Source organism: Haemorhous mexicanus, chromosome 2, assembly GCF_027477595.1.
Source record: "Haemorhous mexicanus isolate bHaeMex1 chromosome 2, bHaeMex1.pri, whole genome shotgun sequence".
Taxonomy (NCBI): Eukaryota; Metazoa; Chordata; class Aves; order Passeriformes; family Fringillidae; genus Haemorhous; species Haemorhous mexicanus.
Genome location: NC_082342.1, coordinates 113,784,730 through 113,899,716, shown reverse-complemented (window position 1 = coordinate 113,899,716; position 114,987 = coordinate 113,784,730). Strand labels below are relative to the sequence as shown.

Sequence of the window (114,987 nt, the reverse complement as noted above, 5' to 3'; positions counted from 1 at the left end):
TGATCCCTCATCATCACAAAATAGATTTTACTGGCTTAGAACATAGATTTTACTGCAGTTATTTACTGGCACGAAATATGCACAGCTCAGTGAAGAATCACACTTGCAGTCTGAGTGCCTGCTTTTTCTGTCATTAAAGGACACAAAGACCTGCTCTAGCAAGGGCTGGGTTCAGCTCTCAGGGCACTGAGGAGCACAAGGACTCCAGCCAGCCTGGCTGAAAGAGCAAAGCTGTGGGCTGCAGCCAGGGAGGCTGACTCCTACTTGCTGGGCTGGGATAGCACCTAAGGTGGCAGAGGGCATGCATAACACTGCCAAAATCAAGCTGATGGATGGCTGTATCACTGAATTTGGATTCAGAATGAGGGTCAAGTTGGGAACAGTCTAGCAATAGGTCATTCATGCAATCTAAGCAGGATGGGATCAGGACATTTTGTAATCAACATTTATTAAAGCCCTGTTTTATTCCAAAACTACAGCCATGGAGGCTGACTCCTACTTGCTAGGTTGGGACATCACCTAAGGTGGCTTCATGTTTAGTATCTGCCTTCTGTGGGAGGCAAAGGTTTTGGTTTTACTCATTTCCAGTGAAAGAGGTGCTATGGAGCAGCAGCTTTAGACCTGCAGTGGGGTCTCTGCCAAGCAAATCACTCCTGCACTGCATCATCTTCTGCTGAATCACTTCTTGTCCTGAGGTTTCCCTCTGAGGGAGTAAAGGACTGTGCCAGTGTGCAGGCAGCTCCTCCAGCTTTTCCCTGCAGGAGGGTCTGAAAAGGGTGTTTGGGGTGCAGTGGTGTCTCTTGTGCCTAGGTGGGCTTGAGCAGAGCCCCACAACATTTCTGCAGTTTCAGGGGGATCAGGGGTGTGGGTATTGCTGGGTTATATGAGGCACTGCAGCAATCCAATACTTCCTGGTGCTTTCCCAAAGAGCTGCTGCAGGGACACTCACACCTTGCACACAGGGATCTCAGGGCACCTTGTGCTTTCTGCTGGAGCCTTTGAGAACTCAAAGAGGTGAGATCCAGCAATCTTAGAAAAAGCCTGAGAACTGGTCCTCCAAGAAGAAAATCTGAGTGGCAGGGAGAGCCCCAGACTTGTTCTGTGCTGCCATTTCCCCACTGGCAGCACAGGGGTAGCTAATGTTGAACTCCAGGCCATCAAAAACAATAGAAGTGCTTCTAAAAATGTTCCAAAGCTTAAAAACTACACACAGTCATTACTACTGCTTTTCTAACCACAAATAAGGCCCTGATTTAGGGGCCTGCTCTTTGTAGTTACCATCTCCAGACAGGCCTTGGTGGGACAAAGCAACTTACTGCAACATTTGCTTAATTTAGGGACCAGATGCAAGTGCTTTTAGGGCACCTTCCTCCTGCTGACCAGCTCACATGAGCACAGGTGGAGAAAAGCAGTCCCAGAGCACACACCAACAACCAGCAGCACAGATGCACACACCAACTGCTGTCACTGAGGTTACATATTCATGGTTGTTCAGACTTGCACTGACAACCACACTATTTTTGGCTCTGTGCTAGTCAGCCGAGGTGCTGAGCTCCTGCTGATCAAGGATCACGAAGGAGATGATGCAGCAAATGAGATTTGTATGCTGGAAGTCACTCGTGCTTTGAGAGCCTGCCAAAAATAATGTTTCAGAGGGCATGTATAACACTGCCAAAATCAAGCTGATGAATGGCTGTATCATTGAATTTGGATGCAGAACGAGGGTCAAGTTGGGAACAGTCTAGCAATAGGCCATTCATGCAATCTAAGCAGAATGGGATCAGGGCATTCTGTAATCAACACTTATTAAAGCTCTGTTTTTTTCCAAAGTGCAGAAGAGAGAGGGCAGAGAGAAATTAAGTCTGGAAGGTAGATTACAAGGGAATTTTAAGGCTTTATGCTTCCAGGCTTACCCGATTTTTTGGGAGTTTCCTCTAGTTAGGCACAATAAAACAAGAACAGGAAATGCTGATTGTCTCTTCAGAAACCTGTACACATCCAGGAGTGTATTCTGCAACACTGTAGAATTGTTCATGGTTAATATTAATTCAAAACACGGGAATTAGAAGTCTGTAGATTAAATGCTGCATACTATTTTGCCTGAAGATGTGAGGAGTTTGAATTTAAAAAATGAGGCTTGGCTCTGAAAGCGTACAGCCTTGCTTTTCATTTTTATTGAGGAATTTTATCTCCCTGGGTAACAAGCAGGTGCAGCAAGAAGTGCATCACTTTTTCCTATCCAGAGAAAGGTGGTGAAGAAAAGCACAGATCAGGCACAGAGAATGTCAGGTCTTGACTGAGTACCCTCCCCTTTAAGCTTTTGCTTTTCAATTCTGTTTACATTTTTCTCTTTAACCAATAGGTGCTTTCCCACTGATTTTGCTTGAAAGAGCTTTTTTTATGACACATCACTTTGGACTGAAGCCAGTTTTAACCACTTTTATAGTCAAGGACCTTGTGACCAAGAAGAATATCATGTTCAGGTCCACCATGACAACTGCTGAGAAGAAAACTGAGGCATAACATCAGAGACAATGCTGCCTAAAATAACCACCAACCACAGTTCTGCTAATTGTCATTATCTTAAGAAAAGTGCAATATCATTTCTAGCACACTCAAACAGCAGGACATGGAGGTGTGTTGGGAATGTCAAAGACAATCCAATTAAAATAACTGGAGGTGTGGTAATTGTTGCTATAACCTTCTGTGGTTTTTGTGACCTCACTGGTATCTTACACCTCAGTCATGAGCTCCCAGGGTGACAACAAGCCACTTCCAATCCACAGGAAAAGGCTCAGTCCATGGTGTGGAATTATGTCCAGATGGGAACATAACAGGGAGATGACTAAGAAAACCACTTAATGTAAATTAGTTGTTTGTGCCCAGAAATCTCATGTGAGAGAGCTCTTGATGCACTTGGCTCAATGGAAGACAGATAACAAGAAGAGAATAACAAACCTGTAATTAAATAGAGTTTACAGCTGAGGCTATCTATCCAAAATCATCTGCTTAGTGTTGCCATAATACCTAGTGATGGACAAATCCACCTCATTGTACCTGGACATACTGATTTAATAGATATTTTTCAGTTCTACATCTATGCTTAGGTTACTAAATGACTCATATGAGGCAAATTAAATCTCGTGGCAGAATATTACATTAGAAACATTAGCTAAGCCTTATAGACCCGAATAATTGCAGAGCCATTCAAAGTCACAAGTGATGATTTATATCTATCTTTTCATTAATTTATTACCTGCCCCTAAATTGGAGAGTTGCTCTTCAGGAAAAACATCTCAGTTAAAATAAGAACTGAACTCCAGAAGACAGAGAACTTTGATTCAAGATAGCAAAGAGGGTAATAAGGATTGAAGAGTTGCAAGTGATGAATTACTTTGCAGTTGGAATTCAGCTCCAGCAGAAATCTTGCCAAGATACCCAATTCTCTTTCCACACTTATCTCTGGACAGCAGGGCTGGTAGCTGTCCATTTCATCCAGACAGGAGTCAGGCTTTGAACCATGTACTAAATACTTATCAGTGTCTCTCTCTCCCAACCAAACAACTCTATCTCAGTGATCTTTAAGGTCAAAACTAGAGTGGGGCAGTGCACATAAGGAATTTTGCTCAGCTGCACCCTCCCAGCTCCTGCTCAGGCATCTCATCCTGTGCTCCTGCTCAGGACCACAAGAACCTTGATCTGGTCAAGGACTTCACCACTTGTCAAGGATTCCTCCTCTTCCTCACCACTGCCAGGCATCCATCATGTGGGTCTGGTCTGAAAGTGTTTCCTGCTTTGTTCCCTGCTCTCTCTGTGCTTCCTCACACTTTCCCAAACACCTCCTGCCCACTCAGTGAGGGTTAAACCACGCTGGTACCAATTCCTGCACTGTGGATTTGTGCATGTACAAGCACTGATGAACAGCCCCTCTCCATTTTCCTGTGAACAAACAGTGGCCACTCAAAGTTTGCTCAAACACAAATGGATTTAAGCCTGGCTGAGCAGGATCTCTGTCTGCTTAGGCACAAATATTTGAGGGGATCTTTCTCCATCATTTTCCCAGCTAATTTCCAGCCTTATACTTAACTGATTGATGACTCACTGTCAGTGTCCATGATCAAGAAGCACTGATAGTCTCTAGAGGGAAGTTTATTTCATTCTCCCAGGCCACACTGAGGGTGATGATGTTGCAAAGCCCAGAGGGTGAAGGTTGGCCTTCACAGAAGGCAGGAAGCATAGCTGGCTATCTTTCATTAGACAAAGAAGACACATTTTTAAAGGTCAGATCTCTCATCAATTTCCTAGCTACAATCCAACCAGTGCTTTGAAATGGATTGCTTCTCTAGCTGTAAATAACAAAATCTAAATTTAGGCCAGTTTGTGGAGCAGCACTCAACGCTATAGCTTTCATGGCATCTCCTCTTTTGAGACCTGCAAAAAGCAAATTAATTCCATGAGGTGTTACCTTACAACAGGTGTCAGATTCTCTTAGAATCTGAGATTGGAAGTGAACACCTTGGCAGTGGTGAAAAGTGCTTTGTGTTTGGAGAGCAGCAAGTTAAATGCTTAGCCTGCATCCATTTTTCCTGCTTCAGCTGAGCAGCAGTACTAAAAACAGCCCAAAACACCAAGAGCTTGCCTGCTTTTCTGAATTCAGTTTGCCCTGATTTATAAGGCTGTATGTGCATACACATGAGGAGCTACTGTGGGTGACTGGGGAGAAGAACTCCACCCAGAAAAACTGGAGTGTGTTTGTGGGCTGGTACTGGCTTAGAGGGACATTGGCAAAGGTTGGTTAATGCAGCTGCAAAAAATGTGGCTCACACATCAGAAAATAGAACTGTGATGCATTTGGAGGAGCCAGCTGTGCTTTATGAATAGGGGAGTGGGTCGTGCTGCTGGACAGGGTAAAGCTGTAAATGTTGTGTATGGATAATGTGGAAGAAGAGCTACATGGATAGACTTGCCTTTGCCATGTTAGGCAGGCTTGTCTTTGGAATGGTCTAACCTAACCAGCTCAGTGGCCTTTTTTGTATAATTGATCAAACTGAATAATAGAGCAAACATAAAATGAAAGCAAGCATGCTACTTGGTTTATTTACAAAGCTAATAGAAATGCAAAAAATAAAGTAATCAAATTATGTTCTCAAGTAAAAATGAATCAATAGATTAATAGCTTCAAAGTGCTTCCATACCAAATTAACACAATAAGCAATCAAATCAAATGATGAGGCTGTCACTTTCACTCTCAGTCCTTGTCACTAATGAAGTTATGATAAGAGAATCAGAAGAAGAGTGGTTTTCAGACCCCAAGTGTCTGGCATCCAACCCAAAACACTCCTTTCACTTGTCTGGGGAGCAGCCCAGGTCACACCACCTGTTTGGTCTGGACTTTGACCCTTACCAAGCAATAATGAGAGAGGTGAGCACTACTCCTCTTTCAACACAAGAAGTGCTCAGCTATCCAGGAGTAAACAGTGATTCTTGCCATAACATTTTTTTAAAGCCCTGTGGCTGTTTCAGGGAGATGGGTGTCATTACCAGTCCCCCTGTCCTTGCAGACAGTTTGTGGGATAGTAGGTCCACCCTCTAGCACAGGTGGGATTGCTAAATACTGCATGGTGCAGCTTTAGAGCAGCTTTTGTCCTCAGCAGAACTTCTGACTAACTCAGTGTCAGGCTGACATCATTTATTTTTATGAAGCTGTGAAAGGTGTTTCTCCTGGAGCTGTACACAAACATTCATTTGTAACTGGGGGAGGAGGGTGGAAGGTGGAAGAGAGAAAATACATGGACTAAAGTCAACCTGGAAGTGGAGCAATTCAGTGAGGAACCTGCAGCTGTGTCTAGGAGCTGAGCAAGGGCACTCTGGCCTGTGCTGGACCATCCCCAGGAGCCAGGAAAGTGCCCACTGGCCCAGGCTGGATCGTGCTGAATCCCTGGGGTAGAACTGCTCAGATGCCACTTGATTCCCTGCTGCTGCCACACAAATTAACAGGAGGCAATACGGAAAAACAGAGAGAACTGGAGAGCATATTGCTCAACAATCCCCAGGTAAATGTGCACTAGGAGAGGCTGTGTTTTTTGATGACCACAGTATTCCCTTCCTGAAACAAAACTGAACCCCAGTGAGTGCTGGGGACAAGGGCTGGACTTATCCTCCATAGGGCAATGCTGAGAAAATGTTTCTGGATGTTTCTGTCACTAAAATATCTCACTAGGAGAGTACAAAGGCAGATACTAGTGAGTTTATCAAAAGAAAGAGCTTTCAACCCATCAGGGAACAACAATGTGCTGTCCAAGGAATATGAAGATAAGCTACTCTAATTTCATGCTGTGTTATTTTATTCCATAAGACAAACTATTACTTGCTTTCATAAATTTATAACGATGACCATACAAATTATGGTTTGATGTCACAGTCAGTCTCTTGGCTTAGCTAGCAGGGGAGAAGAAAAGGTAATTGCAAAATGTACAATGACAATAAAGCAGTAAAGCTAGGTGGTTATGTTAGCCATTATTTCTGATGTGTGAATGTTTCCACTACAGCTAATTTTCGAGAGGAAATTGGAAATTTCTTTTAAAGAAAAATCCTTCCTGGAATCCTAATAAGGGCCAGAGGAAATGGATGGTAAAACCTCTCATGGCAAGCTGGGTGAGCAGCATGAAGGAGCAGTAGCAGGGGAGTTTGCTGGGATGTCACTTGTTGCTTCCTGACAGCTTCAAGGAGAGGATGTGAGCCAAGGATCGACTGTGACCAGAGCAGGGATCAGCCTGGTGGTCCTGGCTGGGGGAGCAGCTGGAGTGCTGCAGTTCAGATATGCAGTAAATAAACAATGCAAGAAATCAGTTCAACAACTCCTCTGAGCAGATCAACACCAGCAACAAGAAGAAATTTCCAGCAGACAGTGAGAGGAAAGCCCCCACATCAAATGTGAGTGGGGGGTTAGCAGGAGTGCAGTGGCCTGATCTTTTGGGTACTGCTCTAGAATGTTGGGAAGTCACTGAGGACAACCTCTCTGGGACAATGGCATTGCCTTTAGTAACTCTTTAAAGGGAAGATGAGCCAACAGAAGGTGGATTGTGATACAAAATAAAATGTTCTAGGGTGTTCTGACTATTGAAGTAGGTGCTTGTTTAACATGGCTGGGAATACTGTTATTAAAATAAATATTTGTTGCTAAGATACCCTGTTAGTTCAATAGCCTTGAAATCTAGTTTGTGTCATTAGACTGGAGGTGCAGATATTTTATAAATATGTCATTGCAGGGATTGCAGGCAGACCTGGGAGGCAAGGAGGGAACTCCTCAAACACTAATAAGAAATAAAACAGCTGCTAGCACCAGCTCTGACCTTCAGGGCAAAGCTATCCTTGGAAAGCAAGTAGCTTGCTGAGTGGGAGGAAGAGCAAGAAGGAAAGCAGTGGTAAGAGAGAAGGAGAAAAGGAGGAGGATGAGCCATAAGGGAAGGCAGCAAACTGCCTGATAAATGCCACCTCATCTGGGCTTTGTTCACATCAGCCTGTGAGGAGGAGAAGCAGAGGTAGAGCCTGGAAACAGAGGGGTGGTCTTCTGGCAGCCAGAATTCCTCACCCTCACTACAGGACATTGAGCCTGCCCTGGGCTGGTCCCATGGGCTGGGCTCCAGTCAGTGGCTGGAGCACCACAGATGTGCTCCTACCCTGGGACTTCCAGAGTGGGCATTGTCCAAGCATAAACAAGCACCCAGATAGCAGCACCCAAACATCAGGTTCTTCATCCAGAGCATGGCTGGGCACTGGCACAGGCTCCCAAGGGTAGTGGTCAAAGCTCCAAGCCTGACAGAGCTCAGGAAGTGTTTGGACAGCACTGTCAGGCTCATGGTGGGATTCTGGGAGCTGTCCTGTGGGGGGCCAGGAGCTGGATTCTGATGGTCCTTGTGGGTCTCTTCCAACTCAGAATATTCTATGACTCTGTGATCAAATTTAGGTCAGCACCAGCTTGCTTCTTGGGCCTCTAACCCATGGTATAGAAACATTTATTCCAGCCTTCCTAAAGAAAATTCTCTCTGCCTTTTAGAGAGGGCAGAAGGCATCCCTAGAAGCTTCTAGATATTAATTCAGTGTCTTTGATTGAGCATCTCTCTTTCTCTCCATTGAAAATTTAAGAAATGAGTAGGAAATGCTGGATGACTCATTCCACCAGAGGTACTGCTTTTCTGAGGAGAATCAGCAGCTTTTTAAAGAAAAGGCAGTGGCATTAACTCATCTTTTTCTTCATCTTCCATCTCACCATATAATAAGACTAGGAGGTGGAAAATGTGCCTTGAATGAAAACAGCTTTGGCTCTGTGCTTTCCAGAGCCCAAGAAGATCTGGTTTTGTCTGATATGAGAGCATGCCAACCTCTGCACGGAGGGGAGCCAGGGAAGGAGAGAGAGGAATCCTCTGTCCCTCCTGTTGGCAGGGGATCCCTGCAATCCCTAAAGGGGTCTTGCTCCCAAAGCTCACAGGGCTCAGCAGGAAAGCTTGCAAGAGGGAGTCTGAGTCTCATCTGGGAAGCAGCAGGAGGCTCTGTTCCCTGCAATATGTCAGTAATAGCAAAAGAAGTCACAGAGCTCAGGGTGTTTTGGGACAAGGCACTGACTGCCCTTAGTGGGAATAATTTTGCTCTTGCCCCTTCTGCTTCTGGCTCCATCACTCTCACCTTCCAACCAGAGACTGGTCAGGGTAATCAGAGACATTCTTTTCCTGTTCAGGTGTCTATCAGAACAGGTCCCAGGGTTGCATTGCTCCTGCTCACACAGGTGAGTACCAGAAAAGCCCCAGGTCTGCAGATGTCCTTAACAGCAAGCACAGGAAATCTTGAAAATAAATCACCCCTCCCTTGCTAGAGACTGACTGAAAAGGGAAAGCACAAAAGAGAAAGCACCAGGGCTGAGTCTTGGTTTCAGCCACAGAAGTCCTGGGGCAATGCTGGCCCACAGAGGAAATTTACCACATATTCTCCCTGTTTTTTTTGTGCTTTAGCAGATGTTGTTAACATCTGTATTTCTCAAGTCAATGTATCCAATTTCATTACAAAGGGGTTTGTCAGATGGTAACCCTTGCTGTAGCAGTTTAAGATGTTATTGCCTCCAGCTATGTGCTCTGTCCCTCTGTTCAAAGTCACAACCTTTTAAGAGCCAGCAGAAGGAGATGTGCACCCACCTACGCCTGCTCCCATTCTCAATCCTCACATTAAAGGTTCAACTAAGGTTGAGGATCAAAATTTGGAGCCACCAAAGAAGAGGTGACATTTCCTTCACCTCACATTGCTGAGGGGGCAATAACCTCACTGTGAATGAATGACAGCTGGACCTGGTCACACATTAAAGCAGTTGCTCAAGTTTATCAAAGCTGATGTGTGGCAGTCAGAAGCTGTGCTGGCCCTGGAAGGACTTTCCTTGTACAGTAGTGCAGGTACAGTGATTTGAGCAACAGTTTGTTATTGGGTCTGTAGCTGTATCACCATTTCTGCTCTTTGTGCTCCTAAAGAAAGCAAAGCTGTATTTTATGAGCAAGCCAAACTATCCCAGAAAACATGAACCCTCACCAGTGCAGCTGGATCTGCACCAGAGGCTTCTGCTGACATAGTTAAGACAGTCAAGGATTATTCTGCTTTTCTCTCCTATCAACCCACCAGGCTGGAAATATTTGTTGTAGAGAGCAGAAAAAAGAGATCACAATAGTTTGTCTTTTCTGTGGTGCTCCAATTTAAACAGGATCACATGGGCAGCATCCGTGGGTGCAGCTTTACTGCAGAGATCGATTTCAGCGCCCTGAGGAATTTGACCAGTGGTAATGTAGCGTGGCTTTAAAATTAGAAAACCCAATTACAGCCAGGCTCTGTCTGCACAGCTTCTGCTTTGGTGGCTGGGGCCACCAGCCTGTTCATGTGAGGGCAGGAACCTGCCAGAGATGCCCCATGGCCAGTCCTTGAAAACGAAATATTGGGAGTGCACGTGAAGAGGAGCACAGAGTTACATGTAGCTGCTGTCTGCTTGTATAACCATTTTTTACTCACAGAGAAGCAATTCTGGCAGAGTATAAATACTGCCATAACAGTTCTGAGAGCACTGCTGAAGGAGAAATATGTGGTTTAGCAGGGATGGCTAGTGAAGCACTTATGTCACCTCCTTGCAGGGTGATGGAAGTGTTGCATTATTACTAACCTACCCTAGGAAATGGGAACCCTCCATCATTCCCCTTGTCCCTGTGTTTTAATAACAAGAGTGGTGAACCATATGGGTTCCTCTACAGGCTAAGAATCTGTGGACAAATCACTGAATTCATTAAAGCCAAGCTGATAAAATCTTGATCCTACTGACTTCAGTGGGACCTAGATTTTGCATTATGTTCACAAACTTGCCTGTGTGTATAAAGTCTTTTAGTACTATGTTCTGATCGTGTGTAATAGTTAACTTACTTCCCAGTATTAATGTTTAACGTAGATTTTTTTTTCTAAAAAAGTAGTTTTTAATCTAGAGGTAATTCATTCTGTCTCTGCCCTGAGTTGCTGGTAACTGAACCATACTTCCTTTGCAGAGGGGTGAAGCATGGGAATGTTATTAACTGACCCTGGCACTGGGGGGCAAAAAATCCACTGTGCCATTGCCCATCGTTCCTGCAGCTGTTTAAAGCAGCCAGCAGTAGTGGAATGTTCCCCCATTTCCCACTGTGCTCATCTTCCAGTGGAAGGAAGAACTGCCCATTTTGCTCACCAGTGGAGATGATGTTCAAAGATAGCCACTTTCTCATCTTGCTTCTCCTATAAATCCTCAGTAGCCTTGGGCATTTCACTTCTTGTCCCTCCCCTTTTTCTCAACTTTATAAACAAAGGATAATATTTATACAGTTTTTCAGCTGTTGTGATGGCTATTAATTACTGTTCAGGCTCTGAAATTAATGTATGGTGGAAGTACTGTCATTTAATTATTGAATTTCAGAATTATTTGACTCTATGGGTTATTTTTAAGTCTTGCTTCTTAGTCTATATAGAAAACATCTATTTCTTTCAGTCTGCAAAAGTCTGTGTTAATGGCAAAAGGTGTCTATTACTTGAATCTGGAGATTACAGAAATATGAGACTTTCTGGATGCCTAGAAAACAGGGTAAGGTTTGCATCATCTTCTATACCCACTACTGCACCTTCTTTTTTTCCTGTCTCCTCCCTCCCTTTCTTTGCACTGAATGGTGTGGTTTTCTCACACTAAACCTACATTAAACCTACCTGGAAGTTCTGCCTATCTGCAAACAGTCTTAAGATTAACCTGACCCCAATCTTACCTTCAAAACTCATTCAATTCCTGTCTTCTAAACTCTCAACAATTTCTTAATTTCTCTTCAAGCTAAGAAAATCAAACTCTGCTTTTTTAATGATTTATGACTGGACATCTTTGGGGATTTGGCTGAACCCTATATGGAGGGCTCAAATAGAGGGTTTGGGTATTGTCAGATATGTCAGTCACAGTTGCACTGAATGGGTGTGGCTTGGTCTGTGTCTGTCTTCACCAACCCACAAGAGGGATTTTGTGGGTCTGTGCTCATGGAAAGAGGCAGAGAGCTGCACTTCTCCCAGTTTTGTCCTGCTCCCTCAGGAACATGGAGAAAAAGCAGTGCTTGTGCTGCAGGGACCATGGGGACCTGTATTTGCTGGGCTCCCCATGCATCTGCTGTATTCCCCATTGTCATTCTCTACATCCTCTGCCTCATGTGTGCTGGTTGTTTCCATGGTCTAGAGAAGAGCAGAATTTTATCTGTGAAGAATTCAGAAGGACCTCATTCCCCATGTCTCCTGCAGACAGGAACAACAGGGTCCTAATATTTGTAGCTAGTTAAAATAAAATAAAAAAACCTCATCCTCCAAAAGTCATAGGGAGGATTTAGGGGAATGGATGAGAGTTGCATGCTCAGCTGCTCATCTTTAAAACCTGATAGGATCAATGTTCAGTCAGCAAAAGGTTGTAATAAATTTCTCTACAGGATATTTCTCTTCTACAGACAGTTTTGGTGAGTCTACAGAGGCTAACTCAAGAAATGCCCATAATTTCTCAAATTCTCAAATCTGTGCACTGCCATTAACTCTATTCAGGGAGCACTGGGTAATACCTGAAAGGCTCAGTGACCTCCCTCTGCCAGACAAATAGCACAGCTGCTGCAAATGAGTCTGAGGAAAAGGAGGCCAGTGTGTTTATACCAGAGTGCAGGGAGGACCAGGAGTCTCCTCAGATTCTTTCCTAACACAGCTGTTGCCCCTCTCCTAACCCCCTCCCTTGCCCCAGGGAGGCACGATTCAGGATGCTAAAAAGCCATGGCCTCAGGCAAAATCTTTTTCCAGAGTATCTGTGGGAAGAAAATATAAATGTAGAAAGTTAGGGAGCAACACAGAGCCTTTAACCAGTTCCTCTGGCCTAGTCCCTAAGGAAGAGACCAGAGAGGCAGATCCAAACAAATGACCATTGCTCCACCCTTGTCTTGGCTTTATGCACAGAGCCAAAAGTCAGTTATTTTTCTGTGGGGAAAAAAAAATAAATTTGGACAATATTTTTTGTTCTAGAAAAGCCAAAATACCTGGACAGGGCTTTCTTCTCTCCACTAGAGGGGTGGTTCTGAGCAGGCTGAGAATGGTAAGACTGGGGAGAGGAAAAGCCTTCAACGATATAGGAGCAAAAATGAAGAGAACTGATGGCAGCCTGTATGGCTCCAAGCTTGTTAGGAGAAATGCATGGAAAAGACAAGAATAAAATAGGAGACAGAAATAGCTGTATACTGTACCCAGTAGCTACAGAAAAAAACCCCAATATTTTGAAACAGAAGTAAAGATTCTGTCTTGCTGGTAAGATAAAAGCAAGCAGAAGGGTTTTCCACTAGAAAATGAAGGGATGACCAGTTGACAAGAGGGTGTCTTGGATGGCATGGTATTTTTTTCTTGGTATGACAGTTACTGTGTTGAGTCTTGAGGCATGAATCACACTGCAGTAGGACAAATAGTTAAATGGGTCTGAATAATTCAGCACATCTGAACAGAAAGGAAGGAGTGCTGGAGATTGAAAAATGGGAAATTGTCATTCCACAGAGAAAAAGGTTTGAGTAACAGTGAGAGTGACTCTTTATACATTCCCAGCATGTCCATGCAGCAGCCACAGCAGTAATGTAGTAATCAGTTAGAGTCAGGGTGCATTTGAGCTGTTACAAAATACATGGTTTGATTTGGTTCCATACCACAGCTCTTCTTCTATTGCTGTTATGGTTTTCCATCAGTATATAATATTCTGCCTAACTGTATTTTAATAGCACACTATGGGCAGCTCTGTGCTCTGCTGAAAACAAAATATTTAAACAAAGAACTGTGAATTTTTAACCCATTCATATTTTATGGCTAATAGTTTTCTGCAGAGGTCACAGTGGCCTTTTGCTAATAGGCAGTATAACAAGCTGGTCCATTATAATATGCCTCCAAAGTCTGAAATATGGCAGCTGAGAAATAGAAAGGTAGACAACAGCAGAGACTTTTTGAGGGGTCAGACATGAATTATTTGTAGCACAGGCAGAAATGTGCAGTGGTTATTGCTTCAGCTTCATACTGGTGCCTGAGTGGACTCAGTCACTGCTTGGCCTCAGGTCCAGCTGAGCTCAGCACCACACAGAGATGGATTCATGGTCACTCCAGCTGGAGCACACTCCAGCCCAATTCCCAGACACCTCTGAACTGCCTTCTAGCCCTGAGCATGCCAAGGCTGCACATGAAGAAAAAGGAAGCCATTCATAGCTGGCATGCTGAGGAAGCTTGGAAGACAAGCCCTGTGACTGTGGCTGCTCTGCCACTGCCATGGAAAAGCCACGAGCCTGCTGCAGCCCCTGCACAGCTGCTGATGCAAATGCCCAGCAACAAGGGTACCAAAAGCTATCATTAGCAGCACTTAAACACAGCAGTTGGGAAGCAGCATAGGGAAACACAAAACCTCTGATTGCAGGAAGCTGGGATAAAGTCCTAGCACCCTGGGAGAAAGCAAAGCCTGTGTTCTAATATCCCCTTTCAGAACAAGTCAGGCTTTCAGCTGCTGGGGTGGCATGTGGCTGAGGATGCCATTACTACAGAGGGTGTGACACCTCACTGAAGTCTCATCTCCAGGCTGAACATAACTAGGTGAGCATGTCAGACAGGACTCTGTGTCAGAATGTGCTCCTGGATGGCACAGTCATGGAACTGACCACCTGTCAGCTGTGCACATTTGGGAATGTGGCAGCAGGTCTTCGTCAGCCGAGAGGACACGTGACAGAACATCAGCTGGGGTGCTGTAGACATGCCTGGAGCATGACTAAGAAGGGATGTCCCTGGACAAACTTGGCACATTCTAATTCAGGACAGGGCCAGACTTGTATCAAATCATGTGATGCCCCATTTAAAATAATTTTTAACCAATTTTTTAGTGGATAGTAAACCCGAACTTCTGGTTTCTGTGGATGTAGCTATATTTTTGCAAGACAGCAATTGTGCCTTCTCTCTTCTTTGGGCTTTCCATTTTGTACTGATAAACACAAAGCAAAATCTTGTTAGTGTCTTCTGGAAATAGTTCACAGAGTTGTGGTTTCCATCAGAGCAGCTGATTTTGCATTCCAGGCTCAGGGAGCATCACACAAGCCAGCACAGGGGCTTGGCACAGCAACACTCACCACTTCCAAGATGATTTGCCTGTCAGGCACCCATGCAAATGGCATTGTGTTAGTGATAAGCAACTCTCTCCTTATTATCCTCTCTTAAAAGCTTCAACCACTTTCTGATTAATTCAGGAGGAGTGGATAAGGGCCCTGTCATTTTACATTGCTTAATGCTTTCCATTACAAGAGACCATCATGACGTTTCACCAGAAAGTTTCATATATTCAGTGTTTTGCTGTGGGGTGAGGGGAGCTGGATTTCAGCAGCAAAGCCTTTTGGCTGAAAGAGTGAAATTCTTGCTAGATTTTTGTGTAAAGAGTATATTGTCCACAGAATATCACCCTTAATTTTAGTCTTTGGGAAAGACTTGCTTCCTTGCCAGCCATCAGCTTTCTGAGGATAAGCTGTGGCTACAGCAAAACCACTGATCTTACTCCTCTTGGGAGGCCTCAGTATCTCTGCTGAAGCAATCAGTGAGGAGAAAAGAGACAGGCTAGGGGCCTTCCCTCTCCCTGTACAACACAGATACAACCAACAACCCCTCAATCAGTCCAAGCTTCAGGATAAGGATCCGCTGCCAACAACACCAAATAAATAAACACCACCAACATTCCCCCTGAATAAACCATAACCAGCACCAAAGACACAAAAGAAACCCCTAAACTCACCAATCAGCCACACCCTGCAACAGCTGCTACAGCTAATCCCACCACTCCATAACAGGGAGACTGATTAGATGCAACTGCCAACCCCTGTACACAGCAGCAGAATGCCTGAATGCCTTCTTTTCTGGGGCACCATGTCAAACAGCAGAATTCCCCCTCCAGCTCCTGCCTCCCCACACTGCAGGGCCCTCCTGTCTCCAGAAGGTGACCAAGGAGTCCTGGGTGTATCCATTCCCCGGCCTGGAGGGGACACTCTGGGCTCAGTTCTGTTGTCCCAAGACACCCTGTGCTATTTCACCCTTTTCTCTCCTGCAGGTCTCTCTCTGGGGCTGAAGGAAAAGGAGGCTCACAATCTCCTGGAGAGGTGGCTGGAGAGTAAATAGGGTTCCCTAGAGTGTGTAACTCAGCAGCAGAAGTCCATGATTAGGGAACAGATTCAGAAGCTCCTCTTTATCTCCACTTTCAGACACTAAAACACACCTATCCCCACCACAGGTACCTGCAGGTGGAGTGAATATCCCAGCTCCTGTTGCTGTCACTGGAGAGCCATTTAGTAGGACCTGGAGAGCTGTGAATTCACCAGACATCCCATTTTAGGGAAGTCCTGTAGACCCCAATGACTACAGTGGGAGGACAGGTGAGAGTTTCACATATGTATAGGCAGCTTTTCCAGCAACACCCATATTTTGGGGTCAGGGTCTGGAAGCAAGTCCCATCCTCTGTGTCTGTATCTGGAGTTCAGGTCCTTCTCACGACAGCAGGTTGCTACAGTTACATATCATTTGCTCTTCATCATTTTCCACACCAGGGGAAAAAATGGAGAATTACAATTAAAAACAGAAGTATGCAAAAAATTTATGTTAAGAAGCAAGTTGCAAAGTCAGATACTTGAAAATTAAAAGTTCTGTATGCAGAAGCCATTCTGCAAAACCTAATTCAGTTACCTGGAGAATATATTGCTATTTTCCACATTTTACAGCAGTATAATTTTTTCATATCCACCTCTCTCTTCATTTCGCATTTCAAATTACTTTCCTCCTATGTTTAACAATACATTATTAATATAAATATAAATATAGCCATTCAAATGTATTACAAATATCTCTGTACAAACATTGTATTTATTTAGGCTGCATAGTCAAGCACTTGAAAGCCAGGAAATGCCAGATGTACACACTGCAAGCACAGCGAGATACATTCTCTATCCCAGAAATCTTATGAATCAAATTAACACAAGGTGAACCATCTGCCATGGGGATAGGAAGGGAAGACAAAAATAATAGTGACCAGGACATGTTATATAACCTAGGTATGAGCACTGAGAGGAAATTAGTGATTGCCTTTGTTATCTTCTAAGAGGTTTCAAGAGACCTTGTGGCCCTGATGCTGTTGACATTCCTGGAATAAAGCTCTGCATATTCCACATACTCCTGGATCTTCTGAAATGGCATCATCAGATGCCATTGGGGCATCTGATGCCTGTGGGGGCTCAGAGATGCCTTTCTCCAATACTTGTTAAGAGACAAATTCCTGGTGTTAGGACTTTGCAGTACTAAGTGGGAGTTCATCTAGCAAAAGTGCTGCAAGTTTAAAAGAGAAGGATATTTCATGTTACAGAACATGACTCTGGGCTCCAGGATAAGGGTAGCCTTCCCTGAGCCCACTGTGCTGAAAAGCCAGGGCCTTGCAGTGCAGATCCTGCCCTGAGTGGCCTCACATCACTGGGAGCTGGCACATGCTTGGATTACCCTTCTTCTTCACGTTCAGTGTTATTTTCAGGGGTGGATATCTGAGCATGGGTGTGTGTAACAACACTGAACCTTGTGTGCAAAGCTGTGATCCCATTCTTTGGGTCTTTGTCTCTGAGTACCTCCTGCTGGCTCTAGTGACAGAGAATGGCACTCACACTGGCTGCTGTCCCCATATGGGATTCTTTAGACATCCAGGGCAGAATAAAGAGGAGATAAAATGGAATTAGGTTCTCAACTTCATCTCCTTGCCAGTTGTTCCACCAGATCATTACCTCTGCTACAACTCCTGCTGTGTGATGCCTCTGTTTTTATGCTCATGCTCAAATATCTCAACAATGTGAATGTAGGAGGAGACAGTAGTGTGATTCCATGCTCCTTTTGCTACACTGGCTGCAGGCCACTCTTGTGCCCCAAATGCATCTTTCTCCAGCAGGCTCTGAAGAGCATCCCAAGCTGCTCTGTGCTACAGGTTTCTGATGCAGGTACTGGTGGAAAAGGCTCTTGAAGAACACTGGCTTTTCAAAAACTGTCTGGACTACGGGTTCACCAATCTGTCTGCTAATTTCAGATTCAGATTCATGCCTCTTCTGTGGGATCCAGGGGTATTTCCCAGCTTCTAGATCTGTGTCTGTGCCTTCTTCCCACTTCCATTCCTGAGGCTGAATCACAGCTTGGATATTTGTCAGCCCCCTGTCTCCACATTCCAAAAGCCTGCATGATCTGTCCAGAGAAGGAGCAGTGACACACTTTCCCTGTCCTTCTTTTTGAAAGAAGAGGAAAGAGAGCAGGCCTGCAGGGCTCACCACAGGGCCAGCATGGCCTGTGCTACCTGAGTAGCACCCTGGCATGAGCACTTCCAACTCTGCACAATCTGTTCCCAATTTCTGGTGTGTCAGATGATTCATGACACGGAGGAGAAGAATAAATATAAATGGCAACTCTCACCATGCTGCTATTAATCATCTCAGAGTATTGTCCCACCACACTCCTCCCCCTGGCTGACACCCCTCCAGAGTGTTTGTGTCTCATAGGCTTGGGCAGCAAAGGGGGCTAAACACCAGAGAAGCCACATCCCTGCACATTTGAGGTTCTAATAACCAATGTTCTCCCTTATTACTCCTGGAAACTCTGCAATCCACTCCCCACCCACATGCCTGCCATCTGCTTCAGCTTTTTGGCTTGTTGCTGTACCCATGTGAGAACTGCACACAGCTCATCCTCAGAGTTGTGTCAAATGTTGCTTTCTTTCCAGTCTAGAAGGAGGAACTGTGGGAAGGGTGTGGAGATCTTCCCTTTCCTGGTTTCTGAGACTTTTGAAAAAATATCTTTTCTGTTATGACCACAACAAAATGCTCTTTTTCTTCTCTTTATACACATTTCAAAGCACACCCCTTGCCCTGATCTTTCTTTGGAGCATGTGCTTTGTTCCTATTACTCTTTGCTGTTGTTAGTATTGATCACTGTAGTGTTTTTTAACTTTCCTTTCTCCAGTAGGTGGAAAAAACCCACCACTTCTTTGACCTTTAGAAATGCTTTTCTTAAGCATAACTCCATGTGCAAGATGTAAAAAGGGGTGGAAGAAGATACATCTCTGCTGGTTTGTAAAAGTGAGGTCAAGTGGGTGGAGGAAAGAAATTATATGAATAGAAAGGAGTGAATTTATCTTCTTTATGCTGTTTGTTGTATGCATTCCACCCTGTCTCTTGGCCTGCACAGGAACAGGCAGGTCCACACTTACCCTACATGGTGCCATTAGCATTAGAATATTCTCTGAAAACTTTAATTACCCTAATGACTTCAACACAAGCTGCCAAACAGAGAGTTCTATAACTGCAGGATTTTTGTCTAACTTAATTGGCACTACTTTTAAAAGCACCCTTAAGCCACCCCAAAATGTCATTAGTTAAAAATGTGATGTTTCTGTGTTTGGCACAAAAATGGAGGAAGGCATTTTCTCACTGCAGGTGCATTGGAGCTTCCCTGTGGTACCTTCCATTACATCACTCCCCAGGAAACTGCACATTTCCACAGCAAAAGGCTACAGCAGTGTCAGTGCTGAAGCAGAATGGGAGGGGAAAGAAGAAACAGCTTTCTTTTTAAACCTGTAGAGTTCAACTGGCTAAAATGGCTTTAGAAAAAAATGCAGATAAATTTCCTTCCTTATCCTCATAAGTCAGAGGAATTGCTGAGTCAGAGGAATTGCTAAGAGAATTAGTCTGAAAATTCAGAAGAGAAATTACAAATTAAATAGAATATGTCCTGGAGACTTCACAATGGAAATATTGTCCTATAAGTGCCAATACATATTTACCATTGCTTTCTATCCAAGAAGAAAAATGAAGGGCAAAAAAAAGAGTGGGAATAGAAGGCTAAACACTTCAGTGTGATGCAATATTGTGATGTCTCTCTTAACTGCCAACAAAAGCAACACTTTGAGTTTTGGCTGATAATTCAGCTGGGAGATTTTCAAAGCCATTTACTGATTAGCAGAAGAACAACTGTAACATAAATAGAGCGCAGACTAAGCAGAACAATAGAAGGAGCAAACACAACATCTCCAGAAGAAAACTCTGTGCATCTCTCTGGCAGCCAGTTAAGTGTCTGGAGCACAGCAGTCTGTCCCTTACTTTTGCAGCCACCTCAGCCAAGAAACAAACACAATCTTCAGGAAAAGGAGAGAAGATGTGAACTGGGCAGATCATTCACATTCCATCTTTTCTGGGATTGCTTGGAAGTGGATCTTTCTCTGCCTCCTGAACTGAGGTTGCAAAGCAGCAAAAGCTGATGTTATTGTGTTGTTGCTGCCCTTTTGTGATGCCTCTTCATTACAGACTTGCAATGCCTCACATGTATTTTGAGATCTGCTTTCTGTATTTGTTAATTTATACCTGTGGCTCACAAATCATCTTCATGCTTGATCATTTCTACCTACAATCAGGTTGTGCCCCCATGGCTCCCTGGCTTGGCTGGCTCAAAGTCTTCAGGTGGAATTGTCTGTGAGAAATGCTTTTGTGGAGAAAACCCATCCTGCATGGGAGGGGAGGAGGGAAGAAAAGCAATATTATATATTTTTTCTATTCTTGCTTTTTCAACCCATTGATCATTGTTAATATAAGTAATTTCGTTTCCCTTTAATAAGTTGGCATTGTCCAGAATAGAAGGTGTGTTTATCATAAACTTGGAGATGCTGGAGACATGAGGGACTTAGTGGTCTCTAAGACTGTCTCTTGAGACAGCATTCCTAACAATCCATTATTCTTTCCAGGTATTTGTAACAGCTAGTGAGCCTTGAAAATGCTCTACCTTAAAAAAAAGGTCTGTGATATTTTCTTTACTTCCCTTCCTAGAGGTAAAAGTGGCAATAGGAGACCCAGGCTGCTTTCAGCTCATGTCTAATATAGGAAAAAATCAGACATCTCCAGAGGTTTCACCAGAGCAGTCTTCTCTCAGCTCTAATCAGTAAGAATGAGAAAAGAAGATATTTGCAGTTGCCTGCTGGGTCCATCATTTTTCTTTGTTAGTGGACTACAATATCTGTGTTCATAGCACAAGAATGCAGCCAACAGATCCTAGACATACCATATATTTCTGGGGTTTAGCAACCCATAAAAGTGGAGTGTAGCATCTGATTTATCTCAGCAAATGGCTCCAACTGTTCTCAGGAACATATTTTTTTCATCAAAGGAGGTGTTCCCTAGTTTAAGTCTTGATTTGAATCTCCTTGCCCAGGGATATCTTTACAGAACTACTTATAAAATATTATCCACTTCATAAATGCATTTTGAAAGCTTTGTTCATGCAGTGACTTTCCAGAAATCATTGTTTCTTCCCAAAGGAAACTAGCAGGACCTTTAGTAATTGCTGGATTATCAAGCAATGCACAACCTCATTTTCTGGCCTTGGCAAGTTATTGGAGTTTCATAAATGCTCAGTCACGTGCATTATTCTACTCTACTGACCTGAAGAGACCACCAAGGAGAAGGTAAATGACCCACAGAGGGGCAGAAATATATTTACATTCCTGAATGATCTGGTACTTCACTTCCTTACTGCCTGTGGTGCTGCTTCTCTCATGTGTGAATGCAAGGGATGCCTGGGCCCTACGTCCCAGAACATATTGATAAGAGAATGATGACAAGCAATGATGTTATAAATACCTGACATTTATCTTGGCCTGGCTTTAAATAGTGGAGTCAACCTTTACTCATCTGCAGCCCTCCAGCACAGCTGTTTTATGGTCCCTTCCTTCTTTCTCTCCCACCAACTTTCTGGTTTTGCCTCTGAAGCCTAAATCCTGGTATGATACAGAGATGAAAAACCTTCAGGCTGGTCTCCATCAGAGAAAAATTCTCCTGGTGTTCATAGGCCTCCATAAATCACTGGACAACCTTCTTCCTTCCAGAAAGGAAATCGAAAGAGGAGTGTGACAGATACATATTTTTAATTGTTTAACACTTAGTTTTAACCAATAGGTGAATGCACTGGAAAGACAAGGCAGAGATATTTTAGAGGGATTATTTTTCTTCAGGTGGGAAATGCTGGTTTGACAAAACTGAATTTTTTTACTGGTACGTATGGCTTTCATTAAAATATTTGCAAAATATGTTGAAATATTCCATTCTTACATTTTTGCTACAGCTTTTATATTACACTGTTTATTTACATAAATGCAAACTGAAATCTAATTTAATGAGCCCAAAGGAAGCAATTTGACTTTAGTGTTTGAATATTTGCCCCCATGGAAAAAAATGAAACCAGTGCAAGTCACTTCAATTTATGATTCAGAATGAAACCAAATTTTGAAATCCTGCAGCTCTCCTGAGGATGGGATTTCTGGTACCTGACTGCCCCTAGTTCTGGGCTGATCATGGCACAGAAATGGGACTGAAGGGGTGCAGCACACAACACTGCCTGAGCTCTCTGCTCTGTACCACAGCTCTCTGCTCTGTGCCACAAAAGCTTCATTAAGCAGCATCCTTGGAAAACTTCTTTTTAACTCATTTTAATTGTTTTTTTTCTTTTCTTATTTACTGTTGGTGGGGCTTTTTTCCTTTTATTTTTCCCTCTTTTTCTCTTCCAGGGACTTTTTTCATAGTCTTGTTTTGCTTTTTCTTTTTTCTCTCTTAAATGGATTGGTGAGTGTGATGCTCTCTGTTGGCAGTCCATATGTGGGTTAAAGAATGAGGAGAGATGCTTTGCCCTTGCCTAGGGGTGGCTGAACTGCCTAAAATTTCTCCCTGGGAGACTTCATTGAATCCCTGCAGGAAGGTGGAAACGTGGATGATATATGACTAAGCCATTTCATGGCTTATGACTTTTATCAGCATGTAAATGAAAGACAGTGAGTGTCTCTTTCAAACATTCACAGTGAAAGAGTTCATTTGGACACATTATCAAAGAATAAGCACTGAGAAAGAGATGGAACACGGCAGAGACAGGCAGAGACTGGGATGTGACCAGTGTAGGAATGAGTCACCTGAAGCCTCACCTAGGGATGTGGTGCAGGCTTTACTTTGTGACCCAAGGAAAGGAATTTACACCTTTTCAAAGCAGCCATTAACTTCAGGAGACCAAACTGAAACAGTGTGAGAGGAATTTCTCTCGCTGGAGATGTCCGTATGTGAGCTGGTCACAAACCCCCTACTTACAGCCAGGAGAAAGCAGTAGCTGGGCCCAAGAGATTTTCCTCTTGGGCTGCTTTGGCTGCTCACATCAGGACAAAATGCAGCTCTCAGAATTGCCTGTATCTACCCCCAGCCTACATGGGGAGCCAACAGGGCTCACCCATGCCCAGCTGTCAGCAGTGCAGGGTCTGGAGTTGGGTGAGAAGCTGCAGCACCTGCCCTGCAGCATCTTGTTTGATCCAGCTGCTGAGTGGTTGCAAACCCCCTAACCTCAGGTGACACCTGTGCAACACCTGTTTTGGAAGCAAAACCATTTTCTTGTGCTCTTATACATGGATCTTGTAAAAAAAAAAAAAAAATCTAACAGCCTGAATTTTTTTTTTCTAAGGGAAAATGTCCCCTCAGGATTGTGCTATTGCATTTGCTTGGAAATGTCCTGACAAAGGCAGGAATGATGAAGCTGACTTCATGTTCTCAGAAGGCTAATTTATTACTTTATTATACTATATTATATTAAAGAATACTGTACTATATGCTACTAAAGAATACAGACAGGATACTTACTGAATGCTAAAAAGATAATAATGAAAACTCGTGACTCTTTCCAGAGTCCCGACACAGCTTGGCCCCAGCTGGCCAATGAGTCAAAACAACTCATACCAGAATGCAATGAAACAATCACCTGTGGGTAAACAATCTCCAAACACATTCCACATGAACACAACACAGGAGAAGTCAATGAGATAAGAATTGTTTTTCCTTTTCTCTGAGGCTTCTCAGCTTCCCAGGAGAAAAATCCTGGGCAAAGGGATTTTCCCAGAGGATGTGAGTGCCACTTTGTTCTGCTTCAAGATTCTTGAATGTCAGAGCCAAATTAAAAAAAAAAAAGTAAGTGAGAAATGTGCTATTAGGAAATCGCAGGTACTTTTAAGGGCCTCAACCATTGGGCTGTTCCTTTCAAAACACAATTCCTTAATCAAAAATTGCCTTGTTTTTAGAATTACAGCAAGCGACAGGTAAGATCAGCATCTAATGGAGGTGCTCAGTCTGGCAGTTTCTGTGTCTTCCAAGTTATTGTTTCTTGTATTCATGCATAGACATAAAACTGTTACAGGTCTTAAATAAGAATCTGTAAAACATTATAAGGTGTCAGAACAGAGAAATAGAGGGTAGAGAAAATTCAGACAACACTCCCTACCCATTCTACCTATCTTTCATGGAATATAAGAATCATGAAAAGATTAAAGAGAAACTTAAGTTTCCAGATAGCAATCCAGTGTCCTAATGTGCATCCCAGGCCAAATTCAGCCCTCATTTAAGTGATTGGAGCACTCATGAAGTCAGGAAATTCATGGAGTTAGGCTTTTGCCTGAATTTGGCTTCCTTTTAAATGGGGGAGCTCCTTCGGTTTTCTTTTTCCCTAGGAGTGAAAATACAGTTTACAACCAGGATGTGATACATCCCTTCACAAATAATAAACAAATTCCCTGTGACAGAAGCTCAGCCTCACCAAACCGAGCTCTGTGCAGCACTCAAAAGGAAAAGAATAAAAAGCTGCTGCAGCTCTAACACAAGCTGGGATGAACACGATGTGTACCTGACTTCTGGTTTGAATTCAGCAGGCTCCTCTCCTAACAGAACAAACAGATCTTGCTTCCCCAGGCATATGGTAGCAAAACATGCAATTTACATCCCAGATGGGATCTTTGTCAGGCAATGTCCAACTATAAAATGCCACAAGAAGTCACTTCAGATCCCCGTTATTGAGTGCAGACACTTAGCATTCCCTTTTGTAGCACTGCCCACAGCTCCAGGAGAGGTGCTTTTATTATAATTTTTATTTGTGCTGCATTAGTACCTGCAAGTTAGAGAGCACTGCAACGCCTCTGCCATCATGCTGTGAAAAATGAAAAATGTAGGGTTCCTTCAGATGCCCACAGACTAATTTAGCCACAGATGAAACCAGTTGGAGTGACACATAATGAGGAGGAATGGGACAGGAAAAACAACAGTGCATGGTTACTGCAGAGCATATTTTATCATTTGGTCTCAAAGCCCTTGGAAAACAGGGTAAGCAAAATTATCCCTGTTTCAAAGGTGGGGAAACAGAGGCATGAGCAGGTGACTTGTCAGAGCATGCCAAAGCAGTGACAGAGCTGGCATCTAAACCCCAGTCACAGGCCAGCCCTTCCCTTTCACACTGCCTCCTCCTCACATACTCGGGTCCCATTTAGAGAGATCACGTAATGCCTATGAATAGCTCAGCCACACACATGTAAATGTGGGGGCAAAACACCACACAGAATAGGCTTTTCATCTCCTTGGTGCTGTACCATCATGCTTAATTGGCACTGCTGTGTAGGCAGCACAATGAAAATGCCTGCAAAATGCAGATTTTAAAGACCTGTATGTGAAGGGCCCCCCCTTCCAGGAGGAGGAAAGCATGTGTGCACTCAGTGGGAAACTGGATATCCAGGCAAATGGGGCTGGGATTTCTGGCATTGCAGAGGATGGAAATCAACAGGGCATCAAAGTAAATAAATGGACAGAAGTCTGGAATGGGAAAAGAGAATGTTTGTGCTTGATATATTTATAAGGAAGACAGAAGCAGAAAGGGATAGAGCAGAGAAGGAAATTGCTTTATCAATGCACATGCATTAGATTTAATGGGTTTCATACTAGGAAAGCCAAGAGTGGAAGGATTCATGTATTCTCCTCACAATAGACTATTACAAATACCATGTGGGGCACAGCAAGTGACTCAGGCTGTGGAAATTCATCTTACAGTGGACTTGAAAGACAGGGAGAATGGTCAATGAGAGGCCTCTGAGGTCAAGAAGAATGGTGATGACGAAGGGAAGGGAAGGAAGATGCAAAGGATGTTGATGTTTTAGCCCAGAAAGATTACTTCCACGTTAATGAATGGCTCTTATAAGCTCATCAGAGTATGTGGCTGGAATGCAGAGAGGACGAGCAATGTACTGTGAGGTTCTTGTTTCAAAGGAAACAAGGAGAAGAACAGAGGAAGCCATTGATGAGAAGCAATAAAGGAATAAACAGAGAAGTAAAAGGAGGTCTTAGGAGGCACAGGACTGCCAAAGCCACAGAAAGAAAAGGTTTCAGCAAGGGGATAAAACTGATGTCACCAAAGCCAGTAAGGAAGCTTATGACCTAAAGATATGGACTAGCTGGGAAAGAAGAGATCAACAATGGTGTATGTGCCTCCCACCAACAACTACACAAGCAGTGGACCACTGTTCATCCCATTTCACTCACCCTTGCCCAATAGCATGAGAGAGCTTTAGTTGTGGGGCAAGAACGTTGTCTTGAAGGATCTTACCTCTTTTCACTGACCAACCTTGCATCATGTCCTTCATCCATCCTGACAGTGACACCGGTGTTAATACCACTGGCTTGACATGGCAGTGCCATGAAACCCAGATAATTGTACCATGGAAACCCAAGTGTTTCACAGCACATCACATAGCCAGTCTCTAGCCAGTAATTTGCCTGCAATACTGTCCCCTTAACAAGAATTTGCAAAATTCTGAAAACTTGGTCTGGATGAGAAAATGTTCAGTGCAACCCTTGAATTTCCTGCAGTCATCAATCTGATGTTTTTCTTTTACCTCTTTTAGTTATCCTGGTCCTTTTTAATGAGACTGTATATTCAGTCATTCTAGGCTTTACCTGTAAATTTGCATGCAGCAAGATTTTGATGAATGTTTTTAATAAAATTTCTTTGGTTTAGTCAGGCAGCAACTTCCCCACTGCCAAACACCTACGCCCAACCTGCTGTCTTTCCATTTCATCCAGTGAGCCAGGTCAAGCCCCAGTCAAAGCCTCATTCCTGGGAGGCTCCCACTGGGCTATAAAACTGATAATGACATGAGGACAGTGAGCCCAGTGCTCAGACACTGTAATTGCTCAGCAGTCCATAAGAGAAATAATCACAGTATATAGATAGCAGCCAGCACAGGGAGACCACAGGGTCCAGAAAAACAAACATATTGTTCTCCAAAGAAGACCTCTAGTTAACTTCTCTCTGCCTTCGTCTAGACTGGAATTAACCTTATGAATTCAGGCAATTATTCTCTGCCCTGACTCTTGTGTGAGTGGCTTCAGAGCCACCTCCCTGCTGTCTCCAGAAGCAGCAGTCCACAAGGACATTTCAGATATTAATTGGAAGGGAAATGTTTGCCAAAGGTCAGTTCAAGTGGAAGAAAAGCCCCTTTCATTGTGGCTGGGGAAAGAGCAGAAAAAATAAGAATCTCAAGGGAGGCACAGCCATCCTTTGTGATTTATTTGGTAAAAGGCAGGTGAGAATCAGTGAATCATCCCCCTCCTATATATTTTTGCCCAGCCTTTACCACCTTAACACATTTCTAGCCAGGACATAGATCACTTCAGCACAGTTTTCAAGACTGTCCTTTTTTTCCCCTACACTTATGCACACACATGATAAATCACTCTGGTGCTGACTTTGTGTGGATTAGTGCACAGGAATGTTTAAATCAATGTTTGGAGTGGCTCATCTCACTTGCTGATGGCCAGCACCCAGTTTAATGTAAAATGGCATTCAGAGCCCAGAAGGGTACTACCCTTGTATTTCACATGAGATCACAATGCCAATTGGGATGCAGAGGCTGAGGTTTAAGAAGAAAAAGGATGGGAAATTATGAAGGACACATTGAAGGCCTCCTGGCAGTTCAAGGCAGATGCAGGAAATACATCATAAATTATTTCAGCAAGGTCTTCTGCCACACTGGACATCTACCCCTTTGCTGTGCATGCATTTCTCTACAGATCCAGACATCTCTGGCAGCTCTCACCCTGTTCCAGAATTTTTCCTCTCAGACAAATGTAGGATTGCTTTACTTTTATTTTTTGTGGTTACAGACAATATATGACATAAATGGAGCATCACATTGCATTCATTATTTAAGAGTGGAGGTGGATTTTTGTAAAAAATTTCTCATTTCAGGCCTTTGTTCCTCACTGTCTTACATTCCTGGGTCCTGGTAAGCTGGGAGATGCATTGGGGATTCTAGGACTGACAGAAGAGAATGGGCAGATGAATTGGATCATTCTGACTGCCATGAAAGTCTCTGAAAAACAATGAAGATCCTGGCTAGAGGACAGTCACCTGCCAGGCACCTCAGTAGCAAACACCGGAGGTGGCTCCAGGGCGTTCAGACCACGAGCCCAGGTTTTCAGGCTGCCATGGACTCAGGGGTTTGGGATAGGAGGGTCCCCAAAGCTGGTAGGCACTTGAGTCTCCATCCCCTCACCAGGTAAACACCTGGGTTAAAGGACACATATTCTCTTCAGCAGCCTGCTGAAAAAACTCAAAGACAAGACAAATTTCCTGAAAAAAACTGAGCTCTACTGTGAAAAACTGGCCTGGCAAAGTGTTTTGATATCGTCACAACTGCAGCTGGAAAAACTGCCCCCAGTTTTTGCAGAAGTTTTGCTGCAAGGAGTGTTCTCCTGCTTAAGCATTTGCTTAAACGTGTCCTGTGTTTGCTTCTGCAAGCAGCCCCTGTAATGCAAGCTCTCCATCTTCATCCTGCTATCAGACAACCAGGCAATCTGTGAGCAATGGCTCTCCAAAGAGTAGTTGAAAAAGAGGACTGCTGCAAGGAAAGGCACTGGCTACCTCTTTTGGAGACAGTCCAGACATTCAGTGTGTAGAGGCTAATCCAGTTAAGCCATGTAAGGCAAATACTCTGCAGATTACCTTTTTAGCTGCCCAGCTAACAACCTACAAGGACCTCCTTTATTTTTTTGTGTAATAGCCTTTGGCACCTGTTTCTCACAGGCAGCAGTAATCTTGAGACAGGCAGTATGAGCTTGCTTTCAGAGTTACTGAGTGCTTAAGGTACATGCAATTTCTGTGAATTTATTTCTCCCAAAGGTTAGGTCCCATGTCTATAAATTAACCTTGCAAGTCAGCAGGACTCTGATTATTGTTACTTGCAATATGCAGTGTTCAGAATAAACATGTTTGTGATCCTTCTTCTGTCAACCTCAGCACTGGGGAAGAATGGGAAAATGCACTGTGGCTCTGAACATCAGCTGTGAGCCCTGGGAAACAGCTTTGTCCCTTGGCAGAATGGGGCAAGTCCTAAAAGTTACAGGTGAAAAAACTGCCCTGTCTAATTATGATGATCTCAGAGGGAGGGATGATCCTGCTGTGGGAGGGATGCTCCCATAGCCATCCACAGTGCAACAGTGGAGTTCTGTCAAGCTGCAGGGACAGGAACAAGGAACTGGTGACTTTTTCCTAAAGTCAGAGCTGAGCCCCTCAAAGTGGCAATAATTGACTGTCCCCACAATTCAGGATCCATCCTGCCTTTAGAAACCTCTAATACAGGTTGGACATACTGCCCTCTCAGAGCATCAGAAGAGCTTTTCCTTGGCAGACCCAGTTATTCCTGCTATATGGACACCTAGAAGCAATTTGTGCTTAGTCACTACCATGGTCTTTCAGAGGAATTTATTTAACATGCTTTCCTGAGTCCTTAATTGCAGTCTTGTGAATTCTAGTTACTACCCTGAGCAAATCAACAGTATTGCTGGGAGAATAACTATAATCCCCTGGTTTCCTTTTCCCAGGAAGACAACTAGTAAAATAGATAGTTCTCCTGTACTGGAACTTCCTATAGCTGTTTTTGATTGCACTTTCTTCCCTAGTGTTACAATAGGAATTAAACTTCTCTCTCTGGTGCAGTTTTTGGATTCTCTCCTGCTGGGAAGATGCTCTGTAATGCCCAGTGATTCACAGCTCTGATATTTCATGTCTAATGGAATTATTTCTGCATGTAATTGTTACCTTTCCTGAGAGAGAGACATTCATAAAGCTGGTAGGAGACAAATTATATACATCTTCCCCTATCTCCTCCACAGTGCTTCTCAAAATCAAGTTATTTGGCTACACTTTTAAAAGTTCCTCCCATTGCAAGAATGTGTGAGAAATTTAAAGAAAAACATGGGCCATTGAAATTACACAAAGCACAGGAAATTCAGGGTTACAAATGGACTTAAGAAAGACCCAGCTGTGTCACAGCACAGAGGATTAAGACAGGGGGATCTGAAAGCTCTCTCTTCTTTCTCTGTAGACCATATTATCAATAGATCTCCATTATAGGATTATATGCCTATAAGGCATATGCATAGATCACCACCTGAGGTGTGTTCTGTAATTGTTAGATTTGGATTAAGACATTTTATTGCTTGAAGTCAGTGTGAGTTTGAAGTGTTTTAGATATCCTGCCTCTGCTCCCTTCAGAGGTGGCTGTGTCCTGTCACAGTGGCAGTGCCCCAGAGGAGCCCACAGGGCTGCTCTGCCACAAGGGAAATTCCTGGAGAGGTGCTTGTGCCATTTCCCCTCTACACCCTGTCCTCAGGAATCCCCCAAAACTGCTCTGGGACTGAAGTCAGAAATCTGAGCTGTACAGTGGGTCTCATAGGCCTGCTGGTGAATCATGCAGGGATCCTGTGCTGCTGGCAGACATTTCTTTTCAATTAGTTCAATTCCCAAAGTAAGCAGATATATTCCAAGTGATATCAATTGCAAACATTTCAGTCTGCCTCAGGACAGGAGCAGTGCACCATCTGTGGGGCTCCATTCTTGGGGTTTGCAGGGACCAACCTGCCCCACTGAGGCTGCCCTGGGGGGGCAGTTCAGCCCCATGGCACAGGGCAGGGGCTCCTGGGGCAGCCCAGCAGGGCTGGAGGTCTCAGGATGTGATCACCCATGGGTGGGACAGTGCCTTGCAGGAAACCCAAGGGCTCTGCCGTGGCTGAAGCCCACCCATGGGGAGAGCACACCCCAGACAGGCAGGAGAGCCTCCAGGCAACCAGAGCAGTGCAGATCCCATCCTTACACCACCAGAGAGCACAGCAGGCTGCCCTGCCAGCAGGGACATCTCAGGAGGGCACTCTGATACCCTCCTTTCTGTCCTAAGCCAAGGATTCCGTGCAGCTGCTTGTTCTGGGACTCAGCAGGGCACTTTTTCTGTGTGTGCACTACAGTGTTTCTTATTTCAGGTGCTCAAGGTTTTCTTTCTTTGTTACTCAAACAAGAACAACCAGCCACGAGCGCTGTGTGTGGCACAGAACCCGGGCAGCAGTGGCTGCAGTGTGTCTAACACAGGCCTTTGGCACAGCAACACCCAGGCCAAGTTCACCTGGGCCCAGAACTGGCAACAGGATGGGAAAATTTCCCTCCATTTTGGGCCACAGACAGAGTTTGGTTTGTTTACTCCCAAAAGAGATGTTTTAACACCAGAGTTGGCATTACTGTGCTGAGTCTTGTCTTTACCTGCTGAAACAGGTGTCCTGCACTGGGGCTGCAGAGGGGCTGTGGATCCCATGGGCCAAAGCTGGGGGCATGGTGGGGTTCCCACCTCTCAGGGCTGGGACACAGCCACCCCACACACCCCGAGCAGCAAGGGAGCCGTGGAGTGCTCCTCCTCCAGGAGTCCAAACTGGCCAGGAGTGGGAGCAGGGAGAACATTCACCTCACCTACAGATAGTGGGTGGGCATATCAGGTGAGGCTGCTGGACAGACAGAAGTCAGTCAGGTGCACTGAACTTGCTGACTGTGAGATGGAGAGGGACCTGTGAAGTCTCACAACTTCAGGGGTGGTGGGGCACTGGAAAAAGTTGTGCAGGGAACTTGTGGGTGCCCCATCCCTGGGAGAGTTCAAGGCCAGGTTGATCAGGCCGTGAACAGCCTGGCCTAGTGGAAGGTGTCCCTGCCTGAGGCAGGATGGCTGGAACAAGACGATCTTTAAGGTCCGTTCCAACCCAAACCCTTCTGTGACTCCATGATTCTATAACCTGTGTGGGTAGTTTATCTTTCTCCCTTCAATTAATATCATTTTGCACTTAAATCACTAAGCATGACCTGCATTTGCCCTGCCAATCCTTCAGTACATTTCTCCAGCTATCATTGCTGTTCCTTGCAGTTGGAATTGAGTTTTGGCTCAACTAAGTAAACCTTGATCAGCAAAGATTGAGGATCTTGGTGCTCGTCCCTCTTTCTAGATATATTATGCTTGTGTTGGAGCCCACTTTGCTTGAGTGCCAATCCCCTGAAAATAGGCCCATTAAAGAGCAACAGCATTCATTAATCCTCTAGCCTACAATGCAGACCACTAGGAACTTTCCAAGGGATTTGGCAAGGGCAGGCAATGCTTTGACTGTGGTTGTGAAGGATCTGTTGTCTGAATGGAGGCGCCTCAGATTTCCTGCCCCTAGAGAAAAATCCTCTACACACATACACATGGAAGAGATCATCAGCCTTTACAGAGGCCACAAAGGTTTGGGATTTCTTCAAAAAGCTGGTAACAAGATTGTGTAAGAATCAAATAATCTTGCAAATAGCTGTATCCCGTTAGTCATGAGAACAAATGCTGGGCTGAATTAAATGTTGATTGTGGCTTATGAAGTGTCTCTGTACACATAACCTTGGGCAAGACCCAAAAATTCTGGGCTCTGCATTTGAAAGGCAGCTGGCTAAATAGCCATGGCAAAATAATCAAAAAAGCACTGTTTATTTTCTCAATTAACCAAGTGATTGACCAAGAAATGGGAGACACAGAAGAAAGAAGAAACCTTTGCTTTTTTGTAAATCTGTTTTTCAGACTTTCCACCAGTATTACACATTCCTGGAAAACAAAACTAAGCTCAATATATCTCAGCTCAGCCATGAAATCTTTCCCCAGACTGAATGGTCAGTTCAGTGCATTGCTCAGACCTTTGTGCCGCTCTTGTTCCTTCTCTCACAAAATTTGAAAGAGAGCAAGATAATTATGGATTACTTACAGCCCTGTCTTATGAGAGGCAAACATTAATTCAGGAGTTCTAGAGGACTTCAGGCAACCAAGCCTTGGTGCTTCTTTGCTCTTTAGTTATTCCTGTATTTCCCTCTTAGCAGCTCAGGCTTTCACAGGCGACTGCTTCCGCTACCAGACAATGAGTAAATCTGCTGTGCATGGTGTCATTCCTGATGTAAGCTGGCTCAAATAAAATATTTCATTATGTTTGAGAATTTTTACTTTGTTCTCTCCTGGTTGTCCAGGCTCCCCACTCAGTCCTCCCTTAGTTACACTAATCACTTGTGAATTCCTTCTGCCGGCCTCCTACCTGCTGTGGTTACTGTGCTCTCTCCCTTGCACTACACAGGAAAAAGTGCTGTTCATCCTCCTTGAGAAAATGATAAAGAAGATTTCTGCCCCTCTTTGTCTACTAAATCTCTAGTTAATGTTAGCTCACTTTTGGAAGATCACACACAGAAAATCAATGAGTCCCCCCACTGCTGTTAATGTGCTGCAGAACAAGTATTTACAGGGTCTGGGAACTGCTAAAAAGCAATCCTGTACTTTTCTTTCTAGGCAGAGAGCAGGAGTAATCCTCTACAGGCCATGAATATAGTGAGGGAGTGGCTGCCAAAGCACTGGATTTGGGACCATCTGAGGCGCTGTAGGATGACTTTGCTGGCCACCAGTTTCTGCCCTCAGTGTCCCATTGGTCCTGTGTCCCATCTGCTGGATCTGTGCAGATGTCTCCAAGACTCCCAGCTGTCTAAAATGACATTAAAGTGCCTCTGGGCCCCTGTGGTCCCCCATGGCCTCAGCTGGGATCAGAGCCAGATTTAGTACTAACTTTGGATCTACACCTGGACTTTGAGCATCAAATTTAGCATGAACATTCCCTCTTGGGACACAGCACAAGCTCAGTGCCTGCCTGTGTGTGAGGTCTGGATGAGCCTGCACAAGCAGGAGCACACAACCAGCCCTGCAGGGAAGAGGAACAGGACGGGGGTAGGTCAATCCACACCTTGTGCCTCTGAGCAGGAGCTGGATTAGGCTGGCTGCTGCCCCCACCAGTGCAGGGTTCTGGAGAGGGGCCAGAGCACAACCATGCAGATGTGTGGGGTGAGATACTGGACCAGGGGATTATTGAATGAGTCAGATGTGGGTAAGACTTGATAGACCTGAACTGACCCAGGGCTGTTCTCTGGGTCAAACAGAAGAGCAGGACTTTTGTGGAAGGTCTGGGCTATCAGGAGCCAGGCAGGAGCATCTCTGTAAAAACACAGAGAAAAAAACAACCTATCCTTCAAGTACACTCAGCAATGAAAACAGCACTCCTACTGATTAAAGCATAATAAATGTAATGAAAAATGAAAAACACTGTAAGCTATTAGTTATGCTACCTGTTATGCATTTGGTTTAAGCCCTTCGAATGCTGGTAAACTGATTTCCCCTGTAGAAAATCTCCCTACATTATTGCTGTTTTCCTTATTCACCACATTTGCAGTCATCACTAGTAAATTCAAGTAATGAATTAATGAGGAGTCTGGGTGGCATCATAATGCTGTCTTGCACACTACCACAGCTACCACACAGCTATCCCAGGATGCTTAACCTACCCAAGTGGATTAATCTTTGCAGTGCTTTTCTGCTGTATGTCAAGGCAGTGAAAGTCCCTACAGGCATAACAGAAACCCTTCAGGGCACCACATTTTAGGGTCTGTGGGGCAGAAAGTCTATTTGGTACCAATCCAATGCCTCCAGGAAGTGTCAGATCTGCTCTGTGAGCACTGTGCAGGCAGTCTACACATGTTCCATAAATCTGCCTGCTGGGATGTTTTTGGCTCCCAGCACACAGGCTGGGTATTGCACATGCAGGAGGGTGTAGGAGGGTTAGCCATTCCACACAGTGTAATCCAGTACTCAGGATATGTGAAGTCCACCCAGTATTTCTATGAAGCACCAGAACAGCTCAAGGTGTGAGCAGTTTGTGCAAGACAGAGCAGGGACTGTCATCCTTCGCTGTATGTGTTCACAGAGGAATAAAATGAAGTGAAATCACCCTCCTGGAAATGTTGGACCCTCTTACTCACACACTATGCCAGCAGCTCTGTGCATGTGTTATAAAATGTCAAGGGGATTCAGCTGCCTGGCATCCTGCTCAGATTCCTGAGTACAAAAAGAGTCAGCAATAATCAAGATGCACATTGGCTCTAATCAGAGCACTGAGAATCAAAAGAGGAGCAGGATTGTTAAACTGTTCACCCTGAAACATTTAGCTGTGCAGCTTTGGTATTACAAATGTGTGTGACTTCACTGACAGTACATTGAGCAACACCATAAAACTGATATTAATGAGGCTTTTATGAAAGGACTAGCAAAGTGAGCTGTCTTACTCTCAGACAGCACTAAAATCAGGTCAATAAGGACATCTTCAAATTTGAGCACATGAACAGCTCACCAGGTCCAAGAGGACCAATCTTATTTCCACATATCTTGCTGAACTGGAACCTAATTCAAAAAACAGGACTTACTGCAACCATATACAGAAATATACTGTATTCCATGCATTTTCCTCCACATGCTGAACTGGGAAGTAAAACATTGATTTCTAGCACATACCCTATTCCTACATCATTGATGCAGCTATATCTCCGCTGAAGTGTAAATGTTCATTGAATTATTGAAACCCCTGTAATGTTGTAAAGGAAAATGTTAATCTTAACAAGACACACAAATGCCTGCAAAACCAAAAAATCAATTGTAAATAGATAGGGAAAAAACTATCTTTATTTTCATTTCAGTGATGTGTGGCCCTGCAGTGAACTCCAGTTTAGAAAGGAACTGAATAATGTTTTGCAGCTGGTCAGAAAATGCAAACCCATTTGCAGAATTTTTTTAAATATCACAGACATTGTCCCAGTATTACAGTGGGGAAAAAAAAAAAAAGATAAGAGACTATTTAGAAACAACAAAGAAGATGTTTGTTAATAGTTAACTCAAAGCTTTGCCTGAAATATTACATGCACATACCCAATATCACAAAAACTACAAATGTCATGGATTTGTTTACTACTGAGAAGGAGTAGCTGAAATGTATGCTGTGTTACAGTGCAAGGCAAAATGCAGCAATTTCTGCAAAGAAGTTGTATAAATTTCATCACGTGGTGCCCCTTGTGCTTGCTTAAGGAAAAAAAAAAATAAAAAGAATATTCACTTTAGCCAAAATTCTGTTTGGGGAATGAAGGTCTAGGGGAGATAGGCACAGAATGAACCAGTTCCTTCTGGCTGTCTCTCTTTCTGCATCCTGCTCCGTGGAAACAGCTCTACTCCAATTCCACAGCAATATCCCCCTGCACCAGCCCACAGGAAAGTCATGGAGGAGGATAGTGCTCACAAGTTCTCCATATTTTTGGTGTCACACAGGAGTGGGATTTGGAGGTTGGCTGGAGAACAGAAATAGGAGACAGGGTGCTCAGGAAATTCAGACAGCTAAGGCAAACTGCAGCACTGCTGCTCCACACACACTTCCCGAGATCAGCAATTTGATTTTATGTCTGTCATATTGCTGCCTAGAATCAAAAGACAGAACTTTCCAAACAACATTAAGATAAAGTGAGATAAAAAACAATTCTTTAATGAAAGCTGTCAGGTGCACAAAAATGGCTCTGTGCATGTGTGATACAGGATTTCTACAATTTTTATAAAGGTAATTTATTAGTACATCTAGCAGATACATCCAGTCAGAGATCAGTTGCCCCAGTAACCCACCCTTGTGTCTGCACCTCTGGAGCTGGTCCAGGGGTTTTTTTGTCCTATATGTTGTAATGTCTCTCAAATACTGGTGAAAAACAAAATGTCCTTGTTAGAAATTACCTTCTTGAGAATAAGACTAAACAGAATTTCAAGAATGTGTTAGAAAGGGTTACCTTATTGTTCTAAAATGTGAGAGAGGGCAGGAAAAGCACTAGAAACTATACAACTATATATTAAAAATCTACAAAGCTAAAAATATATAAAAAAGCTAAAAATCTTTAGGCATCAGTATCACATAGTGCAAGCCCACCACACCTACACTTAGACTGTACCATGCCTGTGCTGCTGGCAGACCCAACCATTAAGGTACAACCTTAGAATGTTTTCCATGATGCTGATCTCCAAAAAGAAGGACCAGCTCGGAGCATCCAGATGAAAAGCAGCTTCTGCAATGGTGTTTATTGTCTTGAACATTTTCAGAACTGTAATGTAATATTATACAGCTAACTATATGGCTTTATTAAAAAAATCACTCATTGCCTTGGTCCTTTCTGAAGAAGATCGATGTGTTTGCAGACCAGAATATTCTGCTGATGAGGAATATTTTTCTCCTGGCAGGAATCCAAGCATCAAAATGTGGGTTTTTGTAGCTGTGGTGAGTAATCTGTCAGCAGGGAAACCATGACAGCCTAGAGGAGGAAGAGAGGAAAAAATCCAATCACATTGGAAACAGATACTCCATAAAAATAAATAAGGGGGAAATATTTTCCAGCTCTGAAGCCTTGTGTTGAAAGTTATTATCCTGACAAAAACGGTACACTTAGATTTATTTGCTAGAATTTCTTATGATGAATCAGGCAAGAACTGAAAATCAGTTAGGATATTCTGTATTGTAGCTGATAGATTTTCTCAGTGTGGACAAAATATATTAATGGACAGCTTAGGAGCAATTCACACAAGCATTTAGATCAAATGTTGAGGCCTTTTTGGCATGTTGTGATGTATTCTCTGCTACTTCTAGGAGATTCTGTAGGTACCCAGACATCGCATGGGGTGGTTTGTGGATTCCAGCACTTTCCATTAACATCAGTGAGAGCCACGCTAGAACATGGACTCTGAAATTTATCCCAGTTTAGCTATACTTTCTGTAGTGAAACGTGGAAAATCCTCACTGAGGTTAAGAGTGTGCCATCCACCCCTGCTGCCCTGCCTGCCCAGCCTTAGGCACAGCTGTGAAATGGCAGTGATTTAGTCAGCTAAATGAAATGTGGTGTGGCAGCAGCTCTGCTGTCCCTCCCACGCCTGTGCTCACAACAAACCCCACACTTTCCTGGCCTTGGCAAGCCTTTACCTGGTTCTTTACCTGGTGCTGTGATTTCACAGCAAGATTTGACTGCACACTGTTATTCTGGCCCAGCACTGGATTTGTGAGGGTTCTCTGGGGGCTGTGGTCTTGCTGCCTGTCCTTCCTTTCCCCTCATCACTGCCAAGTGTGGAAACCCAGGGCACTGGGAATATTTCTCTGTCTGCTCTGGGGTGCCCTGACCCCCAGGGGAGCACTGACTTTGACCCTCAGTCATGGAGAAAGTTTCCTGGACTTCTAGATAGACTGGAATCCACAAAAGTGTGAAATAGATTCTAGAGAGCAGTGTAGGTGTGTCACTTGGTGAGAAATTGAGGTTTTGGGACTTTTAGTATGTTGTGGATGGAAGCAAGATGGAGAGTACAGGGTGTTGTCCTGGGTTTCTTCTTCATGCTTCTTCTTCCTCCTTCTCCATGGGTTTGGGTGGCATTTTGTAATTGGGCAGAAAAGTCCCCATTGCAGCTCTTTGGGATCAGTTACTGGGTTAAAAGGGAAAATAATCTAGGTGTCAGCTCTTCATTGAATAGTTTAGTCTTAAAAGACCTTGGAACAAGAGATTGTTGGCCATTTTGTGCCTTCTAATGAAAAGCTGCCAAACTCATGGTTGTGAGACTGTTTTACTGATAAGAAATAATAAACACCTGAGTCCAAACATGAACTACTGTCCCAAGTGCCTTCAATGCAAACCCAGAGAAACTGATAGCCAGGGCTAGCCAGGCACACAGAGGTGCCTGAATTACAGCTGTGCAGCCCCTCAGTGCTGCCCATTTGTGGCTGCACTCAGCCCTGCTTGCATCTCCAGCTGAGCAAATAATCTATTCTTCTGTTTGCTCTCTGTGCTACAAGTGGTAGAAAATACTATATAAACAAGACCTATACATTCATTATTTTTATAGGTTGATAAAATACAAAGATGATATTTTCCTTTCTCCCACCCCCCCCCAGCCCCTCCAAAAATGTGCATCTGGAACCCAAAGTAAAGGGCTTATTTTCTATTTTTTAAAAATAATAATTAGGACAATTAGAAACGCTGCAAAATTAAAACAAAAAATCCAAGCATTTTGTTGAATATTAAGGACAAAACTATTAATTTAACACAAATTTGTTAGTAATTTTGACTGTGTCCAATATATGAGGTTTTAGCAAACACAACACTAAACCCCTTATTTATTCATTTGGAACACATCCAGACTTCATCTCAGAACTATGACAATGCCATCTCTGATTTTCTTTTCACCTCTGAAAGTTTTCACTAGCTTTTGTCAGCTTGGTGGATCTAAAGCCAAAAATAAATAATAGGCTACTGAGATCTGGCAGTAATTTTCTGAAATTCTAGGAATGCTGAGAGGGGAGTGATGGTTTATATTAAATGCCCAGTGTCCCCTCATGGTTCCCATGATCACACAGTGTCACCCACACCATAACTTTCTAGGATCTTTCAAATCTTTGCTCTTCCAGCATTTTCTCAGGGCAAGTTCCCATTGGTGTCAGCAGCAGCTTTTCCTGAGAGAAAATAACTGGCTTTAAGTGTTTGGGAAACTGCAGTTTCTAAAATCAGACCCTGGGACCTCAGCATTTAACATGTTTTAATTGAGAAGTTGAGTTAATCATTAGAGTAAATCCAGTGATATAATTACCAAAAAAAGTGACAGTTTATATTGTAGATTTCATTTAGTGATAAAACCTGGGTCAAGCAACAGCAGAATATCACCAAAATAGATCACATTTATGTCCAGAAGTATTTGTGCTACTAATGTTGTCTATAGTCAGAATTGTGATGTGGCCTGGGGTAAATTTGAAACATATGTTTTAACATTCACTATTTATTGTGAAACCAGGTTGAATTCAAACCTGTTATGTAAGGCAGAACAGAATTGACCCTAACCTTCAAATAATGTTATCTTCTTTTCTTTTTTTTTCTTACCATAATTGTCCATTTTCTGTTTTCAGCCTCCTGGAAAACCAGTGACTGTGGAGAATAAAATACTTCATCATCAACTTCTTCAGGTTTTCTGGGTAGACAGTGTAAAAAAGTCCAGTTGGAAGCAGCAGATTTTGCAGTCTGTAGATTAAAAAGCATATGAAACACAGACATATGTGAGGAAATTAGTAAAATCCTTAACTAGTAAAAAGGTTAACAAATTTTATATTAACTCCCACTTTGGTTACTTGGATGATGAACTCAGAAGAATCCCACAGACTTCAAAAGAATTCCTCATCTGTGAATGAGATGGGAATATCTCCATGCAAGTCTGTAAGAGTTCAATGCTGACTTCACAAAAGTCAACAAGTCATTCCAATTTCCCTGAGTTTAGAAGTGGAGTGAAAACCCCTCTGCTGCACATGTTCTGGGGCTGGATCTCATTGGGAAGCTCTGAAAGAGGCCAAGCCATGTGGAGTGTATGACATAACTCAAATTTTGTTATCAGGGAGTTTTTTAAGCTGGAGGGAGGTTTGCATGTGGCTTTCGATGCCTCCACTCAAAATCCCCCAAAATCATGCTTGGTTGATGTTGATTCTTATAAATGCAAAGTGTAAAAATGTAAATAAAACACAAAATCTCAGTTTTTACCTGCATTGTAATCTGATAACCTTGAAAGGCCTTTAGTCTTTCTTTCTTCTCCTCCTCTTGTCCCATGCTTATCCATGTGTCTGTGACTAAGACATTGGCACTGTCTGCAGCTTCCAAAGGGTCTGTGGTGAGAAGTAACTTGGTACCATACTGAAGGGAATAAAGTAAGGAAGATCTCTAAGACAAGGAACTTCATTTATAATGAAAATAAACTCTATTCAAACTATTCTACTAGGCTGTTTCTTAGGCTCCTACCTCTTTGGAGTTCTGTTCAGTTATTTTAGTTATCCTGGGGTCTGGTTCAAAACCCTGACAAAAGAGATGATGGGTAAGACATCATGGAACATATGTAAGATCTTCACTAATTAATAAGAATGGTTAGAAAAATACTTATTGAACCATTGGCCATGGAAGAAGAATACCTTTCAGAACTGTAAAACTTGAGGAAACTATGATGATTTTGTTGAAAGTTTATTTTGGAGATAAAGTATTGAAAAGTGTTCTAAAAATATAAGAAAAATGTATTTTGACAATTACAGAATTAAATGCATATACAACATGTAATTTTTTTGTTCTTAACTGATTTTTAAAATATTTTATATTGTATTACAATGCAACATTCTAAAATGCTGCACCACCAATTTACATTAAATGAGATGCAACACTTCCACCTATCTGAAACAGGTATTTTTGTTTTGTTTTGTTTTGTTTTGTTTGTTTTTCTTTTTCTTTTTATGGCGAGAGTACATTGGATGGCTTTAAAAGGCTTTATCAGATGGAACTGTGATCCTCCATGATTTATACTCCTGTCATGTATCCCCATTTCTGATGTTGGACTCAGTAGAATCAATCCTGCTTTGCATCCCAACAACTAGATTTTGTACCTTGGTTCTGAAAACAGGCACCCAAGATAGATGCAGGCACCTCCAGCTGGGCTTTTGAGCAATGCCTGAGTGTTTGAGACAAGCCTGGGTGCAGTTTGCCTTCCTTCCTCCACGGGTTTGCTTTTTCTTACCCTGGGAGTGGCAATCCTCAGGTGCATTCCCAGCTTTGCTGCGCTCGTCATGAAGGAGTGCAGGATGTTGTTGCCATCCCCGATCCAGGCCATGGTGAGCCCCTTCAGCCCTCCATAGTGCTCCTGCCAAAGCAATCACAAGCCCTGGGGTTACATTCCAGAGGAGCTGGGCAGGCTGATGGACAAGAGGGAATGATCAGAAGGGTCTGTGTAAAGGCAGCTGGCTGCCTTCAAGTGCTGCCTGCATGGACCACACCTGGAATTGCTGCTCCTACAGGATGGTCACAGAAGGAAAGCCCCCCTGTCATACAAGAAGGGCCAAGTGCTGCTGCTTCCCCTGGAGAAGGACACATTGGCACATGTGAGAAGGACACATGTGCCACGTGGTGAGGCTCAGGCTGCAGCAGATACAAAGTGATTTTAGCATCACTGATGTACAGCTGTTCTTTGGGCCTCATAAACATCACTGAATGTTAGAAGTTATTGATTTAGAGACAGTCCTAATGCCTGGAATTGAGCTCCTTCCAGCTTTTCCCCAGATTGTGAAAATAACCCTATTGAGGTTTGCTCTGGCTTGGTTGCCTCTGCATGCTGTTCCCTGTGGCCATGGCAGTGGCCAGGTCCTGGGAGTGCATTTTCACCCCCAGCTGCACAGGACAGCAAGGAGCAGTACTCTGAAAGCAGCTGTGCCACTCATGGCCTGCAGCATTTGTTCTCCATTGTTCAACCAAAGAGTGCAGGGATATTTTTTATAATGTGGATTACCCAAACTTGAAACAGCATTACAGAGTTAACTGTGGCGTTGCCTGATGGCACTTACAGCCTGGCCATGTGCAGTTACTCTGTCCCTCCACCCCAAGGAGACAAGGCCTAAGGAGGAACAAGAGTAACAGGGGTTACATACTTCCAGAGCAGGACAATTTGAGGCTCCTTAATGAGCCATGTTTTAAATATGCATGTTTATAGGCACTTAAGCTGATACCAAAATTTTTACAAAGATGCAACCAAATTGTCCTATAAGCCTGCTCTGTAAAACTCTATCTCATGACTTGAAACAATTTCTGGAGAGCCTTTTATTCTTAGTTCAAATCTGGGCCACGCTACAATTGCATTGTAGTAGCTGGAAGCCAGACAGTGTTTCAACACTTTGTGTGATATGATTCAATGCTTGTCAGAGAGGATAAGCATCCACATTGTACTAAGTGGCAACCTTGCAGGCAGTTGCAGAAAATATGCCAAAAGACTGAACAGGAAAAGGGCTGGGACCACCCCCTCCTCTCCTGGCAGCAGCTTGTCCTAAACAAATAGTTTGTGAAGTTGTTCTGCAACAAAGTTATTAGCATTTCTTTCAGTGACCACAATTTTGAGTCAGAAATAGCAGTACTCGAAAATTGAATGACATTAAAGTGCTGTAAATATCTAAACTGGATAGAGTCCTAGACTGTTCAGGTTTAAGGGCTAAAACTATGATATTGCAAAAATATCAGGTTTTCAGTCAAAGACTGTTAACAGCAGGCTCATTGGCAGAGGTTGGATTCAAGGGCATTTACAGGAGAACAAATCAGGACTGTGTGGACATGGAAGTTATTTCAGTATAACCATTCTGCAGGTCTCCAAGGATCTTTCAATGTCCTTCCACATCTCCTAGCAATGGTGCTCCTAGGAGAAGGCCAAACTAAAGCATTTATTTAAGTTGTTGTTTCCATTTAGAGCTTAGTGATAGCTGAGACCAGAACCCACAGCCAGAAGCAAGTGAGACAGTACTGAGTTCTTTTCATCTCACTGTTTAAAAATAGACATCTCAGCCTTAATACTCAAAGCATTGACTAGAGTCACAAATACATTGCTATGTTAAACAACTTCACCTTACTGCCAGCTGCTACTCTGCATTAAAAGAAGCACAGTGCATACTAAGTGCTTTCCTCTGTTTTCCCAAGCTACTGGCTGTTACAGATAAAATATGGAGTATTGGACGTGTCTGTATAATGATCCCTGATATGCAGTGAAAATTGCAAACCAAATCTGCAGTGACTACTGTGTAGAGTGGATATAGCTGAACTGATTTTAATGAAGATGTTTTGCTAATGGAAAGAGTCATAGCAAGGCAGAATCAAGCTGTGTGTATGCCAGTGAAGCCTGTTTTGTATCCTGTGCTAGGCTTTATGCTGCCACTGGTGCACTGCTGCTGTAATTCAAACCTCTTCATCTAAAGCCAGATCACTGTGACTGTGACTGTACTGCTTATAAGCAAACACACCCCCTCAGCTTCCAGCAAAGATGAGGTGACTCTGTTGGTCAGAATCAGAAAGCTTGGAGGTAATACAAAAGCTACAGTAAATGAGACACAGTTCCTCTCCTGCTCACTCCCTATTTTATAGTATGTGCTTACACAATCATACAGGTGAAATCCTGCTAAAAGTGTTTGCCATGATAGTAACACTAAATTAAATGAGAGCCTTTACAATACCTGTTGATCACCAGAACCTCTGAAGAAATTTCGCCTTTGCATCCCTCCCCAGTTTTTACAAATTATGTCATATTGATGTAGGATTTACTCCTGCATGGGTGTTCTGGAGTTTCACTCTACATTTGGAATATGATTCCTAGTAAAGCCACACAAAAAAATAACACATTTAGAAAGTCTAGAGCCCTTCTCCCTTATGAAGCCTCTTCAGCAAACTAGTAATAGCTGCTGTAGTGCCATAAAACTTGCCTGTGTCATTTTCATGGAAAATCCCAGCGAAATAAGTAATACCAATTTTACATTCAATTTTCTCACCCTCATGTTGCTTTTAAAATGTTTCATTCTGTTCTTATCCATGGCTGCAGTGTATCAGTGTAGGAAACTCTGGGTAGAAATAAGTCTGCTCAGTGATTTGACCCTGCTGTATGTGTGGAGAAGGCTGGGTTAACTAATTAGGGACATTTGTGTCTGCCTCTGCCTGGACTTGCTTCCAGCGAGACTGAAACTCTGACACCATTATAGATTAATTCTGAAATGTTTGACCACAACTGTCATAACAGCCCTCAATTAAAACAAGCTTTTGAATAATGAATCAATAATCTGTCAAATTTTAAAATGGAATGCCAGGGACTAATCAAAGCTTTAGCCCTTCGGGAGACAGTGCAATCCAGTAAATGAGAAACTGGGCAAACTTGGATCTTCTGGTTCTCAAACTGGGCTTAAGGCAGATGCTGGGCCAGTTCTCTTTCTTATTCCCACACTAGTTTTTGTCATGGTTATTGATGTAGTATATTTTAGAGGTAATGGACAGGTCTTAGTTGGGATTTCTAATTGTTATAATAAGGATGATGATGGTGATGAATTTGAAAATTGTAATAATTTGAGGTCTTGGGATCACACAGCAAGGAGAATTTAAGAATATATTGCAGCCCTTTTCTAGCTGGCCAGCATTATTTGTTACTCTTTAAAAAGAAATCACCAATGTATTTCTTATGCCAACCGTTGCTTTCTGAAAAAGAAAATTCCCCCCAGACCAGTGACATAAAAAGCTAGTGGCATATGGATCCACTCTAATTACCAGTCTGGCCATCCTGCAGCCAGCTACAAGTGAGCTGATTTGGCCAGTGACATTAATATCAATTGAATCAATGTCAATACCCGGGCTGTCTCTGGAATACAGATTGTGTGATGCTGCCCCCCAGCCCCCATGAGCAGAGCAGAAGCTGAGCCAAGCTCCTGCCCAGGACACTGAGAGGCACTGGGTGGATTCAGCTCATGGCTGCTAAAGAACAAGCAGGGGAGTTAAGGGGCTCAGTGTGTGCTCACAAACTCACAGTCTTTAAAGGCCAAATCCCCAAATCCTCAAAAATGGGTTCTTTACGTGCTTGTAACCATTTTGAGTGGGTTTTAACTCAAGCACACTCAATTCAACACAAACTTTAAGAAGGAAGATAGTGTATATATAGGTTAAGGAAAACATTTTTCTTGGCTTAATGGAGGGCATTAACCCTGAGTGCAATATTTAGGGAAAGGGCCAGCTTAGGCTTCAAACACATGAGAGGATCCAGGCTGCTCAAGAAGAAGGCACTGGGCAGGAGGATGCTGAACCTGAGGAATCTCACCCCAGTATCCATAACAGGAGCACACTGCATGATCTGAAAAGAGCATTTCCAGGATGAGAATTTGCCCTGAATGCAGAATGAGAATTGACAGCCCTGAAATAAACCAGCTGCATTGTTTGGGGGATGCAATGGACTATACTAAAATAACAGTACTAAAATGAACCTGTGAAAAGGGAATAGAAGCTATAAGCAAGAAAATATTTTTTCAAAACAAATCATGCAATTATATAGTTTCAGACCAAAGAGAAAGTTTTTGAGGAGGGTTCAAGAAGGCACACAACAAAATTAATAGGATATAGAAAATGGAAGGAGAAAAATGTGCTAAGCATGAAGAGGGCCAGAGTGCATATAGAACTGCACTGGAAAACAAAAAAGAAAAATATAAAAGAAAATAAAAACCCTACATTTTGGATATGTACTGACAGCAGGGAGGAACAGATCCAGGCAGGAAAATATTTATAGGGATAGAGAAGAGACATTTTTTAAGGAGAAAGAAGCTGCACAAAATCTGTAGCTACATTTAAATATTAGGCTAGCAGTCTGTGCCACTACTGTAGTTTGCATATATGTATAAATCAAATAAATTGCCTTTGCATTACACAGAAACAGTCTAAATGTTATGTATAGTCTTTCAACTCATTTAAAGAATCAGTGGTACCATTCCACATCCCCGTATTAATCTTCTTCCAGACAGTACTTGGATGACATCTTGCTGAAAATCCCATATGAAACTTGATTGGGGTAAGTAGCAACCAGACCCTGTGGCTCACACCTCTTCAAGAGTTAATCTCACTTCTGTGGCCTGGTAAGGTTCATTATATGATTAAAACAGTGTTTCATTACATGCCACTCCAGTCTTCTCCAACTCTCTGTACAGTGCAAAGAGGAAAAAAAGGGAGCAGAAGAACAGAAAGGGAGAGTTCAGGCAGTGCCATCACCAACAGGGAGCTGCTGAGAGCTCTCCCCTGCTTGCCCCTCTCTCCTGGATAAAAAAGCAGGAATGGAAAGTGAGTCAGCCACCAGCAGTGCAACATGCCCTTGCACAGCAGGGTGGCCACCCAGCTGCCCTATAAAGATCTGACAGATTTTGGGCTAAGGAACATGCTGGAAAGAATTGAGAGAGATGGGCAAATGGAGGAAATGGTGCTCTGCTTATTGAGCTGAGTGTGAAAGTGCTGCAAATTTTAAAAAGTCTTCCATGTCTGTATAAAAGCTGTATAAAAGCTGAGCCATTCCTTGTGATCTCTGTAAGTGCTCACTTTGTCATGACACTTCTCCATGTCAAATATGTCTTTTGTTTGAGCACCAACTGCTATGGACCTGTTTCTTCACCACCAAAGACAGCCTCCCTGGTGTCTGGTGCAGCAAGAACACCCACAGCTGTTGGTGCTGCCCTTGGAATTCAAGCCAGGGAAGAGTGCAGCCAGGGCTCATGTTCACCAGGAGCTTCTACCATGGCTGTCCTGTAAGAGGATGCAATGGAGGAGCAGAGGGTGATCAACAGGGCATGTTCTCATTCTGCTGCTTTCCACAGGCTTCCCCCTAAGATCAGTGCAGAAAGAGATGCATCTCCAGAAGGTGACTGGGATGCTCATTGGACTCTCTTCATTAGCTGGAGGTGGAGTAGAAGGCAACAACACTGTGAGCCTGGGAGCTGGAGTTGGTGGCCGAGATAAAACCACATTTAGGGGCAAAAGTACCCATGGCTGTGTGGGCTGTGAGTCACAGATTGTTCTGAAGAATGTTACTCACAAGTGATAAAATGCTAATTAATAAGGTGTTTCCAAAACAGAACACCCCACAAAACACAACCAGAAAATTCTCCTGACTTATGTTTGAACACAGTGTTAACAACAAAATGATGACATTCTCATTACAGCCTACTGTCTCTTGTGCAATTTGAACATTGAAGCTGGCTCAATGTGATCTCACAAATCTCCTTTATCCTGAGGTCTGTAAGCATTTTAGTCTCAAGTTCACCAATTTTTGCTGGTCTCTTCACCATGAATATAAAAAATTTACCAAAAAATACTTTAAATAAAGGAGTGATGTTCAGCAAACACATGAGTCTTCCACTATTTAAGCTCTAAAGCATGAGTAATGTAATATTACTCCCACTAGATCTTTTCCACACACTGAATGTCCCATAGCAAAGTCCACAACAACTGAGAAACTTAGCTGAATAATTCAGAAAATTATTCTGCCCTACCATCTTCAAGCAGTGTGGTTTTTATTCATTCAGAAAGTAAACAAGGTCAGAGGAGTTCATCATAGCTGTCAACCAGCCCTGCAGTATAATAATCTTTTTTATAAGCCAGATCCTCAACTGATTGTAAAACCACATAGTCCTTCTGTTTACAGATAAACATCAGGTAGTCTGTGTGTAAAATATTATCCTGTTGTCAGATCCACTGTTACATTAGTTAAAAAATAAAAAATACAATCTTTTATAACTGTTCTTTGATGTGAGAAAAGTTTAAACTGGTTTAAGTGGCTGAACACTAAGCATTTGTACTGGTAACATTAACTGGCTTTTCAAAACAAATTTGTTCAACCAATTTCCTAATACATAAATAGTGATTCCTTTTAAGATGTCCACAGATTAGGGAGGAATCAAGAGGAAACTACTGAGTGTTTTTAAGCCAATGGAAAAACTTCTGCTGGCTTTGCCTGAGCCAGGTTCTCATCTTTGTCTTAATATGTACAGCCCTCTGTACATTCTTTGAATTGCAGACTAATTCCAATAAAATATTTAATTTTATGCTTAACTTCAGTCCCACTACAGCTGATAGGACTATGTAATTGTTTTAAATTAAACAGGTCCTTAATTATATTGCTGGATGAAGATCTCTTTAAACAACAAGTGCCATATAATTGCTTCTTTGAAAAACCTAGGGATAAATGGATTTGAAGCTGACTTCCCCAAATACTTACAAAGAATTAGCAAAAAAAAAAAAAAAGTTTATATTTTTACCTGAAGAGTTAGGTAATCAGCTAAAATCTGAAGAGGATGGTATAAATCAGACAATCCATTGATTATTGGGATAGTGGCTTCTTTTGCCATTAGGTCCAGATCATTATGGTTATAAACTCGAGCCAAGATTGCATTTGTCATGCTGGACAGCACCCTAGAGATGGCAGAAAATACTTAAGTCAAACATAATAAATATACCCCTCTTGCACTCTTCACCATGTAACACATAAATATTAATGAGAAATGGTAATGAATCAATATTTTTCAGCTATCTGAATAATTTATCATGCCTGCAGAACAGACTCAAATGTAGTCATTTAACAAGCTGCTAATATGTAAGAAGTTTCACTTCCTAACACTTCTATAGTAAGTAAATGAAAAATGCTGCTCTATTTTATATTCTTTTCTCTTTAGCATTTCATTGTTGATGGAACATTGATACATGTTAAGCTCTCTGAACTAAGATAAGAGATTGTGTGATACTGCAAAAGTTGAAGAATTTGATAACCACAAAAGAGATAGGGTATATTATTTTTTCAGTCTTTTAGCAAAGAACCAATGTAGCATTGACTGAATATTACAGACTCTGTATGGTAGCCTGACTTTGTGAAGGTCAGCATTATAGATCTGTCTTAGATTACCACAATTGTTTACTGATCTTAATAAATACAGAAACAGAACAGGCTGGGATTGTTGGTCTGCTTTCTCCTACCTACACACCTGTGTATTGACTCACAGGGTATCAGCATTCAAGTAATACTCAAATTTCAAACTCAGAACAAGGGAAGGGGTTGCAGAAGCCCCTGTACCACTCTGGCATTAACTTCATTTGCTGAAGTGTGAAAGACACAGGGATTAGCATAGTATACTCTGAATTTTTTAGATAAATTAAATATGGATTGGAGCTCTTAATTTTTCTGCATTTCTCTGTTTTAATCAGGCCCTGAAGCCTGACTTTGAAGTAGCATTTTGTGTGTTTTCATGTTATCGGAAATAGGACCTTAAAACAAAACAAGGGAAGACTGAATTAGAAATATGTGAAAAAAATCCTGGCAGCATCTGCCTTCCTGATAAGCCATGGCAATTTCTTGTATCTCCTCTTGTGGAAATAAGGCTGTTAGTACCATCATCAGCAAGGTCTCCTGATGAAGTCAGTTATAAGAATTTTCTACTGACACCAGACATTCCTCACACAAGCAAAGCTCTTATAGAATGTTGCAAGATTGCCTGTAGAGATCTCTCTGAAGAAAAGACTGTCAATAAAATGTACAAATGAAAAGGAGGAACTGAACAAGGTATTTACTGATTACAAAGTACTGGAACAGTTACTATTGGTGCCATTATTTCTTCTTAGCTCACCAGTTCCTTTCTCAAGGGGAAAACTGTTTTGTTCTAAACTGGTCAGCAGGGATGTGATGCATGGTTCCTTTTGTTAGCCATCTCACTGGTGGGCACCCTAAACAAGGCACAGCCAGTCCTCACCAGTCAAGGGAAGGGGGCAATCACATTGGGAAATTGCTCATTTTCCTTATAGCTTTTTTTTTCTTTTAGGATGTCAGCTCAGCTGATTTCTGTCTGACACAGCTGATCAAGAAATTAAAGAACATGGTTCCTTCTTAGGGTATGCCATTAGGGAAAATTCAGTCACAATCACCAACTAGTGAAAACTGCTGGATTTTCATCTTTAGTCTGTTGGAAGTAGATATCAGATTTATTAGACACCTACCAGCAGGACATCAGACAGTCCTTCTGCCAGCATTTCTAGGTATCATGTTTTACAGTAGGAAAATCAGCTGTAAACTGGCTTTATTCTTTGTGAAACCAAAATGAAACTAAACTTGGGGGGTAAAAACAGAAATAACCCTTGCCTGGAGATCTGTGATAATGAGGGAATGATTAAGTCTCCAGTAATTTAATCAATTAAAAGGAAACTGTGTAAGGCTGGAATTGCATAGGAAAAAAAAAAGTCTTGAATATTTAAGAGTCTTATCAAAGGTGAAGTTTTGGAAGCTGAGGACTGTAAGCACAAGTTCACCAGGTGACTACATTTAATGTTCTTATTTTATCAACTACTAGGTCTTTCTCTCTTTTCATTCCTTTTCAAAACCATGAGACTATCAACTTCAAAATCCCAGTGCCTGGAAATATGTTATATTGGAACATTGAAATGCTGCATATCTCTATTTTCAAAGTAATTTTTATTTCTACAGAGAAAACCTGAATTTTTTTTCCTCAACTGTATCCTCTGAGGAATGCAAAATGAAACACAGAGTATGCCTTTTTGGTATGGCAGACTTTTGAATTTGAAAATGGGGCATTTGCATATGTTTTGTATAGAATACTGCTATGCAAGGTAGTTTTGCTTTTGTTTTGACAGTTTATATCCATTCAAAAGCTTTAAACTTCTCACAAAACTACTTCACTTTCACTCATAGTCTCACAGGGACAGACAATGGATGTGTTCTCAGCAAAATAAACCTGCTGCCCATAAATGCAGAGATTAATGCCCTAATAATGCCAGTGGACTGGTTAAATCATCCTATGAGCTCTTCAGGGCTGCCACTGAACCTGATGGCCACTGAGCTTTAGTGATGCCCAGTGGAACTGCTCTGCAGTGGGAAATACAGACACAGTACTTATATTTCATTTCAGGTGATAGATCAGACATGTTAAACAGCACTGAAAGGCTCAGAGCTCCTTAATGGGCGGTAACTTTTTGCCACAGTGTCAGCATAAATGTAAATGTCTTGTGAAGCATGGAGGAACTGATTTATGAGCAGGCAATAAGTCACTAAAAATATGTTCACAGCAGCAATGCTTTCAACCCTTACCTGCAGCAGTTCTAATAAAACCTGTGACTTTTATGGATCTGTGCCCCTTTTGCTTTAAGTCTCAATCTCAAATACTTCAAAGGCCTTCAGAGCCCCAGACACATGCCTGTAAATATTTGAAATACCCTCTGGGTCTACTACAGGCATTCTTTTTCTATTCTTACATTATCTGAATGAGGTTGGGATGTCATCTTTCATTCAAAAGAAACACCAAGGAATTAACACTCCAGTTGTTCTTTTGGGTAAACTACTCAGCCTTGATTATGCAGTCAGTAGTATCTCTGCTAATGACAGCAGGAGTGGAGCAGAGCCCTGGGACTGTAAGGATTTGGAAAAGCCCCCTGTCCACTGTAGCAGGTGAGAGCTGTGACTGAGCAGAGGAGCAAAATCTCCTGGTAAGAGTCATAAATAGGGGCTTGTCCTGGAAGAGCAAGCAGTGACAGAGAAAAGGGGGCTGAAGGTTTGCTTGGAAGTGGCTATTGTAGGAAATTTATTGACAGAATAGGGGTGCCTTCAGAATGGCTGGAAGGTTTACTTGCTTCTATTTATTGCCTTGTTTCTTGTAGTTTTTGGTCTGCTTTTTTTCCTTTTTTGCTTATGCAAACAAAGGCTGTTCAGGACACTGTAAACAAAAGATTTAATGTCCCTTTACTGCACATTCAGGAAGAAGGAGAAATGAAAGCTAGCCTATATTAAGCATATTTGTAGGGTTGGCATCTGACTGGCAGAGAGGCTCGAGGTGACAGTCCTGCATGGCTGGTGGGGCAATGCTTGAGAGATTATTACAGGGAAGTGCTTTGGAAGGGCCCTGACTTCATCCTTGCCCTTCCTGAAGGTTTGGCTGCTGGGGTTTACAGCCAGCTTTGCAGTAGAGCAGATGAGGACTGCAAGGTGATCAGAGGGAGGGAGCACCTTGCCTACAAGGAAAGGCTGAGAGAACTGGCATTACTCAGCCTGGAAAAAGAGAAGGCTCCAGACTGAGCTAATTGCAGCCCTCCAGTACCTGAACAGAGCCCACAAAAAAGATGGAGAGGGACTATTTAGGGACTTCAAAGGGACAGAGAGTAGGTTTAGATGATATTAGGAAAAAATTCCTGACTGTGAGGATGGTGAGGGCCTGGTACAGGCTGCCCAGAGAAGCTGTGGATGCCCCGTCCCTGGCAGTGTTCAAGGCCAGGCTGGATGGGACTCTGAACAACCTGGGCTAGTGAAAAGTGTCCTTGTCCATGACAGGGGGGTTGGAACAAGATGATATTTAAAGCCTCTTCCAACCCAAAGTATTCTATGATTCTGTTGTTGCAGCTCACTTTGATTCTGGCAGATTAATGTATCTAGCAGAGAGTGAGAGTAAAGTACTTCCAGGCCTCAAGGGACTGAGATTTTTACTTTCTACTATCAACACCATACGTCTTCCATTTCAGTAGTAAAAAAACAAGGAAGGAAAATTTTAAATGTTCAAATGTTTGATCTCTTTTCATTAGTTTTTGTTGGATTTCATCACAGAGAACAGCAACACAGTTCTCAAACAGTGGTATTCAGCAAGAGGACTGTGGTATTCAGCAAGGGCAATGGAACTCATCTGCCTGATTTGCACATTTTGAATTGAGCCCGGTGACCTTGACACCGGGTATCTTTTACCAGAACAAAAAGGACCACTCAGACACTGCTAACCCTCCAACAGCTGGGCCTGACTGAATCGACCTCAGGCTGCAAAAGGGCTGCCTAGAAAGCAGGGTAATGCTAAGGCTGGATGAAGTTTTAATAGCTGGAGTGCTATGGGAAACAGCAAGAGCACCTGCAACACATGGCCTCATGTCCTGCCAGCTTTCTGCAACATCAGAGGCAGTCCACTGTAGAAAACCTCTGAGCTCAGGTCCTCCCTGCCACAGCAATGGAGACAGGCTGCTCCCCACCCTGCATGTGGGACTGGGCATGACTGACATCTTCCAGGGATGCCAGTGAGGGAAGGGAGCCACAGCCCAGCCTCCCCAGCAGTGCAGGCAGTGGGTACAGCTGGGAAGGAGGGTGCAGGAAATCTGAAACTGGCTACAAAGTGTTGGTCCAGCTTCATGCTGCTGAAATGAGGGGATCAGTAAGGCCACAGTGCCTCAGTGCCACCCTGTCATGCAGGATAAGGTCCACCAGCAGCTGGCCTAACAAACATAAATTGTATCTTTGCTTTTTGATTTTGCTCCAAGGGCAGCAGAACCAGAAGGTTTGAGTCTTGTTGGAATATATGTGCTGTCATCAGTGGAATTACATGACTACTGAGGTTCATAAAATTGTTCCATTTGTAAATGTAGCTCTAATTAACACTCTATATGCCAAAATAATTCTGTGTGGGAAGTGTAGGATAGCTTGAGAGGACAGAATAAAGGTTTACTGAGCTACAGATTCTCTGAGCTGACCAGTAAATATTTAAGAAATTTGGACCAGCTTCTGACATTTTCCAGAAAGAAAATATCAGCTTCCAAAATTCTGTAAGAAAGGTGTCAGCCCAATCAACAACCAAATGCAGTGATCAATCATTTAACCAACCTTGCTGTATCTGTGAGACTCTCATTAGTGCCCAGATGTATATCTTGTGTTGTAAGGAAGGAAGCATGTCCTCCAAGGAGAGCAAATCCTACAGTGAGGAAAAATTAAAAAAAAAAAAAAAAAAAAAAAAAAAGAGAAATTAAACTCCAGCACTTCATGTTTACAGCCAAGATTCAAAATCTTCTTGATATAAAATGCATTTACAAAAATAAAAGTAGAACTCATCAGGATAGTAAAAGGTTAAAATTATTAGCATTTGACACACAAAATTTCAAATAAATGTGCTTTGGAATAAACCCACTCAAATGTATTTGTTACTGAAATCCTTAGCCATGAGTTCCTATCTGTGATCACAGGAGCAGTGATTCAAGCTCCAGGGCTACACATTGCCACAAGCATCACTGTAGCTCCCTGTTAAGAGCCAGGTAATCCATTCATCATGCTGCATTTCTGCTTCATGGGCCTTTGCATCCTAGAAGGACCATCCAAGTCATGTGGTGCACTTCCACGTCCTTCCAAGGATCAACATTGTCTTTCATGTAAAGTCACTCAGACAGAAAAACCTTCCTCACACACTGTAGCAAACTTGAATTTGTTCTCAAATGACCAAGTGCCTTAAAAATGATAATGTGAGAGAGAGAAGAGGAAAGGTCTCAGGCCCTGCCAGCATCCCTCTACCTTGCAATAATTATGAATTTGCACGTAGGTCCAAAGAACTGGATGGATTAGGTATGAAGAGTAAAATCCTCTCCTGAGCAGGAAACCATGGAAAGATTTCAGCATCATTTAAGAGTAGAAAACACTTTGGGGAACTTCAAAGGTGTCTGAACAGTGTTTTGGATGAAGACAAATTACATGTTAAAGGCAACTCTCATGTTCTCTGCTGCTTTATTTTAATGGCACCACCAGTAAAAAGTTATCACAAGCAACGATCCGACACAGACAGGGAAGAAAATATTGTCTTTTCACCAACATCTGAGTCTCTTTGTCTTTGCCTAGTTTAAGTCTGAGGCCTCTTTCACCTGAATCTGAGTGTAAAGTCCTTCATGGGATAATTTACATCCATCCTTCCCGCACATTGGGAGGATGGATGGGGCCTGATGGGGCTGTTTTATGAACTGTCACAGATGGTTTAGCATAATCCTAGCATGGGACACAAGGTCCCACAGCTGGGGATGTGCAAAGTGTAGGATTTGAACTGGGCTGTATGTAGCCCTGTAAGGCATTTTCTGTGTGACAAGAACAGCTCCCTTCCAGTACCGAGATTTTCTGCAGGCAGATCCTGCCCTGTTGCTAGCATTTCTGTTGGAGGAAATTTCCAGAGAATGTTAGTATGGACAAACCAGACTTGTTGAGAGAAGACTGTGGGGGCATAGGTCTTTTATTGTGACAAAAATCTAGAAAGAAACACATCTTTATATTTATATTTCCAGGAAGAGAAAGGCTGCACACAGCACAGAAAAGTAGAGACCCCCACTTTGTTTACCAAACTGTGATGTCGTGGAGATGCCGATGAATTTTGATCTGTTAGAAAAGAACAATTTAAAAAGAGAGAAAAAAGAGTGGAAAAGGAAGAAAAAAACTAGAAGAAAAGGTCAAAAGCTGCTCAAGCTGACTGTATCCATTAGATGGCACTGCTGACAGATCCAGCACTGCGGCTTTAGCGCGGTGGTTGTACAGGTCTGCCATGGATTAAAAATTTCATCCCACAGCTACTCTTTAAAAGAGGATTAATCCAGCACTGACCACTGAAAACTTTCACCGGTATAGGCAACAGGTCTGGGCCCCACATCTGGGCTACTTACACAGAGCAAACCTTATTAACTTCCATCTCCTGCCAGCAGCAGGGTTGAGGGGAGGTCTTTTGCTTTGCATCGGCTCAGCCAGCCTCTGGATTTTGAAATACAATAGATAAAACAATACTGGCAAATCATTGTCTTTGGACTGCCTCAATTTCCTTAAATTTCAGAATAAAAGTAATGATGCTCCAGGTCCCATCTCAAGGGCAAACTTCTGCTCCCCTAACCAGTGTACACTCATTTTATTGAATGGGCCCTTTTAAATTGCTTGTTGTTTTCATTAAGCATTGCTCCAAACCTCAACAATATTTCACATCACACAGAGTTAACTTTTAAGAATGAAGCACCATTTATTCTACTGTTACTTTTTTCACCTCCCCTCTGCAGCTCAGACACAAACACTGTATTTAAAGGACAGTGTATACAAACTACACATTACAGCCTGTTTATTCAGTGCAAAGTCTTAAGTCAAGACCTCGAGGATGAACCGTCATTGGTAGTGACTTTTCCCTCCCAAATTCTTGTGGATTTTTTTGGAGTCATTTACAATTCTGTCAGTTATTTATTCCTGCAAGTTCCACACAGTACAGCAGCTCTGCATTTTAGGATTCTAAATGCATACTTAGGTAAATGATTTACAGTCCAGGCATGCTCCAATGGACATGTTCTGTTTTCTGGAAATTATGCCCAGGTAAAAAACTGGAATCTGAACATTCATTTAGAATTGCCAGACGTCAGGCAGCCCAGTCAGAGCTGCCACCTGGAGTCTGTGTACATAGCAGAGCCCTGATGTGTTGGGCTTTCTGCTCATGAACTGGCCATCTGTGCAGGGCCTGGGAACATATTTCCATACAAAACTTTCCATCTGGAAATACAGGAGCTCTGTGCTCCAGCTTTGTATATAGTTGCAGAGACAGAATCTTTTTCAGATTCTTTCATCCAGACTACCAGTAGAAAATGAAAAAAAAAGATGACATTTGAAGGTATGCAGGCACCAATTCAGCAAATAAACATTGGAGTGCTGTTATAGCATTGGAGAGCAAATAAGCATTGGAGTGTTAAACTGGGAGATCTAATCCTTTGTTGTCACAACCTGGTCATATCCAAGGCCACATGCTAAATTTTTACATGAATTGTGATATCTTCAATAAACTACTACATGTTCATACTGCAAATCCAGAATAGATTATTACCTCATGTCCACACTTCTCACTGCTGTTAGTTTTCAAAATACACAGTTTCATGCCTCAGGCTGTGGCACATTATTGACCCCTCTTATGCAGACTCTTTCAGACAGGACATGAGTGAAATCTTCATCCCAGGCTGTCCCTGCTGCATGGGGCAAGGGGGCCAAAATGAATCCTGTAGTTCACAGATTGGCTACACAGTTCTGGGGCTGTCACCAGGAGACACACACGTCTTCTCAGACTCAAAGGAAGGATCTTTTTCAGAATTTCAAGACATATGGATTTGCATTTATTAATTTCCTCATTGCCTGCCGGGACTTACAAAGTAGAAAGTATTTTTCCATTTAGACTGATAACAAAGAACTCTCCTAGGCAGCAATTGCAGAACATTCTTAAAGCAGAAGCTAAAAACTGATAAGCAGTTTTTAAAAGTTATTTTGAAGCTACCCTTTAAAGTGAAGAGCAAATTAAGAGTGCATTTGGGCCCTCTGTAATGATGCCAAGCTAAATAACACTTAGCACTTCAACAGAAAACAGACCCTGTACCATGTAATACCATCCCCACTACTTTAGTTCATATGCTACAATGCTACAATGCAATTATTTCTGTGACTCTGTGTAGCAGTCTTCAGGCATGGCCACCATGTTCCTCTGACCCCACTGTGTAGGAGGAGCAAGTTGGGAGTAGTTCCACTAAAGCCAGTGGCACTGAACCTCTGTAAGGCTGTTAAGATCTTGTATATTCCAGTGCACAACAAGAGAAGGTAGGCTGAGCTTTCCTACCTGCCCTGCTTCCTCTCAATTTCTGCCCTGTGAAATATTGTCTGCATTTAGTGTCTGTGAAATGGTTGGATTTATTTATGACTTATTCACTGAAACATAACTGCAGCTGTATATTTTAAGAGCAACAGTGACAATCAGATTATTTTACATCAAAGCTATAACAAAAACAGGGCATTCAACTTGTGCCATGCCTGAGGATGTTTATTTTACAAGTAATATATGACCATGTGAATAGTTCTGTTTTCAAAAGGTACACAAAATTTTATGCAGAATGGGTATGAGATTCTGACTGTGAAGAGTTGACATTTTCTAGTGTAATAGCAGATATGTCACATTTTCCAATAAAATAGCCAATGATAGAAATAAATCTCCTCGGCTTACAGAACTGGATTTACTTTGCCACTACTCTATGGAAGTTACTTCTAGTTCTGCATTAAACTTACAATATCACTACTTATCTTAGAAATAGTATATTTATATGGGTTTCAGAAATACACATTAGGACAAGATTAAAGAGTCAATTAATTATACCCCAAGGAGAAGTATATTATTCAGTACAGTTACAATGTCATTAGAATAAAACAGTTCAGAGAAACAGGATGTTGGAAAACCTTAAATATCAACTGATCTATTACAATGCATCATAAATTAATGTTTTGATAATCTTCAATTGATCTGGACAGCTGGGAGAAATGCAAAAAAGTCACCCCTAAGTTAAAGGGCAAGGAGAAGCCAGAGAATACAGGCTAAGCTGCCTCACCTCAATCCATGGGAAAGTCATGAAGCAGCTAAGCCTGGAAACCATTTCTATGTAGATTAAGGACAAGAAAATTGTCAGGAATAGTCAGCATGGCTTCACCAAGAGGAAGTCATGCTTGAGCAGCTTGATCAACCTCTGTGATTCTATGACTGGCCTGGTAAATGAGGGGAGGGCAGTGGGTTTTGTCTGCCTGGACTTCATTGTGTCCATTGACAGTGTCTCCCATGAGATCCTCTAGCCAAGCTGAGGATGCCTGGCTGGATGAGCAGAGCATGGGATGGGTTCAGAACTGTCCAAATGGCCAGGCCTGAGAGTGGTGGCCACCAGCAAAAAGTCCAGTTGGGGGGCAGTGACCAGCAGTACCCTCAGGATCCATTTGTGTCCAGTCCTGTTTAACACCTGTGTTAAGGGTCTCGATGACTGAGTGTGGTTTCAGCAATTCTGCTGTTGACACAAAATTGGGAGGAGTGGCAGGTACATCATAGGGTCATGCTGCTGTCCAGAGAGATCTTGACAGGCTGGACAAATGGTCTGACAGGAGCCCCATGAAGCTCAGCAAGGAGACATGCAAAGTCCTGCACCTGAGGAAGAACCTTCTGCACCAGGATGTGATGGGGGCCTCCTATCTGGGGAGCAGCTTGGCAGAAAAAGACTTGGGGGTCCTGGTGGACAGCAAATTGAACATGATCCAGCAGGGTGTGTACCTTTCCAGCAAGGCTGGTGAATGGTGTCCTGGACTGCACCAGAAAAATACTGCCAGGAGGTGGAGGGAGGTGATCTTTCTTCTTTATACAGCACCAGTGACCTCGAGAGCCTGAATTTGGGGTCCTCAGTATGAGAAACATGGACATATGGGATACAGTTGGGATGTCCATGCTAACAAAGGGCCACAGAGATGGCTGAGGGACTGAAGCATATTTCATATGAGAAGAAAAGCTGAGAGAGCTGGGATAGCACAGCCTAGAGAACAGAAGGTTCAGGGGGAATTTTGCTAATGTATATAAACGCCTGAAGGGAGGAGACAAAGAAGACAGAGCCAGGTGTTTATCAATAGTGCAATGGGCACAAACTGGGAAGGTCCCTCTGAACAGTCAATTCTATTTACTGAAAAGCTGACTAAGCAATGGCGTAGGTTGCCACAGAAGACTGTGGAATCTTCGTCCTTGGAGATATTCAAAGGCTTCTGGACATGGTCCTGGATAACTGGCTCTAGAAGACCCTGCTTGAGCAGGGTATTGGGCCATATAACCTTCAGAGATTGCTTCCAACTTCAACCATTCTGTTTATTTATTTTTCAATAATGTCATTCTTTATAGGCATAGGGACAGTAGGAATTCTGAAAAGACTTCCATGATGTTATTATGTCCCAAGAAACTCCTAGACACTGCACAAAGATTTTGTAATCAGAGGTTTCCAAGTCTCTGCTCTGTAATGAAATGCACTGATTTAGCTGTTCCTGAGGGTTTCTAAGTTTGTTTAGATTAATCTCATCCCCAGGACCTTGCCCTACAAGTGACTTCTCTCAAGTTATTGAAGGGGCAGCTCTTGAGAAGAGCTATTGGAGATTACTCAGGAACTTAATAAATAAACACTTCAATCCGCCACAATTGTCCACTTTCATTAGACGTTAGAAGATTGGTATTAAATTATCTTGTTTAGCTAAAAGGAACACATGTGGCTCCACATTTGTTTTGAGTTAGAAATTCCAAGGAGGAAATCAATTATGTTAAAAAAGCAGCTGAAATGTATAGAGTTTTTGTGGACAGAAAAAACTTGAGTCTGCTTTTGAAGCAAAGTCTTAGGCTTAACAGACTTAAGACCAATTAACTGAAGGTGTGAAGTTAATGCACAGAAGCTAAACTGCATTAAACTCTCTTGTGGAAGCTCTCACTCAGAAATAAATTTCACTGGAGCTTAATTCTCCCTTGGATGAATTTATGTGCATTAACTCCCATCCTTAAGTTAATTCATTTGAACTTTCCTGAGCTTCCCCCTTTCATAAGCCTTGAAAAGCCAAGGACTAAGCAGTGTTTCCCTCAGAATACAGAAGCATGAAGGATAAACAGATCCAGAGAATTCATTACCTGGCCATACACCAGGATGGCAGGAAACAAGAAACTGGACTAAAAACTCAGGAATTAAAAGGTGAGTGGTCTTCAAAGAGAGGGAATGCACATTAGTAAGTCCTCATTATCAGGAGAAAACAGAAAGCAACAACATGTTTGCTTAAAAAGCAGGAACAGCAGGCAAATGGCTGTGCCAGACAATACAAAGGCAAATTCAGAAATGCTTGGAGTTAATGTATCTGCTTCTTCCTTCCATTATTTTTACTTTCTCTCTCACAACTTGTAAAGACATGTGACTACTCAACAGGTTTCCTGATCCTTCACTAGGGAGAAGTGAGGGATGCTGGGTCAACTTAAATGAGTGAAGAGCAAGTTCTTCCTTCATGCATCATCAGTTCAGAGTTATTTCTTGCTATGAATGATTGATTGATGAGTGATTTATTTCAGCAGTGCCATTGAATTCAGAACAACTGCCATGTAAATAAAGATACCATAGGTACATGTTTCAGTGTTTGCAGGTCTGCAACCTAAAAGAAAAATGTTCCAGTGCCTGGTATGATTAGGCTAATATCCTTGAGTCTCCATTAAGTTATCTTCCCCTGTAGGTAATCATGTTAATTTTTCCCCTGAATTTATATCAAGGCATTACTGTGATTCCCAGCCTAAGCACATATTTTGAAATGTAACAATGGTAATGCATATTACATTAGAAAAATATTTATTAGAGCTTGCAAAAAATTAAATTTGTGATGCTTACTGAAGTAGATGCTAGGAAATGTACATCTTGCCAAAACAGCTGGAAGCTTACACTAGAAATGCTTGTTTCTGCCTGTTACTTTATTACTGATCTACCATGTTTTGGAAGATTTTGACAAAATTTCAGTGACCAAAGCCATGTGCTTGTGAAATTAATATGCAAGGTGAAACACAAACAGCCACCATTCTTTTCTTATTTTTGCTTTCAAAGTTTAGGTTTCTTTTGAGTAGAAATTTCTAAATGCAAAATTATGCAGTGTTTTTCAGTACATACTCAAGGTATACAGTTTCATATAAAGTCTCACTGTGCCATTGCTCAGACCTACCTGTTTCTGCAGATAATCTTGTTCTTGTGCTTCTCTTCTCAAAAATCATGGCCAAAGACTTGCCTTGCATCAAAGGCAAATACTGAAACAGGAAAAATGAAGTTATTTCAATTTTAGAATTGTTACAGCCTTTAAAGTATGCAATACTTCTTGCAAAATTTAATTCACCATTAGAAAAGTTGCAAAAGTGGGGTTTTTTACCTGTGGTTTTGTTCTCCTGCTCTTCAATAAATTTACTAGCAGTGGAAAGGTTAAAGGCAAAGAAGTAATTCTAGGCCCAAAAGCAACTGCATTTTGGCACTCAATTTGAGCCAGCATTAAGGAGAACTCAGATACTAATTTAATCCCATGTAGGGAAGTGTCTTCTGCTTCCTACATTTAGTGCTGCATGTACACTGTGTGCGGATGGATGGGGTTAGCTGACAACAGGGAGCTAGCTGCACAAACCTGTTTAACGTTTCCACTCACAAAGTCCTCTGAAGTGTTTAAAGAATATCTCTGGATACTTTGCAGGAAGGTTCTTTGATTTGCAGCACATCATTTACAGTATTTAAGAGCTCAGGAGATTTTGTTTAGGACAAGAAAGCTGAAAGGTTTTTTCAAAATACCCTTCAGAACAGTATTTATTTCAACATCTGAGGGACCTAAATGACAGTTAAATCATTTTACCTCTCCTTCATGCTTTATCCTTTGTTTCAAATCTGATGCCATCCACAGCAAGTACTTCAGTTCATCAGCTGTGTAGTTCTGTAGAGTAAGGAGGTCCCGACCTTTCAGATCAACATTCATTTGAGCTGACGTCCCATACCTGTGTCAAAAGAGCAGAAAATGTGCATTTTTTTGCCATTCAATGCTAAATTATACATGTGCTAAAGCCAGTGGTCAAGCACCTGAAATCTCTCCCACTCCCCTCACATGACCCAGCTGGATCATCCTGATAGACTGTGTGAATTAGATAAAATAACTCCCGTCAGACAGGCACCACATGCCACTATGCACTATATCGATGGCCACTGCAACAATGTTTCAAATTGTGTTATAAAATATACTTTAGATGTAATTTCTTCTGTCTTCTGAGATGTATATAGCAACTGCATGCTTCATGTCAAATAAAGCCATTCAGAACCTGGAAAAATGACTTATGTGCAGACCCCAAAGGTGCCCTTTCTGGGAACAGAACAACAGAAGTGGATCTTGGTGCTGTTTCCACCTCCTTTTTGTTGTGTGCATGAGTAGACACTTGCCACATTCCAATCCCACTCTCACAAAAGGTGGCATTTCTATAAATGGGTATGAAATCTCTTCATTACACTGGGGAAAAGGGTAGAAAAGCCCAACAAACCAGCCTTACTGTACCACACAAGAGAGAGACATTCTGGACATGTGGTGTTTATTTAGAGTATTCTGGCCTCCATCCAGATTTAGGACTTCAGAATCACATGAAATTGGATGTTGATAATCACCCACAGAAGTTACATGATCAAATTTCCTCTGGATTAATTGAGGCATCTCATGAAAGTCTTGTCCAAGCCCAAGTTTCACAGGCTAAAGGTTAACAGGGAGGTGTTGCACTTCAGTCCTTTTTCTGGCTCTGTACTTACAGCCCTCAGCACTACGCAGTCCACACTGTACTCTTGCTAAGGTTTTGAAGGGTATGAGCTAAACATGTATTTTATTTAAAGTCAACATTTTTAGACTGATCCAATGAAATGGAGACCAAAGCAGTGCAAAGAAGCGCACTGTGTGCAGCTAATACTTTTCTATTTCCAATTGTATTTGTGTTTTATATTTCCCTCACCATTGAGACTAGGCTCAGATGCAGTGCCTGCTAATTGCCAAGCCCTGAAGTCCACAACTAGGAAAATATGCCCAGATATGCCCCCATGAGGCTTTGGACCCCATCCCACATGACAGCCTGAGCCCTTCACTGCAGAGCCGTGGCTTTGGAGGGTGGGCTAAACAGGGCACAAAGCATTGGCCAGATGGACACAGCCAGGGACTTGTGGGCAGGGGTTCCACGTGCAGCTGCTGGCCAGGGAAGAGGGCTGTCCCTCAGGGCTCTTGTTCCACTTGGGTTTAAGCCACTTCACAGCTTTCCAAATTCTTTATTTCTGCCCCATTCCTTTTCAGGAAAGGAATGGGGCAGAAAAAAAGAATTTTTTTTCCACTTTGGTTTTCTGAGTGCTACCTTCCCAGCTTAGTGCTCTTTGTGTCCTCCTTTCTCTTCTGCCTTCCTTTGCCTGCTGTTTCTCTCCTAGTGTCTGTCTTTACCCATGGCAGCCCAGCCAAAGAGCTTAACCACATCATTTTTCCCAGTCCATGTGCTAAAACAGCCCTGGGTTAAGTTATGAAGTCTGGCAGTGAGATGTCTTTGTAAGATCTTGCTCCACTTGGGTTTTGGCCCTTTCAGAGCTTTGCCTTAGAGGGCAGGAACATCTTTTCCTTGCTGGAAACTGGAATTCCAGACCATTGCAGTGTGTGCCACGGATCACTGAGGGGAATTACTGAGGTTCCTGGGGTGCTGTTTCTGCCTTGCTTCCCAAGGCAACTGTGCAGGTGCAGGTGACAAGGTCCCAAAGCCATGTAGGCTCCCAGAACAGACAGCAAATGTTGGTCTGCTGGACATTTTCAATCACACTCACAGCTCGAAGAAGGAGGAAGAAAATGGAAGCAAGTGTAGGGGCATTCATGGGTCAGGTAGTTTTTACCACACCAGGAAAAACAGCCCACCAAGATAAGCTATTGAAATCCACTCTTAAATACCAAGAGTTTAAATACCATCAGTTTATAGTCATGGGATTTGCTTTCATTTTCATGGTGCTTATTCTAAAGGAAAATAGTTTTATAACTGGGACTTCTTTAATTACTTTACATTTTCAGAACATGGATTTGCTTTTTTAACTTGTTTGTGGGGAAAAAACCAACTTGTTCTGCTTTAAAATCTATGCAATTTCTTGCTGCTCCCCACTCTCCTTTGCCTCCTTGTTTCCAGAACAGCTTTAGGGCTGCTCCTTGTTTTTCTCATTTCAGCCTGCAATTCCTTCCAGAGACTTAGAGATTATCTAATCTCAACTTGCCAAACAACAACTTCTGTTCATTGCTCTTGTTTCACCATCTGGCATGATTGAAAAGTGGACTGAGAAATATTCATCACTATTTTCTCCACTGGCAGATAGTGAAGCACTTAAATTGGTTACTGGAGAGGATTTGGAATTACCATCCTTAAGTATTTTCAAGAGGTGCCTAAGCAAAGGCATAGCTGCTCTCATATGGTGTTTGACAGGCTGCAAGCAGAAAGTTGGACTACAGATCTGCTCCTGACCTCTTGAAGATTCTGTTTTATTGCTATGACCTCCAAGAAATTTGCTCCCTTCCCTGTTATCCATATGTGAAAGAGGGGCAGAAATGGAAAAATTAATTCCAGAGAAGGAGCATGAGACAACATACCAAAGTTAAAATGTAACAGGCAAAATTGCAAGGTCAAGCAGTTTTGGCTTCTTCCTTTCTGAGCAGGGACAGCATAACTTTGGACTCAGCACAAACTCACAGACATTAGGTTATCCTGCAGTATCAAACACAGTGTGCTTAGCTGGGAATACCCACAGACAGTGGTATCTTATGCCAATGTTATGCTATAATGCTAGAAAGACTCACCAAAAATAACAATGCTGTGTGTGGAACTTAACAAATCAGATTACTTCCTTGGAAAACCAGCTTTACTACAGTTGTTTTCCAAACTTGCTTTTCCATCACCTCTGTTAATTGTAGAAATTTCCCAACTGGCTGCAGTAAAAATCCAAAATTTATAAGAAAATTAACACCCAGCTTTAGGACCACTCTAAATCTGTAGCAAATAAATCATAGAATTTGGAAAACATTTGGTTTTCATATGATGTAATGTAGAAATTTTAAACAAAAGTTACTTACTGCATATTAGGATTCCTGTGAATGTGAAATTTTGGCATAATGTTTTCTAGAACTAATCACTTGTTACGTAACAAGTGTTAATTCTATTCTTATTGAAGCTGAACTAAAACCATGAAAAAACATGGAACTAACTTTCAGCTCTAAAATTTTAACCTGATTTTGGAGATGTGACAAACCTGAGAAGCAGCTTAGTGAAACTCTGTCATACAGGAACTTTCCTGAAATTGGGAGGGGACAAACACAGTTATTTGGGTGCAGAAAGAAGCCAAAGCCAGGTCACAGAGGCAGGTCTGCCTGCTTGACTTTGAATCCCCCATCACATCATGCTTTTGCTGCATGCCTCCAGGGTGTATAGAGACACAAAATAATGAGGCAGAGATTCACCTTGAAGCTTCAAGAAGAGAATTCCCCACCCACCCTGGCCATGATAGATGTCTAAATGCAGATAGATTGCCTTTATTCACATAGTTATTTACTAGTTACAGTACCTACAGCACACACTGACCTCAAGAATAAACATTCCTTCCTGACTTTGCAGCTAAATCCCACAGAACAAATTAATGGTACTTCACAAACACTAAAACCAGATGATACTCCAGTCTTCTGAAGTCACAGAGCTTGCTGCCTGGTGAGGTAAAAGGACACTAAAATTGCAGGGAAAAGCCCCCCAGAGCCTTTCTCTAAAACACTCACTTCTTCACAGGATTCTGCTGCTTTTGACTCCAGGATTCTGACCAAACACCACACACCAGGTAAAATTAAAGGATAAGCTCACCAAAACTGTCGCAGCAGCTGCTTGCTGGGCCCTGCTAGTTTTGCAATACTGACGAAATTCCTCCTGTTAAACAGCATCTTCTGTTTGCATTAAGACTTCTCTTAACCCACAAATAAAGTTATGAGAAAGGAAGGTGTAGGAAACAGAGAGTGAGCTGTGCTGCTGTGCAAATGAGGGAAAACCAAGAACCAAGGTCCTTGTTTTGGCTGTTCCAGCCAGGGCTGGGCCAGGCTGGGGCTGACCCTGAACTTTTTCTGTGGTCAAACTCTACAGATACAGAGATTTCTCCCAGGGCCCATTGCACCACTTGCAGTTTGAGTTCTTCTGTGTGGGCTCATCATGTCATATCACAGCAGTGTCACTACTACTTCATAGCTATTTTGTGTTAAATATTTGAACAGGAGCATGTGCTGATGAAGAAAAAGGCAAAAGAAGACTTGCAGGGTAAGCATGAGCAGGGTGCCCCCCTAGGGATGGGACTGTGGCTAGGGGGGCTTTAGCACAGCCTGGGCAAGGACTGTTGGCCCTGAGCTGAACCTAAATGAGGGTTCTGGGTCCTTGGCTAAGGAACTGGGCAGGGCATAAAGACTATTCATGCTTTTGGGGCCCTGACAATAATGAAGTAGTCTGCATTATTTAAGAAATCTACATTTCCTGGAGGATTTTTTGTTGTTTTTTTCTTTTTTTTTTTTTTTTTCTGCTTGGCTTTTTTTTCTGTTTTTTTTTTTTCCTTTGGGGTTTCTTTTTGCTTGTTTGTTTGTTTTCTGTTGTTGTATTTTATTTGTTTTTTGTTTTGTTTTGGACCAAGTTTTCAATTATGCTGTGGTAGTGTTAAACAGTGTGGGGCCCAGAAAGTGAAATATTGCAGCCTGCCTACCTCCTTAGGTTAAACTGCCTGCTGTATAATCTGAAGTAGGTCAATTTCTAAATACTAAAGTGATTTAATTTAAGTTTCTACCTTCAAATATAATTGTCAGATAAGATTTTATCTGCACTGTAGGTGGTTTTGAAATATGACCATTACTTTCTCATTTCCTCCTCCCTGTAAGGAGAGACGTGCTAGGGTAAATCAAGGTGATGGCACATCTGTCAGAGAGGGTGATACCTTGAAATTACAATGCAAGTAACTTATAATTAAAACATACAGAGGAAAAGTTTGACTCCTGAGAAAGACAGACAGCTGTGAAAACATCACACAGGGTGATAGGTCCTGGTGGGATTTGCTTATGCTGAACCAACCCTGAGATGCTTGGGAAACGCAGCAGTTGCCAGGGGAAATGTCAAACAGAAGTAAAATCCTAAAGAAATGAGTAGTGAGGGAATGGAAGAGAAGAAAGAGAAGAAAAGGAAGAAAGGGAAGAAAGGGAAGAAAGGGAAGAATGTCAGGCCACGGTTTCCCTCTTGGTTGTTATCTGGCAAAAACTCCCATGACCTTCAAGCCCAGCCCTGGGGACTGAGCTTGTGTCATTAGTGATGCCCAGGAGAAAAGACAGCAGACAAAGCAAATGTGGTTGAGGTGCTAAGGCCCCCAGTCCCATCCTGCAGCCCTCCAGGGCAGGGAGGGGACAGTGCCAGTGCCTCTTTGTCAGGTCAAACCTTGTACCAGGTCTGGCTGAGCTGGACTCATTTTCCCATGGCAGCCCTCCCTCCCAGTGCTGGGCTCTGCACTGGTAGCTAGAAAGGTGCTGATGCCACACCAAGAGTTTTGGGTACTGCAGAGCAGCACTGCCACAGCACCAACACTCTCTCTCCAACTTCTCATCCCCCATCTGTAGGCTGGTGGTGGACAAGATCTTGGGAGGAAACACAGGACAGCTGACCCAAATTAACCAAAGGGATATTTTATATCACGTAATGCCAGCTCAGATATAAAAGCAAAGGAAGGGAGGCAGAAGGGGGAACATTCATTATTTTACAATATGTGCCTTCTGGAGCAAAGATGAGGTGAAGTCCTGCTTCCTGGTAATTGGCTGGACATCACTTGCTGATGGGAGGAAGAGAAAAAGTCTTTTTTTTTAGCTTTGCTTTTGCGCATTTCATTTTGCTTTAGGAAACTGCCTTCTCTCAACCTATGCTTCCTGTCTTCTCCCCTCTGTCCAGCTGAGAAGGGGTAGAGATGAAGTGTCTTGGTGGGGACCTGGTGTCCAGTGAAGGCCAATCCACCACACTCCTGTACAGAGGCTGCCTGATCCCAATTCCCACATGGACCAATTTCATAGGAAGCTCCTGTGAATGAGTGTCACCTATGAGGAAGGCAACAGCCAAGATTTACAGATGCCTGTGTTTGAAAATAAACAGCAAATGCCAGAGGATCCAAAAAAACTTACAGTTTTATTAGTAAATTATACACATGGCATGTTAATTGGTATAAGATAGCTCATCATCTCCTAGCAGCAAGAGAAATAAAAGAATAATTTTAAAAAAAAGTGGGAAGAGAGAGAAAAGGAGATCATCGGTCCTGGGTCCAGTATCCATCTAGCCAACAAGAGGTCTCGGGTCCTCAGGGGCACTGCCTGGGCACTGTGGGGGTCAATTTCATAGAGAAGCTTTCCCCAGGAGCTCAGGGCCCTGTGCTGGGCCCAGTGCTGTCCCACTGCTGGCTGCCCAGAGAGGTGCTGGAGCCACCGTCCCTGGAGGTGCTTAAGGAAAGACTGGACGTGGCACTGGGTGCCAAGGTGCCATGGGCTGTAGGTTGTACCCACTGATCCCAGAGGTCGTTTCCAGCACAGCCCATCCTGTGGCAATGCCGTGCCCACAGCCCTGTGCCAGGCCCAGCACAGCCCATCCTGTGGTGATGCCGTGCCCACAGCCCTGTGCCAACCCCAGCACAGCCCATCCTGTGGTGATGCCATGCCCACAGCCCTGTGCCAGGCCCAGCATAGCCTATCCTGTGGCGATGCCGTGCCCACAGCCCTGTGCCAACCCCAGCACAGCCCATCCTGTGGTGATGCCGTGCCCACAGCCCTGTGCCAGGCCCAGCATAGCCTATCCTGTGGCGATGCCGTGCCCACAGCCCTGTGCCAACCCCAGCACAGCCCATCCTGTGGCGATGCCGTGCCCACAGCCCTGTGCCAGGCCCAGCACAGCCCATCCTGTGGCGATGCCGTGCCCACAGCCCTGTACCAACCCCAGCACAGCCCATCCTGTGGCGATGCCGTGCCCAAGGCCCTGTGCCAACCCCAGCACAGCCCATCCTGTGGCGATGCCGTGCCCACAGCCCTGTACCAACCCCAGCACAGCCCATCCTGTGGCGATGCCGTGCCCAAGGCCCTGTGCCAACCCCAGCACAGCCCATCCTGTGGCGATGCCGTGCCCACAGCCCTGGGCCACGTCTTTCCCCCCGCCCGCCCTCAGGGCCCGGCCGGGCCCGGTGCCGCCCCCGCCGGCCGCCAGGCGGCGCTGCCCGCGGCCCGGCGCCCCCGGCCCGGCGGGGTTTCCTCCCGGCCGCCATGGCCGCACCCGCCGCGGGAACCGAGCTGCCCGTGCCCGGTGAGTGCGGCCGCTCCTCGAGGCACCCGGGGTGAAAGTGCGTCTGCCTGTGCCGGCCCCTGCCCGCCTGCCTCGCAGGGCTCCCCTGGCTCCAGGCCCCGTGCCGGGCCGGCGCCTCACGGCGTCTGGAGAGAAACGCGTCCGCTGTCGCCAGAGCTCGGACGGGGCATCCCCGTCAGCGGCGGGGGCGGCGGGCCGCTCCGGGCACTCGAGGGGGCGCGGTTAATTCGGAACATTAATGGTTAGTTTGTGTCGCGGTTTGGCCCAGGGTAATGTTCAAACGTTGGCTCGTTGCTGGGATAACAAGCGCCTCGTGTATGTCCTGTGGGATTTAATTTACCGAGTTGGTGGAGTTCCGTTTCCAAACTGGTCCATCGCCGAAGCACAGAATGGACCAGGCTGCAAGGCACCGCCGCGGGTTGTCTGGTCCCACCTCCCTGCTCAAGCAGGGTCATCCCACAGCACATGGCACAGGATTGTGTCCAGACCGTTCTGGGTTTGTCCGGTCAGGGAGGCTCCACACCACGCGCGGTCACTGCACAGGAAAAAATTTCTTCCTCTTGTTCAGGTGGAACTTCCCGAGCATCAGTTTCTGCCCATTGCCTCTTGCCCTATTGCTCAGCACCACCGAGCGGAGCCTGACTGCATCTTCGTGGCACCCCTTGGGTTCAGATGTTTATAAACATTCGTAAGGTTCCCCGTAACCCGTCGCTTCTTGAGGCTGAACAGGCCCAAACCCCTCAGCCTTTCCTCATAAGAGAGATGCTCCAGTTCCCCAAACATCCTTGTTGCCCCTCCCGGACCCACTTTGTGAACTCCATGTCTCACTTGTACTGAGGAGCCCAGAACAGGGTACAGTAATTGTGTTCAGTTGTGAAATGTTGTGGCTTAGTAAAATGAATGAGATACAAAAGGCGTTGGAAAATGTATCAGCTTTTTGTATACATTGAATAAAGAACATAAAATGTTTTCATGTTAACCGTTCTGAAGGGAAAATAAACAAACCAGAGAGCTCTCTCTGTGCTGAAGAGATTGCTAAGAAAGTTCAGAAGTGCATGGCTGTCTGGCTGGAGATGAAAACTTCAAATAGAGTTTTCAGATGCTGCTTAGCTTGTCTGTAGTTGTAGGTGCCTAGGTAAAATAAGGAAAAAACTCAACTCTTCCTTTAAGAAGGCTTGAGTTTGTCTGCACAAAGCTTTTTGAGCAAGTGAAAGTGAAAACCACCAGGTAATAAGTGCAATTTATACACGTCTGCTCCATCTGATATATAACATCTTTGGAAATAGGGGAAGCTTTTGCATTAAATAATTGTTTTAAATGTAAATCAAATATACACTTTAAGAAAGAACTTTTAGTTTTTGGAGCTGGAGTGCATCTTGTTCATGAGATTGTTTTCATTGAAAGTTAATGCACTAAGTTGTCTCAATGTAATTTTCAGAAACGGTCTACTGTTATTGTGTGTATTTCCTAACTTGTGTTACATGCTGACAAAATTTACAAGGAAAAGATTTGGTCTATTCTTGGTTTTGTTTTTAAAAACATCTAAGTTTTATAGCTCAGGCTTTGACATTTTAAAATAGGAAGTCTAATTGAGCTTTTATATCTGAGCTGACATTGTCTGCAAGAATTTTGACAAATTATTTAACTTGTAAGTTCATTTATTTTTCTGTAGAATTTTTTGTCACACCACACACCTAACCAAAAGCTGAACAAATAGTTAATGTTCTGTGTTTTAGCAGCTAACACATTTGAAAGTGTGAAGAATTGAGAAACCAGGCAGACTACAAAGCCTGAAGAGCTGTTTGGACTTCATTTTGGGATGGTTTTGTTTGGATTTTTTAGATCATGGTCTTATCACTGAATCACAGAATGGTTGGGCTTGGAAGAAATCTCTGTAGACCATCTGGTCCAACCCCCTTGCTAAAGCAGGTTCACCCAGGTTAGGTTGCACTGGATTGTGTCAGGCAGGTTTTGAATATCTTCAGAAATGGAGACTCCACAGCTTCTCTGGGCAGCCTGTTCCACTGCTCTGCCACTCACACAGGAAAGTTCTTCCTCCTGTTTGGGTGAAATGAGAGTTTTGCCAACCCATGTTTTGAAGGCTGAGAGAAGGAAGAAGAGAAAGATAAGAAAATAAAATGTGCCACTGAATTGATGGAGCATATCTACTTCAAAGTATGTGAGGCAAAATTTGCTTTCACTAAAATTGACATCTTTTTGTGTTTCAGAGTCAGGTGCTGTTTTCACATTCGGGAAAAGCAAATTTGCAGAAGATATCCCTAGCAAGTTCTGGTTCAAAAATGACAAGCCTGTACTTATATCATGTGGAGATGAACATACAGCTGTTATTACAGGTCAGTATTGGAAATGGAGGATATAGAATCAGAATTGTTTAGGTTGGAAGAGACCTTTAAGATTATCAAGACCAACTATTAACCCAGCACTGCCAAGTTCACCACCAAACCATGTCCCCATGTGCCACATCTTTTAAACACCTCCAGGGATGGTGACTCAGCCACTTCCCTGGGCATCCTGTTCCATGAAGAAATTTTTCCCAGTCTTTGGTCTAAACCTTCCCTGGCACAGCTTGATGCCATTTCCTCTCATCCTCTTGCTTGTTACCTGGGAGAAGAGGCCGAACTACACCTGGCTACAATGTCCTTTCAGGAAGTTGTAGGGTGATAAGTTCTTCTCTGAGCCTCCTTTTCTCCCACAGCTTCCCTGACAGGACTTGTGCTCCAGCCCCTTCTGTGGACGCCTTCAAGCCCCTCAATGTCTTTCTTGCAGTGAAGCTGATATGATAAAGTGTTATATTTGGACACCTTTGAAAGTTAGGAATCTTACTTGCATCCTGTGGTAATTAATTGTGGTTGGGGAGAGGAGAGAGGACTGCTTTGTGGGAACTGTTGGATGCCTTTGAAGTTAGTGTGAGGTCACTCAGGGTTTTCACAGGACATGGCCAAGAACTGTTTGGAGGAAGTTTGTAACAACTGAGTGTATGACAGGATTTAAACTAACCATAATTTAGTTCAGGCTGAATGTTTCTTCTGAATCTGACAATGTTTAGTATGTTACATGTGTTGTATCACGGAAATAACAGTAACTGCTGACCACCACACGTTCACTAGAAATCTCCTGGAAACAATAAATGTAATTGTGCCTCTCAAATTAAGCTTGGAATTACTGTCAACTGTCAGATGAAGATAGCCCTTGAAAGAGCAACTCAATAAAGGATTTCAGAAAATCCTACAAAAATCAGAAATAAATGGAAAAAGCATTCAAAGAAACTGGTGTAATAGAGGGAGCACCATTAATGGCTTTTTCTTTTCTTTGAAATGATGGAAACAATACTCATTTAAGAATTTGTTCATTTTATTTTACATGGAAGGGACTACTCTTCTATTGATTAGCATGTGTGATGGTTGTATTGACAATCAACTGCTGACAGATAATAAGACTCTGCTGTTGAAAAAACCATATGTGTATTTTCAGGACTTTTAAAATTGAAATGTAGTTATTGTTCATCAATATCCAATTGGTCATTGCTTATTAAATAATTTCCTGAGGGTTCCTTGCAATGTTCACAAGCAACAAGCAACATGAAGGTGCTGAATTTTTAGGAAGAACTATTCCAGGCAAGATAAAAAGACTATAGATTTCATGGGCTGCAGAACACCCTGAGGTGAAATTACATGATGAATTTTTCAAGCCTAACTTCATGGCAGATGAATTATACATTAATAGTTTATTTTGAACAAAGCTTGGCACTTTTTCTTGGATTGAACCAATAATATTAAATTACCTGTTGCATTAAATTAATCTGGATGTAACCTGGGGCACTGTGGCATTTTCCTTTTGCATTTCCTTTTTGCATATACTTTTATATGCCCACACCCAGTTTGAAATAACACAGGTATAATTCTATGTTTAAACCAGTAAATTTAAATTTAAACCAGTAAATTTAAATGCCTGGGCCAGCACTGTTAACCCCAGTTAGCAACAATCCCCTAATTCCCACATCACTATAATAGTGACCACTTAGATAAAGCTTTTGAAAAAGTCATCTTGCAGAGATTTTTATGCAGCACCATTTCTGTATAATTTTCCCTTCTCTCTGTTATTTTAGTATATGCAGCTTGTTTCAAAAGTGTCTCTGTAGCTTGCCCTAGCTGTTGTAGTGGGCAGGTACATCACCAGGGAGGCTTCTAGATGATTAGATCTTTTATTTTCTCAAAGCTTTTGCTCTCAAGGAACTGTAGAAGCATGAGAAGAAGACTTTTGGTAGCAAAAGGTTTTCTGGGTCATTGTAAAGTAAAGGCAAAAGTGAGAGTAAATTGTGGATCAACAACCAGCAAAGGTAGAGAAACTGCAAGAGTCATACAAAAAAAGTGAAGAAGAGGAGGAAAAAGCTCTTCTCCCTCATTTGTTCTTCACACCAGTGCATGGCCTTGTGCACCTCACATTTCTGCAGTTAGATGGAATTGGATGATACAGCCCTTGGGAATGACCCTGAGCTGCAGTAACACATGGAATAAATGGTTCAGAAGCTCATGCTGATCATGAGTTTACTGAGAAGGGTGCAGACCTTGAGGGAAACCAGGATCTTCTTCAGCTTAACCTGACCTGGAGGAGATAAAAGGCAAACATCACCAAGGAAGGAAAAGTATCTCAAGCAGGTGTGTGTTAGTGCATGCTTCATTTTACTTTCAGTCTTTAGTTACAAGTCATGAAATTTCCCTCCTCCTTTTTTTTCTCACACCTTGAAAGAGGGAGTGTAGGGGACAGTAAGAATATGAGGTAGATGAAAATTTAGAAATATACCAATTTTACAGTTAACATGGCTCAACAATCGTAAATAAAACAATCACCTAGACTGATACAAATTATTCCTTAATGTTGGATTTGGGCAGGAGAGATGGCTACAACTAGCACCAAATCTTGACTGAATACAAATGAAGAAAATGTACAAGAACTGATATTTAGCATTCAAACAAATATTCAGAACCTTTCCAATACTTTCATCTATTCCAGCATCAATATTCCCATATAGCTTTTATAAAGACAAGTGTAAAATAAATATAAAACACTCTATCCTTTGCCTTTCTAGGTCAGGAGTTAAGAGTCCAAAATTTTATTTACATGCTGTAGCTACATGTTGGAATTGAAGGGACCAGTGATAGTTACTTGCTGACTTTGAGCTGGCTTGCTGAGCTAGTTGAAGAAATGTTTTCTTCTCCAGGAAGGAAGTTTAGGATTGAAATTTGTGTTTCTTTATTCTTTTGCATATCATTGGCATAAGCTTGATTAAAATGTTCAAGCAGGATTTTTTTTTTAAGCAGTGGTCTTCTTTAGGTCTTTAATGCAGATGTTAGCAATATGTATTCCAGCATCACTTGTAACATGTTTCATAATGGTTCTTGCCTCGTTTCTGTATTTTTTGGCCCAAGCATACTGATAGTCCCCTGCATCTTCTATAACTGCAGGCTTTGGAAAGCAATTAATTAATCCTCATGAGAGCTGGTGTGAAGAAGTATGAATATGCATACTTTTAAGAATCTTCTTCCAATGCCTGTGTATTAAATTTTGTTTCCTTCAAAACTCTTAAACTTAACAGCTGTCTTATCATTTATTTGCCTTGATTAGAGTGTCCTAGGCAGCTTAATCACATTTAATCAAAGAGACTGATCCCGTTCACAAGGGGGAAAGTGCTGATGAATGAAGACACTTTTTCTGAACTCAGAGCCTTGGAGAGAATTGAAGGCCCCAACACAAGAAGGCAGAAGGAAAGAAAGAAGTATCAGTTGTGAAAGGTGCATATGGAACCACAAGAAGATAGTATACTCATAATTTCAGGTTTTGTAAGGCATTAGGCATTTAACAGAGATCTTGGAATCCCTCCAGATGTTTTCTCACCAGTTTTCCTCTATTCTTTCTGCTTACCAGTAGGTCATCAGAACATGGCACAATATCTTTTTCATCAACTGCAAGGGAAGGATGAGAAAGATTAGTACACATTTGTGTTGATGTATATGAGCGAGCAATGTTCTGTGCTGGTTTTGCTTGTGTGATGCCAAATGTCCTAAGCTGACTGTGCTTGTTGTTTAATAAAGTGTCTGAAAATATCGTGACTTGTTTAACAAAACTGATGCCACTCTTATTTTCCTGGAATTTATTTGACTTCTATATGAGTTTTAAATCATCTGTTAACATAATTTATTCACTAAATAGCTCAAATAAAAATTATTTTAAAATAATCATGGTTCCTTGGCATTTGCTACTTTGTACAAAATACTACCTTTTATGTTTTATTCAGATACAGTTTCTCAGAAGGATCTTGTAGTAAACATTCAAGGCCTATACATTGCCTCCCCATCTTATTTCTCCCCACACTCATATAATTTAAAAAGAAACGGGAGGAACATGTAAAACATACCTTTAAACATAGGTGAATAAAGCACTCAGCTGCCTGCTATGACAAAGCATAGGGGATTTCAGCTGATATTTCCCAGCTGCCCAATGATTGCCTTTAAAAGCACTTCATGAACCAGAAGTGCACATGACTGATGGGGTTGCCAGGAATCACAGTTGTGATAGCAACTGTTCATGAGAAATGAGGGGGGAGACAATCTCTTACTGAATTGTACCTCAAAACCTCTGTTGCATGGAAGTGTCTTGTGGCTTCCCTGGTAGCCCTGAATTGCTGTTGGTGAAACATCTGCTGGTGTGCCTGCCAGGGAACACATGCTTGGGAGAAATACTTCAGTTTTGCGTTAGGATAAAGGTGGAGACTGCTGTTGGAAGTGTGTTTTCATCACCAAAACAGTCTGAGTAGGCCTTTTCATTGCATCCTCTTGTTTCCCTCCTGCCCAGAGTCACAGTCTTACTGTCTTGTGCCAGCCATTCCACCTGGCAGGTGGCCACAGCCTGGATGATGGCACCAAAGTGGAAGCAAAAAAACCAAAAGCAATCTGAGTTCACAAAATTTTGAAATTTGATCCTTGCCTGTTTGTCTGCTGCTGGATTCAGTGCATCTCTGTGATGGCTGGGATATCTCAGTATGCAGTTATGAAAATTGTGCCTTTTGCATGCAAAATTATATTGGATTTCTTGCCCTGCTTAGATTGAATCATGTCTCTTCCAAAACTTGATTTGCTGTACAGACTGAGAAACGTTGCTTCATTACAGGCATTTGTTTAGGTTCCTCTGTAGTGCCTATTAATTCTCATTCTCTTTCTAAATTAACTGCTTCCCAGATTTCTTCTTTTCTGTTATACTCCTAGGAAACCTGACATTACAAAAGGCTGTCACTCAGTTGTAAAAGAATGTGGAAAAATTTCTCTCATCTATTAAGCTCCGTGACTTACAAAGCAATGCCTGAGAATTTAAAAGACTGATATAAAACCCAACAGATTATAGGATGAAAAGCATGACCTTGTTTGAATTTTGCATGGATAAAAGAGAATGTGCTTAAATTGAATTAGGGCAGCTTGGCATCATACTCCCACAAAAGTACTGCTGTCTTAGGAAAGCAGTTGGAACGTGTAAAGCAAGAATACAAGGAAGCCATACCAATATAGGATAGATGTCATTTGCTGATAAAAATCCTTTCTCTTTAAGGTGTGTTTGCTGTCAGGGACAGCTCTGCATGTGTTTGACATGATTGCATTATCAAAATTAGGATGGAGATATAAATGCTGTTAGTAGAACACTGTGAGCATGAATTTGACCTCTGTCTTTCTTCCCCTCCAGCTTTCTTGGAAAGACATAATATTGACACATAGTCCCACGTGCCAAGAATTGTAAAACCTAACAATCAGGATTTTAGATACTAGTTATAATTAAGCATTGGTGTGATTTTTTTCTTTTTAACTATGTGGTTATATTTAAGAAAATGAATGGATATTTTTATTATAATATGATTTTTTGGTAGTATTTAAAAGATTGCAATATCATATTTCAAAGTTGCTGTAAATCACAATCAGAACCTTCACTGGGAACAGCCATATTATTTTGGCATTATTATATGGAATTAAAATTATGGATTGTGGTTGTGGTAATTTTAGATGATAAGGGTGACAAGCTCTATGACCAAATTTCTCTCTAGGGTGACAACATTATGATGGAGTCTAATGCGCAAAGCTCTGCAGACCTTCAGAAGTAAACAAAGTCCTTTTAATTGTTGTGAAAGGGTGGGAGTTTGAGGAGAGGGTGTTGTTTTTTGTGGGTTTTTTTTGCTAAATCAGTTTATTGTTTTGCAAAGATTTCTCTTGGAACAAGGGTTTTATTTTCCAGTGGGAACTTTACAGCTTTACAAGTTGTGATAGTTTAAAAAAAATGAAATTAAATTAGTCCATTTTAAGGTATTGTCAGTAGTCAGTTTTGGCTAATTTTCATGCCACATGACAAAATTCTCATCTGTTCATATACCGTCCTTAGAAAAAGCACTGGTTTTTCAGAATTATAACAGTTCATTTTTTGCAATGGTCAAACATGCAAGTCCAATGACACATCATAGGAATTTCTGAAAGGTTATTCTAGCATTGTCCCTGTTGAACATTTGTAACGTAATGTCTGTATATAGGTTTACAAAACTCTCTGACAGCATGGTGTCTTTATATATTCTGACTTTATATGAAAAATAACAAATTAATACAGTTTATGAAAATTTATCAGAAACTACATTTGATAGAAATGCATATTTGTAAAAAATTTTAAGGCATTTAGAAGTAAAAGAAATATCCCACCCTAAACAATCAAAGAAGTCAAGTATTACAAATCTGTACTTGTGTTTATCAAATCGCTGCATTATTCATGAATGAGTCTTTGGAGTAAAAGATGTGGGTGCTCAGTTAGTTGTGCTGTTATTTTATACAGGGGCTTATAGATACTGGGGTTTCTGTACTGCAGGGTCTGCCCAAAAGTATGTCTTGTTTTCTGAAGAGCACTTAATCTGTGCTGTAATTAAAGATGAGGCTGTTTCTTCTTCTGGCTGGGGATTTCTTACTTAAACAATGCAATTACTGTTTTTGAACTGTAAAATCACAAGGATATTAATTATTGTTTACACTTATGTACTGAATTGCCTAAACTTAAACCTTACATTAGAAAGGGAGTAATAAGTTCATTGTGAGTGAATGACCATCTTGGCTGGAATGAGGTATTCAAACCCTTGTATGGATTCTGTCTGTGATTTTTTTCAGGGAAAGGTAAGCTGTACATGTTCGGCAGTAACGACTGGGGCCAGTTAGGACTAGGATCAAAGAACACTGTCAGCAAACCAACCTGTGTTAAAGGTTTGTGGGATTTTTCTTTTTTTCTATTTTTGTCTTTTTGAAAAGAGACCCTTGTGAAAAGGTACTTCATAGGATGCAATTCCAAAACTGATTCTTTATTATTTTTCATCCCATGTGCACATTATTGCACATGATCATGAAGGTAGCTCTAAAGGATCCCTTATTGATTTTCTATTACTTCAGATTCTGAGTCCTTTTGCATCTGAGGATTACTTCAGATGCATAGAATCCTGTCATTTTTGAGGGCTCTGACTTTATATAGTACTTCCCTATTCTCTCAAACCACATCTTCATTTTTTACTGCAGACAATAATCAGATGCTTGTTGTCTGCATGGTCTTTGTGTTAGAAGCCATAGTTCCAATAGCATTGTGTAACCTTTGTGTCACTATTTTCTTAGCAACTTTGTAAATGAAAAAATCTATCAGAAACTTTTCACAAGTACTGCTACATTTTTAACAAGTGTAAGAAATGCCCCAGGGGACATATATGTTAATACATTTTTGTGAGGCAGTAAAATAAATTCCTGTATCCTTTCACGTGTTGGAAAATATGTTTTCATTGCACTGTGATCTTTTTGATCTTTCCTAGCTGTTTTTATCTTGTCAAACAAAGCTGAGTCTGTACTTTTCCTTATCGCTTTACTTATGTCAATTCCATTAACACATTTCTTTTCACTATTAAATGTTTATCTTCACTCTTTCTGCCAGCGGATCGATCTGTTAGCTTATTGTTAAAAACAAATTATCCTGCTTGTTCAAACTCTGTTCTTCCTGATTTAGTTTATTCTACTGTCCTTTATTTGCTCCTGCCTCCTCTCTTCAGATTGAGAATGCAGCTACTCCCAGGTACACGTCTTCTGTCAGCCATGTGAGAGATAGATTCCTACCTTGGCTTATTCAAGTTTTGGGTTTGCTGTTGAATTGCAATGGAGAATAAAAGATGAAGAGAAGATGACAGCAATTCAAACCAGACCTGGCATCCATTGAAAAAAGTCACAAGGGGGGTGTCTTTTTTCTCTTCGCAGTAGACAGCAGGAGGAATTCCTGGAGCTTTTCTCACTAGCCTTTGGTCATCACTTGGCTTTGGGAATGGGGTTGCAAGGCCATTTTTAATTTTCTTGTTGGAGCCATTGCTTACGTCTGCATGTTTCTGAAAAAACATATTTTCTGGGACTTGGTTAGAGAGTAATGACATTGGCTAAGAAAAATCACCAGTAACATTGTAAATATAGCATGTCTCATAACATACAATTAGCTAGCCTAAGTGGGAGGAAGTTTAGGGAGCACAGGCTTCTGAAGAGCTGATTAAGACCGTCTCTGAGGTTGAAGAGTGCTGGGACATAAAGACTGTAGGAAGAAACCACCACTGGAAATTTTATGATTCCACCCTGATGGTAGTGGTAGGTGTTGGATAGAAGAGGCAGGAACCTGAATTTGGACAGATTAAGTTTGTGTCTGTGTTACAGACCAGGAGCAGTTCATGCTTAAGTTGATAGATTTGTTTGGTGACTTGGTAGGAGGCACCTTAATCTGAGTGTTAAAGAGCTGATGAAAGCTGATCTGAAGGGCTGAAAAAGGGGTTTGTGAAAGGGATGATTGTTGTTGGCTTTGTTATGGACTAGTGCAGTGGAAAAGCAATTAAAGATTTATTATGTAAAAATAATCCTGGTTTAGAGCATTGTATAGGGTACATGGACATGACTGAGAGAAGATAATTTGTTGACAATGAACAGTAACAGGACCAAGGATGGAAAAGTCAGGGAGACATTTTTCCTCTCTATTTCTGAAATGGAGGACACTTTTCATAGGAGAAAAGGAAACTCTGTATTCTCTCTTTCCCACCAAAATAACTCCTGACTCCCCTCACATACATTTTCAGTCTTTCAAAGTGACCAGACTGCAGAGAAGTGCATGCCATGGCACTCTCATTGGTGCTAACTCAGCTGAAATTGGGACAGGATGACACATGCAAAAAATGTAGGCACTAGTCCAGGTAGGGCTGCCCTTGGCAATTGAGATCAGTGATCAGGAAGTGATCAGAGCACATCAGAAAAGGGATGTGAGCACAACAAAGGGAGGTAGGGATGGTAAGACAAAGGAACAGGATGGTTTGAAAGATTTACAATAGATTTACAAAATTTAAAATAGATTTACAAAAAGTCTAAGAGGGAAGTAACAATAGCCCTGTTAATGAAAACTGAAGACAGCTTAAATCATTAATTTTATCCTGCAACTTAATATATTCTTTGAGGCATATCCCATAAATGGCAAATTCCAGGGACTATGGCGCTGGGGTGAAGTAACCACCCTCTAGTTAACTTGAGTGTTTTAAGTTTTTAAGGTCTGACTTATTTTCTTATCTTGGGAGAATACTGATTTGATGTCATGTGCTAGATTCAAATGGGCAAGGAGTTTTGTAATAATTGTGTTTGTAAAAATGTGAAAAGAAGAAATCAGAGCTCCCTCTAGAGCACAGAACATTTTGTTGTTGAACCAGCTATCAGTCTGTTTTTAACATCCCTTCCTCTTTGGTTTTAATTCTTAGCTTTGAAACCAGAAAAACCAAAACTTGCTGTTTGTGGAAGAAACCACACTTTAGTTTACACAGGTATGTAACCTCTATTTCATACATATTCAAGATGCATTTCTTCCTTTGCTTTCATGCAAAATTACATTAGGAACCCCAGAAGTGTTGAAGAAGGAAAAAAGAAATGAAAATGGGCTTCTAAAACTCAGGGGTTTGACATCCAGTTCTTAGAATTCAGAATTTTTTAGAATTTTTAAATTTATTCTGAGCAAATGCATTTATAAACTAATGTTAGATAGTAGTTTACTAGTAATAGAAATAGGGAAAAATTTCTTGCTGGCATTTGAGGTGTGGTTAACAATTATGAATATTTCCTTTAAGCCCTGTAAAGATATATTGTTAATTTTATATACATCTGTACTCAAATTTACCTTTGATTAATAATCTTTATTAGTGTGAAGTTATATATTTGAATAAATATAATAGAACTGAATGTTTTCAAGTCTTGAAATTTTCCTGCATTTTTGGTTACACAACATAGTCTGCTATTTCAATGACAAGTTGTTTTATTAAGCTATAAATAAATAAACTGTAAATTTAAACTTAAAAATAAATTTGTAGAGACACAGCATACAGAGAATTTATGAAGGTTCTTGTCATGTTTCTATAATTTATGTAATGGAATAGCCATCTCTGTAGTTGCAATCCTTTAGCTTTCAGTAATGTTGTAAAGGGGATTGTTTGCTTATTTGGAGGTTTATATACGTGGAGACCCTGAACACTGTGCGTAAGATTGTTAAAATAAAATAGAACATATTAATAACAATCGAGTATGCAAGTCTGCACAGGGTAAATATTAGTCACCTTGGGTGTACACACTGGCTAGATAATTTGTGGCCATTATGTGTCGGTTTATTTGTTACATTTCTGTCTGGGTTTCTGTTAATAATAGGATGTATCTGTTTCTTCATTGATGAGCACTTTAGAATTAAAAGTATAAATCTTAAAGTTCTCTAAAGTTGAAGATATCTGTCATCAGTGTTAAATTCAAGATTCTAAAACAGAAGTACCTGGTTAATTAAATTGGAAGTTATTTAAATATTAAAATAAGTAAAATATTTCTAATAAAAAAACTAAGTAGAAATATATTGCATTCACAGTACTCAAAACTATCAAGTTATTAATTTCTTTAATTTACGTGCTAATACAGCTTCAGTTTTTCTTGTGTGTGACATCATGCAACCTTTTCCTCCCACTTTATCTTAAAATATACATTATTTGTGGAAGGAGCTGCTTCTGGTTGCCAGGGCTACCGGTAGTCATTTTCTCAGAGCTCTTGCAGAACTTCCAATCACATTTATTTTTACATCAGTCTCCAGAATAGTGGGAAATGCAGCAAGGTCTTTAGGAAGTTCTGCTCCAAGTGTGTGCAGGGAAACCTTTCTAGCTACAACAGAAACTGCTAATTTCAGCTGGAGGGTGTTTCAGGGCAGCAGACCCTAATGTTTTTATGATGTTTTTTCCATTGAAAATTAAATCACTTGTTCTGGTTTCTTCTTTCTCTGTATTACTTGTGCTTTTCTGTATGCAGAAAAAGGAAATGTCTATGCTGCTGGAGGTAACAGTGAAGGCCAGTTGGGATTAGGTGACACAGAGGAAAGGACCACATTTCATTTAATAAGGTTTTTCACCAAGCAGCACAAGATCAAGCAACTATCAGCTGGATCATACACCTCAGCAGCAGTAACTGGTGAGAACAAATGCTAATAAAATCTATTTATGTGTGTCCAACCTGGTTCTAGGAAGACACTTAATCCAGCATTCTGTCTGCATTTTCTATCCTCTCTGTCTTCTTTCCTTGGTAGCCACAGTAATTTTTTGACCGTCAATTTCCTATTTTAACAATCTGGTAAGGGGTGTGTGTCTCACTAACTTCTTAAGAGTTTTTGTGAAATTTTAGTAGAAATACTTACATAGGAGGAATGGTATGAATACCCTCAGAATGGAAAAAAAAAAATCTTCAGTATATTTCCAAGGAAAGCAGCTACAAAACATGAATCTTTTGAAAACTAAACATTTCTGATTCCACCTGTTACTGCAGCTATTGCAGTCCATTGGTTCAGGCTGCACAGCTGTGTCATTCCTTACTAATTCTGGGAGAGGCTGAGCCCCTCACCTGTTTCTCAGGTGGCAGAATTATACCAATTATACATCACAACATGCTGATATCCACACAGCTATAATACTTCCAGTCACTGGATGGGTAGTCCTTTATTACTCTATAATGCAATTTTTCATGTCTTGCTGTAAAGCAGTTTTTTCTGTACTTGTTTAGGGTAAGTTATTGAGGCTGTAATTTCAGAACTCGAGAGAGATGCTAGCCAGCTTGTTTGGCCTTGGGGTTTTTTATGCCAATTGCTGACATTCTCCTGAGTTTTTTAGAGTTTTGGGATAATTTTGAATTATTTTAACTCCTAACACCACCTCAGTAGCACTATAGGTGGTACTTTTTAATTCACAACTTATTTCCCACCAATAAGAAATACACATAGAGAAGACTTTATCTCTTCTAGAAGAATCTACAGACTTTTTTTCTGTTGTTCACTGCCTTTTTTTGTTTTTTGTTTTTTTTTTTATTTTTTTATTGTTTTACTATTGCCATTGCTCTTTGTTTCAATAGAAGCTGGTCTTAATAAACCTGGAACATCTTCTATTGTAGTTTAAGGAAAGCAAAATGGAGCTGGTCAGTATAACCACCTGTGAGGAGAACAGAAAGATAAGGCAAGAATAAGTGGGATGCCTACCAAAGTCAGAAGAGAGAATAAGTCTGGAAGAATGAGAGGATGCCTTAAATTCACTGTAATATTTCCATACTGACCTCTGGCAACTGAATTGTCTCACTCAGTCTCTTCCTCTTTCTGAAGGAATATTTTTTACACAGTATTTTTTCTGTTGGTATTTATGGCCTAACGTTGGTTGATGTGTAAGTGTTCTGGGTCACTTTTAAAAAGCTTAAGGAAAACCCTCTTATTTCCAACTCCTTTTTGCATTGAGCTAAATTATCATTTATTTCCTTGAGATCATGATATTCAGTAGTATCAAATAGAGAGTTTCTGAAGTACTCCTCAATAAATAGATTAACTTTTTATTAGTTTTTGCTTTAAATCTACTAACTACCTGTGTCCCCATTTTAGAGGACGGGCAGCTCTTTGTGTGGGGTGATAATTCAGAAGGGCAGATTGGCCTGGCCGGTGAAGCCTCTGTCAGCGTCCCCTGCAAAGTGGATATTGGAAAACCTGTTTCCTTTGTATCCTGTGGATATTATCATTCTGCTTTGATTACAGGTAAGAGAATGGGAATAGAGGTTAGTGAAGACAAGACAGTGGTTTTCAAATAGTTGTTTGAAACTTGATACCCTATAGTTGTTAAAAACTGCCATGGGACAGAAAGGCTACTGTGTAGTTTTGTATCACACAGAGAAAAAACTTGTGGTTAATTTTCTGCATTTGCACATTGTTGTGTGAAAGTATATTAGAAAGAATGAAATATCTTATTACAGTTTGTTTTCATAAAGGTTATTGCATATATTGTGGATTAAAACTATGGTTTCAAAAATCCAACTTTTTTTGAGTATTTTTTGTTTTGATGATCAAATAATAAACTGTATCTTCTCTAGAAATAACGATATTGAACTGATGCTATGTTATGAGAAAAAATTAATCTTGTTAGAGGTAAAAGATTGTTGTCCAAGTTTGTTGTTCAGTCTTAAAATGTAAGTTTTGAAGTCAGTTAAACTGGCAGTACTTGATACAAGGAGAAGCAGTGCTGCAGTGAGCTGTTGTCTGCTCTCCAAACCAAACCACTCCCTATTGCTTTCCACATCTCTCTTCCCAGCTCTCCATTGGTTTCCAAAGTGAAGATTCCACTCATCTTTTAATAATGCCAGTATGGATGAATTATCAGCCAGTATTGATGGCATTTTGTATGAGCAGCTATGAATTCCTCTCAGCCATGTAGATTTACATTATTAAACTTTACTGTTTGGTCCCCTTAGAGTAACTAAAGATTTCAAAGGATCGATAGTTTTGATTGTAAAGCTTTTAATGGGTACCCAGGAGCTATTCCATCAGATATCTTTCCCAGATTACTTGATAAATGTTACTTTTCCACATACAAATTACTTCAAAAATTACTTTATTGCTCTCTGAGAACATGCTGTTAACAGAATGAGAGCTTGATCCGGTGGACAAATATTAATTAGGTGTTAGGCTGGTAGTGTGCAACTTTTTATTACAGTAAATGAGTTAAGTGTCTGGGACTGATCAGGACCTCAGCATCTGTTAGGAAAAATACAGCTCCCTGGACTCAGAATAAACGGAGGGGGGGAAAAAAAGATAGTTGCTTCAAAGATGTAGTAGTAATATGTGCATCTCTGCCTTTGAGCCAAGAGCTGAAGGTCCAGGAGTGCAGCAGGGTGTCACAAAAGTTCTTAGTCGTAGAAGGGTTGAGGACAAACATCTGAGAGTAAAGAGAGAACAGTGTGTGCCAAGTGCCCTAAGGAAGTGGAAACTTTTGATAGAAGGGGATAAGAAAAAAAAGCTTAGGCTTGTATCTGGCTAAGGAAAATGGAGCTTCTTAAAATATTGATAGGAAGAATGAGCTGGTTATCACCTGTGAAAATGAGGAGTTGGTGAACCTATTACTACTTAAACAGGCCTGAGTATGAGGTTGAAAATCTTAATTTTTAGCCTTAATATCTGCAAGTCCTGTATGAATTCAGTCTATGTTGCTGAAGCTACTGACACACACATGGCATTCTTTGTAGTGAAGGCATAAAATTTTTTATTATTTTCCTTGGGCCCCTTGCCATCAGCTTTATTTGACTGATACTTCAACTGCCATAAAAATTTAATATTGGGCATCCAAGTACTTTTGCAGAATCGATTTTCTGTTGCACTACTGTCAGTGTGCAGCTACACAGTGTTTACAAATTAGCTTTATGCATTTTTTCTGAGTATACCATAGTCACAGGATGTGTTACTTACCAGTTATTAGAATACTATAGAATTACCACATTTTGATTTTTAAACATGAAATAATAGACTCTCTTTAATAGTGTAACATACTTGCAGGATTTCAGACTTGGTAGATGCTGTCAGACTGAACTGATGAGCATGGCACCATATGGCTCCCTTTCTTAATATGTTTATGTTTGGCATAAGGTGTGTGCTGGCTGAAAAACCTGTTGGTAACACAGGCATATCTGGGTTAAAACTAAAAGGTGGCTCATGGGGACACTAGAAAACATAGTATGGACACAGAGTGCCCTCTCCAGGGCAGGATGTTCATTAATAAGGGAGTATTGAATAAAAAAGTGAAGTATGGATGCCAGCTTTTTTTCCCTTTTAAAATGAAGTTCTTATTTGTTTTGACTTTGCTGAGTTTTAGATTTTTTTAGTAGACTTTTAACTTTAAGGTGTTTAACTGCTATAAAGACAAGAGCAATGCCTCTTGTAGTTCCAAAAAGTGATGTCACCCTTCTTCCTTCTGCTTTCTAGAAGGCTTTCTTTGCAGACAATTTAACTGCTTAACATGTATCACCTGTCTTCTGCCATGTACCTGTGGATTCCACTGATGCCAAAGTGGTTGTAGAATAGAAGAACAGAATAAATTCTGAATATTTTAAATTAAAAAATAACCACTTCTGAAATTTAGACTAGGAACGTGCAGAGAAAATGGCTAACTCAATTCCATATGCAAATTAGGAACTAGTCTGATTAATCAGTTCATATTTGAAAGATGATTGTTTCCCTCTCCTTTGCATTTGTCAAAAGTTCCACTGAAAAGAAGTTCTTAGTCTGTAGCTTCCAGCTCTCTTCAGAATTTTTTCAGTGTGTTTTCTTTCCTTCCTTTTTGCAGGCTTTGGACATTGTGTCCCAGTATCAGGGTTATGCCTCAAGCCAATCAACAACAGAAATAAACTGCTGGGAGACTGTAGCAACAATTTTGAGCACTTATACAGATCTTTCCTTGACTTTCCTTTGATCACACACTCAGGAGGGGACAATTTTTCTGGAAGCATTAAGCTTGGCAAGCATGTACAGCTCGTTTGTCCACTGTGGGAGATGGAGAGCAGGAAAAGCTAATACATCTCACCACTGCTCTGGCTTCTACAGCAGAGTTAGATGTGTGGAGACAGAAAGGAAATGAATATATTAGACCCCTTCTAGTGTTTCCCCTGCCTGAATTGTAACTGTAATCAAGGTCAAGATAGATTCTTACTGAGAAGGTGTCTTTTCATAAAGAGTTTTGCAGGTTCCTTGAATTCTTTTTTTTAATGTATTTTGTCATTATTTTTAAGGACTGGTTTAAGAATCATTCATCCCACAAACACTTCCATGCTCTGAATTTCTGTTTTTGAGACAGTGTAAACCAATTTATTCTTAATAAATATTTCTTTTCTTCTTCATTTATTCAAGAAATGTTAGAGTTACCCAGTTCTTTTGTCCATTCATTTTTGTCCCTCATTTGCCACCAGCCAGGTCTCTTATCTATGCACTCAAATGCACATTTTCCTTTGAGGGACATTTTCCATCCATTTGTCCATTTTCTGGATATGCTCCTGTGATTTTAAGTTTAGTGATACAGAAAATCACATTAGGGAAAGTTCAGCATTTGTGAGTGTGACTCATATAAGAGGAACAAATTAAGTAACAGGTTTTGTTGTGAACAGAGTGTCCTTACAATTCAGGTGTACTCCACACAGTACATCATGTCCTCAGCATGCAGATGTACTGCACTCAAAATTTATCTGGGTTTGATTGGGTTCTGTTCATGCTTGATTGCTATTTTTCATAGTTTTTAGACCACTATTTCCCTAAAAGGGATGTGTAATGTATTCAAAAATTGCTTTGGTAAATGGTTTTATCTTTGTTAGCTGGATTATTAAGTGAAAAAAATGTAATAAACTAGATGAGTTTGGGAGGCTTGGCCATTTGAATCTCTAATCCTCTTAATTAGATAGTGATTGGATTAATTTTTTCAGGGCAATAGTGTTTAAAAAGAACTGCTGGTCTCTTCAAAGGGAACTGCATAAGTAATTATCTCCCAAATGCTTTTGGGTTTTTTTTAAAACTAGTTTTTAGAATTATATGGCTGATCTAAGAGTACTGAAAAAATACTTACCTTCCAAAAAATGCAGCATTGTTTTTGTTGCCTTTTTTTTCTTTCCACTTAAAATCTCTTTTTGTCAGCAGAATGTTTTGATTACAGAAAACCTCACATTGCAGTTGATTTTTAACTTTTTAATTGGGCTACTGTTTTAGAACAGAAAATTGATGCTGGTGCAAATAAGAGCAAAGTATTTCTGCACATAGATATAAGAATATAATTAGAATTAAAACAGGAAATCAATCTGAACAGAGAAGCTGAAACACAGTTCACAGGTTTAAAATTTAATGAAATTTACTTTTTTGCAGCTGAGGTAATTTGCTGGTTCTTAAGAAGCACAGACAGATTGAAATGACTGCAAAAAATTCTTAAAAAAGAGGGGTAGAAGAACGTAAGAGAGCCTTGAGAAGATGAGGCTGAGGGGGATCTCATCCATGTCTGTCAGGGGATGGACCAGGATCTGCTCTGTGGTGCCCAGCAGTGGGACAGGAGGAACGAGCAGGAACTGATGGCCAGGAAGTTCCACCTGAACATGGGCAAGAATTCTTTCACTGTGCAGTGAGTGACCAAGCACTGAGACAGACACCCAGAGAGGGTGTGGAGTCTCCCTCACTGGAAATATTCCAGACACATCTGGACACAATCCTGTGCCAGGTGCTCAGGGATGACCCTGCTTGAGTAGGTTGATTTTCCATCAAAATTCCACACAAAATTATTTTCTGTTTCAGTTCAGATTCTTACAAGCAATTTAAGTAAATTCATTTGACTTAAGTACTGATTGCAGAGAGAATTACCATCTCTCAGAAGTGGGATGTATATGGTTTTGTTTTTCCTGTGGCTACATTCATTACAGGATAAATATTGTGATTTGGAATTTGCAGAGGACTCAAATCTAGCACCTTTGTGTCCCATCAAAGCAGAGTGAGGGTGAGGAGCTTGGAGCAGAAGCCCTGTGATGAGCGACTGAGGGAGCAGGGACTGTTTAGCCTTGGAGAAAAGGAGACTCAGGGGTGACCTTATCCCTCTCTACAACTCCCTGAAAGGTGGCTGCATTCAGATGGGGCTGGGCTCTTTCTCCAGGCAGCACTGACAGAACCAGAGGACACAGTCTTAAACTGTGCCAAGGGAAATATAGATTGGATATTAGGAAGAAATTTTTCACAGAAAGAGTGATAAAGTTCTGGAATGGTCTGCCCAGGGAGGTGGTGGAGTCACCATACCTGGATGTGTTTAAAAAAGCCTGGATGTGGCACTGGGTGCCAGGGTTTAGTTGAGTTGTTAGGGATGGGTTGGGCTCAATGATCTTGAAGGTCTCTTCCAACCCAGTGTTTCTGTGAATTCTATGCTTTTCACAGCTGTTTGGGCATTATACAACTATGTCCAGCTATCCTGTAATGTTCATACACTTTTCTGTCTTTATAATTTGTGTCTGCAGCAGTCTTGACAACCCATTTTTGCTCCTGAGTAGGTGCTAGAAACCGTAATCTGTTCTGTATTTTCACAGGAGATGGTGAGCTCTATACTTTTGGAGAAGCTGTGAATGGGAAACTGGGATTATTCCCTGAACAGCTGAAGAACAATAGAGTCCCACAGCCTGTACTGGGAATTATGGAAAAGGTTAATAAGGTTGCTTGTGGTGGAGAACACACTGTTGTGCTGACAGGTATGCAATTTAACTGGCTCTTCTTACAGCCCTGTAATATAAACTCCATTAACTCTGAAGAATTTACATCCCACTGAAATGCTGGATGCTGATCCTGACTGGAAGGCCATTGTGCACCAAGCAGGTAGAAATCCATGTACCACCCAGCTAAGGCAGGCCTGTGCTGCATTGCCCATGTCCCTTGGCTACAGGATGGACTTGGCCAGGTGATTTTAACAGAGGGGCTTCCAGGCAGCTCCTGGTTGACACCACTTGCCTGTCCTTGCTTTATCTGAAACTTCATCAATGTGAATGTCCTTTTTATTCAGTATAAAATGCTGAATTTATCAGTATAAATGATGTGTAGGGTGGTTTTGGATGTCAGAAAATCCTGTAAGAGCTCAAACTGAGGTAACCTTCCATGGATAGGGTATGCACAGCATGCTGGGGTCCTTTTCAATACCCCACAGCTCAGGACTCCCAGCCTCTGAAGGGACAGAAGATTATTGATCCTGTTTTCTTTTTCTTTATAGTCTTAGCTCAAATAAATAGCATTTTAAGAGAACTTTACATAGGCTGAGTGCCTTTCTTACTGGAATTGTAATAAGCCAACACCACCTGGTGCAACACAGATGATTGATGTTTCTTTCCTCTAAGGAAATTGTTATTGCAGTGAGAGGGAAATTCTAGAGGAAATCTTCCACTCTGTAGTAAATTTAAATGCTCTTGAATATTTAGGAAGGTATGTAGGAAGTCACTTTTCAAGTAGCTTCACTACCTACTGCATGCCTGAATGGATTAAATGTCTCTTATTGTCATACAGAATTTGCTTGTGCCTTTGAGCAGAATCTTTAGCATAAATATGAAACTAGTACAGACATATACATTTGACATATTGTGCAGGTTATGAAATCAGCAAATACAAATGTTACATATTAATTCACAGGGCCACATATATAGTACTTGGAAAATGCTGTGTGTTACTGAACTGTCAAATGGTTGTCTGCCAGTGGTGGCTGAGCTTTTGCAAGGCATACATGCAAGGCAGTGACAGCCATTTCTTTCCACAAATCCTATCCTGACCTAAAGTGGTGTAGAAGCAGGTAAGGTAAGTTTGACTTTGCCTGAAGATAGTTAAAAAAATATCAGCTTTAGCTTGTAATGAATATAATATGTGTAAAACTGTATGGACTGTAATTTTTTTTCTGCCAAAATGAAAAATCTGTAAAACCAAGCTGGATGTATAGATATCAGTCCTTAAATCTGCCTTCTGAAGGTTCTCTGTGGTTGTCTCATGACAATCTTGTGGTGTGCATTCAAGGTTATGTAGCCAAACTTTCTGAAATATAAACTGAAAATCTAACTGAGGGAGATTGTAAGTGGGGTTGTGCTGCAAGCTATTGGAAAGAGTACAGGTGGAAGTGACTCAAGCTGCAAGATTCTGGGTAGGTTAAAATTCCTTTGGGAAAACTATAAAGAGGAAATAGCAGTAGCTAATCCAGGAAGTAATGCAAACATTTGTCTACATTTCAATGCCTTTGTCTCCTTTCTTCCACCAACATGCAGTCTTACCCTGGCAGCATTCTATGTCACAAAATAAAAACTACATAAATTTATTTATGTGAAATCAGATTATCATTATTAGTGAAAAAACTGCCATAAATTTGGGACCAACAAATGCATAAATCATAGCATTATTTCATGAGTTATAAAGTGAGGTTTTGTAGAAAGAATTTCATTATCATCATTGATTATTTTTTAACCATAAATCTGAATTCAGCCAATAGATATTTTGACTTAATGGTGTTTCATGTGATAAAAATAATCATTATAACCCATGACCATTATAGAGATTTAGAAGAAAGATACAGACTCAGATACCATCATCATTATAGTGAAATCTGTACAAGAGCTAGAACAAAGAGGGAAATATAAATGCCATAGAGGAAATACAATGAAGAAAATACTGTAATAAGTATACATATATGTAAGACTTGCTTGCTTATGGAAATAAGTTCTTTAGTAGAAATAAGTAAGAAATTCAATGCTGGCTGAGCTGGCAGTTGATGATCAAAGTGTTGAGTACCAGACGACCTAGTTGACTCACAAAAAGAGTAAAATTATATCCTCCAACAAAATACATTTCCTGAAGATTAATAGTTGTGATAAGAGTAAAAAATCAGATCGTTTTTAGTGTGATTCAGCTGTTATTAAATGGGTGACAAATGTGAACTTCTGACTAAGACACTTTTGAGTGAAACAGTAGAGAATAGTGGCAATACTGTCTCAAATGAAAGATACTTAGTCAGAAGTGTTAACATAGAGAACATTTTCTGACTCAAGGCAAAATTTGAGCAAAAAGTTGTGAAAATAGGTAGATACAGATACTAAAAATTTTAAGGGACTGTGACATACATTCATCAATGGCTTTGCACCAGAAACTTCACTTGAAATTGGTCCTAAATTACATCTTGAGGTGGTGTGACCAGAAACTGAGAATTCCGATGAGATATCTTTAAAGAAGGGCAGAAACATTTACACCACTTTTAAGCTCATTTTCATAAATTAAGAAGTAATACAATTTTGAAGAAACTCTGAATTTCAAGTGTCATCCTCCATGAAAATGGGTGCTGCTTGCCTTTAGTAACACAATGTATACTGGTGTGGTTTTCATCCTTTCAGGGTCTTTCTAGTTTTTAAGGATGTGACATTTCAGTCTCAGGAAATGAGAACTGAGTGTGTGACTATTGAATATTCCCTTGCTTTGTCTATCTCATTTGACATAGCAAAAGCACAAGAGAAAATGTCATATGGAAAAACTGTTGCTCATCTTGGCTCATTTCTTGACATCATTTCTACTTAGACTTTATCAAATTAGAAGAAAGCATAATTCAGTTATCTTACAGAGTATAAGGCAAGTTTCTTCCTGACTCTCATGTGTAATTAGTCTATTCCAAAGCACTTCATATGATTTCTTTTTTATGACTGTTGTCTATTCTATTGGCAATTTTGTGTGGTGAGAACCACTGTTATCTGGGTTATTAAATCAAGGTACTGCTTGGAATCTCTATGAGCATCAGAGTAAAAGGTAGAAAGTATATATTAAAATAATTCTTTGGGTTTTTCTTCATCTGAAATTTTAAATTGAGAAACTCAATTATTTTTCCCAGAGAACAAGAATTAAATTGTTGAGAGCAATAATTTAGGTAAAAGCCCAATTTTTAAGAGATTGGTTTTAGAAATGTTGAGTGTGGTATTGGGAACCATCATCTTTACAAGCTCTATTGTTACCTCTGCCTTTAATATTTGCAATTGTTCTAGACAATAAGCAGAATTGCATTTAAAAATTCATGCCAAATCTTGATAGCACAAAGCTTTTCATTTCATGGCAGTCAGTCAACCAGTCTGAGAAGATCCTGTCCTCTTCTCAGATTCATTCTCTCAGAGACTGAAAAAATTGCACTGACTACCCCAATGCTTGCAGGTACTTCCTGCTGCAAATAAAAGCTGTAGGTGTCATCACTTTCAAGTGAAATATGGGAGAGCAGCAATCCCAGTTAGTGTGCTTTTTTTCAATAAGGTGTTTTAAAAGGTAGAAAAATAATGGATCTGAATCTAGAAAATGGAAAAGAAGAGACAGATTATTTGGAGTGGCCTTAATATCTTGCAGGTTTTTTTCAGATGAGGACAGATCCTCTGGGAATAATATTTTCTATAGAAGGATATATTACTTCCTTTCATTCTCTGAAAGGAAGGAAAGCAAAGATAGCTCTTCAAAGGAAAAAGTGAAGCAGACCTTTGAGAATAGAATGTTTGACATAAGAACATTAGTGCATTAGTATGTAAAATGTTGGATTTTTCATCTTCTGTTTCAAGGTCTTTTAAAAAGAAAAGAAAGCAAAGGCACCCTTTTGAAAGAGGACAAAAAGGATGTAAAAACTCTACCTTTTCCTGTCAGAACTCACAATTCAGACCATATAGGATTATTAGATTTTTCAAACCATTCTTAAGTCTGTATACTATTTATACTGAAATCCCCAAATCCAGTTACTAATTCTGAATACTGAACATTGTGTTGACAGTTAATTTTTTGCAGTAACATTTATCAGCATAAGCTGTTTAAAAATAAGGCTATTGTGAGAGTGAATAAATAGTTCATTGGCATAATATTTATAGTAGTAAAAATAATAATAATAATGGTAGTGTTCAAGGGGAATGAATTTATGTGGACAGGCCACTAGGATATTAGAGGGATGCAGCACCTACCTGTGAGGAAAGGCTGAGAGAATTGGGGTTGTGCTGCCTGGAAAAGAGAAGGTTCTGGGCTGATCTAATGGCGGTCTTCCAGTACATGAACAGAGCCTACAAGAAATATGGTGAAACAATAAATATTTACAAGAGCCTGGAGTGACAGGACAAGGGGGAATGGCAAACTGACAGAGAGTAAGTTTAGGTTGGATGTTAGGAAGAAATTCTTTACTGTGAGAGAGTTGAAGCCCTGGCACAGGTTGCCCAGAGAAGTTGTGGATGTCCCATCCTGGATGTGTTCAAGGCCAGGCTGGATGGTGTCACCTGGTCTCGTTTAAAGTATCCCTGCCCATTGCAAGAGGTTGGAACCAGATATCTTTAAGGTCTCTTCCAACCCAAACCATTCTATGTTGCTATGATATAAGCTTACCTGTCTGCTTCCTTTTTAGTTCTGTGGACTTTTTAGCTTCATCTGTAGCCTTAGATACATAGCAGGGAATACATGATTCTGAAGAACATTCTTTGAGCTCATGCAGTTCTGTCAGCAAAGGGCATGTTGTAAAAAATATTATGAAAGCTATATAGCTTTTTGCCTAGGACTGTTTATTGATAGACAAAAATTAAAAAAGATACCTGCAAAGATGGAAGATAACACAGCTACAGGGAAATATCCTCTTTCTTCCAAAAACGGAAATAGGAAGTCAAGAAGCAGCTCTTCCAGCACTCAGGTGCTGGAGGTCACTTGGAACAGAAAAGCCATTGTCTTCTGTGCAACCTCTGAAACCATTTCTCTTTATCCTTCAAGGGTTCTCTCATGGGCTGCTGCTGTGTTCAGAATGATGACATTCACCCCTGTCATTTTATCAAGAAGTGTGCGAGCTTGCTTTTCCATTCTCTTCTCTTTCCATGCATTTGTAAAGACAGATGGGAGGAAATACCTCATTTCTACTGAAGGGGGTTATTAGTGAGGTGGGACCTCACTTCTGCACCAGAGTGGTAAATCACTTAAGAAAGGTGCAAGGTTTTTTTTCTTCCTCTATCTTGATAATTCACTAAGAAGCAAATTCTTGTGAAGGAGGAGCAATGTTTAGGTGCCCCTGGTCTATGAGGGCAGCAGAAGAAATTATTTGTCATATAAAGGCAGTCTGACCTGGATTGGGATTGGCCTTTTCCCTCATTTTCAGTAGAAAGAAAAGAAAGAAAAAATTCCCTGCACTGTAGCAGTGTGACATCACAATACTGCACTTTTAAAGTTAACATTTGAGAACATCTCCCTCTCAACACAAATGTAGAAGACTTTGCATGTTTCATGCTAGGATTAAAGAAAAACACTTGTAGTTCATTCAAAGAACTATGTTAATCAGATAAAGCCATGTAGTTAACATATCTGCCAGTTTCCAAATAATTGTTTAAAGAAATGCAGTACTTCTAAACAGAATTTTTTGAATCAGCCATCCTGAGAAAGCAGTTTACTAAAATAAAGATGAGACTTTTGTTTGCTTAGAGAAAGTTCCTGTCTTTCAGGTGTAGTTTCTTGATTCTCATGCAGGAAGTCTAAATATTACAGGAAAATTCTTGCTACTGCTTTTACTTTATAAAGCTCCCAAGGTTTTACTTTCTTGCACTAAAATTTCCAGCAGAGGGAGCTTTACCATTACATTTAGTAAAAAAAAATATGCTTCCTCAATACTACAATTTATAAAAAAATGTGAGACCATTGCACTTTTTTGTTTATGGTGTGAATTCATGTCATCTTATTATGGAACAATTTATAAGGAACAGAAAGGAAAAGACTTTCCTGGAAAGAACATTTCCATATGTAGTGTTACTATTTCATCGCAGTTCCTTTGAAGTTGGAAAGTTCTTTTAACTTAATATGGAATATTTTTTGTCAATTCATAATCTTTCTCGTTTTTTTTCATAGGTGCTTTAAGTAGAATTTCTCTCACTTTTCCTTTGTTGCCTACATGCAAAAGAAAAAGGGTCAGGAAACAAAATTCTAGGAAAACTTCTACTTTTTTTCCCAAAGAACTTCTCTGTTCAAGCATGACCTCATCAAGATTTCCAAGCTTCACAATCTTCCCCTGTAGTGATGGAATGCCAGGGATGGACACACCAGGAGTCTTTATTCCGTTGGAGAAGCTCTCATTCTTTTTCCTGGCACACACAGTCCATTAAACAGACAAAATATAAATGTGGAAAGATGATTATTCTGTCACAAGATAACACAATTATAGTGTTCTCTGTATTTATTGAAGGGCTGATTTGGTAGCTGAACAGAATACTGAAACCTATTCTGTTACTATTCCAGTCTCTTCTTTCATAAAAATTATGAGATCTTGTCTATTGTATTTAGGGCCATACAGTGTTTATGGAGCTGATGAGTAATTAAGATGAGGCTGTTGTGAAAATGTATATAAATGTATAAACATTGTAGTCTTGAATATATTGCAGTATGTAAATTTCCAAACATTTTTTAAACTTTGCTTTGTGTACATATGATTAGTGGATTATTTTGCATTTATGTTAGAAAATATATCACACGTTGAACCATTTAAAATTCTTCTCTGTGTATACTTCAGTGCTTCAATTCCTGTTTTTTTAAATTTTGTTGTATATTAATAATTGATAAATGTAATTGATTAGTTGGCACATTTTTAATTGATTAAACATTTTTAATGATGTTTATGTCAGTGGCCTTCCATTTGGAGAATAGAATGTAGGCTATTATATTAATAAATAAATGTATAAATAATATAATAAATACAATTATTTATAAATAATTAATAATTTGAATTTATGAATAATATAATACTATAATAAATAATATAACTATATAATAAATTATATATATTATATATAATAATACATAATATAATACAATGTAATATGATACTATACTATAATATAATATATAAGAAATATATGTATAAATAATATATGTATCAGCATATTTGTTGTTAACTTTGCCTGTATCATTTCAGAGACAGATGTTTATACTTTTGGACTTGGACAGTATGGGCAGCTGGGACATGGAACTTTTGTGTTTGAAAGTTCAGTACCAAAGCCTGTGAAACGCTTGAAGAGGCACAAAGTTTGTAACATTGCATGTGGGGAAAATCACACTGCTGTGATAGCAGGTATGGGAGTGCAAAATTCTGGAAGCACTTCTAGCAACTTTCTGTTATGCTGTAAAAGCTTTCCTTATCCAATGAGCAGTAGCAGACATATCCATTGCTGGTTCTAAGGGTGAAATGAGCCAGTGAGGAATGTGAATTCAACAGGAATTTCTGACTCACAGCCATGCCATGCATAACTCTGTATTTCTTGGGGAATTATAACCTCCTCATTGTGCCTTGCTAACAAATATTCTTGTTTAGAAGCCGTTGCTTTTCTGTATAGTTTAAATCTTATTATTTTGTCAGGGCAGTTTATTTTACAAATTGTCTAGACCAACATCTCAGACAGTACTTTGTCTGAAAATGTGCATATTTTTTGATAATATTCATCTGTTGAAGACCTAAAATAATTGTTCAGATTTTGCTTTTTGAGAGGAAGTATTTCTTACTTTCATAGCCTGTTACTTTTTAATGGTTCTGTCCTGGTTTTCTATTGAATCTTTGTTTTAACCTCCTTTTTATTCCCATATGCAGAGAATGGCCTGATGTTTACTTTTGGAGATGGACGACATGGCAAGTTAGGCTTTGGAGAAGAGAGTTTTACAAATCTGTTTGATCCCACTCTGTGTTACAACTTCTTGAAGTTCACAGTCCTTTTGGTAAAACTTTTGTTCATTCCTCTCAGATATCATAATATTTATCTTTTTATGAAACACCTTATTAATCTGAGCTGAAATATCCTTATAGAATTGTTTCTTTCTCTAACATTTAATTGCTGGACAACAGAAACTGAAGGAAAGTGGATATTATATATGCTCATTACAGTGTTCATTTAGTTTAGAATGTCTTTGACTTGGGCTACACAAGGATTGCTCTGTAGGATTTTATTTAGTAGTCTTGTGCTATGGTGTTTTGGTCTTCAGAGCTGAGGTAGCTTATAAACTGAATGATTTATTACTCTTAGATGGTTGGAAGTATGGGGAAATTTATATATTTTCTGTAAACACCAGAGAGTAATCTTTTCAATTTTGACAATTTTTGTACAGTGGGTTATTTTTAAACCTCAAGAAAATTTGAGGGTTTTTTTAATCCAAACTGGACAAGAAAGCAAGAATAGTCTTTTATTTGAGAATTGTGTAAGGGAAGTTTTGTCATCTGCTTCTTGAGGTGTGGAAGAAATGTCAGAAAACTGCCAGCATCAAAAATATTAACAAGACTCAGGATTGAACAAAATTTGCAACAAAAGTCTGTTGATCACTTCTGTTTGTTTACTGGAATTAGAGGTGAAGGAAGTTTTTTTGGAAGCAGTGAATGTTTTAAACCTTTTAAAAAGTGAAACCTCTGGTCTTTATGTAATAATATTGTGTCTACAGGAGGGTGTTGAATTTATTTTACATTTTGCTGATTTTGTGATAAAACATTTAGGTTTGAAACTCTCAGTATTGCTATCAAGTGACTTGTATCAAAATAAATAGCTAGTCTCTTGAAAATCAGTGGAAATATCTTTGCTATCTTTTATGTAAAAAATTTGATAGTCCTGTCTTTTGTTCTGTTCAGTACAAATGCATTGTATTTAACTAAGAAGAAGTGAACATGGATCACTAGTAATTAATAGATGTAATTAAGTGCTTTCATTTTGCTGGTGTAATTGGGAACTAAATTTGGAGCCATTTGCTGTGTCTTACTTCTACTACAGTTCTTTCTTATCATCTAAGTCCCTAGAGATAATTGTAAAAGTGCATCCTTGATACTTGCAAATGAAGTAATCAGACCTTTTTTTGAGCTGTAGGTTGCTTGTGGGGGTTGTCACATGCTGGTTTTTGCTGCTCCAAGACCTAAAGGATCTGAAATACCTTTGGAAGATTTATATGAACCTCGTTTGGCTGCTGCTACCTCTCAAAGCAGAGGGCACTTGGTACTGGCAAACACTTTGCAGTTATCAGCAGCACGGATGCGACGTCGAGAGAGGGTAAGCTCAGAGATATTCAGAGTTGCCATACTTCTTTCAGGAATCAAAAGCACTTTTAAAGCTAAAACCACAGCATATGCCAAGCAATTAAATATATTAGTTAAACTAAGGGTTTAATTTTAATGTATAATATGAGATATAGACATTTACCCTGGGCCCAAAAATTGAAAAAAAAGTAGGTGTTTGTCGGATTTTGTTTAATTAGTTCTATGGAAGAGATTAAAATTGGGTTTGTAATTTTTTTTGTTCAAAAATGTAGAACCTGTTCCTTTGCATTTTTTAAACTTAGAAATATTTTTTTAAAAATAGCAAGAACCTGGCTCTTTCACTGTTCTCTCTGAATCCTTTAATATGTTAAACAGTTTCATAGTTTATAAGATATCAAAGAAGAATATTAGATGTAGCTACTTAAAATATTACTTTCTGCTCTTTTATCTCCACTACACATTCCATGTGATTTCCTTAAACATCACAATGAATTGGATCATTTCACTTACCTGTCTGAGAACTAACTCTAACCAAACCTGAATTTATTCTATAAAAATGTATTGATGTTGTGGATTAAATACCTTGATGTTATTTGAGAGATTAGTTTTTCACTTCAGATAAAAAGAGTTATTTTTCACCTTTTTTATAAAATAGGATTGCTTGAAGTCATTGCATAGAGGTGATCTTAAAAATCCCACTACGTACCTGCCCACTTTCTAGGACTATAAATAATTAAATTTTTTAAAGATACTTCTTTCTGCTTATTAAGTTAAAACACTATCCCAAGCTAACAGCAAATATCACTGATAAGTATGAGAGATTGCTTGCATTTTGTTATTCTAGCCTTTTTCTCAATTTATTGTTTTTCAATCTTCTAAAGGAAAGGTCACCAGAGCAGTTTGCTCGAATGGCACAAACTCTGCCTGCAATGGGAGGAGGCTTCTTAAAATCTTCCTTGCCTGTGGCAAGCAACACCAGCCCATTCTGGTTTTCTGCAAGAAGTCATCCTAAAGCTGAATCTGGGAGGGATGGAGACCATGAGAAAGGTGAAATGTCCCCACATCTTGCTGCTGTTTCCTGATAAGAATGGTTTGACTCATAATTCATAAACAAATGTGCAGTTGGAACCTGAAAGAAGGTTCAGGTTCAGTCTTACCTCAGGAGGGTCTGGCAGCACACAGGCATGAAAGCAGAGAAATGCAGACAAAAATTGCCTCACACTGTTCGTGTTTGCAAAACAAGTTTAAAGATTAAGAGGAGGCTTGAGTGAAAGAAAAACAGTTTGTTGGTTGTACCTGTGGTCCCTTAAGCCTTTAGAAATAAGATTCACAAAAATACTGCAAGAACATTAACCACTTACTTTGTTTTCACACACACACACATAAAAAAGGAATTACAGGAAAAAAAAAAAAAAGAAGTTGGGAACAGTGTTAAGGACATAGGTAAGCCTACAAAGAAATTGGGTAAGAAAACATAAGAAAAGAGGTCTACTAATTCTTACAGGCTCTATCTTCATCACTTGGAAATGCAGAAGCACTCTTCACCCTTTGTTATCTAAGATAATAAGGATTTGCCGTATTCTAGCTGATGGAAAAGTCTGGATAACCATAATACAGCACTGGACTTTGGCACAGATTCTCTAGAGCAGTTCTGGACTTGTCTGGCATCCTGGGCCTCTGTGATTTCCTAGAAAGAGCAATGCTGAAGAGTGCAGGATGCAGAGCTTCTGTGTAATTGTTAGTTCAGATTTACTGGACAGCTAAATCTAATTTGAAAATAATTCATTCATGGAATAAAGATGGTTGGTTATTTTTAAATCTTCCAGCATATCCGTTAGCATTTCTGGTTCCAGGAAAGCAATGCAGTGAAATTTGAATTTCCTTTAGAGTTTTCTTAGACCTAAAACCTCAGGTTTTGTGCTGTACAAAATGGTCATAGACCTGATGAGCTTAATGATGTAGGAACATTTTTATAATGCTGCTTTTAACTCATTGTCTCTCCATCCATTACACAGATAATGTGCAATGGAGATAACACGACTGCAGCTACTTTGCTCAAATTTTTACAGTATTATTAAAGAGATTATCCAAAAGAATCTTTGTCCCAGGTAATATTTAGGTTTTGAAAGCCTGCAGAAATGATCAGAGATCTACCATGCAATGAGACCAGATTGCTGAGTTCCCTCTGTTGTTAATGATAAAGAGAGATGGAAGTGATTTTTCTGTGTCTTGGGCTGGGGGAATGAAGAATCTGAGGACTTCAGTTCTATGTTAGTAAAATAAGAATAATCTCTATTTTATAAGTGGGGTGTTCTGTTTGCTATACAGTGCTTGTTCCTATAATATTTGTTTATTTGCCCCTATTTTACCTTGTAGAAAATAATCATCAAAAAGATAAACCTAGTGAAGTCTCTTCAGAACAAGATTCAGATAATGAAAATATTGACAGAAACCTTGGGGATACAACTGACATCCTAAATATGGTAATATATTCCAATAATGGATCTATAATTCAGTAACTTTTTTGGAGGGGGAGACAAAGAATCTGAATTGTGTTTCAGGTTCTAATGCAGAATTCCTGACTACCAGAACATCATATGTGACATGCATCATACTGACACACTGTCAGATGAACATGCATTTTGTATCATCATCACCCAATGCTAGAATATATTTTAATTTTCAAAGTAGCACTGTGATATGAAGCAGTCCAAGCAGTGCAGTGCCTCCCCACACTTTAGCTCTGGAAATCAGAAAGGAAAGGAAAAGGATGCTGGAGGCCACATCACGATCTTTATCTCTGACCTTGCTTTTCTTGATGGTTTCCAACAGAGAAATGCAGGAAATTAGGCAGAAGACATCTTTTCCTGTTTGAGAAGAAGTTTTTTAATACAGGTGGATCATATTAAAGAGAAGGCCAAAATCCTGACTTTTTATTATTTGCTGATCCCCCAGCTTGTTCCTACATATTTCTTTTATTTAAAAAACATGTTCACTTTATCACTTGTACAACTTTCCAAAACATTTTGTTCTCTCGGCAGAAGGGACATGTCCTAGCCTTAATGCAGCCACAGTTATACTGGAGGGATTGAACATCTACAGGAGTTATTATTTGTTTGCATTTAAAAGTACTTAGTAATTTAACAGTCTGTTTGTCCATGCCATTTATTTAACATTAGAAATGTTAAATAAACTTCATTTTGATTTACGAGAAAAAAATGTGACCAGATCCAATGCACAGCATGGCCTCCATTAATTTACTGAAGCATTATTTACCTATTGCACAGTTTATGTGCTAGACTTCCTTCTCCTTTTCAGTTTTATACCTGTAGTGAATCAATTTTAAAACATTTTAAAAATTTTAAACATAAATTTGAAAAAAAGCCTTTCAGGCAAACTTGTCAAAATACAAGAAAAATGTTTGCTCTTCTTGGATCTGAATGAAAACAATCTGCTACAGCATAGTTTTTTCAATTTTTCTAGGTTGTGGCAACATACATCTTATTGACACATGTGACAAGAGGAGGAAAACCCTTTAATGTTATATTGATGATATTAAATTATTGGGAGTCTGAAACTAGAATTGTCCATGCTCATTGTGTTGAAAAAGAATGTGGTTAAACCATGAGCAGTGAACAATCAACAGCAGACAGTATTATTATATTGTTATTTGGAATATGTGGCGAGGGATGAGCAAAATTTCATTATATATTCCCACTTAGTAGTATTCTATGTTGCCTTTTGGTTTCTTGCTTCATCTGGAAGAGATAAAGGCATTAGATTCCAAGGAAAAATTCTGCTGTGCAACATTTCTTTGAAGATGTTCTTTGAAGGCTGTGGTGCCAAACTGGATGTTGATTTAGGTTTGTGATGATAATGGAGTAAAGTTCTTTTTGTACCTCACAGGGAGTGGAAGGTGGATCTCAGACGTGCCTGTGGGCTCTAAGAAAGGTCAGGGTAGTGCTCAGTCTCTGCAGACAGTTTAGGTATTGACATTTGTTCACCACACTCTTTATAAGCAGAAAATGATGGAGTGGAGGTGAAAGAGGTGAGCTGAATGATCATACAGGTTTGTCTCACCTGTGCAATAATATTAGAATGTTCATAAACTAGCTCTGTTTTGTAAAACTGGGCTTTGTTGCTACTTTCTCTATTAAATATATTTATTTTTTTATTAGTGATCTTATTTTTTTTGCAGACACATGCAATGAAGTTGAATCCTGGTGACTGGTCCTTAAAATTATCACCACTCCAAAAACAGAAGGTACTGTAAATAATTGCATATTTTATATTGATACTGATGTTTAAAAAATCTGCAATTCTTGTATTGTCCTAGTACTTCCTTATTTTGCTTTGAGTTTTTAAAAAGTTGGGCAAATTTAATAGACCTCCTCTAGCTAATTTTCTGAATATCCATGACCTAAAATTCTAAGAAGCTGCATGAAGGCAGAGAGAATTTGGGCAGGCACCTAGAACTCCACATATCCAGTGCAGTTTGAGATGAGTGTGTAATATTTCACCAATTCAAGAAGCAAGAGGCTATTATATAGACCTTGTAACTTCACGTGATAACATACATTTCTACTGGTTTGTTGCTAAGAAAATATTTTGGGACACAGTGCAAATAAAGATTTTATTTACAGATATTCACCATGAAATATATTTAGAGGAGCAATAATTATAAAATTAAAGTACTTTGTAGTACTTTTTTTATTTCACTCCTAAAGTGATCTCAGCTTTTCAGCACTTTGTTATATTTTATTAAAATTTTATTTTAGATTTTTAAATTCATAATTTGTTAAATAAGTGTAAAATTTAAAGCATAAAGACAACAGATTTTCAAACTTCTGAGCATAACAGTGAGTGCATCAGAAGATTTCCAAAGGAGGAAGGTGTAAGAGAACTGTATGAATTTCCTTCTGCTTGCACAGCCTCATGCATTGCCCCTGCTCTGGTTTATGGGATGTGGCACTGGCTGCACAATTCCTACTGCATTTCCTTGGGTAGTGAGAAAGGTGTAGCACTACACTGATCATTACCAGGATCTTACATTCTTCTAATATGTGCACTTGTAAATTCATTTCATGTGAAATACTCTACCTTTTATGCTGTCTTTTAATCCCCTCTCACAAATTGTTTCTCTTCTTGTTCAGATGCTTTTGTAACCTTTTTCTTTCGCTGCCATTTGTCTTTAATGCTTTTTTTCTTTCTTTTTAATTTTCTGCTTCTCATGTGGAATAGAAGAACAATAAAAATGTGAAACTGAAAAGAGATGGTAAGGGTGGGCTTAAAAACAAGGATTCTGATTTCACAAAGGAGGGCTCAAAATTAGAGTCTGGCTCTTTACAAAAGCAGTCTTCACTTTCAGAGTCAACTGGACAAGATTTAGAAAAGAGTAGTGCCTTTTTAGGGAAGCCTGTGGCCAGAAAAAGTATAAAGAAAGGTAAATCTGAGGATGCACAAAGTGATAGTACTTTGAAAAGTGGTGCTCAAGAAATTACTGAGTACAAAAGCATGTTAGTGAAAAGGGAAAAAGAGTGTGTGGAAAATCCTGAATTTTTCAAAGTGGATGCAACATATAATCTTCCCACTGAAAATCAAATTCTGACTGAAAAAATAAATTCTTCCAATAAAAAGCCAAAAGCTGTTAAATCTAAACAATCCCTTAAAATAGAGGTACTTCCTTCTGCTCCTAGGGATCAGCCTCAGACTGATTCATTAATTGTACAAGAATATAGTCCTGTTCAAAAGCAAGGGAGTCAAAAAACAGCAGATAGTCAAAACAAACTAAAGGATGGTGTTGAAAAATCTGACAAGTGTGAAGGAATAAATGTCACAGTAGAAGAAAGTAGTGCAGAACAGAAGGAGCTTAAAAAAAAGCAGCAGTTTTTGAAACAAGAATCTGTAACTTCATCATCATCATCATCATCTGAGGAAAGTACTAATGATCTCCAAAAATATATACTTAAGGAAGAGGCCTTCTATGAACACAGAGTTGTGCAGAGGGCAAGGAGGACAGTGACACATCTGGACTTAGAAAGAGACAGTGAGATTGAGGAGATGCAAGCTACAAACAATGAGAAAGAACGTGTAGAACAGACAGATTTTAAAAGCCTGAATGAGGAAGAAGCAAGCTCTGATGCTAAACCTGATGAAGATAGGCTGTTAGAAATTAAGAATGAGGAGGAATCTGATCAGGAGCAGGAGAATGAAAGCAATGAAGAGGGTGAAAGTGAAAAAGAAAAACTGGATGAAGCAATTGACAGTGAAGGTAAACTAGAAGAGGAAGAAGAGAGTGAGTTTATAAAAGACAGAGATGAAGTTTCAGTAGAAAAAGATGAAGAGGGAAAAGATAGTGAGGAAGAAAATGAACAAGAAGAATCACGGGCTGAAAGAGACAGTGGGAATGAGGGTGCAGAGGAGGCTGAAGAGGTCAGTCAGCGAGATGGCAAAGAGCAAAGAGATGAGCAAGGCAGGTTGATGGAGGAAGAAGAAATGGTGAGTGAGGGAGAAAAGGAGGATATGGAGGAGAAGTATGAGAAAGAGGAAGGCACTGAAAAAGAAAAAGAGCAGGTTAAAAGTGAGGGAAAAGATGAAAGTGAGGAAGGAGGGGAAGATACCGAGGAAGAGGAAGAAAAAGAGGTAGAGGCAGAAGAGGAAGGAGAAGATGTAAAGGAAGATGAAGACGAAAAAGAAAGGGAAAATGAAAAAGACAAAGAGGGTGAAGAGGAGGAGTTGGGAGAATCATTGGCAGGGAGGGAAGAAGAGGTATCTGAAGAAGAGCAGATTGAGGAAGATGCAAATACAAAAACTAAGGAAGTGGGTGAGGATGGAGTGGAAGAAGGAAAAGATGGAGAGGATGAAGTGGAAGAGGAAAGAGGAGATGAGAAAGAGGAAGGAACGGGGGTAGAAGCAGAAGGGGACAAGGGGGAAGAAGATGAAAAGGAAGAAGAGGAGGGGGAAAGTGAAGAGAAAAGGGAAGATGAAGAGGGAGAAGGAGTGGAAGAAGGTGAGGGAGTAGGAGAGGAAGAGAGTGTTGGAGAAGATGAGGGAAAAGAGGGAGTGGAAGAAGAGAAAGATGAGGAGGAAGAAGAAGGAGTGGAAGAAGGGGGAGATGAGGAAACAGGAGAAGAAGAAGAAGAGGTGGAGGAGGGGGAAGAGGCAGGACAGGAAGAAGGAGAAGAAGAAGATGAAGGAGAAGGGGAAGAGGAGGAAGAGGAAAAAGAGGAAGAGGGTGAGGAGGAAGAGGAAAAAGAGGAAGAGGGTGAAGAGGAAGAAGAGGAAGAAGGGGAAGAGGGTGAGGAGGAAGAAGAGGAAGGAGGGGAAGAGGGTGAGGAGGAAGAAGAAGAGGGGCAAGAAGAAAAAGGGGAAGAGGGTGAGGAGGAAGAAAGGGAAGAGGGAGAGGAGGGAGAAGGTGAAGAGGAAGAGGGGGAAGAAGGAGATGAGGAGGAAGGGGATTTAGGAGAGGAGGAAGAAGAGGATGAGGGAGAAGATGAGGATGAGGAGGAAGAAGAAGAGGAAAAAGCAAAAGATAAAAGGAAAAATTATAGTAGTAAACTTCCAGAAAAGAAAAGCAAACCCAGGAAGCCAGAAAAGACAGAAAGTGCTGCTTTACCAAACAGCTCTAAACAAAACATGAAATCGAAACGTCATGTAGCAAATGGTTTACATAATCCAGAACAATTTTGGAATAATGTGCTACCTCATTATTTAACACTAAAGTAGCATAGACTACTGCAGATTTATTTTAAACCAATTCAGGAAACAGACTGATTTTTATTACTTGAAAGAAACTTTTCATGAAATCAAAGCAAACTATTATGCGTGTAATTTAAGTGCCAATTTCTTGAAAAAAACTGAAGAAAATGTTTAGATTTAGGATACTTTTATGAGAGAAATCATACTTTATTGTTACAATCATTTTCACAATCATGTTTATCATATATAAAACATAAAACATTAATTGCTGAGGAGGTAAACTGTTTGCCTCTTAATCAAAGTGTTATGTCATGCTGACAAATCAATTATACATTGTAACAGTGTAATCTTTGCCTTTGAATCAGCAACACACCAATTTTAGTAGCAGGGCAGTTTACTGATAATGTGCCTTACATGAAGGGAGTTTCAGTAAATTAGCAAAGGTACCTATTTTCAAATTTTGGTATCACTCTGTCATAATTGAGTGACAATACAAAGCAACACACTCCATTTTCAGAATACTTCAAACCTGTTTTTATTATAGCATGCATGCTTTTTATACATTCTTACAAAACTCATAAGTTTACACTTTACTCAGTGGTCATGAGAGACAAAGAAAGTGCTCATTGAAATAGGCAGTTGCAGGTTTCTCTTATTTATCCTTCTTTCTTTCTTGTTTTCTATGTCAACGGCCTTGGTAGAAAATTCTTTCAGGGTCAAACATGGATCCTCTTATCAAACTTCTCTCTGCTCACAGAAGTGGCTGTAAAACCTCTTCCACATTGCTCCATAATTTATTCCCCCTACTTTTATTCTGTTCATACATTGATAAAATGTTCAAGTACCTGAATTAAAGAAAGGACAAGTTGCCAAATTTACGTGGGTCAGAGGATGGGAGGTAAATGGAAGTGCAGGCCTGGGTAAGTGATGGCCTGGGACTTTCCAAAGGCCTTAAGGTTGACTTCTTATTTTGGTGTCAGAACAATTCTGTGCAAAAAGACACACACAGATTTCAGAATCTGGCCTAGATTACATTAGAGTTCAGGGATAATTTTTTTAATATCACACTTTGAGATTGGATAGAACTAAGAATTTGAAATACACACCTCTAAAAATTTTTTTCAGTTGTTTATACTGAATACACAAAAGAATACACAAAAGATTCTATATCTGCCTACAAAAGACTACATTACATTACTCCTCTAACTCTGAGGTACCTCAGGAGGGGGAATATTTGTTCTTGCTGTGTGAAACACATATATGTTTCCAGGATCAGAGCCAAAGCTTCTCCTCGTTAGAGAATATTTATTGTTTTAAAAAACCCTATCTGTAATCTCCAAAAAGAGGTAAACCAAACATCCAGATGGAATAGTAAAGAAAGTGGTAAGAAAGTCTGATTTTATTTTTTTTTAAGATGAAGTAAATACTTTTAGAATTTCCTTAAAATACACAAACAAATCTTGCAAATTATTTTTGTAAGATAATGCATCACTCTTTCAACCCTTAGGGACTGAACTGGCAAATGAAGAGATAGGGACTAATCATGCAGCATTGTTACTTGAATATTATGCCAGTGGGTGGTCTGGGAAATTTTTGCAGACATATCTCAATATTGACATTCTCTAGAAAAATAGTTGTTTAAGCCCTACTTGAAAATGAGGAGAGAAGAAGAAAGGAATCAAAATGAGTAAATGTCATTCAATAAAAACATGAATGGAATCAATACTTACATTGATATTAGGAAACATTTTAATATTGTTTTGTAAGATGCTGGCATTAAACAATCTTTGACACGATGTCTCCAGAATTTATTTTCTACAAAGCCTGTAGTAGATCAGTAGTTTCCTAGTAAATTCCAGTCTAGGTCCAACCTTCCTGCCTCACTCTCCCCTTCCATATGCTGCATTTGAAGGTAAGATCACTTCAATCACATGCTGTGCCTAACAACAGCAAAAAGTTACCCCAGTGGCTGTATTTTGTCCCTGGGAAATCTGTTTCAAATTTTGGAATTCTCTGGAGCACATTGTCTTGACATCAGCATGTGTCTTTGGAGCAGGGTAAGTATCCTCATATCCTGTTAGAGAATATTTTATCAGTTAAATGCCCTTCCCAAGCTCTCTCTAACAATGGGGTCATAGGTTATTTTGCCAGTGTGCTGTGCTGTCACACTCCTCTGAACTCCTCTGAAAACTCTTCCCTTTGAAACTAAGTGAGCGGCTGTGATGTGTTATTTTATCTTTCTTAGAAAGATTAGGATGTTACTGGGATTAAACTTAGAAAGTTTAGTAGTATTGGAAAGTATTTTTATAGGCCTAAAACTGGGTGTCTTGGATATGGCATCTACTTCTTTGTGGTTCTAGAATTCATCGTTGGAAGAAAACTGGGCTGTGAAAAACAAAACAATGCTGTTATTTCTTGTGAAAAGTATTTCCTAGAGGGAGAGAGAAAAAAAAGGAGAGAATTTTAAAACAAGTGATTTTCAATTCCATGTTGGAATAGCCCTTCATTTACTGTTTGGTTGCACCATTTAATGTAAATTCTTAGGAAAATGAGGACTATTTGTTTTTTCTCTCTTAACATATGAAAGTTCTCTCAACACAGAAAGCTTTCCAAGAGAGTGAAGAAAGGCAGCCTATAGGCATCTCTTCTTCTTTGTTTTGTCTAGATTAATTTTTTTTTTTTAATTTGAGAACTGATTTTATGTAGTTTTGTGCATCATTCCTGTGGTGGGGGAAAAGCAGAGCTTTACTCCAGCACTTCTAAGGGTTTTCCACAGACTCGTTACATAAATTGTGCTCTGTGCCAGCATTTCTGGGCTTTGAGGGGACTTTGGAACTCCATTAGCATAACGAGTGGAATTTTATTTAGTTTGACTCATTCTGGTTTATGAAGTTTGCTACTTGTGGTTTTGTGAAAATTCAGTATATCCTTCATATTTATTATGGCATACAAAGAGATTTATATGCAGTACTGAAGAAACATGGCAGAAATAGTCCTGAGTTAGTTTTTAATAGAGAAAAGAAATCCTGCATTAGAGAGAGAAAACAAAAGACAATTGCCCAGACCAAAGATCTATCCATCTTTTTTCTACCAGTGGCTGTGGGTGAATGCCTGGAAAAAAGAAATAAATTAGAATATTAGAGTAGCACAAACATATAGTGTTGCTTTGCCCCTGTAATCATTCAGTATAATGAATATATTCAGCTTTTTCAATAATTTGTAGTTTAGCAGATACATGTATTACATTTAACATCCATTTTCTTCATATTAATTTCTTTCAATCAATTTTTAACCTGTTTTGGAGAATAATTCTTAGATTTCTTTACACATTGTTTGGAGAAGTAACTCCTCTTTTTTATTTGCATCATTTGATGTCTTTGTATTTTTGTACTAGATAAAAGAGCACTTATTCCCTCTTCATTATTTATTCCCTAATGACCATCACATGGAAAAAGTATTCAATTCTGTGGTTCAAGTCAAGAATAAATGGTTTATTGATTTATTAATTACAGTTAACCAGCAATCAACCACCTACATGTCTAATTCAAGAGCAGCAACACAACAGTTGACAGCAACACTGGACATCCTCAAAGTGTTACAAAGCACATGGAAACTTCTAGGCATCCCCTGGGGCAGCTCCTCTCAGAGGTTTTAATCCCCTGCACAGTCTCACAGACATTCACAGAATTACAGATGCTGCCTTTTACAGTGGGTATGCAGTACAAACACCTCTGGCACTTTCAGAGGTTGGGAGCAGGTCTCTTGCTGCCTCACAGCTCTGCTTAGAGTTCAGGGTGTTCTGGGTGACCTTGGAATATTCTGCAGCACAGCTCTTCTCTTGTGCCTGCAAAATTTCAGCAGATAAGTTTTTCCATTATAGCTGAACATATCAAACCATTTATTCAGATAGTAGATCTCTTTGCATAATTGATGCTGAATAACAAAAATGTCCTTCTCCAAGCTGCAAAAAATGTCTAGGTTTCACTGGTTATTTTTTGTTCCAGTTTCTTATCTGGATGACCACATGGATATTCTTTAGAACAGGGCCTTTCAGAATTATGCTGAAAGGACATGCAGTTTTTATTTTCATTGCTCTTAGCTTTTTTCCCTCATAGTTTTTCTTTAGTCATCTTTTAAGATAAGTTTTAGCCTATTTTCTCCCAAGATAGCACTAACTTTTAGATCCTATCTCTCATATAACATTAAGGATCTGTAAAAAGGCCAAAAAAGGGCAAAGTAAATGTGAAAGGGTAATTTTTCATCTAATTCTGGAAGTGACAGTGTTTAGTACTGTGGCATTCTATGAGCAACTGAGCAAATTCTTTGCTTGCAGAAACGGCAAACCCATGGTATTGTGCTCAGTAAAGTTCTGAGCATGTTTGGGATCCAAAGTCACTTGCTGAGCTGTAACATTCTTATACACTTATTTACGTTTTAATGGAGACAGGAGAGGGTTGAAAGGATATTGAAAGGATTTGGGAGAGACAGCTTTGGCATCTGAAAATTGCATTGCAGAGAGCAACAGAGGTTTTATTTTTCTATTGCCAAAAGAAGAAGCAAGTACACTTAATCACTCTCTTTTTTAAAGGATTTTTGATAGTGCTTGTTGCTTTTTTGCTTGTCAACGTATGTTATAATAATTTAAACAAATATTAATACTGTTATCTCAAACCCCCATGCTTAGTTATGAAAATAATTCTTACCAGGGCCCTGAAATGTCTGGTGTAAAAATATGTATCATTCTGGTTTTCTTATTTCTTCAGCACTGAAAAATCAGAAATGAGTCTTTTGGTCTGTGGTGGGTTGCAGGGCTGTCTGCTGGAGTATCCCAGGCTCAGTGGTGTGGATTTGGAGCCTTATGATTTGTCATGACTGGCACACCTTTCACACAGAGTCTCATTTGTGGTTTGTGTGAAATTTAAAGTATTCGTGCTGTCATCTGGGGAGTGAGAGAGAGAGAAACAAAGGTGGCTCTAAGAAGAATTTTATATTAAACAAAGCCTTTATCTGCACCTCTTTTGTAAGAATACAGATCACAGTAATAGTGAAGAGTAAGATTTCAACCCCCCCCAGGTACTATTGTTAGTACAAGAGCCTATGGTGTTCAACTGGAAAGAGAACAATAAATACCAACCTAAAAGGAGCTTGTGAGCCAGCCTGGCAGAGCCTGGCTTTCTTACAGGAAGTATAAAAGACTTCACTTTCATTCTATCCAGCATCTATCCAAGGCACAAAACTACTTTCATAATTAGAAACACAGCAGCAGAACTGCTGCAAAATTTAACCTCTTTTAGAAGGCACTTCTTAATCATCTGTGTGGAGAAAAAGAGCAAAGCAAACCTGAACGTGTCCTGTATCAAGGGTACACAAAGAAGTCAAGCTGTGCTTTAAAGCCAGCCTTGCAGGGGCTGAGGGAGAGCTTCCCCAAGTGCTGGCAGGATGTGGAGAACAATTCCATGGGGAAGCTGGTGCCACTTGCATTACTGAGCTGGGTGCCTTGAAAAATCTATAAGATGAGAATGGGCTTAAAGATTAGTGATGGTTGTGCAAAAATTACCAATTTACATCAGATGCTTTTGAAGTGGGGGCTCTTCCCTGAGACCCAGTCTTGCAGTCTGTGGAGGTTTTAGCAGTGACTCATGGACCAGCTCTGAGGAATGTACAAAGTCAGAGAATCTCAAAAAACCTTCCTGCCTGCTTTGGTGCTTCGGCAAAAATTTGCCTTTACCAGTATTTTTTATCAAAGCACTGAATAAAAACCAGCATTATTATGGCAGGATTTTCATGAAAAGTGCAGGATTTGGGAGAGACATGCAGTGTCTAAGCTGTGTGCACAATAAAAGCAGAAGTAGTGACTGTCCTCATTCACTTGAAAATGTGTGGGAGCTGCATGACAAACTCCAGACACTACAATTTTTTCTATAAGGATTTGGAAAATATGCACAATCTGCATCCAAGTGTGGGCCAATATTCCCAAGTAATTTTTTTTCTCTGTGTCTGTTAGCATTAAGAATTCATTTTATACTGCATAATATCTTCCAGAGACACAGTAAGTTTTTCAGATAACACCAAGATATCCTGGAGTTGCTAATTTTATTTCTCCTGTTTTGCTCAAGTACCCAGGAGTTATTTTGGCATGCTATTTCTGAGGGACTGAATATTAGAGGGTATTTATGTTACTATGTAAAATACTTCATAAGAGATTATACTTGATGTAAACAGTCTCCAACTTTTTATGGTTTTCACAAAACACCTTAAAAATTCTTTCTAGTTCTATAGAAATTTTTTTTCCCTTTTTGCTTGGGAATTTGTATTTTCTGTTTGTTGTCCAAAGAAAGAAAACTTTTATGAGAAGGTAACTGTTTTGTATGTGAAAGTTGTAGTACATCTGAGCTATTTCAGATGTTGATTTATCTTGGGGGATAAACAAAAAATATCTTTTGAGTTGCTGGGAACATAAAACTTCAGATAACTCTATTTAAATGTCTAGTGAAAAACTGAAAGTACAAATACTTCTTCAGAATGTAGTTTTAAATTAGAATTTTATACATTGGTAAGTAGTTATTTTTATTCACAGAAGAATGCAGAGATACATCTTTCTCCAGGTACACCTACAGCAGCAAGCTGGTAAACCACAGAATAATAACACCAAAGCCAACTGAAATAACCTTTAAGAGAATGCCCTCAAAAATTACTGACTACTCTGGGTAATCAATGCCAGTGTGCAGTCTCAGGATGACACCCAAAGCCTTGGTTAATGAATGTAATCTGATTAATCCTCCTAATGCAAAGTGTGTGCACTGCCAGCCTGTGACAGAAGTGTGCAGGTCTGTGGAGACCTGTAGGTTGTTGTGTTCAGTTTTTAGTAAATAAAATATGTTGGGTAGCAAAGTGTGGGCTGAAAAAAACTTAATGGAAAATGAAACTGTTCAGTCAGTCTCCACCAACATTATTTTCAGCTGTGTATTCACTATTTTATCCCCGGGTGATGCCATCCTGTTGGAGGGCACTGTTGTGGTAATTGGTCACCACGTGTCCAGGGTAATCAGTGTATCACTACAGGGGAACTGCTGCTTCAAGATGTTTTCTTCCAGCATATTTAAGGCAGAGCTATCTTTATAGTTCAGTTTTTGACATTTAATAGTGGAAACTCTTATCTGATATAAAACTGGTCTCCAGTGGTTTCACTGCACAGTGTGCCTGAAATTACAAGTGCAGCATTGCCTTTGTTTTCCAGGACACTCATACAACAGCAGCATTAAAGGGAGTGTTATAAGTATCAGGTAATCCATGTTAAGTGTCCTTAACATAAAATTATGCAACTGGGAAACCAGTATAACCTAGTAGAAACCTAGGTGTTAGCTTTAGACAAGTTATGGTGGCAGGCTCAACTTTTTGCAGGAAATTCTTCTAAGTGTATGTAGCTGAACTTTTCTGTTTGTCTCTGTGACTATATATAAGGAAAGCTTAGTTTGGCTCCTTACTGCTTGTAAGTGGAAGGATAAGCTGCTAAATCCCCCATTTGAGTACTCATGTCTTTGAATTTTGTCAGTCTTTAAACTGGACAGCTTTCTTTAATAATCATTAAAGTCAGGGATATTTCTCTAAGGCTTAGAGTAGCTGAGCTAATAACTCCTCTATATTAATAGCTACAAAATAAAAGCCAGTTCAAATACCTGATGACAAGTGGCTAACACTGTGTGGACTTGAAGGTGTTAAGCTGTCTCTGGAACTGTTTAGTAAGAAACAACACAATCTTAGCTTTTCCATCAGTTTTGTCAGGCAGTATTT

General features: G+C 40.6%; 2 protein-coding genes across 2 annotated transcripts; one reads left to right on the top strand and one right to left on the bottom strand.

Annotated features, from left to right (window-relative positions):
* Positions 1–36,288: 36,288 nt before the first annotated feature.
* Positions 36,289–66,130, bottom strand: OTC (ornithine transcarbamylase). Its single transcript, XM_059840327.1, has 11 exons — positions 66,054–66,130; positions 65,076–65,130; positions 62,021–62,164; positions 61,352–61,433; positions 53,675–53,762; positions 48,306–48,459; positions 41,246–41,368; positions 40,486–40,539; positions 40,231–40,380; positions 39,583–39,720; positions 36,289–36,984 (listed from the first exon to the last, which is right to left on the bottom strand). Exons 1-11 carry the CDS (start codon positions 66,128–66,130, stop codon positions 36,925–36,927), a joined length of 1,125 nt encoding a protein of 374 aa, XP_059696310.1. The 3' UTR covers positions 36,289–36,924.
* Positions 66,131–69,460: 3,330 nt separating this feature from the next.
* On the top strand, positions 69,461–107,345 carry RPGR (retinitis pigmentosa GTPase regulator). The gene is made up of 15 exons (XM_059839972.1): positions 69,461–69,542; positions 71,771–71,896; positions 78,743–78,835; positions 81,382–81,444; positions 82,955–83,113; positions 84,558–84,707; positions 90,038–90,196; positions 97,408–97,563; positions 98,077–98,201; positions 99,332–99,511; positions 100,380–100,545; positions 101,875–101,981; positions 103,697–103,762; positions 104,351–104,392; positions 104,740–107,345. Exons 1-15 carry the CDS (start codon positions 69,503–69,505, stop codon positions 107,221–107,223), a joined length of 4,116 nt encoding a protein of 1,371 aa, XP_059695955.1. The 5' UTR covers positions 69,461–69,502; the 3' UTR covers positions 107,224–107,345.
* The last annotated feature ends 7,642 nt before the right edge of the window (positions 107,346–114,987 follow it).

Bases quoted from the DNA above. Each gene is read 5' to 3' on its own strand.
- OTC (XM_059840327.1), bottom strand. From the start codon at position 66,130: ATGCTGTTTAACAGGAGGAATTTCGTCAGTATTGCAAAACTAGCAGGG. The intron at 53,763-61,351 runs GTAGGTCTGAGC...TCCTCACTGTAG, and splicing joins AAGATTATCTGCAGAAACAG to GATTTGCTCTCCTTGGAGGA. The intron at 40,381-40,485 runs GTAGGAGCCTAA...TATTCCCTTCAG, and splicing joins CTGAACAGAACTCCAAAGAG to TATGGTACCAAGTTACTTCT.
- RPGR (XM_059839972.1), top strand. From the start codon at position 69,503: ATGGCCGCACCCGCCGCGGGAACCGAGCTGCCCGTGCCCG. The intron at 81,445-82,954 runs GTATGTAACCTC...TTCTGTATGCAG, and splicing joins CCACACTTTAGTTTACACAG to AAAAAGGAAATGTCTATGCT. The intron at 90,197-97,407 runs GTATGCAATTTA...GTATCATTTCAG, and splicing joins ACACACTGTTGTGCTGACAG to AGACAGATGTTTATACTTTT.